The sequence below is a fragment of the Epinephelus fuscoguttatus genome, linkage group LG17 (genome assembly GCF_011397635.1).
Source record: "Epinephelus fuscoguttatus linkage group LG17, E.fuscoguttatus.final_Chr_v1".
In the NCBI taxonomy this organism is placed as follows: domain Eukaryota; kingdom Metazoa; phylum Chordata; class Actinopteri; order Perciformes; family Serranidae; genus Epinephelus; species Epinephelus fuscoguttatus.
In genome coordinates, this window is record NC_064768.1 from 13,959,206 (window position 1) to 14,101,707 (window position 142,502).

The following is a 142,502-nucleotide window of genomic DNA, read 5'->3' on the forward strand; positions in this document are numbered from 1 at the left end:
GAACTGGCTGTAACTGCCGTGCATTTCAGCCTAGAAAGAGATAGAGCACAGTGTGCTACCAGCCCTGTGAAGGTTTGTACCTCACTGTTATTGCCCAAGTTTCAGCTTGAGTTAACTTTAAGATACAACACTATATGTTTCTGCCATGCATTCCAGTTAGTGCATGTTGTAATCCTTGCAAGCAAATTTACTGTCCTAAATTCCTGCCCTAATCTTTCATGCCTGCTTGTGTTTTAGCTACCCCTCCTCCTCCCCCACAGTGAAGGCCTGCACATTCTTTTGTTTGGCTTGTGTACTCACAAGTTACACTTAAAGGTATCTGCCAAGCAACACCATAGCCAACCACACATTTGATTTTTGTACAAAGACAACCTGTTTTAGTGTCACCTTCCTTTCTAGAACCTAACAATGGAGAACCCCTGTTTAGAACAGTTTATCTCCTCCATTACACAGAGCCCAAACCCTGGCTGTCCTGAACTCATCAGCAGGTTGAATCTCAGTGAGTGCAGCAAAGAAATAAACTCTCTACTCAGTGACAATTGTGATGCACAGACTGCATCCAATGGTTCATTGTTAAAATACTCTGAAACCAGATTTGATTTGGCCATCATGTAGTTCTCTGTTGTCAGCCATTTTGTTTGTAGGCCAAACGGCCCTTTGATTACTACACCGCCACCCCCCCCCCACCCCCGCACACACACACACACACACACACACACTTGTATATGGTTAGTTAGTTAGTTAGTTAGAATTTGAAAATTTGTGTATTGTTTTGCTTCCTTTATGAATAAATAACTTTTTTTGCGATCATACCCGCTGTCTGTTTAATATTGCACAAGAGTGAGTGAATAGTCAACCTCTGCTATGTCAAGAACTCCGAAATCCTTCAGGCTTTACTATTAAATTTGGTTATTGTTATTAATTTAATTATTAATCTAAATTCCAAATTGATAGTTTAGTCAACTTTTTGAGACTGATACCATTTACTGGCTATAATATTTCCCTTCTTGGGAATGGTGCCCCACGAGGTGATTTCATATAAATTAAGTCACATTATTTAACATAATTAATAATTATTATTCATGATTATTAATTATTTCAGATAGGCAATTGTATATTTTAATTGAAGATCTCTTACGAGGTATAAGTATCAAAACCATTTCAAAAGAAGATCCACCGTCCTCCGTTAAGATTTCCAGTGGTAGCCTAATTATCTTGCTCTTTTGAGGACCAAGTTTATTTATTTCCTTTCAAAATCGCTGTGAGTTCCTACTTTGTAATTGTCCTAACTGCAGTGCTTGTCCTCCTTTGAAGCATCTTTTGAAATACATAAGCCTTCCATCAAAATTAAACTGACACAGTTTAAATTCATCTTTTAGATCCCTTTTCTTATGTTGCTCCTTACATTTAAGAAACATTTCAGGTCAACATGCAGTGCCACAGTGTAGTCTACTACAGCCTTTCCTCCAACAGAAACAGAAGTAAAGTTATCATTCTCTGGATCTGACCCCCCATTAAACGCGCAATATTTTGAGTCCTTTAAAAATTCAATGAAAACTCCCCCATGATAATTCACACCTGTATCCAATATTACTCTTGGTGAAATATCATCTTAATGATAAAAAATATTGTGACACCCTATGTTCAAATGTAAACAAAGGATTCCATCAATCGATTTACCTATGTCAACATCAAACTGATCAAGTGTTCTTAACGAAGATACCGACACCAGCTGAGGCTTTCACGGCTCTCCTGTGAGCAGTGCAGGACAGCAGGATAGATGGGTCTAATTCAAACAAATGAAACCTGGCTCAAGTGAGTGAAGCAGTACTTTTCAGTTCACAGTTATGTGATGTCCATCCATCAACATTCCATTGAACTAAACGAAACTGTAGTAAGTATTTTTATTTTATACAACTTATATTTCCCCTTTATCACATTTCAGAGGGAAGAATTGAACCTTTTACTCTTAATTTTTCAGCCAAATACGTTTCTTTTGAGATTCAGATTTTACAAAAAAAGTTTTAGACTACCCCAAATTTTGCTTGTAATTCCAGCCAGTTTGAACATAATAAATACAACCCATATGTAAATATACATATAATATTTATGTCTTTAAAAGGAGTATGGTTACAGTTTTGTCGTTAATACGCATGTAATGTGTTAAATTCAGGGGTTTTACTTGTAATGAGGTATTTGTACAGTGTGGTATTTCTACTTGTACTTTCACCAGTGGTACTATATGATACATATTTCTTTGCTTCAGTTTTTTTTATTGATATTGATTCACAAATCTGTTAAGCTCCTGAAGTTTGCAGATGACACCACCCTGATTTGGCTCATCTCTGGTGGGAATGAGTCCACCTACAGTTTGAAATCATTCATCTCAACCCAAAAAGCAATCACCTCTCCATTACTGTATATAGGAAGAGATACAGAAAAGAAAGTAAAATAGCTATATCGTCTTTCTATTCTTCTTTTAAGGCTACATTTTACACAGTATATTGCAGTGCTGAAGGTTTCTCACAGGGAAAATAAAGTTTGATCATTCATAACAAGCAGAGCCTGGTGCCTGGGAGGATCCATTTGCTGCCAGAATAAGGAGTCAATCAGCTCCTCAGTCATGGATCATTAGATTTTTTATTTATGGAGACAGACTCTCAAACCTTTCCCAAATAAGGTAATGGTGTTTGGATTATATGAATCCAGGATCAAGAGACCGTTATCAGTTTCTCACCGGAAATCTTCACCTCTTATTTACTACATTTTTTGAGTTTTAGTTCCTTTTTTTGTTTGTTTTGGAAACACTATAGAACGATACTGTTATTCTGATGACCCAACATGATACCAGTATACTTTAAGTTTCTCAGATAAAGCTGAATAAAGTATTTGAAAACAGCCAGAAAAAACATTTAGAATAAACAAATGATTCACAGTTCACATGTCCTCTTCCTGTCTGTCAGCCCCCAGCAGAGAGGAATTAGTAAAACCAACATCAGTGACAGTTCCCACAGTGTCACATCTCCTCCTCTGGCTGCTGTCTGCCTGATGGAGGCCAATAAATCTAGAGGCTATTTAGAAAAACTGAAAAATAAGAAACAAGACTTAAAAACTATTAATTAATGTGACACAGAGGAAAGTAGGCACCAACACTGGCCCAAATTATTTAACTTTTTTTTGTTTTGTTTTGTTTTTTTGTTCATAGTTAGTTAGGCTATTTGAGAAATAGACTGTCTTTTTTATGTTATATACCCATATTCTGAGAAACAGCACTTCATAAAAAACAGAATTTCCCCTCAGACATCAATAAATGATGTGTTCTTCTTCTTAGCTAGGGCCAGTCGTTTTGTTACAGGGGCACATACAAGTAGGGCCAAATATCTAAGCCTGAACAATAGATCTAAGTCTGAACAATAAGATATGTAAAAAAAAAATTATATATACATACATACATACACACACATATATGTATATATATATATATATATATAAAATAAAAAAAATGTTGTATATATTTGATTTAAAGGCATCAATCTGGTGAATTCTGAGAGCCATGTTTTGATGGTAGAATATGCCTATTTCAACATCTTTGTGCTTTTTATGTGTGAAAAAGAATTCTCAGTACCATGAGCACCAAAGAAGACTGTAATTCATTCAGATTTACCAGTCCTTCAGAAACTTTCCACATGGATGAAGCCTGAGAGCTTGAAAGCTGATTCAACATCACAAAAAAGAAAAAGAAAAAAACTTGAAAACAACAGTACATAGAGATCTGCATAGAGATGTGACTATGAGCATTTTTATTTGAGAATTATATCAATTTACCAAATTTTTTATTAAACAAAATAAATTCTTTGAATGTCTTTCGGTGGCACTTTACATTTACACACATTTCCTTTATTAAATTCTGGTACAAACATGAAATTTTAATTAAGCAAAATGAAGATGCTCTGATGAAAACAGCTTTCTCTAAAGCTGATGATTAAAGTCTGCTTCATAAATAATAACTTAAAAAGGGTGATGCTGCTTGAGGATTTAATTTGTATTCATAACATTCACATGTTAAAGTACAACAAATGTTATTTATTTTGAAGGAAAAGTGCATGTTTGTGACTAATACCAAGAAATATAACAAGCCATATGCTGAGAGAATTCCTGACATAATTATTTTATTAGATTTTCTGTTTTTTTTTTGTGTGTGTCTTTCTACAGTATAAAATGCAGGAAATGATAACTGCTGCAGGTCAAACTATCATGCTGAAATCTTTGTCGACAAACAATATGCGCATTTATTACATTAACATTCAATCACTGATGAAATTAAAGGCAACCTGCAGAAAATATGCAGAGTGGTTAAACTACAGGCCCATTTATATTTGCTTATAAATGTTGAGGTTGCAAAAAAAAAAAAATTGTAAATTGCTTGACCATATGCCACATCTTCCTACTGGGACTGAACAGTGACTCACATTTTCCTGCTGGGACACTTAAATTTTCCATCAAGCAACACCACAAACACATTAACTCTCTCCACGTCCTCCATCACAAACCCTCTGCGACATACAAATAATCTGTCACATAAACCGCCCACAGAGCTGCAGGTCTGAGGCTGAGTATTTATCACTGATCTCAGGCTGTGCTGTGCTTCAGATGGACCCTCTCTGCCATCTGCCTGGTGCTGTACAGTGACACTCCCATCCCCAGTGTGGCCATCGTCATGGCGATGGGATCGATGAAACTGTTCTGTGGCTGCATGCGGACCTCGCCTGAGACCTGCCTCTGCAGACAGGACGGGCAGAAAGACGAACACAGACAGACAGACAGACAGACACTCAGTGGTTACACACACACCAGTCTGATCAGAGAACAGTTGAAGCTGACGCCACATTAAAGTCACAATGTATGTAATTTAATATGATTATGGCAGATTTTGAAGTGTTTTGTTTTTTGAAATAGCCTATGTGATGATTCAGGTCAAATTTGGTGTTCAGTGGTTTGGATCTTGGGATGGAGGGCTTCTAAGGGTGTGCACACCACTTTGGTCCAGACTGAAATATCCCATTTAATGAATGGATTACCATGAAATTTGAACAGACATCATCCTGAGACCCTGTGTCCTCATATGAGGACATCACATGATGGGTTTATCTGACCGGTTTACTTCATTCTACTTAGAATTCTACTTAGAATGAAGTATAAGTATAATACTTGACTTAATACTAAACCTGTTGTCCTTGTTTGTGGACACTTTTTTGTCCTCTAGTGGTAGTAGGAGCACAGTACACTAGTCCATGTAAAAACAAGATGACAGCCGTCTCTGCCAAGTCAATCTGCAGTTGATCCCAACTCAAAAGTGGACATTCCAAAGCCTGATCACATTTTATGCTTGAAACTTGTTTATTTATGATTAATGATGATAATGTTTGTAGTTTGATATGGCCACATATTTTACCAATTTTAGCAACAGTAACAAGCTAGGACTCTGTTAATTAGGAAGTACTCATTTGAGGACATTGGAACTTAATTATTAATGACAATATTTAGTTTTCTATAGTTATCAGATTCTACTGATCCCAAATAGCTAGGAGAAAATAAAAATGCATACAAAACTCCAGGTCTCAGGAGGATATACATTTTTCCCCTCAGGATTCATTGTAATAACTTTGGTGACTTTCCATCTGGTGACATCATCAGGTCAAAAATGGAATTTTCCCAATACTTCATGACAAAATACCTGCAAAACAAATGACATTCCTATCAGCCTTGGCTGTTCTTTGTGTTTAGTTTTTATTAGCAAACGTTAGCATGCTAGCCTAAAAAACAAAAATAGTGAACATGATAAAACATTATACCTGCTAATCATCAGTATGTTAGCATTGTCATAGCGAGGTTGTAAGCATGGCTGCAACCTCATCTCGTGAATAAAATCACACAAATTTAAAAAAAAATGAAAATTGAATTTCCTCTTGAGGGACTAATAAAGGAGTGCTTTCTTTTTTCTTTCAAAATGTTGCCATTGTACATTTCTGCAAACCACACGTACATTACATTCATACGTTATTATGTAGTGGACATGTTGAAACTCTAAGTATCAACAGTGCTGTGGTAAAAGTATGGTGGGGTTTAGGCACAAAAAACACTTGGTTCTGTGGTAAGGAAAAGCTCGTTTGGATTTTAAAGATATTGTTTTGATGGCATAATGACGTCTGTAGAAACCATCGATATCTCTGTAAAAACATGTGACTGGGCTGTAGCATGGTGGTGTTAGTATTTAGCTCAAAGCACTGCTGTGCATTAAGTGCAGCCTCATAGAGCTGGTAGAGTTGCTGTAGAGTCAGTCTGATTCATGCTATAACTGGCACCAAAGTGAAAAATGTTAAAATTCCGCACTTAGTGGCTTTAAATTGCCGAAAATTGTTATGATGTTTATGTGCCTTTCATGCTTGTAAAGCTTTTAAAGCCTTTAAAGACCTATGCTCCCCAAATGGTGTATTTCCTCCACACAAGGCTGAATCTGAACAGATTATATAACGTAACCTCCTGAGATGAGCTGCACCAGCTCACTGTAAAATATTAATGTACTTATCCAACCTCAATATGAAACATTTCTATAAAAAATGTATGAATACATCAAGTATTAACACAAAATACTTTCACTGAGTGGATTGATTTATTTGTACTCTCTAGATTAGAATGACTTATAATATGACATATTTCTCTGTGTAAATAATTTTCCAGTTGTGGAGACCAGTCAAATAAAATATAAAGACAGAAATAATACTTCTTTGCTCCCACCTGGAGGAGACGGAAGTATCCCGGTGTCAGTCGCCCCAGTCTGATGATCATTTCTGCTGCTGAAGCTCCTCAGACCAAACAACAACCTCCTGCAGGGGAAGAAACTGTCTTCAATCCTTCAATAGTTATTATGTCCAATAGTTAGTTCTTCATATCAGTTTTTCCCAAACTTTTTGGTTTTCTGACCCCTTAGAACAAAGCTGTTTCTACATGTAACCTGCTGTCACAGCTGTGAGTGCTTCAACCAAAGAGTGAATTTCTACTCTCAGATTATTCTATATTGATACTTTTTTATATATCTGAAGGTTAAAAGTATCCTGTATTTTGCTGAGGTAAAATCTGATAAAAAATATGGTAATTTTTCTTTCCCATTTATGATCTTGTGACCCCTGAGATTCATCTCAAGACCCTGTGGGAGTAACTCAGCTTGGGTGTCTACAGGTATCAGACACTTAAATTTAATGCCTTTTAAGTCCTTTTCAAGATAATATTTAATCACAGATAATGAATATGAAGGTAAGTGTGTAGTCCAGCACAGAGCATAGACTGTGTAAATAAAGGAGGCAGGTTTTATGTAGGAATATGATTATTAGAGTGAGTTAAATTAATCTACATTTTTCCAACAGGTAAGTATAAAGTAAAAGACATGATTAAGTTAGTGATAGCTTGAATCAGAAATGTGGACTTTCATGCAGAAGAGATTGACTTATTTTGACAAAAAGAAATACAAAGATGGATAAATGAGATTGTATTATTTTTTGTCACAAATTTTCAATGACTTTTAAGGCATAATATTCATATAATTAAATTTAAGACATTTTAACACTTAAGAACCTGCAGACACCCTTTACCTGACCCATGAAACCACTGGTCTTAAAAAAACATGTATATTTTTGGACATTTCACTGTTTATTTTATCTGCAAATAATCTGGAGTTAATTGAGCTACATCACAGAGAACTTTGTCTCTGGAAAAAAAAAAGTTTTTCCAAATTTAACCTTTCGCTCAGGTGATAAATGCAATTGTTATTCAAGAAATGTTATATTTTAACTTGCTTTTCATCACAAGTCATCTCTTTCATAAGAGATATTCTTTTTATAACTTCTGGAGTAACCAAACAGCCTTTCCACACGTTGAGGTTGCATGTAGAATCTACTGTCACCAGAAAAATACCATGAAATACAATTTTTATTCCTTAGTGTTTAGTCATGTTAATGTTTATCACCTGTAAGTACAGACAGAGGCAAATGAGTTATTTGTCACACAATTCTTAAACACAACAAAGTCATTACAGCTCCACTCAAGCAAAAGCTGTTAGAAAAATATCCCATTCTCACTGTTGAAACCTGAAATTTTTAAGTGCTTAAAAATCTAAAAAATTATGTTATTTGTATGTATTTAGATGTCTTAAGAATGTAAACATAAAACTGAGTTATATAGAAAATACTTGGAAGTCGTACCAAAAAACCAAAGAGCTTCTGAAACACCACCAGTAAAACAAAGTCTGTCTCGAAGTTTGATGGTAATGGATCCCCAGGGAGTTGACAAGCATCCATCAACACTCACCCTCACCTTTAACGACAGCGGCAGCAGCTCAGCGTCCACAGACAGACAGACAGACCGCATGTGAAGCCCCTCAGCAGCCTGAACAAACAGCAGCAGCCTGTCGTACTGAAGAGGCTCCTGTGTGTCCCCGCTCTTTTGTACAGTGTGACAGTGCCAGTCTGATGGGGCTCAACACACACTCACAAAGCTGCATGAAAAGCTTCGGCCTGTCAGAGATGATTTGGTCATCCAGCCAGTGAAATGGGTGAGAGCAGTGAGAGAAGAAGAGGCTCTGTGCAGCATGTTGCATGCTTGAGGGAACATGTGTGTTAATGCACTGCAGTGACTTATGTAACTAAAAAACACCATAGAAAAAAACCTTTTTATAAACTGCCCTAAATGGACCTTCTGGGTGGCACAAACACAAAGTAACTTTTGACATGAGCTTTAGCCTTTGCTGGACATAATTACTTTTTATGTTAAAGTGATGTAGTGGTTGCTATTTTGAGATTACATAAGGTCTTAGTTTCCATGATGCCACATTGATTGTTGTCACTGTTCATGTTGCTCCACTTGTTATATAAACAAAGCATGTTGAAGAATTAATGCATAGAATGATCTGAATGTTGTGGAAAAAGACAGTTGACAAATCAAATTCTTTAACTTTGTAATGTTTTATTTAGTCAATTTTTTTTTTGAGTTTTAACAGCTGCACTGTGACTCAGACATACTGAAATAAGACATGTTAGGCCACAAAGGCCTGTCAGTTCAATGTACTCTGTGTGTATGTGTGTGTGTGTGTCTTTGTGTGTTTGTAAGCAGGATTGGAGGTGGACTAGACTACAAGATGCTGATTGTGCACATCAAGTGACCTCATGTCTGCCTTTGCTGCCAAAGTCAAATGAAAACACGTCAGTATCTACAGACTCTGGGAATGAATTAGAAGCTATTAGAAATACAGGATTCGTGATAAGCACATTACTGTGCTGCAATGTTTATTTTGTTTTGAGTGTACATCATAGTCTATAAGATTAAATAAAGGTACAAAAACAATGAAAGACTGGTATTTAACATCAGTCTTTAAACGATACAGTGCTGAAGTATTTTGAGTCCTGTGTTGTGGTTCACACTTCCTCCTGACCTGCAGCCTTGATGGGAGCTCTGGCCAGCCTTAGTTTCACTCCTGCAGGGCCTGAAGCACCTGTTCTCTCTATAGACATCACCTGCCCGATGAAATGCTGAAACACAAAGTAAAACACCAGCATGTGTAATTCATCAGTGAGTATGTCTCCTTGTTGTTCTGCACAGCTCTGCATCACCAGCTGGTGAGTTAAGACCTTGTAGATACATTAGAAATAATGTCACTTCCAGCTTTAAGAGGATTTAAAGGAACAGTTCACCCCCAAATCAAAAATACATATTTTTCCTCTTAGCTGTAGTGCTATTTATCAGTCTAGACTGTTTTGGTGTGAGTTGCAGTGTGTTGGAGATATCGGCCGTACAGATGTCTGCCTTCTCTCCAATATCATGGAACTAGATGGCACTCAGCGTGTGGTGCTCAAAGCGCCAAAAAAATACATTTGAAAGCCTAAAAGTAATGTCTCTTTTTAGAAATCATGACCTGATTACTCAAGATAGTCCACAGACCTTGTTGTGAGCAGTTTCATGTAGGAAATATTTTCTTTCTATCAAACTACACCCACAGCTTTGTGCACCACAAGCCGAGTGCCATCTCGTCCCATTAAGGCAGACATGTCTATGGCTGATATCACCAAGACTTGGAAACTCACACCAAAACAATTTAGAGTGAAAGTAGCACTACAGGTAGGGGGAAAAAATAGGCTATGTATTTTTTGATTTTGGGGTGAACTGTCCTTTTAAGTTGGAAAAGTACATTTTTCACAGCCTCAGCACACAAAATTAACATATTACCAATACTTACTTCCTCAATGATGATTACTTCTTCAATGATTACTTCCCCCAAGTGTTGAGATTTCTGGCTCTTTTGTGAACCAGACACAACAAAGTTCCCCAAATTACACTGCAACTCATTTTGATGAAGTGGATGTGCACTGCCTAAGATATTTTTGCAATTCCTCCTTTCGGCCAGTAGAGGTCAGTAAAAGTCTGATTACTTCTTGACAGGAAAAAAAGAGATTGAACTAACTTGCTCAATATACTGTTGGTTTTATCTCCTATAGCTAAAATGACTGACAGTGTCTTAACATATCAGTGTTGAGTGTCAGAGAGAGACCTTTTTAGGAAGAACTGCAGCATCTTCATGCATTGGTTTGGGTCTGGATGATTCAGTGTATTTCTCCCTCTGTGCTTTCACTTCCTATGCAAAAAAAGAGGCAGACAAACATAAATTCATTTTTCTTTAAAGTGATTCTTTGGTACAGCAGTAATGACTTGAGGTTGTAACTGCAAACGCTTAACATAAACCTTCAGGATCTCATGATTTGAAGTCCTGGAAACGTAACTGTCCCATGACTTGGCTGTGAGCTCCTGCTGCTTCCAGCGAGACTTTATCTGCAACACAAAGGCAAATAAGCGTGAGTCAGAGAGCAAATTATGAAAACAAGATGTCTGCTGTGTCTATATGGAGTCCCAGAGACAAATTACTCTCAGTGACAATATCTAGCAATGTAAATTTACTAGAAAGCAACAAAAAATGTTTAGAAGCTTATGCAAAAATACCCTAATGTGCAAGATTTTTTCCAATCAAGTTTGTGCTGTAGTTCATGAAAACAAAAAGGATTCCTGAAAACACAGCATATTGCCCACAGCCAAACACATCTTCAGCTGACTTTCACACACTTTGTTTGGGTTGTTTAGTCTTTGTGATCACTGAATTAAACCCTCTGCACCTCTGTGTACATGAACTCCTCCTTGTCGATGTCATCCTTCTCCAGCTGCTCCAGAATGCTGTTTTGTTCTGCTACAGCCCTGCTTGCCGTATCCTCTGAGACCTTATGGATCGTACTCAGAGCCTCCTCATCAGGGGTGATCGGCCTCACACCTTCCAGACTCAGCTCCCTGCTGATCTCTTTCCAAACCTCACTGACCTACAGACAGAAGCTTCAATGCGTATTGTGTTTTGTATTAAAATTACCCTTTAACATGTTTGGAGGGGATATGTTAATAATTTTATAATTTAAATAAACACCAAAGAACATTTTGTTACATATTTGGCTCTGTGGCACTGACACTATCTCTATTTGACTCATTTTACTTCTTAAAGTAACACACACACTACTTTTTTAGCTCTGCTGTCAGAACGTAAAGCTCATAGTTAGAGAAGTTAAATGTGATTAGCCTGGTTCCAGACCATAGACCCCGCCCACTCAACTGAGTAGGCTTGCATCTCTGGTCTGGCATACTTCAATGAATTTGCGTTTTATCTCGTCCAAACGATGGACGGACCAATGAACGCTGGGGGTCTAGCGATTAGCCAATCAGCGCCACGCTGATGTCAAGCTGTACGCCGGTGGGTAACTGGAGAGGATAGCAACAATGGCGACCGCTACAGATCCTACAGACCACATTAACGATGCTATCGAGGTATTTTGCCACTACTCGCGTTAATGGAGGACCAAATTAAGGAAGCTGCTAAACTGGATTTAATGGCGATACGGCTGGGCGTGCACGACGACGGAGACATTTTAAATGGGCTATGCTCACTTGTTTTCGGCACCCCCGAGGCATGGATACTAATGACGTCAGATTCTGGCTGAGTCATTGATCTCTACTGATTGGTTAGGGAAAAAATCAAATTCCCTCCCCCTTGTAAATCGCCTTCAATGGAAGCGATGTGAGACTGAAGGTTCTGGGAGCTTCAGTCTGACACTCAGGCTAAAATGTGATTACAGTATCTTATCTATCAAATTATTCTGACGGTGTAAAAATCCTGATAGAAACCGGTACTAGTACAACAGATTTCATATCTAGCACGGGCATTTTCTTTGCTTAATAGACTGTGGTTCTACCTTGAAGTCCAGATATCTCCTGATGATGCTCAAGGTCACATAATCTTTTCCTGACAATCCAGGAAGGCCTTGAAATCCTGCCAAAGTAACATATAGTTATTTTTTACAGCATAGTTTTGCAAGAGAATTATTCTCTCTTCCTGAGTAAAGCTTTCATAAGTGCAAGTGTTAATGAATCCATTGGTTTTAATATTTCAACATGCTACTGTATATCTTCTCTGTGTTTATTGGGGTTATTGTGATTGGTCTCTAATGGTTTTTTTTGCTGCTCTCTTGGCCAGGCCTCCCTTGATGAAGAGACTGCTGAGCTCAGCAGGACTTACCTGGTAAAAAATAACTTACATAAAATAAATTTTAAAAAGTTCAGCATATATCGCTTTTTGAAAATGTACTATAGCCTAATGCTAATTTTGACTATCCTCGACTGTCATACTTTCCTGTTTATATCATTATTGTATTTTGCACTATAGTACTTCATAACTTAATAGATAATGAATCATATATTGACCTGCATGTCAAAACCACATCCACAGAGTATGAAAAGATTGTTCAAGACATTTTAGCCAAAATTAGGCTGTAAATGGTGCAAAAGCTTTGTACATCTACCACACATCCAAGACTATATAATAAAAACAGCATTATCTACATATTAACAGATGTATTGTTTGAATAAGTGACGCTGTATTTACTGCTGTATTTACTCTTAAAAATCTGCTTTACCAAGTTTGCAGAAGATGAGGTAAATCTTTGACCGCAGGTTTTCTGAAAGCTCCAGCACTGCTGCACTCGGTGTTGTTGCAGGAAATGACAGCTGAGTGTCCTCCTGCTGGTAATGACTGAGGATTGGCCTCTGGGGATCTCAAGGTCAAAAGTAAAAAAGCAGATAAGAGAAAAAGACATATGAATATCAGTTTTATTGTGAAAAAACTAAACAGTGTCACTGTAACTTTTAGAAACTTTGAGGTTTAATCAAACAGGATAAAACAGTGAAAAAAAATATGCTAATTTTGTCTTACTACTATTAGCAGATCCTTTGGTTGGTGTGTGTTGGGCCCCTAACTGACAGTATTACACACTTTGTCTTTCACTTTCTACAGTGTTGCAAGAAGAGACACCACCTGACATCCTTTAAACCGTTCAGCGAATGGCTGATGCCTGCTGATCAGTTTGACAAACCAAAACCTACCTGAAACATCCCAACCTCACTGCTCTGCAAACTGCCACATAGTGTTTAAACTCAATTCCTGTCACTGCCTCCGCCTTCATCAGTCAGCCTGACCCATGGCTGTTACCTTGTCACATTGTCAGTCACCTTACCTGATCCATAACTTAGACTCCCTTTTTACTTTTTCTTTTTAAAAACAGAATGACGAAGTTAGGGAATGAGAGGAAAGTTAAAGGCTGATATTTACTCACAGTCACACTTGCTGGTCTCATGTTCAGACAATCACTGTGATGATGTGATGGATAAGTGACTGCCATATTTTATAGATGTAAACACGTTTATGTACTTCCTCAAAGTCTTGTCATTGATCATTGTTGTTTAAAGTCTAGCTTCAGACTGACCTGCAATCCCTCCGTGTCTGGTTCGGCTGACTTTCAGCTTCTCCTCCTCGTCCCTCCACAGCTGCAGCAGGAGTCTGGGAGCCGTCTGACTGCCAACATCCCTCCAGCTCAGGATGTGAGACAGAGTGTTCGGGTTTTCACATAACTCCAGCAGGGTGGCAAGGACAATGCAGTGTACGCATCTGGGGCTTGACTGTTTGAGAGAGAGATGCTCAAAGTATTCATTATCAGTGCTTTACATTTAAGTGCATGTGGACACACAAATAGAATAACGACAGGGGAAGTCAATCAGCTACTTACCCTGAGTAAATCCAACACAAGAGACGCCCCACCTTTAGCCAAAAAATAATCTTCTGTGGTGTAGCAGCCCACAATACAAGACCTGATGGGACACAAACTTAAATCAGCTGTGGGGAATCAGTCAGTAAGTTTGTTCACCAAATTCTTTTTGGGCTGAAAAAGTGTAAAGTGTAGAAAGGTATAAAAGGTGTCATGATGACATAAATGACAGAGGTCAAGAGATCAAGAGGTTCTTAATGTAATATTAGAGTAAGAGCTTCATATGTTCTTTACTTTAATTTGGTTAATTGAGGGTGAAGTTAATTATGATACAAGTTTCTTTAGATAAAAGGAAAACTTCACCCACAAAATGACCATTTATATATCAATTCCTCACCACGTGTTACATTGAATTTATGGAAAAAGTTTGCTTTCTCATAGGCCTCCACAGTGAACGAAGAATCCAAAAAGGTGAACATTCTTGATGAATTGAAATAAACAGGGTATGTATTTCAACTTGTGCACTTTTCTTCATGAATTCAAGGTAACACTCGATGGGTTTTTGATATACAAATGATAATTTTGTGGATAAAGTATTTCTGTAAATTCAAGTTAAAAAACCAAAGTTAAAAAAAAAACAAAACATCATTCATCCCCCTCTTAAATAAATTGCACTTTTGTTTGAAAAATAAAAATGAAGATAAGAAAAAACACCAAAGACATGATCTCTGTGTCCTCAACAATAATTACATGCCTGAACACGACCAAGACTCGTTATGGATTAGATTAAAATCTGATTTCTGAAAACATGAGGACACAGGGCCAGTGTAATAGCCAGTTAATACATCAATCAGTCAAAGGATGCTGAGATTTTGCTGAACTGACCGCACACAGTCCACTGTGGAGAGGATGAGCTTGTTGTGTCCCAGACCATTGTAGAAATTGTTGCAGCCTTTCCTCAGGAAGTGAACTGCCATCTCAACTCCCTCTGATCCAAACAGCTCCTGTGCAACAACACAACAAGACTGTCAGCACGGCGATATTGTACAAAACTTTAAGTGAAAATGTAATGTTGTGATTCAAGCATCATATTATTTAGTATTTAAAACTGCAAGAAAATGGAATAACAGTATGTAATAATAATTTTTAAAAACTCTGGTTTTCACTTGAAACGCTAAAGCAAAAACATATCATTTATGAATGTGTTCCTATGTTTTGTGTTTAGAATTTGAAACTGTCTTTCTTTGGCACTGATCTTAACAGGTATTGTTTTATTTCTTAAAAAACTTGTCCATCTTTCAAACTAATCTGAAAGATGCTACAATCACATAAAAGTCATATAGAGGCTTTAAGTTAAACTTCTCAGCTGTCCACAGTGACTTCTGTAATTCAACAGGATGTAACAAAGTGTTTTTATCAGGGTCATCAGCTCAGTCTTACCTTTCTATGCATGTCACTCTCACACAGCGCTGAAAGTATCAGTTGAATATCTGACTTTATCTCCAGGGTGACTTCATCCTCCTCATCAGGACTTGCTTCCATCTGCATCAAAATCCCTGAGAAAATAAATCACATGTCTGTACTGACCATGTTTATTAATAAAAATGTTTCTGCTGATGTTGTGCAAGTTTTAATTAAATTTACCCAAGAGCTGGTTGATAACTCCTTGATCACAAAGGTCCTCATTGACTAAGTCTTCACCTGAAGACGTCACAGATCTCAGCACTCTGATACAATGTCGCATCTGAGCCTTCTTACTGCCTCTTCCCCCTGAACTGTGACTCTGACCAAAGAAAGGATCTGGAGGAAAGATAATAAGTATCCTGTTGTTTCTGGAGGACTGTAACAACACAACAATTTATCATAGTTTCTTCTTTTGAAAACCTGTTAAATAATTAATTCTAACTATGTTACATTTTTATTTTTAGCTGATCCACATTATCTAAGGGTGAGTGTGTAGGGACTCAGTGTTTTGTTCAAAGGCACTCTGACAGGTCCCATGGATGTTGGTGTTTGACCTCTGACCTTTCATACAGGACTGGCTCTCTGAAGCCTCTTGTTTGTCTCTCTCCATGTTTCACAGCATCCTTACCTTGTGCAACACACCAGTCCAGCAGGAGCAGCAGACAGGAGTTTCCCTGACAAGTTATATAGTCATCCAACATGAGCGGAGCGATGGTGGAGAGTGTGGCTAGCGCCTGCAGCTGGAGCTCCTCCTGCTGGACGGGGGACCACTGACGTGAAGCTGAGCGCCGCTCAGATGAGGATGCAGGCGGACTCACAAGCGTCAGAAGAGCAGGCGTAACTCTTTCCTCCTTATACAGCTAGGAGAAGAAAACATGGAGGGTGACACATTTAGACTCTTCGTGACAGTTACTCAAACAATATGAACTGAGTGTGCGAATGACCTGCAGGGCAGCTGAGTCCTTTGACATTATAACCAACAGATTCAACAGCAGCTTCTTCATTTGAAAATCTTCGTTATTGTAGGTAAGCTTGAGGTTGCAGACCAGGGGGTTCTGACTTTTCACTGCAACATAAATGAAGCATTTTGTTGTCACGAATACTGATAAATAACTCAAATTTAAAAATGAAACAGTGATGTATAAGGAAAGAGTGGCCTCACGCTCTGGAAAGGTGACCAAAGCTACGAGCTGTTTGGCAAATAAACTCTCCTGAAAATTAGAAACACACGTCAAGCAAACATTGTGGAACAAGTGGAACATTTTGCAAACCTTCTAAATATAGCAGTTATGAGTCTTAAAGAGCAGCAGCATTGTGTTTCCATTATACAGTTACCTATCCTGCACTCACATTGATCAGAGAGTTGAGATTTTCAGTGATGAGAGTTGTGATCACGAGCAGATCATTTCTGAGTTGGAGGTCAGAATGTCGGAAACCATTAATCAGCTGGTGAATAAATGCTTCTTTCAGAGATCTAATGAGCAAAGAAAGAGAACGTAATAAATTTGTATCTATTTGTACAGAATGAGAGCGCAAAAGTATTCAAATTTTTAAAGAATGGAAGATTATTAATTCTTGACTCATATATGTTCCTAAAAGGAGATTTAAATTTTAGGATTCTGTCAATTTAAGGATTTGTCTTCCTCAAAGAAATGAAAAGTCATCAATGAAGTCAACTTTACAAGCACACGATGTCCTCATCAGGCACCTTTGAAAACATGTTAAAGCCACAGGGGACACCTACATGACACACTCGATGCTGCTGAGCTGAGCAGTGGCCTCCTTGCTGCCTTTCTCCAGTAGGTTCCAGAGGATTTCGGAGGAGTAGAACAGGACCTGACCGGATGGGTCGGGCTCGTTCATGTGGAGACAGATCATCTCTGCTCCACGTGCATTCAGTATTAATGCACAGTTCATATCTGTGTTTGTAAAATGATATGCAATTAATGTGACCGATGATAAAACGATCCATTGACCTGCTGACATTGACACAAGGACACTTAAAAATCACTGTTTTGATTGTTTGTCTGATTATTTGGTCATTAGAAGATTTATGTTCTTGAGAGCTGGCTACTTTATCTAATGAAGGAGGTTGGACTGACATGTCTGACAGATCCCCTCCTACCTCCGTGGATCCAGATTAAAATCAGTTACTGACCAGAAGAGCTGGAGAGGATCTGAAGTGTCTGCAGGAGCTGCAGCTTGATGGCGGGCTGGTTCTCCAGAGCGGCCATGGAGAGGACCAACGTCTGAGCCAGGTCACTGCGCTCCAGCAGCTGTAGCCTGTAGCCTGGAGAAGTTGGCTGGAGCCCTGCAGATACACATTTATAAAATAAATAAATAAATAAATAACAGGTGTGAGCTACAAGAAACAAACTCAAGAGAAGACAAGATAAAAAATAATAAAACAGAAAGAAGAAGAAAAAAGTACATTCTTGTTTAAAAGTACCTCTTAACTGAAAATCGGAAATCAGGGAAACAACAACACCAATGACAAAAAGAGATACATTAATAAAACAGAAAGGAAAACTCAGTTAAGAAGAAAATTAGGACACAGGAAAGGTAGAATAGCAGTTTTAGTAGAAAAAAATGAAATGAAAAAAAAAAAAACAGATTAAAAAGACATCAAATTTAGAGCCTGACATTTCTGGAAGCAGTGCAGTTAAAAATGTAATGAAAACACACAAACAACTGTGTCAGTCATGGACAATGTTATTTGAAGAAGAGCTGTTATTGATCCCCAGAGGGGAAATCCAGGTTGAACAATAAATTTCACACACAAACACTGGCTGCTGGTACGGTAAAGAACTGATTTCAAGTATTACTATTTGTTTCCAAGACCCTAAATGGTATGGCTCCTGAATATATTTCCCACTTGCTCACTACTCAACCAGATCCCCAAGATGTTCAAGCATGTGTCCCCTGAATGTACTTAGAATTAAAACTAAATCAGGTGAAGCTGCATTTGCTCCCTGTGGCGCCTTTCTCTGGAACAAACTGCCGGATAAGCTGAGATCTTCTGCTACTGTATCTTTTTTTAAAAGCAGTCTCAGAACACTGCTTATCTCTCAGGCTTTTGGTAGTTAGTGTCTGTATTGTAGTCCATTTGTAAGTGTTAAGTGTATTCTATGTATGAGTGTGTAGATTGTAAGGCTTGCTGAAAGGTTATCTTATTTACGTACATATATGTTTTTCATCTAATTTGTTTAATGTTCTCTATGTTTTACTGTAAAGCACATTGAGTTTACCTGTGTATGAAATGTGTTGTAAAAATAAAATTGAATTGACTTGACAACTGTATTCGGCAGGATTGATTAGTCAAAGAAAGAAAGAAAGAAAAGAAAGAAACAAACACGAAGAAAAGACAAAAAGAGAAAAACAGACAAAAAGAAACAAAGGCACAAGCATGCCACCACAGAAGCCATGAGAAAACCTCACTCAGTGAAAGTCTAGAAAATTGGTTGTCAGAGTGGAAAATCCGAGGCTTTGGCTTGATGAAACCAGCCATACCCTCAAGCAGCTGTTTAGGAGCTACACAGCTGTAGAATGATCTCACACACTGAACTATGTGCTGTCTCACTTCAGCATCTGACATCCTCATCAGACAGCCTGCCAATAGAAACACATCTGTCAGAATCACTCGTCATCATCACTCCTGTCTTGAGAAATTGATGTCTTCTTTAAAGAACAAAATTAGTATATAACAATGTAATAAAAATAAAGAAACCTAGGTAAAACTACATAAGGGATTGTTATGGCTTGCATAAAAAGGTTTGGTCACTGTATTTCAAGTCCCACAAGCATGTGAATGCACCAAAAAACAAAACTAAACAAAACAAAAAACCCCAATGATAATGTACCTATGACACAAAATGGTGAGTAATCTCAGAAACCATCAACTAACGATGATAAAGCCTTTAGGGGCAACAGCCAATATTTGCCAATTATTAGAGCCAATATTACTGGGAGATCCGGTGTAGTCAGCGAATATCTGGGCCAAGACTTCCTCCTCTGTGCACCCTTTATTTTGGCCAATCTCTATTAACAGATATCTGCTCATGAACACAATTAAATATATTAAAAAAAAAGCTAATATAAAGCTAACTTGTTGGCAGGTAATGGCCGATGGGTTTTGAGACTGCATTTCGGCCAATGTGTTCTGCCTCCTCACAAAGACTGTTGCACAAATGAGATTGGTCAGTACCACTTGGACTACAAACAGAAATTAGAATGTTTCTGATATCAAAATCTTGTCCTGTTCCTTACAGATTCTGTATACATACACAGATACTTGTTTATAGAGTTTAGGTGCTGAGTGCCACAGACAAGGTAGTAAAGTCCTTTAGTATTGAGAAAACTAATGCATTGCTTTTGTTTCTTTGTGGGATTGTTTGACAGTAAGAAAAAATATTATAATGCCAGCCTTTCCCTTTAAATTTCATGTCTTCATCTTTATTTTCATAACATAAGCAAAGGATGGAAATAACTCTCTGCTAAAAGGGGAAAAAACATCTACAAGCCTATGGAGTGTTATTGAAAACTGTAAATTGTAATTTGATGTAAAACTGTGAAATAATAAGTGATTTGTGTACCCAGGTTAGAGAGGAACTCTATGACATCCTGAGTGTAGTTCTGCTCATCAGATACTTTCTCCTTCAGGAAGGGAAGCCTGAGAAAAACAACAGTGATGTTCAGGTGATGTCACAATAAAAGTACAACAGTCTTTTCCATGTATGAAATATTTGGGTTTCTTACCTACAAATTTGAAGTGCCTCACACAAAATGGGTACATATTCAGGGTGATCAGTCACTTTCTCAGCACAGATGTTGAGTATTTTGCCAATGCCTGACAGCTCCTTCAAAAGCTTGAAATAATTTAAGAAGTACTAACATTTTGGTGAGGCCTATGTGGAGATAAATCCCAGTGGGAGGGTAAGTGATGCAGGAAAGAGTCATCACAATAACTGGGGCTATTTTTGAACAGGGAAAATGCTGACAGACACAGTGATACAGATAAATTAGAGCCTTGGGAATGACATTTGGCTCTGTGTTCCGGTTGCATGAGAGCAAATCTAGTTCCATCGCTGTACCAGGGACAGTAATGAGGAAAATTTGACAATCTGCTGCAGTGTGTGATACATGAGAGAAATTTATTTTGGAAAAGAGAGACACTTTCTGGAAAGAGAAGCCTGCGCTATCAGAAGTGTACGTCAAAAGACTGAATCCAGAAAAAGGATACAAAGCCAATCTGGCTTCTCTTCAGTAGTTTCTTCAACACAAAAAGATGCCTCTCCTTCAAGTTAGCCTTTAGTACAAACAGAATGTACAGTTTAATTATCTCACAACTTTTTTAAAAAATGTACAATGACACTAAAGTTTAACTTACTGTCAAAGGATCTTCAAGAAGATGAATCACCTTACTGAGGTCAAGACTTTTAACATTGACCTGTTGAGAAATTACAGTTTAGGACGAACTTGACACTGTCTGTCTTCTTTACTGACAGACAAAATCAAATTTGTCACAAAAAATGTCATTTTATAAATGTATTGTGCCTATTCTGAAGATGTGACAAAGCATTCTGCATTAAAATATGCAAACATCTCATGTAATATTTGGTTGCATGTCCTCTAGTCCTTTTTCAGTTATTTGGCAAGCTACAACATTAAAGTCATCAGGAAATCAGGAAGTCACATTGAGATCAAGATCTCATTTACAAGTAAGACCTGAATACAAAGTGAAATAAATAAATACACATTCTAAATATCCTTGGTGTAGCTTTAAAAAGGCATAAAATACAGGCATTTCAAATAAAACTATATGCAGATATGTAAAAATATATATTTACGAAGACAACTTCATGACATTATAATTTATAATGTTATTTACAATTATAAATTAATGCATTCTGAAATATCATTTGCAAAGGCATAAAATGATAAAAACTCAAGCATACAATGTCAGACAGTTACACCTAAAATCAATGGAACCTATAACCAATTTTTCAAATTGCCTTATTGATATCATTGTATCAAGTTTCAGTCTACTCTTTAAATATCATGTTATTGTTGTTTTATCGTTGTTTTGGTTTTTATCTGCTGTCTTTTTTTCAATAAGCACTATAAAACTTTTGTCATTGTTCAGAAAAGTGCTCTATAAATAGTTATAATACAGTGTAACAACGACAGAGCCCATGTTGGCTGCATAGTAAATAGTTGCCTTTGTTACATTTTTCTTGATACATTTATTTAAGTAAGATTTTGAATGAAAGAGTTTCAATGTAATAGAGTATTTTCAAACTGTGATATTGCTATATTTACTCAAAACTGCACCTACCTCTGCCTCTGTAAACTGATTAATTTTAACAGAGAACAAGAGGAGACACTTCAGCAATATAACACGCTATGTTAACCCTACAAAGACAGACTGTTTACCTCCTGTGAACGCTGGTTCTTATCCGATGCATGAATGTCAGGTTTTCTTCTGTGCACAACTTTTCTTGAATCCATGTCCAAATGTTGAGAAACTTCTCGCTTCAACGTCTTACTTTAAAAAAAAAATGTCGGTTATTCTGAATTTTGCCTCATGAGCTGTGGCTCCAGTTGGGTTAACCGTAACGTTAAGTCCAGAATCTGTTATTAACATAAATAATCGGTCCAACTTTACTTTCTGACGTCGGTGTTTGTTTGCCAATAACAGCTCGAGTTGTTTAACGTTATAGCGACGAAACTCCGAGAAAAATCTGCACAAACTCTCCGTTTCGGCTCCTTTTGACGTCGCACCGAGCCTAACGGCGTATAACGTTACTACCGTTGCCATGGTTACCGCGTAGTACGGCGAACAGCGCGGCCCAAAATGAACCCTATAACAAAACGCCCATTTCCTCTCGAATACAGGAAGTGGTATTCTCGCAACAACAGCGCATTGATTCCCCCCCTCCCCCTCCCACAACAATAAAAGGGAGGCGAATATCAACAATTAAAAACCTGTATCAGAAACTCACACAAACGCTACTAAATCACCGGGGCTTAAGGAAACCTTACAGTCAGTCATGCTGTCGGATGCAGGTCAGTGTTCACAACGCGCTGCTAATCTTTGCTACATGCTAAATGTGACAGGCGGACATTGTCTGGCTGGTTTAAAGAGCTTGGTAATGTGTCGCCACATTTGCTGTGTTTACACAATTATTAATCTCGTGTTTCATTCGCTTTGGTCTACTTGTAATTAGTTGCGTTGATAGGACACATTGGAACATCATGTTATGTCCTAGAAAGAGACGTTATCAGTCACAACAAAGGCCTCATTTCAACTGAGCTACATTGCACTGTCCATTGTTAAAAGATATATTGTTGACACATATGTTTAGACTACTCCGGGAATGCCTCTGGTGCTCGGCGAGCCAAGAAGAGGAGCTCCGGGGAATCCCCGGGGGACGGCCAGACCCTGCGTTCCTCTGGGAGGCAGATCAATGTCCGGGTGAAGCGCACAAACAATCCTCCACCTGGACAGGTAAACTGCAGCATGTGTGTTCAACCTGTCTGCCTGCTGAACACAATCATGTCTCATGGTTCCTGCTGGGTCCTCAATGTTATGTCAATTCGTTTATTCTCGAACGATCCTGAGTTTTTGAGGCAGATACTGATATTTGAGAGTTTAGACAAGCCAATGACAGTACATCAGCTGATATTTATTTTTCCAAAGATTATTTAGGGGGGCATTTTGGCTTTAAAGGTCCAGTGTGAGGAATTAGTGTCATCTAGCAGGAGAGTTGGAGACTGAAGGAAGCTGAAACTTCTTAACATGTTAAGCATTTAGGAAGTGGGTGAATAATGCAATAAAAAGCGAATGGCCTTTTCTAGAACAAGTGTTTTGTCTGTCCGCTCTGGGCTACTGTAGAGGCAACATGACAGATGCTGTGGAAGAAGACCTGCTTCGAAGCCCCCAGGAACATTGGCTTTGAAGCCAATTTTACATTGTGGCCACACATCTGATTACAACTTTTGGGTCAATCACATGATGCCCTGGGTCCCAAAAAGACTTTTCCCCACAGACTTACACAGTGAAAGAGACATCTGTAAATCAGTGGATACATTTTTTTGTGAGCATCACAACCCCCACGAAATGACTCGTTTCACTATTGGGATTTGAGCAGTTTGGTCTGATAACATTTCAAAGGTGTATAAGCGCTGGGACACTCAAAAGGGCTAAGCCAGAAGTTACTTGCTCAGCCGCTTTAAGTCACTTGTCCAAAAGAAAGGGGCACTGTTGTGGTTTACAGGATACTCCGCTCAGTTGTTAGGCTATAGTGATACAAGAAAACATTTTTGACAGTTTCCCTTTTTAAAGATTTATGACCAATATACGTACTAAGAAGGAGAGGGAGCTTAAAGTTGAAGAAATGTCCTTCTTTGGTGCACCAATAATGAGCCACAGTGTCTTTTGTAAGCGTCTGGCTGAGCACCCTCTGTTACATGTCATTCCCTACACTTGTTCCTCCCATTTCCTGTCATGTCTCTACCGTAAGCATTAAAGAATCCCCTTCAATCTGGCCCCAGATAAGAGGAAGAAAGTGGATGATGTAATGGAAACACTGTCTCAAAATTACCTTTGGCATTTCTGTACTTCAGTTTCTTGTTATTTGTCGGCTGATTTATTAGCAGGTACCAATACATTGGAACAAAATTGGCTAAAAAAATGTCTTCAACTTCAAAAAAACAAACCTAACCTGCTCCTGTATTTCCTCTATAAACCTGATGTTTGCTTAACATGTGATTGTTTGTTTTGTTTCTTTCCCTCTCCTGTCTTTTGTTTGGTTTCTGTCAGCATGTTGGAACAACAGTGTTGTGTTAAAAGAGGGGATACGCTGATCAAACTTTTTCCTCCTTTTCCCCCCAAATTTAAAGTCTGTTTGACTGTTTGGATCAAGGAATCTCCAGTATAAAGTTGAGCTCTGTGGTGATTTTCTCCACACTCTCTTTCAGAGCAAAAGAAAAGCCACAGACACAGAGGAGGAAGATGACCAGTCTGAGAAAAAGTACAGAAAGTGTGAGAAGGCTGGATGCTCTGCCACATACCCAGTTTGTTTTGCAAGTGCATCTGAACGGTAATATGTTTCTTGGTATTATATGAATCAGATCTTAACTCAGTCACTCTTCTTTTAAAATAAAGATTGTTCTGAATTCTTCTGTCTCTCCTCAGGTGTGCTAAAAATGGATACACATCTCGCTGGTATCACCTGTCTTGTGGTGAGCATTTTTGCAACGAATGTTTTGATCACTACTACAGAAGGTAAAGTTGACAGAACAACTACTCTCACAACATTAATAAACAAACATGTTTCAGTTTTTCCCATGGTGACATTTAAAGCTCTGTTGCAATCAAGGCAGCAAGATTAATCTTTTTTTTTCTTTTTCACCCTTTGCAGTCACAAAGATGGCTATGAGGTATTTGCTTCGTGGAAGAAGGTTTGGACTAGTAATGGGAAAAGTGAGCCCAGTCTTAAAGCTTTCATGGCAGATCAGCAGCTACCATACTGGGTAAGAATGGGCATATATCCTGGTTCCTATCAAATAGTTTCGCATGGTTGTCGTAAGTTCACAAGAGTGTTCACGGGGTGTCAATTTGCATCCAGGTGAGAACAGTCACGCTGCTCCTTTTCGGCTATTTACAGTCATACCTGGGATGTGTCATTATGGATCCTACAGCATGCTGTGATTGGCTAGTACTTGTCAAGTTGATGCATAGGGGTCGGAAGTGGTCAGGATTAGGGCAATGAAGTCATGGTTAGGGCTAGTACTAGCCAATCTCAGATATTCTGTGAGATTAAATTGGTAAATTTACAAGAACAAACTTGTGTCCTGTGTGAGTGAGCTTATTATTTTTTTAGACTTAGTTGTCTTATTATTTCAGTTTTTAGGGCGTATAAAACTGCTGAATACATACTGTGTCCACAAACTTTAGCAGAATGGCTGAATTGACCCATTCATGTTCATGTCATACTTCAGTGATGCAAGACGCCCAGGAATATACACCTAAGTTTAAATAGCTACATTGGGTATTTACACTTGTGTGTAAATGGCACTATTGGCTATGGACACCTGGATGCAAATAGTATCTGCCCAATGTTAATTGCAATATGTTTGTTTCAGGTTCAGTGTACTAAACCAGACTGTAGGAAGTGGCGTCAGCTAACCAAGGAGATCCAACTCACTGCTTCCCTAGCAGCAACGTACCGCTGTGGAATGAAGTTCAACAACATCAAGGTAAACAGGAAATGGAAAAAGAATCAACCAGTCAGTCACATTCAGCTTTTTTTGTGATGATGATTTTGTGTCTTTGCCTGCAGAGTGAGGGACCGGACCAGTGTTCCCAACCCGAGGACTTGGTAAGACAGTGATTTGTGTATTACGTGTTTGAATCATGGCAACTATCACAAAATGAAAGCCTTGCTTCATGCAAAGACTGAAACAAAGACAATTCATTTGAATAAGTTCCAAAGAATGGATCCAGTATGTGTGCCCTTGAACCACCTTTGATGACATGCATCCTCTTTGATCGAATGCTGTTTTCATTCTTGCAGAGAGTGGCAGAGGTGACTGACAGCTGGTGGCATTCAATGTTGATTTTGCCGCCTTTGTTCAAAGACAGTCCAGCCAGCCCATTCCTCGCTGCCTACTACCCCGACTGTGTGGGGATGAGCCCATCAGGCTCTCCCAGCAACATTTCTCTGTCTGAGCTGAGGACAGATCACTGCAGAGCCGTCCAGCCACAAAGTAAGTCTTTGGGTATGAGAGGAGAGAGATGCAGCTACATGATGCAGCTCCTAGACTTGGGTGAGAGAAGTACATGATGAGTGAGAGAGAGCCATTGTTTATTCTTGTTCTCTGTGGATGTAATAGGGCCATTGTAAGTAAAAAAACAAAACAAACAAACATGAAATTACAGAGCTAGGTGGAGAGAGTTACATTCAGAAAAACATGTAAAAATTGCTAAGATTAAAGTTGTACATTTACAAGAAAAAATTTAATATATTTTTTGAGATTATTAAGTCATACATTTGCAAGAAATTATTGGAAAAAAGTGTTTTTTTAATTCTATTTTTTTTTTATCAAGGAACCACATTGCTTTACTTGGCAAGGTTGGATCAACCTCATCACACCACAGATGATACTGGTTAAGGGTCCAGATACACCTGGGGCGGCTGGATTGCAAAGTGTAACTTGATTAAGTCATTCACTGCAGGGATTATACCACAGCAAATGGTGGTGTTGGTGGTGTGATGAGGTTGATCCAACCTTTCAAAGTTAAGTGATGGGATTTGTTGCCAAAAAAACCAACACATTTTTTCTGATTTTTTTTCTCACAAATTTGTGACTTTAATATCAGAGAATTTCTGGGTTTTTTTGGGTTTTTTTTTTTTTTTTTTTTTTTTTTGCTCATGGAAATTTATGACTATAATATCAGAGAATACATTAAGTTTTTTTCTCAAAAATTTTCCTCTTTAATCTTTGAAAATCTAAGTTTTGTTCTTGGACTATTACCTTCCCTCCCTGGCTCCATATTTTCTTCTTTCTTTTTTTTCACCTACAATGGCCCTAATATGCTGCTGTATTGTAGGCCTCCTATTTAGAGACAATAGCCTGTGGTGTTGTAATCATGATTGTATCCCTCAGTTCCAGGCCTGTGTCCATACTTCCAGCCCTTCTACCAGCCTAATGAGTGTGGCAAGGCTCTGTGCGTTCGTCCGGATATGATGGAGCTGGATGAGCTTTATGAGTTTCCGGAATTTTCCCGAGATCCCACCATGTATTTGGCTTTGCGTAACCTTATTCTGGCCTCCTGGCACAAGAATTGCAAGGTACACTGCAAATAACAGTGACTTACAAAAACTGCATGTTTTAGACCTTTAAGACCTGGAATATACAAAAGGAATGATAAGACTCCAAAATCACCACACAATCAGAACAATTGACAGTGTTTCCTGTTTTTAAAAAGGAGGTGCTGACTTCCCAGAAATGTGCTCTGCACATCATTGTACGGGGGTTGGTGCGAGTACGCTGTGTGCAGGAGATGGACCGGGTGCTCCACTTCATGACCAGGAAGGGCCTCATCAACACTGGTGTGCTGGCAGTGAAACGGCCTTTGCTCCCTGAAAAACATTGCTCTGTGAGTGTCCTCATCTTTGCTTAAAGGGGCCCTATTGTGCTCATTTTTAGGTTCATTCTTGTATTTTGGGTTTCTACTAAAACATGTTTACATGTTTTAATGTTCAAAAAACACCTCGTTTTCCTTTTACTGTATGTGCTAGAACACCTCTATTCACCCTCTCTCTGAAACAATCTGTTATAGCTTCTGTCTCTTAAAGCTCCACGTCACAAAAAAAGCCAGTCTGCCATTCATATCTCATTATTTGAGACTTTGGCCACGTGTAATATGAACGACTGACATTTTAACAGTGTATATAGTGTACATAGTATACTCACAGTATCTCCCACATCTAATCTTTTTGCAGAGGAACGTTATCATAATTGGTGCTGGGGCTTCAGGGCTGGCTGCTGCACGACAGCTGCAAAACTTCGGCACTCAGGTAACTGTTGAGGGTTCAAGTTAGTTGCTGTCACACACCTTCGCTGATCTCCTACTTTACCCTGTTTGCTGGTCACAGTGCTTTCCCTTTACACTCTTTATTTTCATTGGTTTACAGGTGGTGGTGCTAGAGGCAAGGGAGAGAATTGGAGGTCGTGTGTGGGATGATACTTCTCTGGGTGTCACTGTTGGCCGAGGAGCTCAAATTGTCAATGGTTGTGTGAACAACCCCATCGCCCTGATGTGTGAACAGGTATGATTTTTTTAAGAGCTGAAAAGTCTGTAAAGAATTCTACATATTTGTGCTGTACATTAAACTGATTTTGCAAATGCACTGTCTTGTGGTGTCTTCATACGTGACTCTAGAATTTTTATTCAGGACTCTTCACTCTTGTGTTGCAGATGGGCATCAAGATGCACAAGCTGGGAGAGCGATGTGACCTCTTTCAGGAGGGGGGGCAGGTCACTGACCCGGCCATTGACAAGCGCATGGACTTCCACTTCAATGCCATCCTGGACGTGGTGTCAGAATGGAGGAAGGACAAGTCCCAGAGCCAGGACACACCGCTGAGAGGTGCTGAACCTTTTATATCCCCAAACACAACATGATTGTTTTAATCTAAAGTGTGAGGTTAACTGAGGTTCAGCTTTTTTGGCTTTCAAAATCAAAATGTAGTGATGATGTTTTGTGTTCACATTTAATGCTTTTGATAAGAAATATTCTATCTCGGTGAAAACTGTCACATAGCTGTTGTGGATAAGTCAGGCAAGAACAACTCCATTGCTTTCCTTTTGTCTTGCATAACCAGCTGACAACTTTGCCTTTTTGTGCAGCAACGATAGCAGCCATTCTCATGTCTTCCTACAAATGTATTTACATATAAATTCCAGATGTCATGTCTGGGCAGTTCACAAGTGTGAATACACACAGTGCAAGGTTAGAAAAGTAAAACAGAAGTAGTTTGTTACTCAGCAAAACTATTTCCGTAATAAAAACATCTAGAACAGAATTTCAGTGTTTAGAGATATTTGACCTTTTAGTTTTCTGCATTTTATCTCACAGAAAAAGTCCAGGAGGTGAAGAAGAACTTTCTTCAAGAGTCTGGAATCCAGTTCAGTGAGTTGGAGGAGAAAGTGCTTCAGTTTCATCTTAGCAATCTCGAGTTCGCCTGTGGAAGCACATTAGACCAGGTGTGGAAACTAACACACTAAAGGGCTTCACAATTTTTCTGTTGTGTCTTAAGTGTCTGTTGACACCAAAAACTTTTGATGAGGAAAATTCAAACTGGTTTATTGTTATGAATACATCCCACATTTCTGCCTGTTGATGTAGAATCAGAAAAGCAATCACCAAAGCAGATGACAACAACATTGCATGTGTCTGTGTATTTAAGGTATGGAGTCATTGTAACAGAAAATTATTCAGTCTTAAAGGGTACATTTGGTAGTTTTCAAACTGGACACTATTTCCCATGTTTATGTGTTTAAGTGACTAATGGGTGCAACAATTTTTGAAGTTGGTCTATTGTTGAGCAAGACTGCTGCAGGTGGCAGTCATGAAACAGGCTGCAATGTAACCACTCAGGGCATGTTTGCACCATCAATGTATGTCCACAGAAAGTGCTTGTTTTTGCTACTGACAGGCTCAGATTGTTATTTTTAGTGTCTGACAACATTATGGAGAGAATCCATACAGAGAAAGACCTTTTTGTTAATGAGTAAGATTCTTTTTGTTTAACCAGAAACAGCCTTGAAATCGCCATCAAACCCACCAGACTCCATTTAAATAAATAGTAACTTTAGCGTGTATAGAGCCAGCATGTCTTCACATCTAACTGGGTGAATTAACAGTTTATTTCAACCAAACACAATTGGTGATTGTTAGAATAGCAGAAAGATGAACCAAGAGAGTTTTTGTCAGTTTTACTTTGTTTCTGTCAACTTTGAAAGAAGAGTATTTTACAGTAAAATTGTTGTTTTATTTTAATGATGTAATATGGGTTTGATGATAGAGATTTTGGGGCTAAAAGTCTGTTTCTGTAGGGATCCTTTCTGTAATATTGTCACACGCCTAAAATAATAATCTAAGCCTGTCAGTAGCAAAACAAGGACTTTTAGTGGATGTAAACTGACAGTGTGAACATGCCCTCAGTGCTTACATTGCTGCCTGTTTCACAGCAACCAATACTGGACCAATTTCAAAAATTGTTGTCTCCACTGGTCACTTAGACACAAAAACATGGAAAAAAGGGTCCAGGTTGAAAAATACTGAACATACCCTTTTGAAAGGAAACATTTTAAGAGAACTCTGGTGACATGTCTGTAGTTTGCACATATTGTGACATTTTGTATGTGTGTTTTGACAGGTGTTTTCAAGGAAATTGTGATGAAAATGTTCTCTGTTATATTTGTTTGTAGGTATCAGCAAGATCCTGGGACCACAATGAGTTTTTCGCCCAGTTCTCAGGAGACCACACTTTACTCACAAAGGGCTACTCTGCTTTACTCCACAAGCTGGCCGAGGGCCTCAACATCCACACAAAGTGCTCGGTTTGTATTTCAGTCTTTTAATTTCAGCTGCTACTTTTACCTTTCTTACACTACGTTGAATACAGGGATTAACCCCAATATTAAAAATCAAAGTCAGATGTACATTTTGTTTTTCAATTCCAGGTTCAGGCCATTGATTACTCAGGTGATGTTGTCAAAGTTACCTCCTCTAACGGGTCCCAGTGGACAGCACAGAAGGTAAAAACATGTTCAGAAATGTTTTAAAATGTATATAATAATTTCTGTCATTTCAAGACTTTATCCTAGAAAATGTATCATGTCAGACAATGTAGGATGTGTACGGTGCTAATTAACACATTGAGTTTTTACACCCTCTCCACTTTTAGGTTCTTGTTACGGTCCCATTGACTTTGCTGCAGAAGAACTTCATTCAGTTCAACCCTCCACTTCCTGAAAGGAAACTGAAAGCAATCCACAGTCTGGGAGCTGGTATCATAGAAAAAGTGAGAACTGTTTTGATGTTGAATTCATGGTGGTAAATATGTACAGATCCCTGGATGTTTAATCTTAAGGCAAAATAACTACAGTGGCCAAATACAAAGTAGCTTCCTTGTAGATGCTAAAATCTTATTCTATAATTACTTTTAGATCGCTCTTCAGTTCCCGTACAGATTCTGGGACAACAAAATCCAGGGGGCAGACTACTTTGGTCACATACCACCAAGTCCTGACAAGAGAGGCATGTTCAGTGTCTTCTATGACATGGAGCCACAGGTTTGTTTTTCCTAATTTTTATCTACACGGCAAGACAGTATCTCACTGCGAAGCATGTCTTACTATTGAATACTCTGGCGTGTAAGATACCTGTTTCTACCAGGGAAGACAAGATTGAACCACAGTGAATAGCAAACAATGAAAAACAGTCATGGCTGCTAGTGATGAAGACAGGAAACAAATGTGTGCAGAGAAAGCACCTGTGGTTGAGCCCATGTCAAGTGGATTGACAATGCTCAGTAACTTAAGGCACCTCATTCATTTACAGTACAGGCCAAAAGTTTGGGCACACCTTCTCATTCAATGCGTTTTCTTTATTTTCATGACTGTCTACATTGTAGATTCTCACTGAAGGCATCAAAACTATGAATGAACACATGTGGAGTTATGTACTTAACAAAAAAAGGTGAAATAACTGAAAAAGCTGTTTTATATTCTAGTTTCTTCAAAATAGCCACCCTTTGCTCTGATTACTGCTTTGCACACTCTTGGCATTCTCTCCATGAGCTTCAAGAGGTAGTCACCTGAAATGGTTTTCCAACAGTCTTGAAGGAGTTCCCAGAGGTGTTTAGCACTTGTTGGCCCCTTTGCCTTCACTCTGCGGTCCAGCTCACCCCAAACCATCTCGATTGGGTTCAGGTCCGGTGACTGTGGAGGCCAGGTCATCTGCCGCAGCACTCCATCACTCTCCTTCTTGGTCAAATAGCCCTTACACAGCCTGGAGGTGTGTTTGGGGTCATTGTCCTGTTGAAAAATAAATGATCGTCCAACTAAATGCAAACTGGATGGGATGGCATGTCACTGCAGGATGCTGTGGTAGCCATGCTGGTTCAGTGTGCCTTCAATTTTGAATAAATCCCCAACAGTGTCACCAGCAAAACACCCCCACACCATCACACCTCCTCCTCCATGCTTCACAGTGGGAACCAGGCATGTGGAATCCATCTGTTCACCTTTTCTGTGTCTCACAAAGACACGGCGGTTGGAACCAAAGATCTCAAATTTGGACTCATCAGACCAAAGCACAGATTTCCACTGGTCTGATGTCCATTCCTTGTGTTTCTTGGCCCAAACAAATCTCTTCTGCTTGTTGCCTCTCCTTAGCAGTGGTTTCCTAGCAGCTATTTGACCATGAAGGCCTGATTCGCGCAGTCTCCTCTTAATAGTTGTTCTAGAGATGGGTCTGCTGCTAGAACTCTGTGTGGCATTCATCTGGTCTCTGATCTGAGCTGCTGTTAACTTGCGATTTCTGAGGCTGGTGACTCGGATGAACTTATCCTCAGAAGCAGAGGTGACTCTTGGTCTTCCTTTCCTGGGTCGGTCCTCATGTGTGCCAGTTTCGTTGTAGCGCTTGATGGTTTTTGCGACTCCACTTGGGGACACATTTAAAGTTTTTGCAATTTTCCGGACTGACTGACCTTCATTTCTTAAAGTAATGATGGCCACTGGTTTTTCTTTAGTTAGCTGATTGGTTCTTGCCATAATATGAATTTTAACAGTTGTCCAATAGGGCTGTCGGCTGTGTATTAACCTGACTTCTGCACAACACAACTGATGGTCCCAACCCCATTGATAAAGCAAGAAATTCCACTAATTAACCCTGATAAGGCACACCTGTGAAGTGGAAACCATTTCAGGTGACTACCTCTTGAAGCTCATGGAGAGAATGCCAAGAGTGTGCAAAGCAGTAATCAGAGCAAAGGGTGGCTATTTTGAAGAAACTAGAATATAAAACATGTTTTCAGTTATTTCACCTTTTTTTGTTAAGTACATAACTCCACATGTGTTCATTCATAGTTTTGATGCCTTCAGTGAGAATCTACAATGTAAATAGTCATGAAAATTAAGAAAACGCATTGAATGAGAAGGTGTGTCCAAACTTTTGGCCTGTACTGTATATTCATATAATAAATTTGAAAATGTCATTTAGATGAGAAATATAGAAAAAGAAAAAAAAAGTTTTTCATAACTGTCAGCTTATGGTGGTCAATTTGACCTGGACAAACGTGATCACTAAAAGAGGTTCTACTTTATTAATGTTAAATACAAGCCTGACTACAAGAACAGTACTTATTTTGAATGCTGTCAGCAGCATAACAAAAACACATAAAATACAAAAACATGTCAAGATAAAGGAGTAGAGGACAAAAAGAGAAGGACATTTCTTGATTGTACATTTTGACCACATCTTGATTATAATGTGCATAATGCTGTCTTTTGTGTGTGTGTGTGTGTGTGTGTGTGTGTGTGTGTGTGTGTGTGTGTGTGTGTGTGTGTGTGTGTAGGGGAAGCAGGCTGTCCTCATGTCTGTCATCACTGGTGATGCTGTACCTACTGTCCGAGACATGGATGACAAGGAGGTGGTGGCTGAGTGCATGAAGGTCCTGCGTGAACTTTTCAAAGAGCAGGTAATGTTGTCACAAGGTAACTGATGAATTATGACCAGTAAGACCACCATACACCTGTTACCTTTTTATCCATATTTTTTCCCAGATTTTCTTGTATTTTTAGTTTTTTTTTTTATTATTACTGTTGTTGTTATGTACCATCTGTCAACATTTACAGGAGGTCCCAGAGCCGCTGAATTTCTTTGTCACACATTGGGGCAAAGACATGTGGTCCCAGATGTCTTACAGCTTTGTGAAGACAGGGGGAAGTGGAGAGGCCTATGACATCCTCGCTGAAGACATGCAGGGAAAAGTGTTTTTTGCTGGAGAGGTAATGCTGTCTTTACCATTTTTTAAATCAAATGTGTCTTGAAATGTCTTTAATTTAAGTGAAAATGAATTTTTTTTTTGATGTGGACAGAATTATTGGTGAAAAGGTACTGATCATTTGGAGTTTTCCCCACTGAAGTTTCCATATTAACAGGCCTTTTCACAGTAGACAAAGAAGATAAAGCACAGGTATCTCTAATAACATTAAAGATGGCTCCATTCTATTCAACTGTCACAAACAGTGAGCCATGACACTGTAAGAGTGAGAAGCATGCACAATAAGCATGCACAATACCAGGACCCTGAAGCTGAAGCAGCTGAAACAGAAGTTAGCTGTCGTTAATTTTATTCATCAACTTACTCATTTTTATGAAGTTTTCAAATTGCAGACTTGAAAACATATTTTCGCTGTTTTTCAATTGATTTGTTGTTGGTTTTTGTTACCAGGCCACCAACAGACATTTCCCTCAGACTGTGACAGGAGCATACCTGAGTGGGGTCAGAGAGGCCAGCAAGATGGCTGCCATCTGAACTCTGTCAGTCCCTGAGCACTCACAAACACCAGCATGGACACACGGGTTGCACTGAGCAACAGACCGTTAAACAACCTGGACTGCATTACCCTGAACTGCTCCACTCTAAACGATATTTCACTGTACTGTGACGTGTTTGATCAGCAAGACGCTGTTTGTCACTCTCTGATAGCGGGGTCAAGTCAGGCTTCCCGGGGCCCTGCTCTATATGTTTTATACAACAGAAGCGCTTTATTATTTATATCAAAAATCCAGCTGGTAAAACGTTTGTTGGCGAAGAAATGCAACAAGAATAACAATGCATGAATAATGGATAATCCCTGTGCAGCTCTGTCTGGGTCTGCTGTGCTGGAAAACAGGATGTTACCTTTAATTTGAGTGTAATGAGTGGTGTATGTAGCACTTCTGTGATGAAATAGTCAGATTTTTTTGAGAGAGAGAGGGTTGCATGAAACATTGGTTAACTCTCAGTTGTCTAATCATGGTTGGTACAAAGGGTGAAGTGAAATGGGAAAACGGTGAGATGTATAGTAGAAATACTTCTGTGGTAGCACTTTTGATTTAAACAAAGGTAAGAAATTAAATAAATAGTTATGTGTATGACAAGATGAATTCTCTGTAGGACTGAGTGTGATCAGAAGATTGTCCCCTTACTGTCTCAGGGATGTGATCAAGACAACGACACCTAGCAGAAAATGATAGAAGGTGATCATGATTGTGATTGGTTGAAATGGATTAAAAAAACAACAACCAAAGGAGGAAATAAGCCCTCCACGTTTCTCTTTATTAGTTCCTGAACAATGAGGTTTGGGAACAGCACAACACTGTCCTCACTTTCTGTGATTAATATTGACTAATGAAGCTTTACATGTCATATCTGTGTCTGGATCTGTACATCTCAATGATCATGTCCTGTTTGTCCAGCATTACAGTGTTTGAGTATTTATCTTGTATGTGTTTAATAAACTGAGCTATCAACTGCCATACTGACCACTTTCAACCATGGATCAATATTTGGCTCCACAAATCAGTGCTAAAATATTTATCAGTTAAGATTTATGCCAGTCTTTAACAGGCTGACTCTCCAGTACTGTTCTGACTAAAGATATCAGTAGAGCTGAAACAAGAAACTAATCAATTATTTGATAGGGAGAAAATTATTTAGCAACAATTTGAATAATTATGAATAACTGTTAATGATTGATTGATGTGCTCCTTCATACTGATTTTAACAAATACGTGACCAAAATTTGAGAGAAATGATTCTTTTGTCTGCAGAAACTTTTTTTTAGATCTTTTATTTAAACTTGAAAACAGGAGCAAAAACAAAAGTGTTGTGTTCAAATTTTTGTTCTGAGTTTATATGAATAAATAATATGTGTATGTAGGTAGAATGTCTGACTACTCAGAAGTTATGTATGATAATGGGCTCCCTGTGCTGGGTACAGATGACCTCATCAATGTAGAGAGAATTGGCCTTGATCTCAATGCTCTCCTGCAGCTCCAGCTGGCAGCGAACTAGAGCCCTCTGCTCCTCTTCTGACTGAGATGCCGCCTCACGCAGTCTGAGAATGCAGAGATAAAGAGACACCACATAACTACTTGTCCTAAATGATTATATTTCTAAACAATATATATGTCAGTATGGGAAGTACAATATTAAAAACAGAAAGACAATCTTTTATAATCAGCCACGTCATCCACTATTTGAAAATCTTCATTATGCTGTTACATATGCTTTCTTACACTTGTTACATTTTCACTTTTTTGACTTATTAAAATTTCCATTTGCATAAACATTACGCTTGAATTCTTCCCATTTGTTGTATTTATTTCTAGATTTCTTGGGTAGTTTGTAAACTAGCAGATACAATAATGTGTGTATGTGTGTCAACACTGGCATAATTCACTGTATTCCTTTTGAAAACATTTGTTGCCTTGACCCTTTACATCAGAGAAGAGTGTGTCCTGGCCTTACTTGTTGATGTGAGTGGTGAGCTGCTGGACCTCGGCGAGGAGTTGGGACTGTGCTGGATCATGGCATTGCTCTTTGCCAGGCCTCTGCTGGCGCAAAGCCAGGCGGGCCTGGGCCAAACTTAAAGCTTGTTCACTGTTTGTGATGGCCACTTGCAGATCCTCAGGAATCCTCTGCTGGTTTGCAAACTCAGACAGAATCTATAGGGGTAGAGGTGTCACACCACACCAGGCTCATCTAGTATTTTCAATTCATAATAAATTAATAGGAAACTTAAATCAAGCTATTAGGCCAATGACACAAAACTTCTATTCAAATAATCAACCACATTATTAACCACCTGTCCATCCTACCTACCTACCTGCCCCGGATGGTTACATTTTGGCCTGTTTCGCAGCTGCCAGCTGCAGCCCTACTTCTATACTGGACCAGTTTAAAAAATGGTTGTTCCCATGACCCACTTAGACATAAAAACATATGACAATATGGTCCAGATTGAAAAAAAAGGAGTTCCCCTTTGATGAAAAGATCATCACTAGCCAACTAATATTCAAATGTTAATACAAAACTCAATACTTACATTTACTGTAACATCTACCTGACTTTGTTTCCTTTCCCATCACACTCTCTTTCTCTCTGCCAAATATATAACATACACTCATCTGTGCTACCTTGGTAAGTTTATCTTCCATCTGGCTCTTGGCAGACTTGATCCTCTGGATATTCAGCTGGAGGGCTGCTGCTGTGTCCCGGACCTGCTTCTGCATGTCAGTGGCTGTCTGCTCCAGAACAGACTCCACCTGGGCCCGCAGGGACACAGAGTTGGTTTTCTGCTGCACTGCTTTGGCAATGTTGAGGTCTGAGATTTTCTCCCACTGCTTTGGAGTCACTGTCAAGCTGAGAGAGGGAGAAGTTTAAAAAACGTACAGTATGAGGACCTGGAACTAACAAAATGTTTTTGCTCTCCCCAGATCTGTATAGAAAATGCAACTAATTTCAAATAATTTTAAAGGGTCTTGAAAACTGCCTTTTCACAGACATTATATAGTTTTCCTGTCTTCATGGAGAAAATGAGAACATATCAATTCACCTCGGCAGTTCAGTATTGGTGATCTGCAGGTTGTTGATGGTATTGGTAGTACTTAAGGCACAGGAATTATCAATGCACTGAGCCTTGGATTTCTCCTTCAGATCCTTCTCTAGATGGTACTTGGCAGATCGGTTCAATCTGGAACACAAAATAACATACTTTGTCTTTTTTTTTTTAATGGCAACCATATCTGCTTATTTGATTTTCCTTCCAGGTTTCAAAAAAAGTCAAGCACAGTCTATATAGTCAAAGTCCATCTTTCTTACCGTATCTGCTCAGTGATCTGCTCTAATACACTCTGCAGAAGAGAGGCCGCTCCCTCAATAACCTCTTTCTCCTTTAGCAGCTCTCTTTCCACATCATCACGTAGCCTGTCAGAGGGGAAACGTTTCATTCTGCAGGCCACAGAACAAAAAGAACATTACTCATCTGCTTATCTTTACCGCTGCAGCAAGTTGTTTGTTTCTCATATGTACACTTCATAGTAAGAGAAAGTGGTGTGGAAACTTCATGTTATTGAAAACTGACAATAGCTCCCAAATCTAAAAAAGGGTGAGATGTATGAACTTTCAGTTGTACAATAGCAAAATATTATGCTTTTGTCTTCTGATTGTTCAAGATTCAGTCTAACCTCTCCTCCAGACAGAGAGTGGTGACTGTAAGAGGCTCTTTGCAGGCCTCCAGTGCTTTTACCACTCTGCCCTGCAGTGCTATAAGGACATCAATCTCCACAATAATCTCCTCCAACTGCAGTTCCAACTCCTTCTTCAGATGCTGGATGTCACTGACTCTTTGAGCTGAACATCAGAGGAAAAAACACAACAGTCCACTTCTGTAATCTTTATAACATCATCCTGTAGTGCTAAACACAGATCACCTAATTTGTGTTCTCCTACTTACCTAGTCGTCTGTTGTCATCACCTTGCATTAGTTTGCATGCTTTGTCAGCTTGCTGCATTAGCCTCATGCAGTCTGCTCTGAAGAGCTCGGAGTGGTTCTGCACAGCATCAATATTCACAAGATTGGGTCCAACACCCTGCCGGGAACTGCGATCCGGGACAGACATTGTTCATCCCAGGTGGTTTATCACTGACAGTGTAGGCAAGTAAGAAAAACAAAATCAGGAAATGGGAAAAATGTGGCTGCTTGTGGTGACTGAGAACTGGAAACACTTCAGAACCATTTGAGAAAGCATATCAGACTATACAGGTTTTATTAGACACCCACTAATCTGTGTTAGAAATGTGAGAAAAAAATATGAACACTTAAATACACCCTGTGCAAATATTTTGTTAAATTGAAAAAGCACTGAACATTGAGAACATTACAAAATGATATCTGAAAAGCCCTATCCAGATACTGAATAGTGGGTTAAGTTAATGGTAAAGTGATGTCTTTAAATATATAACATGTAATTTAATGTAAAATAAAGAAAAGAATAATGTCATGCCAAAAAATATTTTAAACTTTTGCTTTGTTTTGTTGTGTCTCCTACCTTATTTACATTATGATCAATCTGGAAATCCATCGGTAAAAAAAAAACAAAACAAAACTTTTTTTTGCTTCCTTTACAACTACAATTGCAGAATCTGTCTTGAGAGATTACATTATGATAGATAAACTCAGTTGAGTAATTGATGAGATGAGTGCATTACTGGATGGGTAGGTTGCTGAGGAGCAAGTGGGTTTACTCTCCTTTACAACTGCTTATTAGCTGATAGGTGGGGATATTGCAAATGCCTAGAAAAAGAGGTGGGTACACCCCTTAAACCTGCATATGACTCGACATAACGTTAGCCCTACAAACACAAGTCTCTCTTGTTTCAAGGTTACACAACTACATGCAGTTGTAGGCTATTGCTTTCATTTTTTGTAGTTCAACGCTGTGTTGTAAAATGACAAATAAAATTAACCTTCTGATCTTTTACTATAATAGTAGCTAGTCATGTAACGTTAGCCAAGACTGTTGACATTATACATTTTTAGAGTTTTACAACTTGCTAGCATTTCACGTCAGCTAGCTTCGAAATTAACGTGGCCGTTACTGTAACTCGGTTTGAGACGGACACCGGTTGTTTTCACTGGCGTTACAACTTTACCCAAAAAGACATTACACACAATACGGCAAAAAACAAACAAACAAACAAACAAACAAACAAAAACAACCAAACAAATAAATATTGATCTTACCGTAACGTTACTACTTGTGGTTGAAAAACGGCCAAATGTGTCGTCATTAATTTTGCCTCTCAACTGTCAAATGTAAAACAAACGGTTACTGTGGCAACGGATAATACACGTCACGGCCGGATACGGTCAGTTTTTCAGTAGGCCACATCTGACCAAGGAATGTTTAACTTTAATATACTCCACTACAAGTAAAAGCTCTGAATTCAAAACCAAGATAAAGTGAGGTAGTCTTTTAAAATCCCATACCAGTGAAAGTCAATCGTTACAGCAACTCAAGAGACAAAAGCAAAATGAAAAAGTACTACAAATAAGAAAATAAGTAAAATAAAATAGGAATAAAAAAAAAAAAATAACATAAACAGTTATGGGCTATACACACTTTGCTCATGCAGATATTGTATGTCCATGATGAATGATTGCTCAGGATAATTGTAATACACACATGGTAGTTTGTAGCACTGAAATATAAAAATATGTAAATATTACTTCACAGTAAGTAGAAAAATAATGTTGAACTATACAATTATAAAGGATATGTGGGCCTATAAGGATATGAAAAAGTGGCTGTTTTTTTTTTAATTCTATATTGAACTTTGTAGGTAGGCTACAAACAAACAAGGCACATTTTCAAGTCCTGTTCATCACATAGCTTCTGTCTCAGGCTGAGCAAACACATATAAAAACCATATACAAAATGATAGAAATAGCACAAAAATAAAAATATAAAAAACATACTAATAAAACAAAAACAGGGCTTTTTTAAATTAGCTTAAATATATTTAGTAATGAAAACAATTTAAGAGCTTGCTTGTCTTTAACAAGTTTCATTGATTAACTCATTCTTTCAATGGTTCAAACTGCATTTAGTCTTCAAGTAACTTTATGAATGAAAAATTCCCCCAGTGAAAAGACAATATTGAGAACAAAGTCCACAACCTTATTTTGTTATTCTGTCTTCACTGTCAAAGGTGACAACTCAATGTCAACACTGCATGTCACTCCAGAAGTACTGCACTGATTTACAATAGAAAAATTAATATCTCCCTTTCTCAAAATGTACAATTCTAAATGTACCAAAAATGTATCTCAATCTTAAGAATTTCTTCGTTAGATAAATTTCATTTAAAATTTTGAATTTCACCTCTCCTCCTCCATTGGAGGAAGTGGAAGTGGAAATGAAATTCTTCTTTTTTTAACTTCTTCAACATCAAATTCCTTGAGAATATAATTTCTTTTTACTGGGTTAGGGAAACATGCCTTTAGGAAAAAGTTTCTAATAACTCTGTTTGCACAATTATTGTCACAGAAGTAAATTCCTTTGATGTAAAGTTGCCTCAGCCTAGCAGAGACCTTAGGGTACAAATTGTCTTCTTTAACCATTGATTGGTATGGCTTTTATCAGTCTTTTATCTAGTCTAATAACTAAAGCTTTGGACAAAGATAGTGAAGTAAAAGTACAAAAGAACTGCATAAAATGGAAATACAAAAGCAAAGAGTACTGTATCTCTTTTTTTCCCACTGTAAAAAAAGTAACACCTGGGGACTTCACAGGGAATATGCTGGGACAGGAACATACCACAGTACATACTCCGATACAGTGGGTGGCGGTCATTAGCGGAATGCACCTTTTTACCATGAGGTTGTAACCCGTCAAAAAAAGACAGAAGAAGAAGAAAAACGCCTTGTGCCTTCCCTAAAAAGAGTGAAGCGGAAGAAACTAATCTAAACCAACCTGAAGCGGGACCATTTCACAGTCATGACTTGAGAGAAAAAAAATAAAAATGGACTGCAGCACAGCTGACGTGCCCAGTATTGTGGTTCACGACTCTCCAGGTAGTTAGACTAACAATGTTGTTTTTAATTAGCGTACGTTATAGCTGAGGAGGCAGACGTTTAATGGGACTGCGTTGTAATGCTAGCTAAAAGCTAAATTAGCTTATAAATATAAACGTTACAATAACAAGATCTGCGTTGCCGCCATTTTAGACCAAACAGAGAGATCAAAATGATATGTGAGATTACTTAATATGCCATTTCTACTTGTGATAAGTCATGAATCTGCTCAAAACTGCCAGTAAACTACGACTATGCCAATTGTTGTCCCCTTCTTTACCTGATTGAACGGTAGAAGTAGCTAACAGGACAAACGGATGACAATTTAAAGGAAACACCAGCATTAAAGGGTCTCTGGTAGGTGCTGGACCACCATGTGCTGTGGTAACAGTTTCAGTGTGCCTTGGCATTGATGTCCAAGTCTCTGAAGTCACTGGAGGAATAAGCACCCTTTCTGTTTCTAGATAAACATCGTTCTTTCAAAAATGACCCCCTGATTTGGTGTTTTTTGATGATGGTGGTGGGAAGCGCTGCTCAACACGGCAGTCCAAACTCTCCCATAGGTGTTCAGTTGGGTTGAGACCTGGTGGCTATGAAGGCCATAGCATATGATTCACATCATGTTCATACTCACCAAACCATTCAGTGGCCCCTCATTCCCTATGGATGGTATGGGTGGCATTGTCATCCTGGAAGAACCATTTGCTTTGGGATAGAAATGTTTCATAAAAGGATAAAAGGCTAAGGTCATCCATGGTCATCCTTGAGTTGACTGTGGACTAACTTAGCCCCTTTTCACACACACACTATTAACCCATGGTTAACCTAAGCCCAGGTCTATATGACTTACATGGCATATCCGCAAGCCCTAGGTTAAATGTCAGCTGAAACATGTAACTTGTCTTAAAATTCTAAAATGAAATTATTTACTCAGCCTTCTTTTACACTGGCAATTTTTAGACCTGGATTAAATCCATTTCAGGGGATAACCCTACAGATTTGGGGCTAACCCTGCTCTGGAGCAGATTTAGCAAGTCCTAGGCTAAAGTTGGGGCTAGCCCACTTGGGATGCATGAGGATGTGCCAGTGTGAATGCCTTCTCAGTCCCAGGCTAACTGCTCCCTTACCCGTTGACTAAGAGCAGTGTGAAACACCTATGCAGGGGTATTCAAGTATTCAGGCCTTTACTGTTTTCTTGGTGTACACCACACATGCACTCGCCCACTTAGTAAAGAATGTGAGGGATGACTCATCTGACGATCACTTATTTTCCACATCACTGTTGACCAGTAGGTTTTTGCACAACTGAACTCTCAAATGTGCATTGATCTTTGCAATGAGGGGTTTATGCACTGCAACTTTACTGTAATATTCCTCTCTTTGTGGTTATTGATGGACTTGTTTTGCTGACAAAGTCCGATCACATCCTACAGTGACATGTCTTTCTCACAGATCTAAATGTAGGTGTCACTTAAGTCACTGTTCCTATTAAAACCCTAGCCACTTGAGCAGTCTTTGTATCTGAAGCTTCTGTCTTCCATGCCCCAACAACAAAACCTTTTCCAGAGTCACGTTGATCTTTTTCTCTTGCAATCTTGATACAAAAAAATCAGAATTGCTTGGGCCTGCCCAGCATTTTTGTACATACCACAGAACATGATTGAATGTTAATAGCTTAATTGTACATGCACTGCACCTGTGTGTAAGCATCTGCATTTGCTATGTTGACAAACTGTCAGCAGTAATGTAAGTTGAAGTAAAATGTTTAAAGTTTGACGTATTTGTGACCTGGCGGCAAGGTGGTGTAGTGGTTAGCACTGGCGCCTCACAGCGAACCCAGGCGGGAGCCCTTCTGTGTGGAGTTCGCGTGTTCTCCCCGTGTCAGCGTGGGTTTTCTCTGGGTACTCCTGCTTTCTCCCACAGTCCAAAGACATGCAGGTTGGGGATAGGTTAATTGGTGACTCTAAATTGGCTGTAGGTGTGACTGTGTGTGTGAATGGTTGTCTGTCTCTGTGTGTCAGCCCTGCGGTAGTCTGGCAACCTGTCCAGGGTGTACCCTGCCTCTTGCCCAATGTCAGCTGGGATAAACTCCAGCCCTCCGCGACCCTCAAGAGGATAAGCAGTTATGGACATGAATGAATATTTGTGACCATTGAAAGCAAAGGGAACTAAAATTTTGTATGTTAATGTTTATATCTTCTCCCATTGTAGTTTCAGATGACTCCTCGGATGACAAGCCTTTGATAAAAAGGAAGACAATCTCTGCATCACCTAAAAAAACAAAAACAAAAGACGACACGTCACTCAAATCTAATGGCACAAATACCAAGAAAGCAGGTGGTTATATTATGTCATTTCCATGTTTCAGCTGTTTTCTGAGTTTTGTGAATGTCTTTAAATCTTTTGATATATGTAATTGTTTCAGATTTAAATAGAGATGACAGCTCTGACAATGAGCCACTCATTAAAATAACGAAGATGTCCTCCAAAGCTGCAAAGAAAATATCTGTTGATTCAAAGCAGCAAGGTACGATAAATTTATCTCTATGGTTAAGCAGTATCCACAGAAAGTTGCTGTTCTCTGTGGGGAGATACTTATTATTGACTTCCTTTTCTTACACAGAATCACTGGAAGAAGATAATGGCTCAGATGATGAACCTTTGAGTGAACTTCGTGAAAAACTGCACCCCCAACATCAGAGAAAGTCACCTGGTGGTCCACCTAGAAAAACAGCCCCATTGATGAAATCCAAAAGGAATGCAGCAAGGAAAAAGGGTAGGTGTGGATTTCAGAAATCATCTAAAATGGGCTGCTCATGGCACTTGTACCAAAAATTGACAAAAATAAATATGTTTTGTGTGTTCTAGTTAAATATACAGAGTCTTCCAGTGACAGCTCAGATGATGAAGCATTGGCAGCAATGAAGACGAAGCTGACAAAGACTCCTAAGGAGCAGAAGACTTCAGCAAACAGCAAGCAAACAAAGCCAAAACATAAAGACAAAACACCAGAAGGTAAGCCGCAGTTTCATTAGACTGGCTACAAAGTATTCATTTAATTAAGTATGAATCTCTTGGATTAAAAAAAAAAAACCCTTATCCTCAGACAGCAGCTCAGATGATGATGATGAGGATGTGCCTATAATGAAAGAAAAACACAAATTCACAAATAGTTTTTGGCCTTTAATGAGGTCCAGTTTTTAAGCAATGACTGCATTCACCTGTGGATGGACAAGAACCCCTCTTCCTAGTTGTATGCGATGCAAACAAGCAAGCAAGCCAACATCAGATTGTTTAGTGTTTCCTCATGAAGATGTCAAGAAGCAACATATTACTTCTTGTCAAAAGTGCTTGCCCTGGCTCTATTTTAGTGAAGCTATGCCTATCTCCAACCTATTTTCAGAGCAGCAGCAAGCCTCTGCTTTGGTCCGCTCAGGGCTTTATGGGCCCCTGAATGTTGTTGTTGCTCGTAGTACATCTTGACACTTTTTCCACACACCATCCCCCAGGGTTTGCTTGTTAGGAAGAGATTTAACACTGGAGAAACAATTTTATATATTTTTGAATTAACTTAACTTTGATTAGTCTCCCATTATCTGCTGAAGTGTAGCTGAAGGTATAATATCCAGGAAATGTCGGTTACTGATTGTAAACAGTATCATCAGAGAAAGTGAAAGCCAACCCCAGGGTCACTCTCGTTTGCTATGTTTGGGTTTTTCAGCACTGTGTTCCCAATTTTTGTAGCTTCCCTTTGGATGTGTGTTGCATACAGTCTGGCACCTCATCACTACCTTTTTATAGAGTCCTGACCTCACCTGTGCACTGTGCTCAGCAACGTCCGTAATGGGAATTTGCGTTTCCTAGTACAGTGAGGGTATGAGCTGCACTACTGTTCTTCTAAATGGCTAGTACTCGTTGCCTTTGTTGGTTGGGTTGGTCAGGTTTAGGCAAGAGGAGTGAGACTGATTACGGTTAGGGTAATAATGTCAGGGTAAGGCAGTGTATGTTATCCTAGCAAATACAAATTCACATCCTAAACATAGCAAAAGAAGAATAAAATAAAAGAATACTGACAGAAGGCAGAGTTTCAGCAGCTAAACAAACTGCCAGACATTGAGAGTGGGTCATAAGTGATGATTGAGAATGATAACTTTCGTATGAGTCTTTACATTGTTGTTTAGAAAATCCTGCATAATATACCTTTAACTATAACTTTGTTTAATATTTCTGAGTCAGCTCAAGTACAGGAAAATACTCAAAGTAAAATCAGGATATACAAACTAGAAAAGCTGTAGTTTACTGGGTTGTATTTATTGTTGAACTTGTGTGACCATTTCACTAGACTGAATTTGAGATTTATTGACTAGTATTTATCCCACTGTGTCTCTGATCAGGGGATGACAGCTCCTGCACTGATGATGATGTACCTCTCTCGAAGCTCCTGATAAAGCCATGCAGTGAGGAGAAACAGTCACATGAGGACACACACAGCTCCATCAGTGTTTCAAAAAAGGACAAAAGTGGTGAGGACAACATATACAACACACCGCCAACAATACTGCCTGCTGAAGTAAAACATTTTCAACTTGACATATTTGTGACCTTTTCAAGCAGAAGGAACTACATTTTGTATGTTTATATCTTCTCCCATTGTAGCTTCAGATGACTCCTCAGATGACGAGCCTTTAATAAAAAAGAAGACAATTTCACAATCATCACCGAAAAAAACAAAAACAAAAGACGACACGTCACTCAAATCTAATGGCACAAATACCAAGAAAGCAGGTGGTTATATTATGTCGTTACCATATTTCAGCTGCGTTTTCTGAGTTTTGTGAATGTCTTTAAATCTTTTGATATATGTAACTGTTTCAGATTTAAATAGCGATGACAGCTCTGACAATGAGCCACTCGTTAAAATCACTAAGATGTCCTCCAAAGCTGCAGAGAGAAAATCTGTTGATTCAAAGCAGAAAAGTACAATAATTTTGTCTCTATGGTAACGCAGCATCCACAGAAAGTTGCTGTTCTCTGTGGCAGGTGCTTATTATTGACTCTCTTTTCTTACACAGAATCACTGGAAGAAGATAATACCTCAGATGATGAACCTTTGAGTGAACTTTGTGAAAAACTGCACCCCCAACATCAGAGAAAGTCACCTGGTGGTCCATCTAGAAAAGCAGCCCCATTGATGAAATCCAAAAGGAATGCAGCAAGGAAAAAAGGTAGATGTTAAAAAGTGAAAATCAAAAATCATCTTAAATGCTTTTCTCATAGCACTTGCACTAAAAATAAATATGTTTTGTGTGTTCTAGTTAAATATACAGAGTCTTCCAGTGACAGCTCAGATGATGAAGCATTGGCAACAATGAAGAGGAAGCTGACAAAGACTCCTAAAGAGCAGAAGACTTCAGCAAACAGCAAGCAAACAAAGCCAAAACGTAAAGACAAATCACCAGAAGGTACACAGCACTTTGAAACGACTGGCTACAAAGTCTTCATTTAATTCAAATACAAATCCCTTGCATTTTAAAAGACCCATCATCTTTAGACAGCAGCTCAGATGATGATGGTGAGGATGTGCCTGTAGTGAAAGAAAAACACCCATTCTCAAATACTCTTTGGCCTTTAATGAGGTCAAGTTTTTAAACAATGACTACATTCACCTGTGGATGGACAAGAACCCCTCTTCTTAGTTGTATGCGATGCAAGCAAGCAAGCCAACATCAGATTGTTTAGTGTTTCCTCATGAAGATGTCCTAACCTGCTCTGTGCATCAGCTAACAGGCTAAGCGACATGTTACTTCTTTAAAAAAAGTGCTTGCCCTGGCTCTATTTTAGTGAAGCTACGCCTGTCTTCAACCTCTTTTCAGAGCAACAGCAAGCCTCTGCTTTGGTCCGCTCAGGGCTTTATGGGCTCCTGAATGTTGTTGTTGCTCATAGTACATCTTGACACTTTTTCCACACACCATCCCCCAGGGTTTGCTTGCTCACTGTATGTTAGGAAGAGGTTTAACACTGGAGAAACAATTTTATATATTTTTGAATTAACTTAACTTTGATTAGTCTCCCATTATCTGCTGAAGTGTAGCTGAAGGTATAATATCCAGGAAATGTCGGTTACTGATTGTAAACAGTATCATCAGAGAAAGTGAAAGCCAACCCCAGGGTCACTCTCGTTTGCTATGTTTGGGTTTTTCAGCACTGTGTTCCCGATTTTTGTAGCTTCCCTTTGGATGTGTGTTGCTTACAGTCTGGCACCTCATCACTACCTTTTTATAGAGTCCTGACCTCACCTGTGCACTGTGCTCAGCAACGTCCGTAATGGGAATTTGCGTTTCCTAGTACAGTGAGGGTATGAGCTGCCCTACTGTTCTTCTAAATGGTTAGTACTTGTTGCCTTTGTTGGTTGGGTTGGTCAGGTTTAGGCAAGAGGAGTGAGACTGATTATGGTTCGGGTAATAATGTCAGGGTAAGGCAGAGTATGTTATCCTAGCAAATACAAATTCACATCCTCAACATAGCAAAAGAAGAATAAAATAAAAGAATACTGACAGAAGGCAGAGTTTCAGCAGATAAACAAACTGCCAGACATTGAGAGTGGGTCATAAGTGATGATTGAGAATGATAACTTTCGTATGAATCTTTACATTGTTGTTTAGAAAATTCTGCATAATATACCTTTAACTATAACTTTGTTTAATATTTCTGAGTCAGCTCAAGTACAGGAAAATACTCAAAGTAAAATCAGGATATACAAACTAGAAAAGCTGTAGTTTACTGGGTTGTATTTATTGTTGAACTTGTGTGACCATTTCACTAGACTGAATTTGAGATTTATTGACTAGTATTTATCCCACTGTGTCTCTGATCAGGGGATGACAGCTCCTGCACTGATGATGATGTACCTCTCAAGCTCCTGATAAAGCCATGCAGTGAGGAGAAACAGTCACATGAGGACACACACAGCTCCATCAGTGTTTCAAAAAGGACAAAAGTGGTGAGGACAACATATACAACACACATACTGCCTGCTGAAGTAAAACATTTTCAACTTGACATATTTGTGACCTTTTCAAGCAGAAGGAACTACATTTTGTATGTTTATATCTTCTCCCATTGTAGCTTCAGATGACTCCTCAGATGACGAGCCTTTAATAAAAAAGAAGACAATTTCACAGTCATCACAGAAAAAAACAAAAACAAAAGACGACACGTCACTCAAATCTAATGGCACAAATACCAAGAAAGCAGGTGGTTATATTATGTCGTTACCATATTTCAGCTGCGTTTTCTGAGTTTTGTGAATGTCTTTAAATCTTTTGATATATGTAACTGTTTCAGATTTAAATAGCGATGACAGCTCTGACAATGAGCCACTCGTTAAAATCACTAAGATGTCCTCCAAAGCTGCAGAGAGAAAATCTGTTGATTCAAAGCAGAAAAGTACAATAATTTTGTCTCTATGGTAACGCAGCATCCACAGAAAGTTGCTGTTCTCTGTGGCGGATACTTACTATTGACTTCCTTTTCTTACACAGAATCACTGGATGAAGATAATACCTCAGATGATGAACCTTTGAGTGAACTTCGTGAAAAACTGCACCCCCAACGTCAGAAAAAGTCACCTGGTGGTCCATCTAGAAAAGCAGCCCCAGTGCTAAAATCCAAAAGGAATGCAGCAAGGAAAAAAGGTAGGTGTTAAAACGTGAAAATCAAAAATCATCTTAAATGCTTTTCTTATAGCACTTGCACCAAAAATGAATATGTTTTGTGTGTTCCAGTTAAATATACAGAGTCTTTCAGTGACAGCTCAGATGATGAAGCATTGGCAACAATGAAGAGGAAGCTGACGAAGACTCCTAAAGAGCAGAAGACTTCAGCAAACAGCAAGCAAGCAAAGCCAAAACATAAAGACAAATCAACAGAAGGTAAGCCGCAGTTTCATTAGACTGGCTACAAAGTATTCATTTAATTAAGTAGTAATCTCTTGGATTAAAAAAAAAACCCTTATCCTCAGACAGCAGTTCAGATGATGATGATGAGGATGTGCCTCAAATTCACAAATAGTCTTTGGCCTTTAATGAGGTCCAGTTTTTAAGCAATGGCTGCATTCACCTGTGGATGGACAATAACACTGGGGAAACATTTTTTTTCGTATTTATGAATTAAATAAACTTTGATAAGTTAAAAAAGTAATATTTGTGTATTGTGGACATGACTAGTTTCATATCTGTTGATTCAAATAAGAAAGGTATGATGATTTTATCTCCATGGTTATGCAGTATCAACAGAAAGTTGCTGTTCTCTGTAGCAGATACTTATTCTTGCCTTCCTTGTCTTACACAGAATCATTGGATGAGGATAATAGCTCAGATTATGAACCTTTGAGTGAACTAAAAAAGAAACTTAACCCCCAACGTCAGAGAAAGTCACCTGGTGGTCCATCTAGAAAAGCAGCCCCAGTGATGAAATCCAAAAGGAATGCAGCAAGGAAAAAGGGTAGGTGTGGATTTCAGAAATCATCTAAAATGGGCTGCTCATGGCACTTTTACCAATTTATTTGTTCTAGTTAAACATATAGTCTTCCAGTAACAGCTCAGATGAACTGCTGGCAACAATGAAGAGAAAGCTTGAACACTTTAAATATTGAATTAAGACCATTGCCAGCATGGAAATGTGTAGTTGTTGAGTGTTTTGTTGTCAAAAACAATAATCCAACAGCAGATTTAAGTACTACAGAAATCCGACAGGATCCCTGTCTCAGAGGAACAGGTGTTTCAGATGAACAAATGACTGTGTTAACTGGTGACACAGCTGGAAGCGCCGTAGTTGCTCCTTGCGGCAGCAACTGTTGATAACACGAACAGAACATGGAGGTGTCCTCTCAAAAGCATACATGTTAATCTGTGTTTATTATCCAGCCAACCATTTACGGAAGTTACTATGAGCAACTATGGACACATTTGGCTGAAAGTCACCAGTTAATGTAGGCACTCGGTAAACTGTAACGTATTGACTACCACTAGACTGAGGACAGGATCAAAAATTCATGTTAGCTTTAAACAGAAGCATAATTCATGTTAGCATAACAACTGTATCATTGAGCTCTGAACTATGCAAGCTAGCAAGGCAACAACACAAACAGCAGGTACATTTCCTTGTTAGGATGTAACGTTAGTTTTCTGGTTTGTCAATTGTAGCGCAAGCCTCATATAGAGTGGTCTTTTGTCCTTGTCGTTGGCTGTCATTGTGTCATGGCATTTGACATTCTGTACATGATCACAGAATAGAATAGAAATAGAATAGAATAGAAAGAACTTTATTTATCCCCAAAGGGAAATTCAGTTGTCCAGCAACTCAAAAAAGACAAAAAACAACCACACTTACCCTCATCAATAACAACACAGTGCTATTAATATAGACTAAAATAATATTAGTAATAATAATGTAATGTAGTTGTAACCATCTAGTAACTTGCATATGCATAATCTCTCTTTAGTGTACACACTAGGTTTCTCCACCAAATACGTGTATATATCTGGCCACTTGCTAATGTCTTCTACCCACTCACTAATAGCACACGTATCTGTGAGTCGGTCACCATTTGTCAAATTGGTGGTTAATGCACCTGCATAACTTCACAAGCTACTGCACTCCACCACACTTCCATTGCCATACTGCATGCGCACTTTTGCGTACGTCATCATTGTTGTAAAAGGGTCTATTCATCGTGTTTGACCGTTTATTCTCAGACAGCAGCTCGGATGATGATGTTCCCTTGGTGAACCTTATTGCCAAAAGAAAGAAACCAATGAAGAAAAACACAAAGATGACAACTGCATCGAGGAGCAGAGCGTCAAGAAAGAGACGAGGTACTGTAGCAGTCATCATGACATGAACAAAGCATATGACAACAGAAAACATTTTTTTAATCCTTGCGGCTGTGTCTGTTGTGTCCCTGTGATGAAATAAAGATGACCCTTGATTAGTCTTGTAAAAAAAGAACCGCACACACAAACCGAAGTTGTCACCTCAGAGGAACAGGAACACAACTCCCAGAAAGCGAGTCTTGGCAAGTAGAGGTAACAGAAATGAAAATGCATATCATAACACCAACAGTGTAAGACTGTTTCTAGAGGCCAGATAATATTGTTCCTCAGCAAAACCCTTCACTGGACAAACGAATATTCAAGAAAACGTAGTATTGTGAAGCATTTTTCTATATTCTGTCAAACGTGTGTTTCATTAATAATTTTTCAGTGTCATCAGGCAACATTTCAGACGATGAACCCTTAATCAAAGCGGCTAGACACCCACAAGTGACCAAACTCCTGAGAATAGTACTGAGGAGGTGTGATGGTGAAGAAGGTGTGGACACAGGAACAGGGAGCCTGAACAAAAGCAGTGCAGGTACAGATTACATAATCAAGTCATTATTGATGCTGCAATAAAACTTTAAAATAAAAAGTAACATTATTCTTACACTCCAAAACAGCAACAACGATTGAGGAAAAGACCTTGAAGGAGGAGTCTGAGGGCTCAGAGAAATCACCAGAAGAAGAATAAGCGGATGTTACAGAAGTTGATGATATGGCGTTTTATGACCTTGCACTATCTGGATGGGGAAGTTCAAGCCACCAAGTGGCTACAGACTCTGAGGGACTTTCTTAAGTGTTGTATATCTTTTGGAGAGACAACTCCTAATAATTACAATAAGTGTTTATGTAAAGTTCATCAATGTGTTTTATATGCAGGACATACATGTTTGTTTAAGGTGTTGGTATTTTTACTCCTGTTTTTAAGTTTGGTATAAAATGTTGTAGGTACCTGATTTTATGCAGCCTTTTATGTTGTTTTACCATTTGTGCCCATTGTTGTTATTGACTGTCTCTGGTTTTAGTTTTTTAGGAGAATAATTTTACATGCATTAGTTTAAATTATAGTACATTTGTGCCGTCATGTGAACGACATTTTCAGCATGTTGTAGTGGAAATCTGTTGTGTTGGATTAAACTGTTTTCACCATGAAATTCATATCAGATGAGTCCATCTCTATTTCAGATGACTTGCCACACACCTACAATTCCTTGTCTTTATTCTTGTCTGAAATTTTCATTCTGTTGAAATTGTAAGTCAAGTCAGTTGTATTTATGCTTCCAAAAACCAGACATTTGTCTCAAAGGGCTGTCAAAGTATTTTTAGAAAACGACATCCCTTTTTCGTAAACATGATGTCTCAATGATGCCTTGATGGAATTTATTAAAATTTGGCACAGGCGTCCACTTGGACTGAACAATTAACTGATTCGATTTTGGTTGTCAAAGGTCACTTTGACCACAAACAAAAATTGGCCATAACTCAAGAATCCATAGCTAATTTCAAAATTTCACACAAATGTCTAATAAGATGAAATGATCATGTCAGGACATTTTAGATCCAAAAGGTCAAAGGTCAACATCACTGACATGATAATGTTTTGTAAAAACAATTTTCTGGGCAATACTCAACATCATATCTCAGGAACAGCAGGGGACACGTGGTCAGATACTGAATTGGTGACACTAATCTCAGGTGTCCACTTTAAAACTGTGGAGATTGTATCAATCTTCTGTGCTGCAGGGGGGAGATGTGTGTGAAGATTCCAAGTTTAAGAATATGTTGTTTCAATGCAGCAACGGCCATATTTGAAGCATTGTCGTTTCCCATGGCTACATATGAGTCTGGACAGACATGGATGTAAACTGCAACTCAATTGGTTTGCAGAGGCATTCAACTTTGAGGTAGTAGTTCTTGTTCTTTTTAACTTGCTTTTTAAAAGTAATCCTACATTTTTATGAAGGGCCTATTTGGGATATAGTTGCAGCAGGGCTGTCTGCACACCCCCATGTAGCTGTTAAGTTGAAACAACCTGGCTTCAGTTGTGTACTTGATCCGAATAGGACTGTACTGTAGTTCTTGTTCAGATTAAATATCTACCAAAAAAAAACAAACAGGCAAAAACACACTACACCAGGAATGCTAACAAATATGATCAGTATTAAACAGTTATCATGATTATTATTATAACAGTCATGTTTTTCCTGATAAATCAAGTAATTAAAAAAGGTGACATCTTCAAATTGCTTGCCCCCACGTCCAAAGTTGATCTATACGAATATTTAAGGCTGCAACTAACAAATTAAAACCAAAAATAAGTATATTAGTTTATATTAATTTATTACTAATTATTACTGTTAACTATAAGTAATTATATATACGTGTGTATAAATGTGTGTATGTGTTTGTTTTGTGTTGTTTTTTCTTTTTGCAACGAAATTTGCTCACTCTTCTTCTTCTTCTTCTTCTTCTCTGCTTTCTGTCGCCAACCTCAACTTCCGCTATGTCCCCGGTATCAGCCTATCAGCCCAGCAGCAGCAGTGAAGGTACAGTCCTCCACACAGTGTACACCACAAACACTGCAACTGTCAAGCTGCTGATTTGTAACTTCATACAGTAACAGTTAATCTAGACAAAAGGTAACTTGTAACTAATACTAGCTGCCACCTGCCTTCGCAAAGGCGAAACATTAATTTAAGGGCTCTTGGGTTAGCTAACAGCTCGTTAGCTAGCATGCTGCTGCCTCAACACATCAGACAACTGCTCTAGGATTAAATTCATCTCGTCATGACCGAGTTAAGATGTCGAAAAACAGACACTGTGGAGGAAGATAAAGAAGAGGACGAGTGCCCGAATAAGGCTGAGTTGAAGACCACACGTAAGTCTAGCTAACCTAGCAGTTTGCTAACAGAACACCAGTTAGCTTCCTGTGCAAAAACATCTAGTAACTAAGCACAAACGTCACGTCTGACATGGTGAAGATTGTCATCATATCAAACAAGTCTGTCTTTTTCACCTGACCAGATACTAATGAGCCGGTGAACACAGGGGAGGATGAAGGCTGTGTGTCCATGGGTGGAGATGGAGATGAGATGCAGCAGAAAGTTGAGGGTGAGGTTAAAGAAGAGGATGCTCAACATAAAGAGGAAGAATCAAACAGACCAGAATCATCTGTCAAAAGATCCAAGAGTTCCTCTACATGTAAGTTTATGTCCTAAATTATATAGTGTTGTGCAGTGTTGGGGAAGCTACTTTGAAAGCCTAGCTTTGCAAGACTTCTCATTGGAAGAAGTTTAACTATAGACAAGCTATCTTTAGGAGAAATCTGGTTTGGTTCATTAAAACTAGTCAGAAAAAGTAGTTCAAACTGCTTCGTAAAAAAGTGATCAAATTGACAATATACACATGATATGGAATTATTAAAAAAGTAGAATACAAAAGTCACATGCCAGCAAAAAATGCACACTTAGAGTGTTTTGCAAGCGGTGTCCACTTGATCACAGGTCATAATTGTAAGCAATGTCAGCTTTAGTTTTTTATACAGTTTCCATAAGTCAGACACCTGCCTTCAAGAAAGTAGAGTCTGTGTCGGGGTTTTGCACTAGGATTACTCAGGTAATCTTGAAAAATAGCATGCAACAGTTTCTCTGGACATTTGTTAATAAATAGCAACAATCAATAGTTCTGACTAATTGTGGTCAAAGGGGGTTCAATTACATAGAGGCAATGGTAAAATAAAAATTAAAAAATCATCTGTTTTCTTTTATGGACCAAATCTGTTTGTATTTTAAGACGTTAACTACACAAAAACTGGCATAAAGGTTACCACTTGAATCAGTATACAAATTGAGTTGAACTACCAGCAAGCTACAAAATGTATTTATATTACTAGTTTAATTACATGTAGTTCATTACTTCCCAACATTGCAGATATGTTTTTATACTTTCAGCACTGCTTGATGCCAGTTTTATAAAGCAATATCAGTGTCAGTCCTCTGTTACTCCTACTCCGTGACTGATGATCTGGTGATCTTTTTGTAGGGTTGTGGCACTTGAGACAGCTGTTGAATAACCACAGAATCAAAATTTAATATTCATGTATTTGCACTATTTATTTTGTTTAATTTTAATGTTGTTGGTCATTGGTGCTTTTATTTATATTGCTATTTATTTATGCACCTACATCTCTCTACATAGTCCTGTCTATTATTTATTTGTCCAGCTTTGTTGTCTTTAAGATGAAGCTTTAAGAAGCTTTAAGAAAAGAAAATTCATTCATTTGCTGTAACCTCTTATTCTGCTTGGGGTCGCGGGGGGGCTGGAGCCTTTCCAAGCTGACATTGGGTGAGAGGTGGGGTACACCCTGGACAGGTCGCCAGGCTATCATAGGGCTGACGCACAGAGACAGCCAGCTACTCACACTCACACCTATGGGCAATTTACCAGTTAACCTAACCTGTATGTCCTTGGACTGTGGGAGGAAGCCGGAGTACCCAGAGAAAACTCACGCTGACACAAGGAGAACACGCAAACTCCGCACAGAGTGGCTCCCCCACTCGTGGGTTTGAACCCCCCACCCCCACCCCCACCCCAGATTCAAACCAGGAATTCTCTTGCTGTGAGGTGACAGTGCTAACCAATGCACCACCGTGCCACCAGAAATGAGAATACTACATCAGAATTCACCTAAAATGATTTGTGATGAACAGCTAAACATTTTGAGATGCAGTTTTTCCATATCTATGCATATGTATCAACATCACAACAGATGTTTCTTTGTTTATAGTAGCGTCTTGTTTATCTGTAGAGTCCAGCCCTGTATAAGCAGTTAAAATCATTAATACAGATTCCTTCTTAGAAAAGGGAAAGAGACTAGTGTCTCCAGTGACTCTATAAACCCTTGATTATGGTTTAGCAGGATAGTTACAGAGTGAAACCACCTGAGGGCCTTTAAAGACAGAGAAAATGGGTCCAACTTACTTAGAAGTATTGTTGTGATATGTGATGTGATATTATATTTCTGCTTCTCAGCAGGTTTTTTGCAGCGCATGGTGAGGGTGTTCTTTGGATGTCTGGCAGCAGTTGCCTGCGGCATGCTTTATGCTGCTTATCTGTCTGCATATCATGACAGAAAGTTCTGGTTTTCAAGTAGACAGGTATGCTTTACATGGGTCTGCTTCTATCAGATTTCCACTTCACTTAATGCCATGAACATATTTATCCTAAAATTCACCTCCATGTGTCTCAGGAGCTAGAGCGTGAAATCACCTTCCAAGAAGGCAGTGGGCTCTATTATTACTACTACAAGCACATGCTGACCGCACCATCTTTTGAAAGAGGTACATGAAAACTTTCTGCTTCTTCTTAAAGAAAGAAAATTTAAGTATTTAACTAAATACAGCATTAAAATGGACACTAACTTAAATTAAAGGGCTACGAATGTCAGTCGATCCTTGTCAATCAAATCTGTGCTTATGTGGTTTGTGTTTTCCAGGGTTTTATGAGCTGACGCTAGATAACAGGACTGTTTCAGGTCAGACCATCAATGCAGTGGAGCGTTTTTCTCTGTATCCAGAGCTCATTACAAGCCTTATATACAGACTTATGGGCAGCCAGGTAGGTTGTTTTTGTCTGTTTGTCAAATAAAGTGCATTAAGTACAAGCATGTCAGTTTTGTCCATGCTACAATACATTTATGTCTTTCTTTTTTTTTTTGTCAAATGGTAATATGTGATGGAAAATGTAAGTACTTTCCAAGACACATGACTTTTTTGTGTGTTCAGCACAAGTTCAGCTACAATAATACCTATGTAGTATATATTTCATGATTATACTTATAAAAAATAACAGGTAGGTTAAAGTTTTGTAAAAAGTAGTTTAAGAACTGTGCTAGAACCCATTTTGATGAACTGTTTGGGTCACTTGAGGTGATTCTGTTAAAGCTATAGTGCATAACTTCTGTTGCCTCCCGGTGGATAATGCGTTATTACAACTAATAAGCCAGCAGCACTTCCATGTACACAGAGTAACACTCGCCACACACCGTGTACACAGAGTAACACTTGCCAGTCGCCCCACACTGTACACAGAGTAACACTTGCCTTTGTGGTAGGATCCACTTCTGAACCGTGTCTTGGCCGCTTCTCCGCCATGTTGCTTTCTCTTTCTACCTGCGCTCTACCTCTTGCTATGACACTCTCCGCTCTTCCTCCCCCTCCCTTCTTGTTGTGAGGAAGCATTTCCTGTGTGCCAGCGCGGGAATGTCGCCGGTCGACACGCATACTAAAAATGACATATATTGAAAAATACCGCGAGATGTTAGAGGAGCCGATCGACTTAATCAGCATTGTGTCATCTCCTCTAGTAGTGGCTTGGGTGAAACGGACATTTACGGACCTGTAGAAGTTACACACTATAGCTTTAAGTCATAGGAATGTATAAAGCATTAACACTTTCATCTACTCCATTGATGTGGACAATTAAGTAGTTATCTAAAAATGTATGTCCTGTTGTTTTGGAATAAAGAGTTGGTGGTGGGAGGAGGGGTAATCCCTCTGTACACTGACCATGCAAAAGGTGCCGTTCACAAGTGAGGACAAGTAAAGGAAGGGAACCCTGTAGATAGCAAATCTCACAGTGAAAGCCAAGAATGAATGCAAATACAAAAAAAATATCACTCTTCGTGTAGTTAAGAGTCTCATCTGCTACCAGTGTAGAGGGCTTTTCACCTCATAACACAATAAATGAATCACTGCATTGAGCCAGAAAGAGTGGAGAGGAGTCAAACTTTTGTATGGCATCACTTGTATAACTTAAATTATGTCAGTTATCACAAGGCTTCGTTTTAGCACTTTGTTTTGGGGCATTGGAGTTCTGGCGTTGACTTTTTTAGTATACAGCCATTTAAAGCAAACAGTGTGTAGAGTTTTTGCTCATTTCATTTTTGCCTTGCTTGTTATAAAACCTTGATGTTTCTATGTCTGTCTTCAGGATTTTGTGGAGCCGATCTACTTCTATGTTGGAGCAGTTTTTGGCCTCCAGGCGATCTACGTCACAGCTCTGTTTGTATGTAGTTGGGTGATGAGCGGCACCTGGGTTGCTGGTATGTTGGCTGTGGCCTGGTATGTGATCAACAGGTGAGAGGAAAATTTGCCGGCCTGTTCCCCATAATTCAGTATGAGATTTCTTTGAATGCCTCATGTTTCTCAGTCAGATCAGCTTAGCTCCCTTTATCAAGCATCTTATTTTTCTTAATTTTTCTCCCTGTTGCTCCTACATTTTGATAACAAATGCCTTTAAACGAACTTGAAAAATAGGACGCTAAAAAAGCTGCTGTTTAGACAAATAAAAATCCCATATTCACTCATTTTCTCTCTGGTTTATGGTGACTTGTTCACTCTACAACACTTCTTTGGGACATTTCTTCCTCAGACCAGATACAACCAAAGTGGACTTTGCCATTCCTCTGCGGGACAACTGGGCTCTGCCTTACTTCTCTTGCCAGGTTGCAGCTTTGACTGGATTCCTGAGTAATAACATCAGCTCTGCCACTGAGGTGAGCCTCTCATGAAACCATTAAGAAAAAAGCCTGTACTATATCCAAGTTAGGTGGAACTCTGTATTTAAGCACACATGAATAAAAATGTATCTCCCTGTAGATGTTTTGCTATCTCACCATGAGTGCCACCACCTTCACATTCCTCCTGGTCTGGGAAAACAGCCACTACGTGCTCTTCATCCAGGGCCTCTGTCTTTTCTTGCTTGACTCCTTTGATCTGGTGCCACCACGTAAGGTAAGAAATTCACGGCACCTGAGTAAGAAATATTCCCACACATAAAACAACAATTTGTCATTTTTACACTGTGGCTGTTTTGCAAATAGACATACAAGATGTAGCATGTTAAAGGGCCAGTGTGTAAAATGGGTTGAAAACAGTGACATCAGTGGTCAAATTCTAGATTGCAGGGCTCACTTGCTCACTCCTCCCGTTGGGTAAATGACGGTGGCCTCGTAGGGACAAAAAGCCTTGCGCACGAGTTTTTCAGGAGTAGGTCTATCTAGCCACGAGGTGAATGTTTATTTTGAAATCTAAGCCATGTTATGATATTGTAATGAATCCCTCATGAGCAGGAGACCAGAGGAGCGTTCGGGAAAAAGGCCAGTTTATTTGAGCACTCCAGAAACTCCGGTAACACTCCAGGGGGTAAAAGACTCCGTCCCAAACTCTGACTCTTCTAGTGTAACAGACACACTTCATAACTTTACACACACATACTCATTTACCATACTGAGTGGGGACCCCCCTCCCCTCTCTGCTCCACCAATCTCCAGCCCGCACACTGACTGACAGCGTAGCCGGTAAACAGAGCTCAGCTGTTTATTTAGCCTAGCAATATCTCCGGACTATAGTAGCTGCAATGGACGACTTTGAACGCGATTTTGAAGAGTTTCTTGTAGCGGACACAGACCCAGAGCCATACCTGTTTGAGCCGGAGCACACAGATGAGGAACTCCATGTGTTTGATGCTGAGCGGGTGAGAAGAGAGGCTGAATGCACAGAATGGGATTCAGTACTACTGCTACCATCGTTGGGGAGATATATCATCAGGAGGAAAAGCGCTGCAGAGAGTGCATCACAAGGAGTGAAGTTGCGTCTTCTTTTCCTCGCAGATGACGGTTCGGGTTCATTCTCTCCTGTTGCGTGGTAAGTGTGGTCCATTCGCAAACTTTATAACTAAAAAAACTTTTCACTACTCTCTATCAACGAACTACTAACACTCTCTGCTGTTTCCTCCTCCTTCTTCCTTCCTTCCGCTGTCTTCGTTGGTTCATTTATACACGCGAAACGCGTTCTCTGGCTGGCTGGATTGTCCGCTCGGTCTGCCGTACATACATGGCGGCGCAAGATGGCGACCTCTAAAGCGAGGCCCTTGCTATATATATATATATATATATATATATATATATATATAAAAGCATAATTATAAGGCTCCGAAAACCAAACAAATTTTATTTTATAGCGATTATACACTTGTATAAACATATTAATGGGTAGAATATTCAGATTCAGATTCAGATTGACAATAAACCATGCCAAATATTACACACTGGCCCTTTAATTAGTGAGCTTTAAGGCCCAGACACAGCAAACCAACATGAAAGACCTAGTGGCGATGAAGGCTGACTATTGTGTCATCTTACATCGTTTGTGTCTCAGCCAAAAAGTTGCACTTGAACACAATGCCAACTAGCAAATACATTTGTGCCTGTGGAGAGATAATAACTCTCCATACCAGCAGGTAGTGGTAGTCTGTATTCGTCATTCAAAAAGGGAAACTAGAAAATCGACAGAATGGATTCAAGATGCTGGTTATCACATTGACAACACAACCTGATGTTAAATGAATAAAGGATATTTACTGTGCGCTAGCAAACAATAACACAAATGATTACAGTTTCTGGTAAAGAGCTCAATGGCTAAAAAAAAATTCCCTTCTGTTTTCATTCCTTTTAAGGGTCATTCTGAGTGGTAATAATAATAACAATATAATACTGTGAAACCGCAATATTTTCTGAGATGGTTATTGTACTGTGAAAATGTCATACCGTTGCAACCCTATTGTGCACTGAACTGAACTGCCAATCAGTGTGATTTGTCTCACCAATGAGCTTCGCCAGTGAGCGGCGGCAGACTCATACCAACAGCTGATAGATGCTCACTGACAGCCCTCATTCACCTTGTCAGGGTACTTTGAGCTGTTTTTATTTGTTTATTTATTTGGATCCCCATTAGCTTCCACCTCAGCGGTTGCTAATCTTCCTGGGGTCCACCACAAAAATCTGCTGTTGGCAGGCAGATTTTGTTACCTTCAGACAGAGCCAGGCTAGCTGTTTTCCCGTTTACAGACTTATGCTAAGCTAAGGTAACTGGCAACAGCCTATAGCTTCATATTTAACTGACAGACATTAGAGTGGTATTGATTGTCCTATCTGACTTACGACAAGAAAGCAAATAAAAGTATTTCCCAAAATGTGGAACTGTTCCTTTAACCACTGAAATAATGACTGAAATCGACTGTTGTACTTTTATGGTTTACTGAAAAAGCTGCACTGTTTTGGGCTTGAACTAGTGAAGAGAAACACGTTTTGTTGACTGAGGAAATTCTTGTTTTGGCTTTTGATCATTGCCTTTATGACACTCAAACATGAATTAAAATTAATCTCTCTGCCAGTTATTCATTAGCATAAAATGTGTAAAAAGTGCAAAGTACAGTTGTTTTCTTTTCAGATATAATGGGCTTGGATTGCATGTTCTTCATGAACAAATGCTTTCCCAAAATTTAACTGGTGAAAATACCTGTTTGTTTGGTATGTTTACATCCTGCGTTGTGCACACAATCATCCTCAAAGACATTCATTTTTTTCTTTCTCTTCTATCTCTTGTTGTCTCTTGTTCTCCCCATTATCCCTCCATTTGGGATGTTCAGATGGCTGACATTCACAAGGTGTACCTCAGCTCTTTGTTCCTGGCCTACTTGTTCCAGTTTCAGAACTCGACCCTGCTCAGCTCGCCTCTGCTCAGCCTCCTGATTGGCTCAGTGCTCGCGAGGTACTTCCAGGTAGAGTTAGCTGCTCTCTCACATCAGAGCTTCATCAAATTACATATCACCATTTCAGTTTACATTGAAACCCAGATGGGCGAGCTTTAGTGCTGATACAGTTATTTTAAACATTGTTTAACAGATGATAATTAGTGACTTCTGATAACTGATTTATCATTTAAAAACTGATAACCTTCAGTGTTTAAATGTAGTGTGACACCATCTAACTGTGGTGTTCTGCATTTCTGTTGCAGCAAAAGATGAAGATGGGACCTCTTGTGGCAAGAGTGATGAAGCTCTTCCTCCATTTCCATCTAGTTTTTACCACAGGGATCACCTTCAGTTATCTGGTCAAGGTAGAAACTACAAGGACTGGCTGTCTCCATTTAGCCACTTGAAGTCAAGAGCATTCCTTAGTGGTTATTTAATTGTTGGTTAACCATCACTGTTTTCATTTACAGAAACTTATACCTGTAAGTGAGAGTGACTTCATTCTAAAATTCCTTGAGGTCAAATTTGGGCTTAACACAACAACGTGAGTCACAGCTGTTGCATTTAAGGTTCAGTGTGTAAGATTTAGGGGAGTTTAGTGGCATGTAACGGTTAGAAGTCCTTTAGTGTTCATTGCAAAGGAGGTTTTTACCATGAGCTGAATTACTCGCAGAGGTCTTCTCTTCTCCAAAACAAACAGACCCGGCGATTTAAACCAATAAATCACTAAATAAAGCAGCGTCATGTTACAACTTGGTGTTTCTCACCTGCTGTTTGGCATGTCGGAGACAGGCTCCTAGCCCAGGAACTGCAAATGTGTACTCGCCATTTTTCTGATCCAGACGTTCAGGAGGTTTTATCGTGAGCCGAAGTATCTGCAGAAGTCTCCTTCTCTCTAAAACAAACGGACGTGGTGATTTAAATCACTAAAAACATTGAATGAAGCAGTTCCACATTAAAAATAAAGTGTATTCCTCATGCCCTTGTCACAGAGGGATTGCAAACTTTGGGGACCTTTATAAACATGGTGGTGCAACATGGCTATCTCTGTAGAGGAGGACCTGCTCCCCATGTAGATATAAAGGGATTATTCTAAGGAAACGAAAACACAACAATTCTTGTTTTCAGGTGATTATACACCAAAGAAAACATACTTACTATAAAGTATTCCATTTCTACCAATATATCCCCCTAAATCCAACACACTGAACCTTTAAAAGGTTTTGAACAGTATCCACATTTGTTAGTATGCTATTTTCTATCAGTATAATCTAATCTAATGTAATCTAATTTCAGTTTTTTCTTTCCTTCTACGTCAGTGACTTCATCACCAACTTCCTCCAGTGCCAAGAGAATTTTCAGACACCTGGTCAGGACTTATTTCTGCGACTGACGCAGGCCTCAGTCCTTCCCTTTTACTTCCTGGTTCTCATTGTCTGCTTGGTGTCCACCCTACAGACCATTTACAGAAGACTCAGGTGAGACACTTGTGCAGCGCACAGTGGATTATATGACAGAGCTGGTGATCTCATCTTGAAGTTTTGCTTTTAAGGGCTTCTGTTTGAGGCTCTAGTCAACATTTATTGTGGTTCCACTTAATGACGAGAGCATTTTTACTTGTATACAGTGGCCAGCCAATGAAAACCAACCTCAGACTTGAAGATGGAAGAATAGGAGAGCAGCCAGAGGTCATTTATCATGTTTTCCACACGTTGCTTTTTGGAGGCCTGGCTCTGCTATTTGATGGGTGCGTTCAGCAGCATAAAAGTGTATTTTAGAATTCGAATTTTTGATATATTTCTACACGAACCATTGCTGAGTTGTTCAGTTATGGCTCAACTTGACATCACTTCTTTTTCATGCAGGATGAAATATTTATGGACCCCGTACGTCTGCATGTTTACAGCATTTGGTGTGTGTTCTCCTGACCTCTGGATGACTGTGTTTAAGTGGCTGAAACTGAAGTCCATCCACCCTGTAGTACTGGTGAGTGGCCCCTGATGTTCACTTTTAATGTTACATTGCAGCCTGTTTTGCAGCTGCTGGCTGCAGCGCTCTTGCTCAATACTGGCCTGATTTCAAAAATTGTTGTTCCAAAAACAAGGGGAAATTACGTGAAATATACGGATGTTTTCTGTTAAAGTGTTAATTGTTGCTTTTTGCTTTCCAGTCTCTGATCCTGAGCACAGCGGTTCCCACTATCATCGGTTTCAGTTTGTGGAGAGAGGTAAGATTTTCAGCTCTTTATCTTTTAAAGCTCTTCATATTGGACATTAAAAAAAACACATAATATCTTCCTCTGGTGCTCTCTTCTGTCCTGCAGTACTGCCCTCGTGTCTTAGCAGAGTTGTCTGATCTGCAGGAGTTTTACGATCCAGATACAGTGGAGCTTATCAGCTGGATCAAGTGAGTCATCAGATCTCTGTATTGTCAGAGATATCTATGAAGTCTTTATTATGGCATCTAACGTCTTCTTCTTGTGTTTCAGGTCACAGGCTCCGGTGGCGGCTGTCTTTGCAGGCAGCCCTCAGCTTTTGGGAACGGTGAAGTTGTGTTCAGGTTCAGCTGTAACCAGTTTACCGCTTTACTCAGACATTAACCTGCTGAGGAGGACTGAAGATGTGAGTGATGAGAAAGGAAAAAATAAGACTCCTGGTACTGGAAAAAAACAAAAAACAAAAAAAAAAAACGACTAAGACCAGAATGGGCGGCACGGTGGTGTGGTGGTTAGCACTCTCGCCTCACAGCAAGAGGGTTGCCGGTTCGATCCCGGGCGTGGGAGCCCTTCTGTGCGGAGTTTGCATGTTCTCCCCGTGTCAGCGTGGGTTCTCTCCGGGCACTCCGGCTTCCTCCCACAGTCCAAAGACATGCAGATTGGGGACTAGGTTAATTGGAGACTCTAAATTGTCCGTAGGTGTGAATGTGAGCGTGAATGGTTGTTTGTCTCTATGTGTCAGCCCTGCGATAGTCTGGCAACCTGTCCAGGGTGTACCCTGCCTCTCGCCCGATGTAGCTGGGATAGGCTCCAGCCCCCCCGCGACCCTCAAGAGGATGAAGCGGTTAGAAGATGAATGAATGAATGAATGACTAAGAACACAGAACACAAGGCCAAATAAAAAAGCTAGCTAGCTCAAGTCCTTGGGTAATAAAGAGGTAAAGAGGCCAATCTTGAAAAAGATTAAATCCATTAAATGCCCTCTCAAAATGTATTACAGTAATATGTAATTTATGCTGTAATGGGCCTTAAAAATGACAAAATGGGGCATTCATGATGGCCCAGGGGTCTAATGCACCAACCATGAACTGCAACGTTCAGTTACAGCCTGGGTCTTTAGTTGCATGTTCTATATCTCTCTCCGCTCATTTTCTTTCACCAATATACTACCTATAAAGGCAAAGAAATGCCCCAAAAACACAATATAGACGACATATATAGGAATAAAAAGCAATGACTGTCCCAATTTACTCAGTGTAGAGGTCTATGGTGGTGGCTGGCAGTCTAAAAAGGAATCTGAGGCACTTTGATTATAATTAAAATCCTTTATTCACAAGTCAAAGCATGTTGGTGTATCCTAAGTGAATAAAAGATTTTTAATTATAATCAACTGCAACTGCATCAAAGTGCATCGAATACCTTTTTAGACCGACAGCCCAGACAATGAACTTTAACACTGAGTAAGCTGGGAGAGTTATTGCTTGTTATTCCTATGTGACTATTTGTCCTATCCATGAAGAGCACCTGATGTTTTACAATTTACCTACACTGAGTGTCTTGACCCAGTGCAGCACATCCCCAATTCTTTCTTCCAGACAAAATATATATTTTATCCATCCAACTGATTCAGATTTTCCTTATCTTAGATTATTTGAAACAGCAAACACAGTTTTCTTTTTTCTTCACCTTGCAGACTTACCAGGTGTATGCAATGAGATCTGCAGAGGACATCTACAAGATACTGACCTCTCAGAAGACTAACTATGTGATCATTGAGGAGTCGATTTGTAACGAGCTTAGTCTTAATAAAGGCTGTAGGATCAAAGATCTGCTCGACATCTCCAATGGACATGTAAGTTAAAAGAGTACTTCACCGGAAAAGTGACTATTTGTATATAAATTACTCACTATGCATTACCTTTAATTCATGAAGACAACTTTATTTTTCTCGTATGCCTCCACTGTGAACGTAGAATCCAAAAAAGGTTAACAATCTTCATAAACTGAAGTAAATGGGGACCACATCAGACAACAGCAAAACATCCTCACTCAACTCCTGCAGTAGAATCCAAGTCTCATTTATCCAGTTGTATGCTCAGTACTTCCCAAACATATGTATTTTTACTAAAACATTATGATTGAAAACACGTCAGTACAGACAGTCTCATGCAGGGCCACGTAGCATGCCAGGCTGCATGCATACATTTTATTGCTGCTCAAGCGGAGGTCATATGCATGCTCAGGCACACTCAGGGCATGCCACCCTAAGGTGGAGGTGTTTTAAATATTAAGGTTTTACCAAAAATGCATGTGTTTGGGAAGTATTGAGCATACCACTGGATAAACGAGATTGGGTTATACTACATGAGTTGAGTGAGAGTTTGTAAATTGATGTCTTTATATAGTAAAGCTTTAGTTGTTAAATGTGGTCCCCAATGATTTAAGTTCATGAAGAATGGTTGCCTTTTTTGGATTCTTAATTCACTGGAGGCATGCAAGAAATACAAAGCTTTCTCCATTCATTCAATGTAAAATGGGGTGAGTAATTGATATACAAATGGTCATTTTGCAGGTGAAGTTCTTTTCTTATACTTATTGTTTTACCTCAAACTGCAGATTTCCATCTGCATGTCCAATAATGAGTGTTTTAAATTGTGCAGATGGCTGCTGTGAGGTGTAAATCAAGATTTTAAGTTCATCAAAGTCATTTTGGATGTTTTTCAATCAGACCAAGTGTTTATAGAATACTGTGTAGCCCATCAATGGAGAGCAGTGAAATAAATACCATGGGAGCTTGCACAACTTTGAGCACTTGCATAATATCTGCCAGTAGTCACTGAATAGGCATGGTATTCAGGTATATTTACTTTTGTGCTGATAGTTAGAAGAGAGAATTGATATCAAATCTAATTTCTTTATGACAAATACCACTGGCAGTCAGTCAGCTGGGCTTAGCATTAAGACCGGAATTAAGGAGAATGGCTAGCCTTGCCCTGTTAAACGTTAACAAAATCAGCACCTCTAAAGCTCACAATCAACATGTTGTATCTCATTTGTTTAATCCATACAGTAACCAAATTGTGATCCTGTGTGCTTTTACGGGGATTATGTGAGAAAGTAGTTTTTGGCTGTTCATCCCATATCCTCTTGTCTCATTCAGGTTGTTTATGACAAAGGAGAGATTTACTCTTTCTCCAAGCATGGAAGATTCTGCCAGGAGATAAAGATGAACTACTCACCCTACACAAACTACTTCACGCGAGTTTTTTGGAACCGCTCATTTCATGTGTACAAAGTGAACTCTGTCATATCCTTTCAGTACTGACAGCAACTCCAGCCACACTGAGCCTGGCTCTGCCCTTCTCCAGTGTTTCACATCATATCCACAATGTTACACAGAAGATTCTGAAAAGAAGTCTAATCACTGGTACCTTCCACATCATGGTGTAGATGGTAAAGCTGAAAATTCAACTGGGATCAGCTGAGCATATTGTACTGCTTTTGGCCTGTTTACTTATAATCAACATAAAATGGCCCTGTTTAGGTTGAAATATGCCATAATAATCACTGTACTGTTGTTTTATAAGCCATGTGTTAATGTTATTTTGATGTATTTAATGAAGGGAGAGGTTGATATGTGAACTCCATGTGCTCACTTGGCACAGACGCAGAGAGCAGCTGCTCTGACATTTTTTGGGGGCTCTGCAAAAGGCAATGGTGTATGATCTCTGCTGTTAAAAAGGACACCCACCTCAGTTAAGAGTTTTTGAGAGAGAATTTGATTCTCTGGGTCTTTCATTAGTCGTTGAATATATTTGAAGCTCATGAGCACACCTGCAGCACTGGAAGATAAAGAGCCTGTGATACCAGACATGAAATGTAGAGTTGCTTTAAACACTATGAATGAATATTTGTAGACAGGCTAGTATTGAAGTGTCACATGTGCTCTGCCTTTCCCATTTCATTTTTCGTTTCAGAGTCACTCTGTTTTATATCCAAATATCAACTGAACAGCCTAGGACAATATAAACAACATCTGTGGACTTCGTCTCAGCCTATAATGGTAGTGCAGGCTGGATGTGAAGCTGCTCACCTCTGTAGCTTTATGTTTACCATTCTCTTCATCTGGAGGCCTTATTTTGAGATGTTTGAATTGACTGACATCTCTTATGGATCACACCCTCAGCTGTATCCGAGACTGACAGGTCCCCATCCTCTGGTTCTTACGTCAAGTATTTGGTGGTAAATTCCTTCTGGTGCTATCATGCAATTCTCACCAATAACTGCTCCTCTGCAAAAGGCCATGTAGTGAATGTTAGGTTTTATTGAATTATGTAAAATAAAGGCGTGTATACAGTGTTTTTGTCATTTTGTGTTGAGAATTTTTAACATGCTTATGATGTTTTAAATGCCATTTTAATGTCATATTTTCATGCTAAGGGGAGGGAATAAGGTAAAGAAAAAGACAGCTTTATTTATGTAAAGAACAGCATAAGTTTTTATTTTGAGTCCTTTGGTCATTTTAAATTTCCATTTTAATGACATCTTTTCCTCTGCGATTTTAAATGTTAAGGCCATGTATTCTCATGCTATGCTCACATGCATTTTTTTTTTTGTTTGATTAGATGTTTTTTACAGGACTATGGGGATGGAAAATACCAGAGCTCTATTATTATTATTATTATTATTATTATTATTATTATAAATACTTAGAATATGGTAACCGTAACTTCACATAATTCCTACCAGCTCCTTCCAACCTCAGTCTTTGCAGAAGTGTAATAAGCCAAAGTGAGAACATCTTTGTGGGATGGCAGGACCTAACTTTCCCCATCCATGTTTTAAATTGGAGTCTTGTTTCTCTCAGTGTCCATATTAAAATAGCAATTTCTCAGTATCCATATTCCAATATCCACTTCTTTTTCAGTTTACTATAGACCTCCTGAAGTCCTTAGAGATGATTTTATTTATTTTATGTGCACAAGGTAAAAAATATTGTAAGGGATTTTTTGAGTACTCAGATCTTTTATTTAAATAAAAGTAGCAATACTACAGTGTAAAAATACTCACAAGTAAAAGCCCTGCATTCTAACTCTTACTCATATAAGGGTACAAAAGTGTCAGCATCAAAATATTAAAGTAATTATTGAATAATTATTAAGTTATATTACATATTTAATTAATCTGTAATATATCTGTTGATTTATGTTATGTATTAATAATCGTTATCAGCAAAATAACTTGTAACTAAATCTTTCAAAAAATGTAGTGGAGTCGAAGTAAATAAATGTAAATACACAAGTAGATAACAAGTGCTTTATAATTGTAGTTACCTACCGTAACGGTAACTTGCATGTACTAAAAATACTTTTGTTGTTTGATTGATTAATAAATCCTCCTCGGGGTATAAATATGCGCAAACACTGCGCACGGTGAGTCTCGACGAAGCGGAACCGGAAATGCTGCGGCGAGATGTTGAACTGCAAGATGAAATATGTGAGAATGAAACAGTTCATGTAGATGTTCCAGATTTTATATTTTTTGGCTATTTATGTAAATTTAGGTCAGATATCTTCTACTTGTTCTGTTGGCCTGTTAAGGTAAGCTAACCGGTCCCTCTGAATCCGGACACGGCTGTAGAGTTTAGCTAGTTAGCTAGAATATTAGCTTAAAACAACGGTAGCTCCACATACAACAGAGAATGGGTGGAAGGGGTGCGCCTGATTTGTACACACAGGTAGCCTCGAGCCACCGTGACCCAGTCGTGTTCCCAATACTGTTGAGGACAAGTTGAAAACCCCGCTTACTCGGGACTACACGTTAATTATATTAAACCTCCCCTGGCCACTACTGAAAATTGACTTATCATTGAATAGTAGCTACCAAGCGAGTAACATAACGTTAATATGCGCGGCAGGTGTGTTTCTGTAACCACTTTTAATACAATTAATAATATATGTGCAGAAAATACACATTTTTATAAAAGTCTGTCAAGTAATCCTGATCCTACTCAGAAACAGGTTCATTGCCAAGTAGGTTTTTACATAAACAAGTTAATATATCCCGAGGGAGACTCTTGTGCAGCAGATGCAGGACAAATTGGAAACGAGAGCAGATATATATTGAGTGCAAATAAACCAAATATTAAAAGTTAAGATTATCAAGAAAGTGTAAAAACCAAAAGTAAATCAATTTAACAATGTAAACAGGTCAACATAGGTGTCATAAAGGTTAACAAAAAAGTGCAAGTTAAAAATACACACATGCCAAAAAGTAAACGATTAACGATAAGGATCATGACTAAACTGGTTGATGCACAGGATGAATTTGTCTTGGTGCAGAAAAATAAACAAGTACTGCACGCCATAATTCTTACATGATAAATAGAATTTTACTGTAAAAAATATGTATAATATATATTGTCATTGTCATTCTCTCAGACCAGACAATGCTCCTATAGAGCCACAAAAGACATTACTGTTAATATTACAGTCAGATATTTTTCGAGGCTCAGTAGTCCTCCCCCAGATGGGTAAATTTATTTTGTGTGTTGAGTAGATATATGTATCCATCCTTGACTCAGTGTTTTCTTCCAGGACTCTTGCTTGATTAAATTTTGCTGACAAAGAGCGGTAATCCAACTTTAATTTTTACTGTAGGCCACTGTGCTGTCTGTAAAGATAACACTGTTTTTTAAATCTTTGCCACTGTTCACCAGGGGAGGATGAGTGTGGAGGCGGTGGACCGGGTGGCTGCTGTGACCAGCAGTCGGCCCAGCACGCCTCTTCAGACGTCCTGGTTTGAGTTCCTCCTGGATGGCAGCCTGCTGGAGAAACACCTGCAGAAGTCAAACCCAGGTCTGCACAGAGTTACTAACAGTTATTATACTCTGCCCTGTGGTCGATTTTGTAGTGGTTTCTTAATGTAATAATTAATAACCAGAGTGAAGAATATTTCAAATATAGCTCAACTGATATTGATCCTCCTCCTTGAGTACACATCTGGACTGTATCAACTGTGATACAATTTATTCCCCTTTGTCTCAGTGAGTTAAACATGTGCTAAAACAGCATGTGCTCATGACAGTCATTTAGTCATTTAGATGCAAATATCTATATGTCATGCTTTGTGTTGGGTTATTTAAGGAAATACTTTAGTCCCATCGCCATTTCTTATAGGTTAAGTGCATTTATTAAATAAAATGTAAATTACTCACTCTGCTTTACCAACAAGTTCACATAGTTAACAGCTCATTTTGTATATTGCATAATGAGCATCCATGAATGGAAAATACACTCAAAAACATTGTTCAAAAACAAATTTGGCAGTCAATTTTGTTATTCTATGGTGAATTTTTCTCACTCCTATGGGTATCAGGCCAAACATGAACATCAAGTAACCAGACTGTGATATTTGTGGTGCACCTAGAATTCAATCAGCATTTTGAGTGGACACCTGAATAGACTGTGTGCTTATTAATATGTATATATGTGTCTATATATTTCTACAGACCCGACACCAGTGCAGCTGATAGTCCAGTTCCTGGAGCAGGCGTCCAAACCCTCAGTGAACGAGCAGAATCAAGTGCAGCCTCCAGCAGACAACCGCAGAAATCGCACGCTAAAGCTGTTGGCACTGAAAGTAGCTGCTCACATGAAGTGGGATCTGGATGCTCTTGAGAAAGGGTACGAGTGTGTGTAAGCGCCTTTTTAAACTTATACTGTGGAGGAAGTCAGTCATGCTTTTTTAAGTCTTTTCCACTTTGCTTTTAAGTCAATTTAGAGGGTATAAAAGGGGTTTCAGGGTTGCAGAACCTTGTCATTTTGTAGAGAACAATGCAATTCTTTACCTCCAGTTAATGTGTGAAATTTGAGGTTGCAGGTTTTCAACCAACACTGTTACCTTTTAAATTATGCAAATGTAATATCCCAACATTCCAGAAGGGTTAAGGCCTAATTGCTTCAATGAGCAGACTGAATTATATGTTTAAAATGTCTCTGCATGTCTTATAAGATGTATCGAATAATTCAAATAAACACAAGAAGTTTGTGCTCTAGAAAAGGATCAGCAGTCAGTGAATAACCTCCTAAGCCTTATGATAAGCTATTATGGCAAGGCTTAACTATACAGACCAGTGAGCAGTGATAACTAACATTTCTTTGGGGTCATCGGGTGGGAACCTCCTTTCACCAGTGTTTCATCTAGTTGGTCCCACGACACCTCCAGGAGGCTAGACAGTGATCTCTGGTGTCCCAGAGACACTCCCCTAATGCCAGGTCTCACTGCTCCCCGCACCAACCCAACAACCTCCTTTACCTTACTTACACATGGCTTTCTCAGCCCAAGCAGCACTGCCACCTTCAACCAAACCCAGGCTCCGTACATGCGAGCTCCAGGTAGAAACAGGGCTGATACTACCTTTCCTAGCACATTCACCATACTCTGTTTCACACGTTGCATAGCATAACTCCAGTATACGCTAAAGTTAAAGGAGATAAATAAACTTACAGGATCAGCAAACACACTCACCTTGCAGCATGGTCTCAAACAAAAGGGATTCAAATAGGCCACTCCCACACTTAAATAACCTTCCTCTTCCTGGATTTCCTCCTTACTTAATAAGGAGGCTGTAATAATTGTTCTATCAAATGATACGGATATAAGCATCATGTAATGAGCTCTCCTTCTTCCCTGCCAGTTTGACCATTCCAGTATTAAATATGTTACTGAACGAGCTCTTGTGCGTGAGCAAAGTGCCACCAGGGGTGAAACATGTGGACCTGGACCTGTCCACTCTGCCTCCTACAACAGCCATGGCTGTCATCATATACAACCGTTGGTAAGTAAGATCACCAGGAAAAAACACAAAACTCACTGAGGCCAGACACACCAGCTTAAGTAGTAAGACACCCTGGTTAACCAGCAGTGACCATCAATTCAAATGATTGCATTGGTCACAAAGAATTAGATGTACACGAAAAGAAGGAACTGCGTATAAAGAAAGAATAACAAAGGATTATAATTGTCTTTGTGGTAATTTGTTTTTTTGTCTGTCAAAGGGCCATCAGAACCATCGTGCTGAGCAGCTTTCCAGAGAAACAGACCAAACCGGGACCTCACCAGATGAACATGTAAATTTTGCTCCTTCCTTTCCTGTTAACACCCTCTGATTTGGATCAAGTTGTTATTTGAACAAAATTAACTTAGCAAAAAAAGAGATTCAAATCATTTTTCAGTGCTCAGTTTGAGTGGCATCAAAACAATAGTGAGTCTTGTCTTGCCTTCTAGGTTAAGTATCGTGCAGCAGGAGAAAGAGATGACTGAAAACATCCTCTCTGTGGTGAGTTAACATTTTTTGATGTATTACATGGAAATCCTCAAAAGCTGTCATGCCATTTACTTTCTAAAACTATTGCTGATTGTATAAACATTTTATTCACATGTTGATGTGCCAGATAGTTATAATTTTGTAAAGGTTTGAGTGAAAAACATGTCATTATGCCACCTTTTCAAGTGAGCATTAAGGCATTATTTAGTATCTTAAATGAAATGTTCTTTATCACGCTCTCAGCTGAAAGAGCAGGCGACTGACTCCATCAGTGTCCTGGAAGGAGCTCTGCAGCTGAAGAAAGACTTCTATGTTCACACCCTGAGGACTCTGGATCTGCTGGCTGCTGATGCAGCTGCCAACGGAGAGACAGAGTCCTCAACCGCAGGACTTCGCATCAGCGCTGATGAGCTGCACTGTCAGGTCAATGGACAACACAATCTTAAATAACTCTGAAGTACAATTCATCGAGACTACATACAGAAAGACAAATTTTATTGATTTCTACAGGGAGCAACTGGAGAGTGTATCAGGACAATAATAATTTGCAAAACATAATTTTATATTGACAAAAATAAGTGGAAATTAGTGTTGTGACTCAAAGTGTAGTTTCAGTGTAACATAATGGAATTTCTCATGTGTTGAAACCAAAATTGGTCTAATTTGTATTTCAGGTTCATTATGATTTGGGAGGTATTTTCTTCCAGCAAGGCTGCACAGACCAAACAGCCTATGAGAAAGCTCGGGATCACTTCAGGCAGACAAAGGAACTGTTAACAAAGGTAGACTTACTTGTTTATCACTTTACCATGTCCCCAGTTGTTTCTGTTAGTCCTGTAATGACTACAGTTTGCCACCTGCATATTTTGTGGATCTCAGGCATACCGGTAACATTCTTATATCAAATTTTTTATCATATTTTATTTTTCAGCTGGATTCAACCGTCCATGTTCACCTAGATGAGAAACGTCTGGCTGGCTACTGGAACGCCTGCAAAGCTTTGACTGGAGACAGTGACCCGTCAGACACCCAGAACACACCCTACAATCAGATCAACAGCCTGATCAGGGCGCAAAATTACCAGGTCAGAGCACATAGTGCAGTGACTTTTAAGTGACATTTCACCCCAAAATATTTTTTAAAAAAACACACATTTTTCCTCTAACCTGTAATAAGAGGAAACATTTTTTGAGGTGAACTGTCCCTTTAAAGCTTAAGATTTGTTATACGTAAATACACTTGGGACTACAAGGTAATTTGGCATGTAGTAAGGTTTCAGCTGTAATCTGAGGGTAAATGAGAGATACCAGAAAGATGTATGACTGAACGGTGGCAATCAGCACTGTTACACGTGTTGTACTTTATATTGTGTATTCCTCTCTGTGACAGGCTGTCATCGAAGCCTTCATCAAAGACAACGTGTCCCGCAGTTTGCCAAACAATTTCAGACGGTCTGTTCTCAGGGAGTTCCTGTATAAGGTCCAACAAGGGTGAGATCAAAATTCAATCCATAATCAAAATCATTTCAACACACAACAGTTTGCAGTGTGACAGAGCCTATAGATATATGCTATGCATTGAAACAAGGCCCTGCTTATTCACAGGCTGCTTTAGTACTTGTTTGTCCTCTGGTACTGGTGATTATAGAACATTCTGACATTGTTGTTTCACATCTATTCTATTAATCCAATGAACAACCATTTCTAACACTCTGCAGCGAATCGAGCCTGGATGAGGTTTGCTACAAGCTGTGTGTTTGCAACGCCGTCCGTGATGCTTTAGAAGGAGAAGTCCTCAGTGTGCGGTTCCAGCAGCTTCTCCTCAAGCCCAGTAAAAGGATGGTGGACTTCATTTTAGAGGTACTCACCTTCCTATGTTCCAAATAAGTGTGTCATTTGAGATTGTTGCAGGAGTAAGTAATGCTTGATTTATGCTTGTTGCATTCGTGAGGGACACAAGGGTCTGCATAGCCAAAATGACATCACACCATCAGACATGCCCCTTCACGGGGTCCTGTTTGGCGTGTTTTTACCTGTCAGCACTACGTGGATAGAGATAGGTGGAGGAAAAAGAGAACCACGCCGTAGATTTGAGTTTTCAATACACTGCCTCTTTTCAGTGTGGGGGAATATCGCTTTGCCGCAAGGAGAAACCTGCACTGAGTATTAAAGATCCAAATGTTTTCTCATCGTGATTCTGCATCAGCCTATGTTAGTGTGGAAAGCATAATCGAGGCTTGACGCTTGGGATGTAGAGCTCCATCTGATAAGTGTACAAACTCCTGCACATACAAAGGATAACTCAGATTTAAGTCTGACTTGTTGTAACCGATGTATCCATCTTTCCTTTACTCTTTGATATGAACTATTAAATAAAGCTCAAATTACCTTAAATAATGTAAACGTACTATACAATCCATTTTCTCAGTATAACCCTATCTTTGTCCTGCAGGTGTGCACACTTTCACTGGACAAGGACCGTCCATCTGAGACATCGAGAAGAAATATGGCCACTTTCATGAAGTGAGTGAGAGCAAAGTCAGGGTCACCTAATTACACACTAGCTAAAGTGACAAAAAGCCTTTATTTAGTCTAAAGAAATGGAAGAACCTACAGCTGATAGTGATCATTGCAGATCACTGTGCAGTATCTTCACAGTCCGCACCAGCTCTTCATTAAACAGCACTGATCTGACATAAAACTGTTACCTGTATTGCAGGACTCTGTGTGAAACCTTGGAGGAGCTGTCTTTGCTGTTTGTGGTGTCATCTCATAAACTCTTCATGGAGCTGTTAAAGGAGGAGGAGAGGAAGGTCCTGGTGGAGCAGCTGAGGAAGAGATCATCCACAATCAACCTCAGCGCTAAGCCTCTGCCTTCTTTCTATGACATTCCAGGTACAGCACTGGGAGTTTCCTGCACATACTGTTCAGTGACATTCAGTTTTTCTGTTTGTTGTCTGTTAACCTGCTGGATATCAGCAGGAAAGCTGTCGGTGGTATGTTTCAGTCTGTGAAAGCTTGTGACTTGATACATTTTGTGTCAGCTTCAGCAAGTGTCAACATCGGGCAGCTGGAGCAGCAGCTCATCCTTTCACTGGAGCCGCGCAGGATCAGACAGATACTCATCGAACTCCACGGCATGGCCGAACGACCCTTCTGGAGGGTCAACAGTAAGGTCAGGGATCAACAAGCTGATCTTGAAAGAGAAATAAAACATAAGTGCCAATATCAATGACATTTTTATCAGTCGACCACTCAATGAAACATTGCTACCCTCACTAGTCAGCACCAGAAATACAAGTTGGTTTTACTTCATATTTTATTAATGTAAACATTTGTTACAATGTCATATCTTCCTAGTTCTCTTTTTCTCAAACTGGTGGCATATAAGCTCTCTCTAGTGGTAAACCACTGTTTAAACGTTAGGGAAATTTGTAGTTAGCAACATCTGTAGATATCCATAATAACACTCCAGTTAAGATTAACTTACAATATGAATATCTTTTAGCTGATTCACACATTGCCAGAATTTAAGATGAATCTGACTTATTGTGGAAAATGTAATTTTCATTGTCAGATATAATACAGTTTAAACTTACTAAGTAAAAATCACTTTTTTGTTTGTGCGCACAGTGGGAAGTTCCTCCAGACTACATTAATGTGATCCTCGGCATTAAAGACAACCTGACAAAGGACCTGGTTTACATCCTCATGGCCAAAGGACTCCACTGCATATCAATAAAGGTGTGTTTGCATGATCAGGGCTCAGAACTTTAACTTACTTGAAAAAAAGAACCGCTTTTTCTGGCTCCTAGTTCTGCATCAAAATGGCAAAAAGTTTATCTGTAAAAATGTCTGATCTCTCTGTCGTGAGGCACTGTGGAAGGACTACTGTATTCCACAGGATCCAAAACATGAAACAAGCCACAAATATTTAAACCTCTATTGGTATAAGGGCATCAACAAGTGTAACATCAGCTTTTTTAATTATGAGTTCAATGTAATGAGTGTCAGTTTAATACTGGGATCATATTTCCCTGTCGTCTCAGGACTTTGCCCACGCAAGGCAGCTTTTCTCAGCTTGCCTTGAACTTGTCACCGAGTTCTCCCCAAAGCTGAGGCAGGTGATGCTGAACGAGATGCTGCTGCTGGAGGTCCGCGCACACGAGACCATGGCGGCCGAGGGCAGCAAAGAGCGACCACCCCCTGACCTGGTCAGCAGGGTCAGAGGATACCTGGAAATGAGGATTCACGGTGAGTGGATAGAGACATTGTGGAGTTGTAACCTGGTCTTTACCTTCTTGTAATTTGTTTTTAATTTTCTGATCTTGGGCTCTGTTGTGAATCCCCTCCCTCTGGTGCTGCACTTTTTAAATTATTTGGCAAATTATATATTTTAGAGACACCTGGATGCACTCTAACATTTAGATTGTACCGTATCTGTGTGAGTAGCATCACAGCTTGCTCACTGTAAAATATTAGAGCACTGGAATAAGGGATCATTTATAACGTTCAGACATTTTAGAAAACCAACCTAAAATACTGTAAACAACATGAGCATATACTTTTCAGATGCACAAAATTACAGGATTTTCTTGTCTTTGTTTCCAGATCTGCCTCTGCGTCAGGTGGTAGGAGAGGAGTGTGTCGCCTTCATGTTGAACTGGAGGGAGAACGATTATCTAACTCTGCAGGTGCCGCCATCTCTCGTCATGAACAACCCATACATCAAGGTAAAAAGTCTGTTGTCTGAAGTTCTGATTTGCACCTTGTATGTGACCTTACACTTGTCAGGTAGACAGAAACAAGGCTCCAAATGAATAGTAATGTTACTTCATATGTACTTTTTGTAAATGGGCATCTGTTTACATCCACAATGATTTTATGAGATGACAACATATCAGTTGTGCATACAGCTCCTTGCACTGCTCTAAAGTGGCAAAAAAATAAAATATTGCATATTTTAGTCATGAGATTTGTATTTTGAGAGTCAAACTCAAATGTCATTTAATGCCACTAGAGGAATATTCTTGTTTTGTAAGTATTGTACATCATTTCATACACATGCTCCCACAATGTTTTTGGACAAATTTGGAAACAGTTGTTGCTCAATTAGAGTTCAGAACAAACTCTATGACGATGGACCCTTTCTCTTAATAAATTTGTGCCTCCTGTTTCCTTTTGATAGCTCGGTCAGCTCCTGGCTTCAACATGCAAGGAGCTCCCAGGTCCTAAAGAGTGTCGACGCACAGCCAAGGAGCTTTGGGACGTGGTGGTGCAGATCTGCAGTGTGTCCATCCAGCACAAGCGGAACAACGATGGCAGAGTGGGCCTCATTAAACAGAGAGACTCCTCCATGGGCATCATGTACCGGTATGCTGCAACCATCCCTACTACCAGTGACAATAAGAGAATAATGCAGACCAATAACATTGCAACACATTTATATTGTAATGTATGATAAAGAGTCATGCTCATTCTGGTATACTTTCATTTTCTAACCCATTTAGGAGCAAATTCATCACTTTCATAAAGAAGCTTAGAGTAAGTATTCCATACATCAAACTTAGACTGTGGATATATTACAAGTGCTGTTGATGAAAAGGTAACAAGTGTCCTCTTATTTCTCACAGGAGCCGCTGGTGCTGACAACCCTCATCTCACTGTTTGTGAGGCTCCACAGCATAGTGCGGGTATGTCTCCAAATTTTGAGCTGTTAGATTATTAAATAAACACTGATAGCATACTGTAGAGGCTCGTGTAGGCTGTGTGGGCGGAGGATTGTCTAACAGCAAAACAAGGGGAAATGAACAGCTGGCTCAATGGGGGAAAAAATGCTTCAATGATGCAGTGAGTGTACCAATACCATGGCATGATCATAGGTTGTGCTGCAGTTTCTGTTCTCTTCCCTGCTTATCACAATCAGTTCATCATATTTCGCTCATGGATAAAACAACTGTTTTCTGTCTTTAGGATGATATTGTAAATGAAGTGACAGCAGAACACCTCTCCATCTGGCCATCCACTCTTCCAAAGTAAGAGCTTTTTTTCTTAATAAAATGCTTAAGGGAATACTTCTCATATTACCATTTATATATCATTTACTCACCCCTTGTTACAATGAATTTGTGAAGAAAGCTTTGTTCTTCCCACATGCCTCCACGGTGAATGGATAATCCAAAAATGGAGAAAATTCATAAAGAATTGAAGTCATAGGGGTCTGCGTTTAAACAACAGCAAAACTAGATCAAAACATCCGTTAACAAACTGTCACACAACTTGCGCAGTATAATCCAAGTCTCATTTATCCAGTCATATAGTCACTACTTCCAAAACAGAACTTTCCAACAGGGAACTGCATGGAAAGCAAAACTTATCGATGCTCTCTTCAAAGCCAGACTCCATTGACAAAAACAGTAATTTTACCTCGCTGAACAAGGAAGCTGCTGGTCTATCACTGCCTCGATTGGTAGTTTGTTTGTATTATTGTGTGACCTTGGTGAATCCAATTTAAACTTTTAACATCAAAGTCACAAAATAACAGAAAGTACCCCTATGACTTTGATTCATCAATAAAAATAAATTGCAAGAAAAACAGTTTTCTTCATACATTCAACAAAATACGGGGTGGGTTATCGATTCACACCTGGTCATTTGGGGGGTGAAGTGTTCCTTTTAAGATGTCTCAAACCAAGCCAGTAAATGTTGATATGATGTTTGTGTGTGTTGACCAGCATACAGGCAGTAGACGTGGAAGCTGTGGCTGTGACCGTCAAAGAGCTGGTGTCCTATGCCCTCACCCTGAATCCTAATAACCAGTCGTGGCTCATCACACAGGCAGATATCTACTTTGGTAAGACACCAGAATCTTTTGTTTTTCTTTAGTTTAAATGCTTACTGAAGGATTTAGGCAAACTACAGTCAAATTGCAGTTGCAGAAATTCTGTTTTGTATTAAACTGTTTAGAGGTCCAGATGTGTAGTGCTCATGACATCAGCAGTGTCTTGACTGTAAACAGTGTTACCGAGATGTCTTAGTTTGACTGAAACCTTCTGTACGTCTCCCTCTGTTTTGCAGTGACCAATCAATACTCTGCTGCACTCAACCTGTACCTCCAGGCCGGAGCTGTGTGCTCAGACTTCTTCACCAAAGCTGTTCCCCCTGATGTTTACACTGATCAGGTGGATCACACAGGAAACATTACACACTTCACAATGAACACCTCTTCAGCAGTTGCTGGCAACAAGAAATTTAAAAAAAAAGAAAAAAAAAAGTATTTTTTTTTTTTTTTAATCCAATCCAAAGCAACTTAAAATTTGTTTTGCAATTACAACATATCCTTTGAGTGAATCACAATAATGTTTAAAAAGAGAGAATGTCAATGTACATTAGTCAGTGTGAATTGCAGTTTCAAAGTACATTGACTTGCTGCTTTGATAGTCCCATATCCCGAGTCGGGATTTCGTTCGTCAGACTTGTGCGTTTTATAAGCTTTAAGTGGGAATGTAAAAGACAGCATGGATGCTACAAAGGTGTGTTGTCCCAGGCGTGTATCTACACCAGTACATTCCCTAAAACCACTAAAAATTGCTTTACCTGACATGTTTTCAGGGTTAATGCTAATGAATATCTTTTGTTACTAATCTAGGTCACTCCATGTGGACAGCAATTACAACCTAATACCATATTAAAAAAATTACATGTGAGCAAAAAAATTAATACAAAGTTTCTTATAATCAACTGAAAATGTACTTCTGTCAGCCATGTTTCTGTGTATATGACCTCATGGATTATTCTGACACCACATGAATGTGCTGTTAGTCCACTGTTGTACTCCAAAGATATTACAATGAATTAATTGTCTAATAAACACACTGCTGTTTGCAGGTCCTGAAGCGGATGATCAAGTGCTGTTCAATGATGAACTGCCACACACAGGTCAGAGGTCAATCAGGTTGCTTTTTTAAAAGTTAACTTGTTAGCTTGACTTGTTTTAGTTTATTCAAGAAGGGATGGTGCAAATTAATCAATACACATGGTATAAAAATGTAAGGATTAGCCAAGAGAGTATTTTTCATCTGTAGTCCCGTGGCCAAGATGTTACAGAAGGCTAACTAAAACACAACAAAGCACAAAGAAAAGCACAGTTGTCACCAATAACACTAATGAGGACTCTGTTGTCTTCAAGTGTCCCAGTGAGAGTGACAGTGAGCCAGCATGCATGACCAGGAACGTGAAACCAATGCAGCTAAATGGATTTTAGCCATCATTAGTTTAATTTTTTATACCTATGCCTTTCTTGCTCTGACATGTCACAATGTCTTTTATGAAAAAGGTTTATTTCAGCTGTTAGAAATATGCATTGGTGTTTGTAAAAATGTCAGTGTTAAATAGTTTTAAGGTGCTTGTTATAGTATAAGCTGTAAATACAGTGATTTTTAACAGAATCAGCAAACTTCACATTGTCTAAGAACGTGATTGTTCCGTGTTAAATCTAGTTTGTCTCTCATCAGGTCGCTGTTCTCTGTCAGTTTCTCAGAGAAGTGGACTACATGACCGCATTTAAAGCTCTTCAAGAACAAAACAGGTACAGCATGAAATGATATGCCCAACAGTTATGACCATCAGCACTATATTCTGAACATCTCTCGCATCTTTTTGTCTCCACAGTCATGATGCCATGGATTCTTTCTACGACTACATCTGGGACGTCACTATTCTAGAATACCTCACACGTATCCTCTCTTAATGATTGTACTGATTCACGAGGGAAAATAAGGACCTTCCTTTAGGACGAAGATAGTTTGGATTTTTGCAGTGGGGTTGTATGAGGTAGTTATTCGTAGTTAGCTTATTACCTACAGTAGATGGCGGTTAGCAAGCCCCCAGTTTGGAGAAGCAGGCTGGAGCACAGACATGGAATCTAAGCAATGTACTGCTGCGGATGGAGACAGCAGCAAACATATTTTAACCACCTAAAAAAAAAAATTGGAATATTTTCAGCATTCATTTTATTTACAGCAATTTCCAACAAGTGAACAAAGCCGTTATATATGCTCCCGTCAAAACCACTGGATTCCATTGACAAAATCCGTAATTGTACCTTGCAGAACACAGAGTTGCTGGTCTATTGCTGCCACAGTTGGTTAGTTTTGTATTGTGTGACTTTTTTTTTTTTTTTAAAGGGTAAGTTCAAATTCACCAAAGCTACAATTAACTAACTGATCAAGGCAGCCGTAGACCTGAGATCTGAGACCTGTTTTTGTTAAATGCACTCTGGTAGCTTTGAAGAGAGCATAGATAAGTTTAAGTTCATTTCCCAGTCAGAGAAGACTGTCTGACAACACAGTAAAGAGGGGAAAATATTCTCTAGTGTACACTTAAACGGATTGATTTTTTTTTTTTTCTTCCCTTAGTTGGCTAAAATACATTTTACTGCTGCCCCCTCCACAGCAGTGCATTGCTTGGAATATGGTGTAACTCTGTCTGCTTCTCTAAACTGGGGGTATGCTGACTTACACTTACTGCAGGTTATAATACACTGACTATAGATAAGTACCTCATACAACCCCACTTAAAAAAATCTGAACTACCCTTTATGTCATTTTGTTCTTCCTTGACTGTGTGTTTATAGATATTCACCACAAACGCGGCGAGACAGAGAAGAGACAAATAGCGGTAAGCAGTTTAAACCCTTCAGTTAACATCAGGTCGATTTGTCAAGTTGTTTTTGCACCAACATATTCATAAAGCTAAAAACTGCCATTCCATTTAGGAGGTAAAAATCTGTCATGTTTAATATGAACCAACAGTAGCTTCAGTGTTTTTGTTAATTAACCAACTGCATTTCAAACTCTTGGGTTTCTCTAAAAAACAACAAAAAAAAAAAATCAAATTTGGTTGTAGTACTCATGTACTGGGCTAAACATGGTTAAGTGGTTTTATGTCAGTTTTGTATATGAACCTCATGTATATGAACAGCAGATAACCATATGATCTGCTGAATTCCAAATTGCATACTTTCTTTTTACTTCAGAATCCATGCTATAGACTGACAGTTATACGAGCAAGAGGGTCAAAGTTCCAAGGCACAATGCTGTGACAAAATATGGTCCCAAGTGTATACATACACGAAAGTTAACGTATGTGATCCGGAACACAGCTTGAGTTTTTCAAATGATACTGAAAGAAGTTTTAAAGGCATCATAGACATCTAAAAACTTTTAAAGACCTTTTCAACAAAATCAAGCAAGGTTAACCTGCAAAGTCTTTGCTGTCTGAGGCTGAAATAATTTCCTAACTTTCGGCTTCTCTTCAGATAAAAGCGATTGGACAGACGGAGCTGAACACCAGTAACCCAGAGGAAGTGCTGCAGCTGGCTGCACAGAAGAGGAAGAAGAGATTCCTGCAGGCGATGGCCAAACTGTATTTCTAGGAGACATGCGAACCACTGTCAGACTTTTTGGGAGGTGGGAATGTATATTTTATTTTGTGGTAGAAAATAAACATATGAATAAATACAGTTGCTCATTTGTACACGTAATCATTTGAATGAATTCTTTAATAAAAATAAATCACTGACTATTCATAGCCCTGAGTTAGACAAACAATGGCTTATTACAACAACATGGTAAAGATAACTGAGAAACACTCGAACTGAGGAGTATGGCCTTCATACAGCCAGTGCTCTAACACATGGCATTCATCAGGTTCATTGAAAAGTGCAAACTCGTACTGTACAAGTGTTTCTAAGTTAGCTAGTTAGAGTTTACAGATTAGCTGTTAGGTGGAGTAGTGGCAGTAAACTCAGCTGGTTCTCAACATCATCCATTTAAAAAACAATTTAACATTTCAACTGGCCCTGAAGCAGTGTTTCAAATATTTCATTTGTTGGCTATGAACATATTTAATATGCTACAAAAGTAAACAATTGCACATCACAGTATCAGAAGCTCATTTCTGAGAAATGACACCTGGCACTTTCTTTTACATTTTTTTCTTGTCTGGATTTAAGCACCCAATTGCTAGAAACTAAAATCATGCAAAAGCTTTGGCCACAATCTAAGAGTCTTTAAAATGCAGGCATGACAATGTCCTGGATAATGTTTTCAGTAACAAATTTCACATCAGCACGAGAAATGAGATGAAATTAACTCCCATATAGACTCAGTATTCCAGTTAACAGTATTTTTTTTCACCACTGGTTAGGAGCTGTCAACTGTAAACAGTCTTAGTGGCACATTAACCCTGTGTCCTCTTCGCTCACACTCACTTAAGAGTCTTCCTCATGTAGTTCAGTGTGTGCAGGTTTTTTCTGTGCTGTTTGGAGGAGTAGGGAGGTGGCTGCTCGCCTCCTTCAGACTGGCGTACTCCTGGAATAAAGTCAGAGACCAATGATACAGTAGTAGGGCTGCTTATTGGCAGTGCGATACATATCACAATGCAGGGATTATGTTTCATTATAGTGCAATACTGCTTTTTTATATCTAATTTTAGGAGCTTGCAGTGTGCTCTTTATGACTTCCTGTTTCATAGGCCCGTGTTCTTCATGTTAAAGCTATAGTTGGTAATCCTGTTCAGAAACACTTCTTGTTATACTGGGTGAAATGGTCCTTCTATCCTGAGAGTAGTCAATACATATTGTGTTCAGAAAAAGGAATGAAAAAAATCCAACCTCTGTGGCAGCTGCAGACCTGTAAAAACTCTGACCAATCCCTGCCATTCAGTGCGAATGGAAAGAACCAATCAGATGCCTTCATGTCTCGTCCTGCCCGAGCCCCTCTGTCCCTCCCTCCCTCCCTCCTCCCTGCGTGCACTCATCACCTGTCACCGTTGCCGGAAATATTCAGTACACTCCTCAGCAGAAATACCGAGTTAGCAGGAGTTTGCTGAACAATGGCAGAGAAAATGCAGCCAAAAGTACCACTTCCAGAGTTAAGCCTGATTTATGGTCCTGCGGCGTACCTATGTCGTTGCCGTGACGCCGTCGTGAACCCTTCGAACTTCTCCGTCACTCCATTTTGTCACGGTGCAATTCACCGCCAGAGCGGTAGGGGGCTGCGTTCCTTTCCAGAATGGTTATTGTCGTCTCTAGTTGATTCTTTGTTTAGCTTCCAGCTTTTCTGGTCACAGTGAACAATGGTGACAGAGAGAGAGAATCTTGCTGGAGTTGGAGTTGTTGGATGTCGAAGAAAGTATGTTAATACTGCAACATCTACATCGCAACAGAAGATGTTTAAAGATGGCGGGGATGGCGCAATCGGGAAATACGGAACTGGAAATGCGTTGCCAAGCAAACCAATCACAGCCCTCTCGGTCTGCGCTGGGTCTGCGTCGCCTCGACGTGTAGTTACATTTTTTGGGAGGTGCACGTCTGGCTACGCCGGGGGCTACGCCGAGCCTCCTGCATAGCCATGTACCCTACGACGTAGGTACGTTGTTGATTTAATGGAGGACCATAAATCAGGCTTTACTTGTAACGGCTCGCCCCGCTAAACAGGCTGAGAAAAGAAAGTCGGAGGCAGAAAAGGCTGGGACGAAAAAGGCTTTGGATAAAGCGAGAGGACAAACCAGACGTCAACATCGGTGCAGCTTTTGAACGGTGGAGACAACTGAGGGAGCTGAAGGGCCTGAAAAGTGATGCAGAGGTTGCTGTCTTTCTGTTGGACAGATAATTATTTGTTTGCTTCGGGGGGATTTGTTATTTTACTCGGCTCTCCTCTGCCCTGCTGACTCCTACTGCAGGATGTGCGTTCAAGTTCTTGTGGGGCTGTGGCTTTGGAAGGAGCACTGACAGGAGGGGAAAGAGGGGGTGGAGCTTAGAGGAGGTGCCACTTTCAAATCTTGCTAGCTCTCCAACATTACCAACTATAGCTTTAACACTTGCAATGTCATTTTGGAGTCAAATGACCAAAGGTGGATTACAACATTACTGTCTCACAGTCAGAAAAACATAAAATTAACCATGGCCACAAATCTTTACATGTCAACCAAATACATAACAAGTGATCAATACACTATCCCAAAATGTTGCAATACTGAAATGTATCCATATTTTCTTACATTCCTAAGTAGTCATCACTAAATATTTCATTTGGATTTATTACAGCAGTTAACTATGGCTGGGTAATATGGAGAAAATCAGATAAAGATATTCTTAATCAATATCTCATCTTTTCTGTAATAATTGTGTGACCATATTTTAAGGTTGACTATTGGTGCTCTTCTAAAATATTTACAGTGAGATTTTTCATAAATAATAATCAGCAATGTGGATATAATGACTAAATGGATAAAGGTAAATAATAGACCAGCTAGAATAGTCTGGCAAGTTCAGAAAATTACATCACTTTAGTGTAATGCAGCCTTTAAAACCAGGAAAGACGACACTTATAGTATCCAAAATCTATATAGTTTCATATCACAATATCGATTCAATCTCCAGCCCTAATAACAATGTTCATTTAAACCATGCCATAATAATTCCAAACAGTACAGTTAAAGCTTGGGTACAATTAAAAGGAAGATGATTTCAGAAAATGCTACACTTCAAAATCAGCCATATCACCTTACCCTTTCCTAAAAGCCAGTCACACACAGTTGTTTGTTTGGGAGGGGTGCACTTACACATTTTGATAACTTTTGGCCTACAAGTAGGTGAAAAAAATATACTAACCAGCATGGTCATGTAGTCTGTGTGGGTCTGGACATTGTGTCTGTCTTCCTTGTTTATTCTGGAAAAATCCCTCAGCGTCGCTTTGCCAAACCAGTTTACCGACTCCACAAAGGGCGCCATCCAGTTAACACACAGCTGGATATTGTCTTTTGACAAACCTAAGCACGAAAAAAACAAAATGCACTTAATCTCGCTGTCAGCCACACTGTGTTTCAGACCAGTTTTTGTTATATATCACAGCTCAGCCAATATGATTATGTAGTTTTATAATTTTCTACAGCTGCATTTGGGCCATCTATGGGTGGAAAACAACACATTGCTGAGATGTGGCAAAGTATTTTAAACACTTCTTACAGTTCAAGAATCAGTTTTTTGATTAATACACACAAACCCTCAGCTCTTTCTGGTCCAGTTATTATCCAGTTATCATGCTCAAAATTCTGTGTTTGACACAACATGTTTCCATTTAAAGCTACGTTTCTGTAAAAGTAATAATCACAAATCTTACCTGAAACTTTTTCGACAGTTTCCTGTCGAATAAAATGGCTCAGGACTGAGGCAGCCAACACTCGATACTCAAAGTCAAGAGAGTTTATGTTGAGGACACAAAGGTCTAAAAGCTACAAGAGTCAAAAACACAGAGGAGAAACATTTAACATTAGTCATAAGCCCAAATTAAGCTAAAGAAATCAAGTAACATATAAGCTTTAATTCCTGTCATAGGTTGGGAGATCGCATTATTAACATTAATACTGACACGTTTGTCTACTTTGATATAAGAGTAGGCGTAGATAGATGAGTGACAGTTTTGATGGGTTACCCCTGACAGAGAGGCCTTCCATAAAATGTTAATTTTTTTGTAGCGACTTTGTTAGAAGGTTTTTAACAGTTCTGTGTCAGCACTTAAGTTACAAAAATGTGAATCCAGTCCAAACACTTACACGTGTCATCTGTAGGTAAACCTCCTGTGGAAACTGTGGCTCCAGCAGGTCAGAGTTGGTATTCATTGATACCATCTGGAAGTAAAGCTTCAGCCAAGACACAGCCGTTTCAGGACAAAGGTTCCAATGCAAAGCCTGTTTAACGTATATAAAGTAGAGTTATGCAATAATTAAAGCCTTCTTGTGAATCATAAATAAAAAATAAGGAGTTAAAACTTGGTCATTCTTGTAACAGTATTACCTTCAAAATAATTAACTCCATTTGAAGGATCTCGTCTTCATAGTAGGTTCCTGCAGTCACGTAGGCCATCTGTGAGAGCTTAGGAGGACAGGCTTCCTGCAAGGAAAGGACATAGCACCATAACTCATAAACCAACCAGTCATGTCCATTAGAAATATGTCTGTGTGCACTGCTGCCATCAATGAGCCTGAGCCTTAGCCCAACATATAAAAGGTTTCTCCACTGGCTGCCAGGTGTTATGCACCAAACAGGTGATGTGTGAAATGTCTTGTTGTGGTTGAGTGCAAGTTGAGTTTGGGTTGTCAGTGCGCAGTTTAATTTGAATGACTTGGGAAAATGAAACCAGATGTCTTCAGTGTTGTTCCTTACCTCCATCTTTGCTGCTATAAAAAGACAGGTTATTCCAATGAGCTGCAGCATGCTCTTTTCAATGTTGTTCTGGGTCAACATGAACCGGTCAAAGTAGTCCTGTGCCAGGTAGAACGTCTGCCGATGAAGAGTATAGGCCTCACTCACCTGGTGAAACCAAAGACAAATTGTTGGTAAATCTTTTGTTGATAAGGGATCCACACCGAAGACCCTAAGACTTGGGATGGCCACAATTAAAGGCCACTTTAAAAATGTTGGATCGCACAACGCCACAGATGCTGAATTTTTGAGGGAGTGTGCCATTAGCATGCTGACTGCAGGATCATTAGGTTGTGGTATCCACAACATAACCTGGAGTTTGGTCATTTTCTTCTTATGCATTTACAACATTGCCACCATTCAATTCAAATAAACACAAGAAGTTTGTGCTCTAGAAATAAAGGCATTTTAAACTGCTGCAATATTACACACAAAGTTGTAAATTCATCAACAACATCCAGAAATCTGAAAGACAAATATTTAACTTAAAAGCAAGAACGTGTTTAACTTGAGACCCATTTACTCCATGACTCTAAGATGCAGTTGAACACACCTCAATTAACCAGTCAAGGAGGACTGATCTCATTCTGGGCTGTATTGACGGGTGTTTCTGCATGAAGCTCTTGCTGTGTCTGTAATTCTTCTCCCTGCAAACCATCTTCACCCACACATCTTCAGGGGATCCCCATCTGTAACATGCAGACAAACAGAGCTGCAGCTCAAATCATATGGAAATTAAGCAATTATTATAATCAGCAATTATTTTTTGTAATTAATAGTTTGTCATTTTGTAAAAATTACAAACATTTCACTGTTCCAGTTTCTTAAATATGAGAATTTAGTTGTTTATCTTGGGCTTACATTACAGTAAACTGAATATCTTTAGGTTTTGGACTGTTGGTCAGACAAAACAAGACATCTGATAACATCACCTTGTGCTCTTGGGATACTATGCTAGGCATTTTCAACATTTGACAATTTGCAGAGTGGACAGTACGGATAGGAAATGAGAACAGTTTCTAAACTGTCAAATCCATTGACATCTTATGATTCTGAGCTTATCGGCTCCTTTTACTGATGCTGGCATGTTTTTCTGACAGTTGCGTATTGCAAAATAATGACTCATGTATCTATGCTGCTGGAAACTTGCAACAAGAGGGAGTCAGGGTGGAGAAAAAGAAACTGTCCAAAGGCTTTATTTTATGAGGAAAGATGACAACAGAGCTGCTTGTATTGTCTGTAAAATAATCATTTTAAGTAAGGGCAACACCAGAAACATGCTACAACATCTTTCTATGGAAAGCCAAGTATTTGACACTCTACGCATGAATGCCACTCCCTCCCAACTGAGCAGCACCACACCACACAGTCATGAACCATGGCTGACTTATAAATGATAATCACCCAAGATGAGGCAGAGGTGATGGCTGAACCAAGGAATCTGTGGACGTGAGAACGGCACCACAGTCGATACCAGCTCCCTTCTCAACAGTCTCCATGACAACACAAGGCTTGGCGACACCTACAAGTACCTGCTGGTTCTGAAATAGAAATGAATGAATAACGTGTTATAAACAAAAAGCTATGAACCTCACAGGATATTTCTGTTGTGCCAATTCCGGCTCCAAGACAGAGACATACATTTTGGGGGTTTTTTTTTATTTTCCCATGACCTCATAACTGGTAAAACTGGTCAATGTGATGACCTGAGTTGAGGTTTTTTGAGAGTACATGGGGCTTTCGCTCTTTATGATATTATCTTTTTTGCTGTTTTGTCCTTTTAATTTCTGATGGTACTTTTTGCTCCTCCTTTGCTTAAAGAAAACAATACACAGGCTTACTTATTCATCTATTCTGTGTCCTTGAAAGCACTCAGTTATGCCTCTACAAAACCAGTAAAATAGTATAATAATAATAATAATAATAATAATATAAAACAAAGACGTACCTTTTCACACTGCAGCTTTGACAGGGGCTGAATCTTTTTTCTGTTGCTTTGCTGAAAAGAGACGTTTTTATGAATTGTATGTCAGACTATCAAGGAAATGCGTGACCACTAAATAAGGCTCTAATATATCCTCTTAAATGAGTGGTTTGTTATGGCTCTTACTTTAGTTACTTTGCCTCTCTGCCCTTGAGCATTTTCAGATCTTTTCTGCAGGCGACCACTGCAAAGACATCAAACTCAACTCAATATGGAGATGAAGATTTGACAGCAGACCCACAGCTAATCAATAATAATCCATAAAGCATCAAAAAGAGGTCCTTACCTTCGTCTAGGCATGGCTGTCTGTCTGCAAAAACAAAGGAACAATTTAGTCGCAAAAAACAAACCAGGAAGTTAGCTGTCAGATGGAGACGTAAACAACCAGCTGCAGCTACCTTGCACAAAACATACTTCCATTAAAAATCAAGCCTGATGCAAAGACATAAATACACTGTTTCAGGAATCAGTCCTCATCATCATACGCGCCAACATTATTAATGAGCGCGTAAAATGACTACGTCTGCAGCCCCCACCCGCGAAACAAAACGCTGCTGCAACACCCTTTATTTCCCCTCTAGGAACGTTTCTGGCCCAAATCCTGCAGCTGCATGAGACAAAATGAAAAGCACAAAGAGACATGCAGTGAAAGCCCCCCAAAAGCCTACAGCTGCTGCCTTAATGTAGCAATACAAAGGCCGATGGAGGACACTTTGTGCAACTGATAAAATGATTTGAATTCAACACATGAACAAAAAATGCACGCCATCATGGCTTCTTTTATGTTCTCTGTGCTATGAAGTTAGTTTAGTCATGATTCACATGCATAATCATCTAACTTAACACGCGACTCAACCAGGAACAGACTGCAAAGGACTCGACAGCTTTAGTTTAATCTTAAAAGATGCAAATTCTGCTTCCACACCAACAAGTTTCTGAAACACAGTCTCTACTGTCAAACAACCCTTTATTGAGCCAACTTGCTGAACACAACCACTTGGACGACAAGCATTAGTCGACCGAGTTTACAAACATATCAGCACAATAGTAAACAAACTGCAGCTTTAATTGGAGCATAAGATCACACACATGCACGTGAATGACTTGGAAATGTACAGGTACAACTATCGAGGTAAAGAGCCGAGCTAAGTGTACAGGAGTACTGATGTTTGCAGCTTACCCTCCTCGGTTCCGAGCCCAAATTAAACTTGTTTGCATTTGGCGCTGGCGCCAAGTAATGAGCCTTTTCAGCACACTGCGCATGTGCATAAATACTGCCAACCCTCAAACGTTTAAGCGGAGGTTAAAGGGGTTAACGGTTAGCTGGGGTCATCCCTATGTTCCCAAGGTCCTTTGTTCCCCAGCTCTGTATTACCTTAATAATATAACACTCATAACAAACTTAAAACCTATCTTAGTAGTGATTTAAAAGATTCACAAATAACGTTATATGTCTCTTGATATAAACGAACATTGTCAAAGATTGGTTATCTATCTTCGCAGTATTAATATCTAGAGTCAAGAAAACTGTCTTGCCCACGTAACAGATATTGAATATCTGAAATAGGGGAAAACATGAGAGCATAAAATCCCTTGAAAGGTCTTAATGTGTCATAATAACAGGGTGTGTTTTCATATTTGTTTTCTCTTTGCTTAAGTTTCAACCGTGTTATCGCTGCGAGTTGTTCTTAAACTAAACTAGCAAGTAAAGAGGGAAACCGTCGTTTATTTTGTAGCCGAATGCTCTTTTCTATTATCGGATGTTTGGTTTAAGTATTATTACGTGTTTATTGTATGAATAATGCCTGAATTTAACATAAATCTTACAATAACGGCGTGTCGTCCTTTTCACTTCGTTCCTGTCAGTTGTAGTTTCCGGCCTCTTCGTGGTAGGCGGAACTATAGGACCGCACAGCCAATAGGAGACCGAGTTAAGTGAGCGCGTGCTCTTGGGGCAGGATGTAAACAAAGCAGGCGGCTATCAGAGCCATAGAGCTGTCAGGTAGAGAGGTCACAACAGAGCGGTTCTCCTCTCTTCATCTGGTAAGCTTCTGAACCCCATGTTTCAGGATGGCCTAGTTTCGGTCCCACCAGCAACACTTTACTGGGTCAATTTCGTGACTGATATTGAGTGGAAAAGAAGTTTGGACGTTACCAAAGATTTTTTTTTAACAAACAAAGTCAAAGAGATCTCATTTAAATTGATACACAAATTCTACCCTGTAAAACAATATTTATCAAAATTTAAGAATGATATAGATGTTAATTGTTCTTTCTGCCAAAAGCATCCTGAAACATGCACTCACTTATTTTGGTCATGTGAATTCACTTATAAATTCTGGAGGGACTTCCACAAGTTTATTGCTGATTCTGTCTTTTCTGATTTTCACCTTTACTATAAGAATGTTATTTTTGGTTTTCATAATTTTAATCACAAAGATAGTGATGCATTCTTTTTTATAAATGTGTTTTTATTTTTAGCAAATTTTCACATACACAAGTGCAAATTCATCAACAGAAAGCCTGAAAACCTGAACCAATGTTTTTTTAAATTTTTTTCAGTCTGTTCTTGGAATGTCTCGTTCATATTAGAGATGCACCAAAATGAAAATATGTGGCCGAAGCCGAAGCCAAATAATATTAAACGCTTGGCCGAATACTGAGTACCGAATACCGAATATTGTTGTTTAGTTTTTCATTAGTTTTTGCAGATGAACCCCCTCCAGATTAGTGTTGTCAGGGTACCAATATTGGGACCCACTGTACAATACCAATGAAAATATCACGGTTCTGAGTAGTATCATGATACCACAGCGAAAATGAGGCAAATGTTCCTTTTGTCATTTATAAAAAAGATAAATCACTTTTCTATAATACATCAATGATATTTCAGTGGAATAAATTACTTATTGACTTATTCATACTTCAAAAACAGCATCAATCAGTGATTAACATAAGGGGGATCAAAATAAAATAAATAAAATTAAATTGCTTTTAAATTACTAAACAATTTACAATTTAAAAAAAATGCCATTGAAAATAGCAAATGTGCAGACAAGAGACACAAAGATAAAAAAAGATTATTTAAAATGAGTTAGATTTTAGTTTAAAATTAAAAAAAAAAGTTTGCAGTCATTACAGGGTGGAGTAGGCAGTATAAAAAAGGAATGTTTTAGCTTTGACTTATAAGTGGTCAGGTTTGTAGTGCGCGATAAAAAAAACGCCTCGCCATGAATGAATAAATGGCCATGGTTGAATAATATTTATGAGTTCATTATCAATGATTGCAAATAATCAATCTAATCTACAATTATAAAGAAAATAATGTCTTAATACTGAGGTCATGAGTCCAAGTTTAACTAACACTACTGACAAGGTCTGATATTTATTATTATTATTTATTTATTTATTTATTTATTTTTTACTATTTGGATGCACTATATTTTGTATTGTCTAATTATGTTTTCAAAAACATATTTCTCAAGATAAAAGTCTGAATTCTCCCAAAGCCTTCTCCACACTGCAAGGTCAACAGACCACACATACAATTGACTGTGAGCACTCTGTGTGAGCTCTCTGGATTGTTTTGTATTTTGGTGAATATTTTAAGGATTTTTTAGTTAATATCAAGTCAAACCATTTTTTAAAAGTTGTACAGTGCGCTCAGAAGACCAATTGCCGTGGATCAGTTTTGCACTTGGAGATTTTTGATCGATTGCATGAAGCCTGGGCTGATGGTGTGTGGTGAGGCCTAGTCAGGCCTAGTCCTGAGCATGACCTGTGAATACTCCTTGCTGTGACAGGCTGGATTCAACTGAAACAATTGAACCCCTTGAGCAATTTATTGAGGAGAAATATCAACTTGCTCAGATGGAAATGCCACAAGCAAGCTCACCAAGTAATCTTAATGGAGAGAAGAAGAAGAAGGCTAAGAAAAAGTGGCAAGCTGTTGCAGTTGATGCCACCAAATCAACTCCTAAAAGACCACGCTCTGAAGAAGAAGTAAGTGATGACGATGAAGCTGATGGGGTCATGGAGGTTGAGATCGGGCTCCTGAAATCAATTAATGATAGACTTGCTAAACTGAATGTGTTGGAGGTCATGATGAAAGACTTGAATCAACTTAAAGCTAGCCTTGAATACAGTCAGTGGCAAATTGATGAACTGCTGAGTGACAATAGGAACCTCAAGAAATCTGTGCAGGATATGGAGAGTAGGGTGAACGTGCTTGAAAAGGAGAACAAGCGCCTGTCAGAAACCCTGCTTGATCAACAGTGTCGTTCTATGAGGAACAATTTGGTTTTCTCAGGAATTGCTGAGGAGGACAGTGTTGATTGTGAAACTGTTGTGAAGACCTTCATGACTGAACAGCTGAAACTGCCAAGTGAAGTGGTAAATGATGTCACCTTCTCCCGAGTCCACAGAATGGGTAAAGTATTGAAAGACAGACCAAGAGCCATTGTTGCCAATTTTGAACATTTTAAACATAAGGAGCTTGTGAAAAGTTAAGGAAAACAACTTAAAGGCACAACGTTTGGAGTAAATGACCAATTTCCCCATGAAGTCATCAACAGGAGGAAGGTACTCTATCCCATAATGAAAGAACACAGACTTCGAAATGATCGTGTCACTTTAGTGACAGACAAATTGTACATAAATAATCAACTGTATAGTGACTCCAAAACAACTCCCTGGTTATTCTGATGTGAATGGATATCTGATGCAGGTCTTTAAACTATGGCAAATTCAATGATTCAAATTGGTTCTGTGAATTTAAAACTATCTAAGAAGGGATTACATATTGCGCACATAAATGTTTGTAGTTTACCAAATAAAATGAATGAGATTTGTAACATGTTGAAAATCAATGATATTCATGTTCTAGCTATTACTGAGTCACATCTAGACAGTTCTATCACTGATGGGCAAGTCCATGTGGATGGGTATAATTTTATAAGAAAGGATATGAATCGGAATGGCGGAGGTGTGGCAATGTATATTCAAAATCATCTGCCTTTTAAAAAGAGAGATGATCTAACAATGAATCACCTTGAGGCTGTATGGGTACAGATACATCTACCTTATCAAAAACCTCTAATAATTGGATGTGCATATCGACCCCCTTGCTCAAATGTGAACTATTTAGATGACTTATGTACTAGTCTAGATAATGCAACTAATGACAATAAGGAAGTGTTTTTTTGTGGGAGATCTGAATATAAATTGGTGTGATAACAAGAATAGCAACAAAACTAAATTATTGAGATTTACAGAGGGGTGCAATATGAAACAGATGGTTAGGAATGCAACAAGATGTTCCATAAGGACTGGCATACGTACTGAGACATGCATTGATCTGATTTTTACTAGTGTACCACAACAGTGTTCAAGTGCGTGTGTGTTTCCTGTTAGCTGGTCAGACCACAATATTGTATCCATAACTAAAATATCTAAGATTCCAAGGAGACCACCTAGAATAATAGTAAAGAGGTTTTAAAAGATTTAATTGTGAGGAATTTAAGAGGGATTTAGCTGCATGTCCCTGGGAATTAATATATTTAGAGGATAATTTAGATCATGCCACTGAATATTTAACTGAACTCTTAACTGAAGTGATGAACCGGCATGCTCCAGTTAGGAAACGGACTGTTAAGGCTTGTTCTGCTCCATGGATAGATGATGAACTTAACAAAGCATTTATGGAAAGAAATGAGGAAAAAGCTACATTTTTAAAATCAAATTTAGAATCTGACCAGCAGATCTATAGAAAATTACGCAACTATACATTGAAATTAAATTGCAGTAAGAAGGCCTCTTTTTATAAAAAAGCGTTCATGGGGTGTGGAAATGACTCTAAAAAAAAAAACATGGAATACAGTCAGAGGATTGTTGGGAACAAATGTTGCACAGTATCCATCATTTGTTGAGGAGAATGGAAGAGTGATCACAAAGCCTGTTGATATTGCCAATCATTATGCTGCTTATTTTGAAAACAAAATTAACAGACTAAGAAAAATGATTGATTCTTCCAGTTCTAAAGAAACTCTCAATGATCTGTTTGATAACAATATCATGTTAAATAAAATGTGCTCTTTTTCCCTATCCTCTGTAACAACTGAGGAGGTTATGAAATTGCTAGAGTCACTTCCTGATGGGAAAGCTGCAGGTTATGATTTAATGGACAGCAGGTTATTGAGGTATGCTGCACCTCAGATTGCTGCCCCCTTGAGGTATTTGTATAATTGGTCAATTGACACTGGTCACTTCCCTAGAGGATGGAAGGAAGCTAAGCTATGTCCAATTCCAAAGAATAGTAAAGAATCTCTCTCACCTGAGAACAGTCGGCCCATTAGTCTTTTACCTGCACTGAGTAAAATACTGGAAAGCATAATCAGTGCTCAGATTTGGTCATATATGGAAACTAATGATTTATTCTCTGCCAATCAACATGCATACCTTAAAGACCATTCCATGGCGACTGCTCTCATTGAGATGACTGATCAATGGCTAGAACAAATTGATTTGGGAAAATATGTTGGTGTACTATTTTTGGATTTTAGTGCAGCATTTGATTTGGTAGATGATAGTATATTATTGAAAAAGCTCCTTCATTATGGGTTCCAACAAACCGCTCTTGACTGGATTCATGCTTATTTATTTGAGAGAACACAATCATTTTTTATAAACGGATCTTATTCTTTTCCTCTGAATATACAGTGTGGCGTGCCTCAAGGCAGTTGTCTTGGGCCTCTCCTTTATCTGCTGTATACAAATGATATTTCATATGCTCTAGTCTGATCAAAAATGGCAATTTTTGCGGATGATACTACTGTGTATGTACCGGGGTATTCATGTGCAGACATACATAGAGACGATTAAAGATTGGGTTGATATGAACAAACTCGTACTGAATATAAAGAAAACAAAAGTAATGCTTATAGGTTCTGTGAGGAAGAAGCAAACACTGCCCTGTTTACAGCTCATGACAAATGGTACAATGATCGAACAAATAGATGAGACTAGACTGTTAGGTGTTCAACTTGATAGTCATCTATCTTGGACACCACATATATCTAATCTATGTAAGAAGCTGGTTCAGACTGCTGTTATGGTAGGTAGAATAGCCAAATATTTATCCACAAAAATATTAAGACAAGTGACCCCGCTTTAATTGTGAGTCAGGTGAATTATTGTGCTGCGGTTTGGGGTAATGCTGGAGTGGGAGAAATAAGTAGACTACAAGCTGCACAAAATAAGGCTGCAAGAATTATTCTTAGATGTCCAAATGATACTCCTATTGAAGAGCGATACAAAATAGAGTGGTCATATATCAGGGACATAATAGCTAGAAATGTTCTTCATTTATTTCATAACTTACATGTTAAAAAGAAGCCAAGACTGTTGATAAGCAGGTTCCAGCAGGTGAAAGACAGACATTTAGTCAGCACAAGAGCAGCTAGCACAAGTGATTATGTTTTACTCAGGACTAGGTTTGTAACTGGTAAAAGGATGTTTTGTTTTTCGTGCTGTGAAGTTATGGAATGGTTTACCTGATCTCATTAGGAATTTACCAGAAAAATATTTTAAACAAAACATTAGGGGTATTTTTTAAAGAGTTATTGTAATTTTATGACTGTGATTGAGGGTATAGCTTCTATGTAATATTATCTGTATAGGCTTTGTTGTGTGTGTATAATACCATCCATGTGTTGTATGTATGTTTTTTGTTTTGTGTCTGTTCTATATTGTATTGTGTTTCAGTTATACTGTATTGTGTTTATTTTGTAATGTTTTTATGCTATGGACTCTTGGAAGAATAGCCCAAGTGGGCTAAAAGAGATCCAAATAAACAAACAAACAAACACTGCTGTTAATAACATTTTAGATGATGAATCCTTTCTTTCTTTCTTTCTTTCTTTTTTCTTTCTTTCTAAAATTCTAGAATCAGGCTTTAAAATATAAAGACAGAAAAAGTACACACTGTCTCTCAAAAAAGGGGCCTCATCACCCCCCACAATAGAATTGAATAATGTCGCCCTCCTCTGGTTAAATGTAGTTTTAAGCAAGGCCTTTTGAAGCTCTGTCAAACTATTTCTTTTCCTTATATCCCATTAATATGATTACATGACTGTTGACGTGCCATCAGGTATTATGCTGATTATAAAATTTTTCCATACATAAAAAGACAACAGCAGAAACATGCTGTATAACATTTAGCAACATTAGATTCAAACAATTTATCTAAAATAATTCATACCTTACAAAAACATGTGTGTAACTGCAATATAAGTCCTGTGGTAATTTTAATATAGTTATCCCTCTACTGCATGACTTTTTAATTTTTTGGGAAAAAAATATTTCACCCTATTTTGGGGGAGCTTTGGGGTCCCTGATAATACATCAATCACAAAATTTGATGTCAACATCAGCTGTTGGCAGCTGGCCCTGTCATTCTGGGTAGGCATTGATGCTGGCGTTGTGGACTTTTTTCCATCTTGGGAGGTGAGACACTTCACCCTCCTCTTCATCTTTATCTCCTTGCTCTTCCTCTGTCTCAGACTCGCTGTCTTGAGGCTGGTTTTCTCCTGAAAAGAAGAAAAAGGAAGCACATATTAGAAAGAAGTAAATGCAACGGGAACACTTGCATGCACACACGCAGGCACACGCACACACACACACACACACACACACACACACACACACAATTACTTTACCAACTGACCCCTAACTGACCCTTGAGCCCCTAAGTGTCCCTCAAACCTGACTCAGGGATCCATTCTTCCTGATCCACTCACTGTCACTGTCAGACAGCTCACTGTCCTCACACTCTGAGGGAATGTCCCTAACTGCACATTCCTGCTGCTTTCTGCTGTAAAATGTTCTTATGTCCATGTCCTGTAAGTATCAGTAGATTGTAAAGTAAAAAACATTGACTATGATCATTTAAATGCATACAAACACATCTCTACACACATATGCTAATGCATTATATTGCCTGAAAAAAATTGGGCTAACTGCACAGTGTTGCCTTGAGGCGATGAATAAAATAAACAGTTTTACTGTATAAATAAAAACAAAATAAGTACTCAAACAATCAAATATACTTATTTACATGTTCATGCACATGCAAGTATTTTTTATATACAGTTATTTCAATGTAAACATGTAAAATAGTGATATTTATCTCACCTACTAGTGGCGATCTGTCCCATGTGGTGCTGCTTCCTGAAAGGGGGTTTCCCGCCCCCAAATAAATGGCACACCACCTTCAACTCATCATTTCATTGGCCAGAGATGTGTCTGGTAACATTATTTGAAAAAAACATTTTGTTTTCTTTTAAAGGGCCAGTGTGAGGTCTGAAAATGTGGTTTGTTGCCTGAGGGCAATGCTATGCAGTAGAGGGTTATATTTATAAATTCTGCTCTCTAATCTCAACATTACAGCAGCAATTTAATGCCATTTGCTTCACAGCATACATCACATACAACTCTAAATGTAAAGTCTATATCAACGACAGAACAAAGTAAATTGTTAGTACAATACGCTTCTGATGTCGCATGTTTCGGCATCGTGCATGTGGATTGACTCCTGATATAACAGGATCAGTAACAAAGCCACAGCCTTCACTTCCTGATGCACTGTGTTAAATGGGAAGTTCTGTCAATCAAATATGCAGAGGAACAGAGGAAGTCACACTTAGTGCAGACAGACGCTGATGTTGAACTAAATGACAGTTTCAGCAGAGACAACAGAGGCTGTTTCCCCCTTTCTGTGACCATGCAGCTGTTGAAATGCATTTTAATTATCCAACTGAGCTGTCTTTGTCAAGGTAACGTATTCTGTTTTCTACATGTATAAACTTTATTTAAAAAATATTTACAAAGTGATGATTTTGCTGTAAGTGATGGACTTTATCATGGCTTTATTGAAACCATCTGTAACTGAGAAAATAGATTTTAACTATATTTAACTCTATTATTTTTCTAAATGTGTTAACACCAGCAGCACATAAATGACATCATTACATTTAAAACTGGAATTATAAACATCGGAAAGAAGATGTGAATAGTTTTCAGTGATGGAAAATGTAGAAGCTGATATTGTCTTACATTTTACTATTCTTATGCCGCTATTTATTATAAGTAACACTATTAATTTAACATGGACAAAGAAACACACTGCAAACTGCTGCGGTAAAATATTGGCAAAAGTATTCTGTGACTTTATATGGCTTTACCTTATTCACTGTACTTTAGAGGAAATACAGCTCGTTTACCTAAATCTAAAGTTGGTCCTGTTGTATTTGCTCTTATTTATTTATTGTAGGTTGGACATTTACAAGTGTATCGTTTTTATTTGGAGAACCATTTTTTTCATAGAAAATGCTCTGGACAAAATGTTATTTACAGAAATTGTTTGAAGGTTTAAAATAATTAAAAAGATGAAAATGCAGAGCAATAAAGTTCTGTGTGAAAAGCTGAAAATGCACATTTGTGTACATTGTAATTATTTTACACCTATTTATAAATTTTCACCTTTAATTTTTCGATAATTTACTTTTCTAATCCTCATTTTCAGCACAAATCTTTTAGCACAACATTAGGAGCGCATGTGTGACAAATAAATCTTTGAAACTTTTGAACCATTTTTATCCTTTGTTCTGGGAGATTCAGTTAGATGTAAGAAAACAACAGATAAAAGTGGTGTAAAAGGTAAAATGTGGAAAATTAAATGTCAGATATGGTAATTTATTTGTGGTGTGGTATCTTGTTGTGTTTCACTGAAACTGCGCTCCATTTGTGTGCTGCAACACAAAAGTCATACATTTGTCAGGTGGTTACTCCTGCGGTACACATTTGTGGTGTGGTGGGTCACCATAGGTTTTATGTGACTGACTGTTGCTGACAGTGAAAGTTATGAGTCTTTCTGCTTATCTTTTCAGCTTCTCAGAACCAAACATCCACTCAAACAGACCCCGCTGATGTCCAGGTGACAGTGGAGGGAAATAACACAAGAGGGAGAACACATGAAGAATTCAACAGTAAGTGGAATAGTTATCTGCTGTGCAAATTAATTTTTTTCTAGGAGATAATCTTTCTCCTCCTTGTGCATATACACAAACACATAGCTATAACAGATTTTATACCACTTTCTGTCTAGAATCAGGATACACACTTTATGCAGAGAATGTGTCAATATTCTCGCTCTTACTGTCACAGGATGTGGGGTGACCTGCTTGTGATCGCTGTCAAACTTGCAGGTGCAAATCAGACAGTGAGATAGCAAAGCATTCTCCCACACAGGTTCTGGTTTGCTCTGCAAGCAACCTTTGCTGCTGTGGCAGTGTAGCCAAGTGCACCCACGATAACACGGTTTTGTTCCTGAAACATCTCAGTTCAATAAATTAACATTGGGGGTCAGTTATAGTTCAGCCAGTCTTTTAGTTTGGACATTCAGAATCATTGAAATCTTATTTGCCAAAGCAATAATGTCAGTGGTTTTAGTGAAATAGGCAACTGTAATGACATGCAACATGGATAACTGAACAGGCCTATCGAGCCCAGGCTCATGAGCCCAAAGTGTCAGGGACTGGCCTGGCTTGTACCTGCAAAATGTCACTCCAATTAACATACAGTGACCAGGAGGAAACTCAAATAGAACACAAAGAAATGCAATGGAACTGCAAAGAGACACAAAATAACTCCAAAAATGGAGAAAAAAAGATGATGCCACCCTAAAAGGCTATAAAAACTTGTAATGTAATTTAGAAAATCCTTTTCCCCCTAACAAAATAACTTTAAATGTTATGGACCACATGTACATGTTACGGAAGTTAAAAAGAAATACAGATGATAATACAGAAAATTAGATAGTGATGGGCTCAGGAAATAAGCACACAGGGCGTAGGGCTTAAGATTCAGCTCAATCCACAGGAAAAGACAACGTTGGTGGTAAAGGTCTTCTGGGGAAAATTTGATATCTTCTAGAAGAAGATAGAAGTTGGAAGATTACAGCTAATCCTGACCCACATGCTTAAAAAACACAAAAATCTGACACTCAGTCAAGTGGTTACTCTTCAAAGGAGTAACTGCTCAGTGTGGTTAAATGTGTCGATGCAGTGTTTTGTATAGGCATAATGCTCACACTGGGCCTCATCAACAAACAGTGCATACACACAAATCTGTGCTTAAACTGTGTGTACGCACGTGTTATGCATAAATACAGGATTCATCAATATTTTCTTACCTGAATTTTGTTTGTACTCTTTGAACAAATTTGGAACTGCCTCATATCATGCGTACACACAAATGATGAGGCCCCGGCTGTCTTAGAAAATCTAATAATAATGATACTATCACCAATTTCTTGTGCCATGAAATTGCGCATATGTAACAAATGCTAATTGTTGGTCAATTTAAACAGACATTCAGGGCGTATAAAAGATCCTGATTTACTTCACATCAGGTGTTAAGATATATGGCCTTGCTGGAAGACATTGCAGCCCATGCCTTCAGGAGAGATTGCATCTTCAAAGACCGACATAACATGTTTGAAGAGAAAGACGAATGGCTTGTCAGCCGTTTCTGACTGCTGAGACATTCACTTATTTTTGTGTAGAAACAACTCCATCGCTTTCTTTATGATGCACATCTAGGTAAATGTATTTACACAGGCTAAATAAAAGCCTGTCAGTTTAGAATGATTTGATTCACTAACATACGCACTGTGAACAAAACTGGCCAGTGCACACGCATCATGAATAACTCTGCATGCACACTTTATTGTGCACAAAGTAAGAACATTTCTATGCACATATTAGTAAATGAGGCCCACTGTCACTACCATTGACAAAAACAGCACGGTCATTTGGTTTAGAGCACCAAATATGTATTAATCTGCAGTTAAAAATAGTCCTCAACAAAGTCCTACTGCCTCCTGTTTGAGTAACATTTGCTAGGAGCTAGGCTAGGGTGCCCAGCTGTTTTGGGAAATAATTTAGTTTTTTGTTTTTTAAAAATGTAACTGTGTTATGTGACATGTTCAGTTCAGTAAAACACAGACGGGGAGGGAAGTTATAAAGTATTGAGAAACTGACCTGAATAAGAGATCAAGAATTGATACGTTTGAGTTATACGGGAATGATCACCACATAAATTGTTTTGTGTTTCTGTTTCTGTGTGTCCTCAGATGACCCTTATGTCCACAAACTTTCTGGTAAATGCCACTTTGCACTCAGGATTCCTGGAAACAGGAACAGTGATGTGGTGGCATTACCAGCAGGCTCTACAGACATGTTGCTTGAACAGATCTGTCAGAAACTTGACTGTGGCAGCGTCTATGAGAAAACAACCAGCTCACCTCCCAATACCACCTGCTTTCAACACTGTGTGTATGAAGATGGTCGTTTGCAGAACTGTTCACAGAGTGTGAGAGGGAACTGCACTGTGATTGCTGATGTTGTTTGTGGTAAGGCTTTTCTCTAATATATTGTATACTGATTATAGAATTGTTATTAAAAAAAAATTCTGATTTAATTTTCCTTTACAACCTGTATTGTTACATTTACTTCTAAATTGAGCTAGTTATGTCGGCCTATCTCATTTAAAAAACTTTCTAGTCTGACTTAGTACATTTACTCTAATTCTGTTTTGAGGTGAGTGTTCATTTTTTAAATGTAATACGTTACTGTAATAAAAACTGTAATAAGTAACTGTAACTGTATGTAACTGCAATGAGTATTTTACTTACTTAATCAAATAATGTAACTTATTACATTTGATTACTCTTTTGATTACTTTCCTAACAAATGTTTTAAACTGGGCAATGAGCTGAAAAATGTCCAGAAATACGCTCTGCCAAAAGAAAGCATTCCTGCAAGGTGAAAAGATGCAAAGCACAGAATGAACATTTTACTCTACATTTGAACTATTTAATGAAAGAATATATTCAGGTGTAACCTCTTTGTAATCACCAGTATTTTGATTAACTGTAATTTAATTACATATGTTTTCTCAGTAACAACAGTAACTGATTGCAATTACATTTATTATTGGTTACAGACTTAGATTATCAATACTAAATAAAAATCAACTAATATACATATATAACAATCATAGTATTTGTTAATTAATCAATCAATTAATTAATTAAAAATAATAATAGTAAGTAGTATTATTAAATGGGCCACTCTGCATAATGAGTACTTTTATTGCTAATACTTGCCTACTTTTACGGTTGTAAGATTTTGAATGCAGTTTTTTGTACATTGTAGTATTGTTTTAGTTAAGTTCAAAAAAGTGTAGTTTTTCCACATGCTGATAAGTCTGATTCCTGCCCTAATTATGAATTATATGTTTATTTGAGTTGATTAGGCTCATTGTGATTTGTGATATTGGACTTTATAAATCAGATTGAAATTAAAATTTAATTTAATTAATTATTTGTAAAGCACTTTAAGGCAGCTTTGTGATTGGGCTGCAATTAACTTTGAAATGACTAATCTATAGCACTTGGCTTTGCCTCAGGGTGAAATGTGCTATATAAATTTGCCTTGCCTTAATAAAGGATGGATAAACTGACTAATATGTATGGATTCAAATGAATCTGACACTTCTATTTTGCAGTTAGCCTACTGTAAATATTATCAAATACAACTGGCATAAAACTATTTCCCAGGGCTATATCTCAGCCCTTCATCATGAACAGTACCAGAGGCTGACAGCATGTTCTCCTCAGGCCACCACAACGTTCGGCTGGCAGGAGGCCCAGACCGCTGTGCTGGACGGGTGGAGCTGTGGAGAGATGGGAGCTGGGGCACCGTGTGTGACGACCAGTGGGACCTGCGGGATGCAGACGTGGTGTGCGCCCAGCTCGGCTGCGGTTACGCCCTTAATGTGACGGGACAGGGTGGCTCCTTCCCCCAGGGCAGAGGACCCGTCCACCTGGACGAGCTCAACTGTACCGGCAGGGAGGAGAACCTGTGGGCCTGTCCGGCCGCACAGGATGAGACCGACTGCGGACACAAAGAGGATGCTGGGGTCGTTTGCTCAGGTTACAGCACATACACAGACAAGAACAGGAAAATAACCGATGGCAACACTAGCTGAGCATCTTAGATCAGTCTTGACCTTGAAAACAGAAATTTGACAAAGAAATCTGTAACATTACCTCAAGTCCACCAGCTAGCTTTCTGGCGTCTTTAAATCCCCCAAAACACAAAGTTGAGTTGAGACTTTCTTTCTATGGCATACTTTTCTGTTAAGAGTTATAAAAAAACGTCCAAAGCAAACAAAAGTAACAGTCTTTAGCGTGCAGCTCTGAGGCTGTAATGTTATTCAGGCCATAAACCGAAGTTCTTTGAGCTAAATGCTAACATTAGCATGCTAACAGTTTTTTTTCTCTATCTCTTCATTGATCATTGTGAACAAACTGAAATTCATCAGGTCATGTAGGTAGGCTATATTTATAAGATTCATTCTAATTATCGCAATTAAACATTCCAGTGAGAAAAGAGAAGTTATCAGTCAAAATAAATATGAAAAAGTAAATAAATGTAAATAAATAAATAAAATAAATTTACCCTAATCAGGGGCGACTGAGTGTAAAGTATAAGACTGAGTATAAAATGTGCAATCTCTTTATTTTTTTCCCAATAGGATTAATGTATCTATATGCAAATTGAATTCAACCAAATGGTAATAATAATAAGGTTTGGGAAGGTCATTGAGAATTTTGCCTTATGTGTATAAAATTTTCCAACTATAGGTAAGATTTTTCCCGTGACCCAAAAGATTTATTAGTACAATTTATTGATAATGTCTTTACTAACATGCTCACAGTGACAGTGCTAATATGCTGATGTTAAGCACCAAATATAGACATTATAATAGACATTGTAAACAAAATTTGAAAAAAGTAAGTAAATTAAATCTAAGAAAAACTTTTCTTAAACCTAATAAACTAAAGTACTGGGAAAAATGATCAGACTCATGATGACACTAGATGAAAATTTAGGGGATCACCCCAGTTTATACAGTTCACTCTAGTAGGGCATAAATGTCTGTACCAAAATGGCATGGCAATCCTTCCGATAGTTGAATAGAAAATGTTAGAAATTGATAGAAATGTCACTCAAAACCACAAATGTCAATGACGTGGTGGCACAAGAGGTAAAATCAGAGGAACACCATTAGCATTCATCCTCCGGGAACCGTCAGTGTCTGAACAAAGATTTATTGCTAACTAAAAGTTGTTGAGATATTCCAATCTGGCAAAAAGTGACTGACAGGCAGAAATTTCCACTTCATAGCCATCTGTGGGCTGAAAGTTGAAGTGCAAATCCTTCGATTGCACACCAATTCAGGTAAAAAATGTTGGAAAAAGACTAAATGCTATAATCATTGATTTTTGTCGAACAAAATATAGTCAAACTGTAATTTGACCATATAATGCACACTATGTCAGTTATAATTGCAAAATGTGAACTACACTCCAAATCAAAATAATCAAGGACATAACTTCAGTGTCCTCAATTATAATTATCAATCATTTACTCAACATATGCAGAGAACGTCATATTTATTGTCCTACAATAGTTTCTCAGTTTGTATTTACTGTGTGTCTCTGTGCAGAGATGAGAGCAGTCAGACTGACTGGAGGTCTGGACCGCTGCTCTGGTATAGTGGAGATCCACCGTAATGGCAGCTGGGGTACAGTGTGTGATAACTGCTGGAATGTGAACCTGGCCTCTATGGTGTGCTCCATGCTGCAGTGTGGAACAGAGCCGCAGCAATTCACCCGGTTTGTTCCTCCTCTTGCCCACAACAACGGGTCACTGTGGTTCTATCAATGTGATCGAAACATGCAGAGTCTATTCGAGTGCGAAGAGTATGTCAATCTAGCACACCTGTGCGCAACCTCAAAAGCATCTGGTGTCATCTGTAAAGGTGAGTGACAAAGTGTTTGTGGTTGTTAATAATAATTATTTTATTTATAAAGCTCTTTACACAGATTGCAGCTCAAAGTGCTTCATCGAGAAAGACAAAGAAACACATAAAAGCATAAAGGAGAACACAGAGCAATATGAGGTATAAGAATGAGAAGATCAGATAAAAAATGCAAAACACTGGAGCGTCGGTGGCTTAGTGGGTAGAGCAGGTGCCCCATGTACAAGGCTGTTGCCGCAGCGGCCTGGGTTCGAATCCAGCCTGTGGCCCTTTGCTGCATGTCATCCCCCCTCTCTCTCCCCCGTTCACGCTTACCTGTCCTGTCCATTAAAGGCAAAAATGCCCCCCAAAAAAGAAGCAAAACACTACAATATTTAAAGCCCAAAAACCAGAGATAATAAGACAATATCAATATACGACCAATTAATCAAAACCAAGTCATGATTAAATACAACAGTGGCATAAGGGATGCAAAGCTGATAAAAGACGAGGTTCTTGATCTAATAGAAGGCCAGAGTAAAAAGGTGTGTTTTGAGTTGTTTCATGAAGACACCTAGAGAAGCTGACTGTCAAATATGCAGTGGTAGTGTGTTTTGTAATTTGGGGGCATATGCGCTAAAGACTGCTTTAGCAACATTTCATGAGTCATTGTAACTGGTAATAGTCCAGAGTCTGATGATCATAGTGCATGATTTGGAGTGTAACAGACAGTCTGTCATGTATGAGGGTGACATATCATTAAGAGCTTTAAAAACCAGTAGAAGAACTTTAAAAGCAATCCTATATGATGTAGGTAACCAGTGAATAGAGGCGAGTATCAGAGTAATATATTCTCTTCTCCTTGTTTTTGTTAGAACTCTAGCTGCTGCATTTTGAATGGGTTGAAGTTAGCTAATTGATGTATTTGGAAGGCCAGTGAGCACAGTGTTACAGTAATCCAGTTGTGAGAAGATAAAGGCATATGTCAGTTTTGCTGCATCCTATATTGACAGATGGGGTGTAACTCTGGAGATATTTCTAAGATGGAAATAGACGGTTTATATAATATTGTCAAAGAAGATCTGAGTCGAGAGTAACCCCCCAGACTTTTTTTGTTGAACACATTTTTATTTGAGAGAAAAAAGTATTGCTTACCAACATTGAAAAACAATCCCCCACCCCTCCCTTGTACTGCCTATACAATAAAATAATAATAATAATTTTATATAAATACGATATATAAAAATTGATTGCTTATTAATTGCCACTTGCCACATAGATTGACATCTTTATATATGATGTCAATCTATGTGGCAAATGGCAATTATCAATTAAATTGATTAGTAAAATAAAATGAACACACATGGATATAATAAATAAAAAATGAATAAATATAATAATATTGAAATAAATTAAATAAAAATAATTTTTTTTTTACTTTTCACATGAGATCCTAATCAAAGAAAATGTCTGTTTTATCTTCTTTCAACGTAAGGTAGTTTTCGCTCATCTGTGTAATGACACACACACACACACACACACACACACACACACACACACAGAGCAAACTTCTTTGTAAATCTTCAAATTTTTAGCCATTTGTAAGACTATAAGACCATAATTCTGCACTCAATATGTGTATATTTAATTACTTTAATTTTATAACTCTATTAGAAATATGACCTTAATGTTGAGCTCATTCTGCTTATATAGATAAGTAAAACAGGTGAATAATTTCTTTGCTGTTCACTTTCCCTTAAGTCATAATGGAGGCCAAACTTATGGTGTAAAATCATTTGTGTTTGCGTCATAAATAATTCCCTTTTTACGACACTTACTTACCTGTCTTGACTGCATGATATACTCAAGTATAGACAGCTTACTTTTAAAAATATTTAGATTTGTTTATTTATTTTATTCGCAACTTCAATCTCTTTCTCTATTTTCTAATATTCATATAATTCTAGTAGAAATATGAACTTGATGTTGAGCTCATTCTGCTTATATAGATAAAATAGGTGAAGAATTTCTTCTCTTCCTTTGTCAGCTCATATGTGTGACTGTGTTGAACTTAAATAGATAATATATTTTTGTCCTGCAGGCTCCCTTGGGTTTCCTGTACCCACCACAGCCACCACAGCTAATACAACTGTAATGACCAGTTGGACGACTGGTAAATATATATATATATTTTTTAATTTTTTTTATCTTACCTCAAACAGACATGTATTACATTGTGTCTATAAATGTCACATTGAATATTCTGTCACTTATTTAATAAGGTAAGTAGGGAAACAGAGTATGTCTAAGTGTGTTTTAAAAGTCACAGGAAAAGGCTATAACAAACACTGAATCTTGGATAAACTGCCAGAAAGTTTGTGTATTCTTTCTTTCTGCCCATCCCATTAGGTGCAACCATAGTCAGTCGTGCTGGAGGCTTCCTCCTACCATCGCCGGTGTTGCTCGGCACCATCGCTGTGGTTCTTGTGCTCCTCGTTATTCTCATCACAAACTCAGTGCTTTGCTGCCACTACAGAAGAAGACACGGTTGGTTCTCCTTACTGCCTTTTTTAATTTTATGTGGCTTCAGTTCCAGATAACTTGTGCTCTTCATGATGGTAATCAGATGAGATAATGTTTATTTGACAAACATTTTTTGCCATCATTTCCTTCATCAGGGTGGTAGAGGACTTTCTTCACATTTTAAGAAATCTTTTTTCTTTTATATCAGTATTTATATTTAATTTGATCAAAACTTTAAATGGCCGACTGGGGACCTTCTGTGCAGAATTTGTATGTTCTCCTTGTGTCAGTGTGGGTTTTCTCCAGGTTCTCTGGCTTCCTCTGGTCCAAAGACATGCAGGTTGGGTTAATTGGTGCCTCCAAATTGTCCATAGCTGTGAATGTGTGTGAATGGTTGTCTGTATGTGTCAGGCCTGTGATCTGTCCAGGGTGTATCTCACCTCTTGCCTAGTGTCAGCTTGGAAAAGCTCCAGGTGACCCTAAACAGGTTTTTAAGCAGTTACTGATAATGAATTAAAACATTAAATGGCCAAATATGATTAGGTGCCTTTTTTTAAAATGGTGTTAGGGTTTCCTGAAATAGTCTGCCTCCTCCAGAGTTCATGATTAAAATACTTTTTTCACACTAAAGGTATCCACCGCAAGATTGTTGGTTACTGTTTATAAATACACCAGTCAGCAAAAGTGAAAGTAAAAGCAAACCACAGGTTCATTCTAGTTCGGCATTTCACCTCATTGTATTTGTGTTTTCTTTGGTACTGTGTCTCTTTTTTTTCTGGAAGATCCTGCATAGTATATCTTTATTCTACTTAAGGAGGAAAGTTTCTCTGTGTTCAGGTCCAGTGTGTAGGATTCAGGGGAATACATTGGCAGAAATGGAATATAATATCCCCATGTTTCTATAGTAGTCCAGAATGGACAAACCAAATACTGGCTCTACATAGGGCCATTCCTGTTTTCGCATCAGCCATTGTCGTTAGCTACGATAGGATTGTTGGTAAAACCCAGATTTTTTAACGTAAAACTGCTTTATTCCCTGTTTTTACCACTTTCAGTTACTGGGTTGTTTGTTTTGGAGATGGTGAGACGTCTGCAGATAATTTGGCTCCCGGTAAAAACCTCCTGAACAATGAACTCTGAAGGAATTTTAACTGGGAGAAGTTTCAGCTGGTTGTAATCTGCAGTCCTCACCACTTGATCCACCTTAATCTTACACACTGTTCCTTTAAATCTGAGTTTAAAATGTGGATGTATCGGCAGGATGTTGTGACACTGATGCATTAAGTTTTGAAGATTGTCATAGATCAATATGCAAAAATTGTGATATGGAAACTTGAAACCTCCACTGCTCATACACAGCAAAGGGAGTTTTCAATCATAACAAATTTTTAAAATGCACAATATTTGCATAGATTGTGGATTTTTCAATGAGGAAGTCTTACATAACAAGCTAATTTAAATTTTTGTTTAAAAAACATACCACACAGAAATTACTATTTAAAGCAGAGTACTTTTATCTGCCTTAAATCATGTGTGAGAGGATCTTTAATCTCACTCCAAACTACATATCAGCAAACTGTCCATCTCACGTGTCCTGATATTATTACAATTGTATTCCAGTTTTTCCAAGCACATGATATCTAATTTAATCCCATCTCTTCGGGTTATTAATAACTCTAACTCTAATTTTTAAGATAAAAAACTTCTATTAGAAAGTAGATCCTCCAAACACAGTTAAACACACAGCTTGAGTTCAAAATGTCAAGCAGTTTATTATAATAATAATCTATATCTTGGTAATTGTGTCCACAGCTTTCTTGCTTCAGCAGACACGCAGCAGTGCAAGACCTCCCTCTGAACATCATCACAACAACTACCAAGAAACCGTCGACCTCATCAAGGTTACTCCCAACCCCCTGCAGACAGAAGGTCAGTGGCTCAACATTTACAAGAATATAATTAAATAAAAAAAACGAATGTGTGAACATAAATTAATATCTTGGATACTAACACAACTTAGTCTTCTCTTTCTTTTTACCTTGCATATGCATATGACTTCTATATATACATGCACAATAGTGAGAAAGTTGTAGAATTATACAGCGTTTGCAAAGCATATAGTCTTCTCATCAAGTCATCTCATTTTCTTGTGTTTGTCCCAAAAAGCCCCCTCCAATCCCAGGTATCTTTGGACCCAGCTTAGTAGTGTTGACAGCACGTCAGTAGATACAGACTATGAGCAGTATGAGCCAAGCAATGACCCATCTGTCCCTTTGTCAACCTTTCGGAGTGAGCTACGTTCTTTTATTTCCATTTGTATTTATTCTTATGTGTTTCTCAGTCTCTTGCTCTTGAGACGTTTTCTCGCTGCTGTGTTTCTGCATTTTGCGGTTAATGCTGCTCTGCCATGCATATGTGTGAGTGGTCTGTGCAGATCTGTGCTGTTTGCAGTGAATGTTTGCAGGATGGTTTGCGATTCAAACAAAGCCTTGTATGCATCATTTTGTATCCAGATTCTCAGAGGTACAGAACAGATGTGAACCCTTTGATGAGGCCATCAGGCCTTGACAGCCTCTTTGAGGAAGGTGAGTCACTGTAGGCTTGCAAGGATGTCACAGAGACAAAGACATTACACTTTGCAGATTTCAAATTCACACAGTAATATTTCCACCATACAGCAGTGCTGTTCACAGGAGTCATCATAGGGTCAAGGATGGCATGGGGGCAAAGAATAACATAAGTAACAATGAATGTGTAAATATGTTTTTCTATATAGACATTCATTGTTACTTATGTTACACATTCATTGTAATATAAGTAACAATGAATGTCTATATAGAAAAACATATTTACAGAAATAAATGAATAAAAGAATACATGCCGAAATAAATGTGGAAATATATACATAAATAAAGAAATGAATGCAGAGGTTAGGACCTCCTACATCATTTACATAAAGACGCAGAAATATGTAAATAAGTAAATGTAGCTGTACCAAAATGTAGTATAAATTTGAGACAGATATTTATATTTGTTTTAATGATCAACTTTTATTTATTTATTTGTGCATTTGTCTAGTTATTTCAACATTTATTTATTCTTATATTTATCTATTCTTTTATCAATCTATAATCAGTAATTTTCCTCCTCCATATTGGCATAGACATCAGAGTTTTAATGATGTCTCACACTTTCTGAACACATCTGGATACATAAATGCCTTTACCAAATATCATTTATATTCAACTTTATTTAATAATGAAATCTTTTGAGGTACATTTGTTTGTTTCAGTTTTCATAAACAACCTACACATAAAACACCCTAAAATTCACACACACAGATTCGCACACAGATAAAGAAAAACAAAAAAATGACACAAATTTGTTGTGATATGCAGGTTATCGCAATATTTGGTAATTTTATCCTCCTCATATTGAAAGGATTCAGCTCTGAAGAGTCACTCTGATATTTACTGAGTTTCCACAATGCCCTAATATAAAAGCTATTTTATACTTGTGGTCTGTTCTTCAAAGACTTGTTGATATTTTGTTGCAGCAATTTTTAACCATTTAAATGATTTAAAATGTCTCGTAATTAAATGAGTTGTTTTTATCATTACAAAAAAAGTAGTGTAACATCTTGTTTTGTACAACCTGTAAATGACTCTGTTGTTTCAAAGTCTGCATTAATAGAAATTACATACACAGTCAATACATAATACTTTCTCGCAACAAACATTTAGAAACTTTTTTCACAAAAATTAAACTCCTGGACAAGTTTTTAACTGTAGAGTTCCATTATCCCTTTTGCAAGAGATAATTCATTTGATTTTATTTTTTAACTATTCTTTGTCTTTAATATTTTATTTTTCCAGTCCCTGAACCCACAAATGAAGCGACGGGAGCCTTTACAAGCTGTAATGGCGGCCCTGCAGAGGCTCAATATGCCCGAGTGTCAAAGATCTCAGTGGACTCATTTGAAACCTCCAGTACCTCCTCTGGGGAATTCTACGAAAATACAAACAACGGTTACGTCATGGTCACTCCTGGTCAGTTGAATTAATTCACCTGCTTTTATTCAAGCAGCATCATGTTGTGAAGTTACTGTAAAAATAAACTGAGGGCCTGTACAAACATTTTGGCTGTAATATTCACAAATGTGTTAGCCATAAATTTGGCAATTTTTAATTCCACTTTTAATGTGTGTATTGATACCTGTCAGGAACAGGAATTTTCTGTTATAATATCAAGGGAATAGTTCAACACTTTGTTGCTAATTGTAAGATGATAAGATTGAAACCACTCTCCTGCCTTCCATTGAATATGAAGCTACAGCCAGTAGAAGTGTTTTGTTAACTTGTTTTCCCCTGTGCACATAATCACCCTATGCAAGGCTATATACTAAGCTCAGTTAATTGGCTGCTAACTGTAACTTCATATTTGCCATACAAACATGAGAGTGGGATCAGTCCTCTCATTCAGTTTTCTCTTGTAGTTCATAGTAGTAATGATTTTTTTGGTAAAAAAGTGGTGTAATGAGTTGTGCCAATACTCACATATCATTTTGAGTTTTTCTGAGAGTTTTTTCCCCCAAAGCAAATAATCGCAATACTGGGAAGAGTTTAGCTTTTTGAATATAAGATTCATCAATCATTTTTGGACAGTCCCTAAACTACATCCGTGGGTGTTTGCAGCATAGAATCAATAAAAAAAACACTCTTGGCATAGAGGATATGAAAGACAAACGCCAACCTGAAACTACCTCAGAAAGCTTTCACACCATATGCAGTATATTAAGTTTTATTTCCTGTTTCATAGATTCAGGACTGGGCCAGTCATCTGTTGTCAACAATGCTTTTGACTCTTCAGGGCTTGCCTACAGCAAAGATCCACTTCACCCAAAACAAACAACAAACCTGCAGAGTTCAGGTAAATGTCTCAAAATAGATATAGAAAAATTGTATCGATATCATTTCCTGATCTTTGTTATTGTCTGATAATCAGGTGATGAAGATGATGGCCCTATCTACTCCCCTGTGAGCCCTGACCAAAACTTTTCATCTGAGGATGACTACGACGACATCGGCACCTAAACAGAGGAGGCAACTCCAGCTCTCAGAGACCAGAGAGAGTGGGACTGAAGCTGCAAAACTGCTCTGAGAGGAAACACGTACTGTGAGACGATACACCTGTCTAGACTAAGGAAACACAAAGAGCATCCATTTGGTGATTTGCAGGTTAAAATAAATCTATAAATTTGGGTTAAAACTGGACTCAATTTGGTTAAAAAGTGTAAGTCTAGGTTACATAACTATTGTCTTAACAGCATTTGAATGACTACTGTACACTTCATTGTGTGCGGTAGTTAATATTCAATGCTGTTGATGGAAGAGTTGTGTGGGACCTTGGCATCTAATACAAAATGTTCTTTTCAACCAGATTCACAACAGTTTTGACACAGATTTCCTGACTGACTTTTGATGTGCAACATACCAAACATACTGTTTCCTGTGAACTGCAATAGTATAAGTTCAGTGTACAGTTGTTGAAACTTGACACGTGATTAACCCACTGCAGGTTTACCCATCCATTAACCTACCCATCACAATGGGCAAGTTGTTGCCTTGTTTTTTACAGTTGTGATCACAGACTGTTTTAAAAAACACTCTTATGGTGCACTTAATGATGCTCAGACATGTGACAGTCAAATGCCATTGAGAGTTGGCTATAAAAAGGCATTGCACCCATTCATTTCTGACCAAAAATCAAACCCTGTAGACAAATGACAAGCACATTTTGATGTTGTGGAAGGAGTAATGTGTGATTTTGCTCCTGTTTTGTGTTAGAAAGTTACAGCTCACTCTGAAATGTGTCATGTCCAAGCATCCTGGAAGTGGACTTTTCAGATCAGTCTCTGCTTTTAGCTGCATTGCCATATAAATAAGAAATATGTGTTGAAAAATGTCCACTCTGATTGATTAGTTTCAAGACCCTGCAAATTAACTTTTACAGTGCACTGACATTAACCGAAAAAAACGTCCTGAAAGATTGTAAATCAAACTTAGAAGTTGTTGAAGTAACTTTAGTGAATGTAGAAATAGCTGTAACATATGTATGATATTTTTAATATATATTTGTCTGCATAGCAATTTTTTGTAATAACTAGTATGTATTCAAATGATGTGCTTATGTTTGTCATGTATCTCCCTGTGGATTTAAGTACAATCAAACTACTGAGTTCCAACATAATCTCTATATTTACGATAAGCACTACATGGCCAAAAGTATGTGGACACCCAAACATTACGCCCATATGTTATTCTGAAACCATGGACATCAATCTGCTGTTATAACAACCTCCACTCTTCTAGGAAGGTTTGCTACAAAATTTTATAGTCTGGCCGCAGAGCTTTGATCCCATTCAGCCACAAGAGCATTAGTGAGGTCCATCACTGATGTCAGCATATAAGGCAAGAGAAAGGCAAGGAAAGTTTAGCAAATTTCATTACAAATAAACTCAATGTGCTTAACATAAAAATGTACGTGCAAAGAACCATTCACCTATGTGCCTAAAAACAGAAAAGAACCCACTTCACATTATACAGACAGGAAGAGACGCACACATACAGTAACTAATCATTAGCCATTGAAAATATGAGAGTTTTGAGTTTGCTTGGCTTGCTTTTGGCATTCCAGTTTATTATAAAGTTGTTGAGGTCAGGGCTTTGTGCAGGCCAGTCAAGTTGTTCCCCACCAAACTGGGAAAACCGTTTCTCTATAATATAACAATTCATTTTTAATTTAGAACCTTTCAAAACAAAGTGACCAAGTGCTTTACAATAAAAGCAATAATAAAAACATATATAAGTAGTATACACCGATCAGCCAAAACATTAAAACCACTGACAGATGACATGAACAATACTGACCATCTCGTTACAATGCCATGCTCTGCTGGGAAAGCTGGGAAAGCTTTGGTCCTGGCATTCATGTGGATGCCACTTGAAGCACTTCATGTTGATGTTTCGCCTGCTGATGCCAGAGTAAAGGGTGTTGCAGTAGTCAAGTCTGGAGGAGTTAAAAGCATGGATCACCTTTCTAAATCTGCAGAGGAAAAACGTGCCTTTATCTTTTTTAAATGTTTCAGTTGGACTACACCACTTTAGGCATTAAAAGACAGTGCTGAGTCAAAAATAACTCCGAGGTTGTGGACCTCTTCTTTGATATTATTAGATAAGGCACCCTGAGGAAATTTGATGTCTTGATGTCAGTAAAGCAGAACAAACAAAGCAAAAACATGAAACATCAGTGTTGCCAGGCTTTGATGTGACCTCACTTTGTGCACAGGAGCATTCTTGTGTTGAAGCAGAAAAAAGTCCTCTTCAAACTGCTCACCAGCACACCAAAAAACAGGAAACAAACTCAAAGCTACACAGTGTCCTGATACTTTTGGCCATATAATGTGTTGAAATAATGTACATAGGTTTGTAACACATCATCCTGTGAACATTTCTCATCAAACTATTGAGTTCTACCACAAGATGGCACTATAAGCTTGTAAGTAACTAAAGGTTTACCAGGAGTGAGGCCTTTACATGTAAACTAAAGAAATCTTGTAATACCATATGTTTGCCAAATAAAGGTTTTCCAGGCTGTAACACTTTGTGGCAAATACCCATTTGTGTTTTGTGAGGGAGAAATCAAAATAATGCATTGTAAAAAAAAAATTGAGAGTGGAACTTTGTATCCTGATCGGAGGCCAACATAAACCCTCAGTGCGGTTTGAAACCAGACCTGGCACAGCTCTTCTTGGTCTATTACATCTGCAGCAGCTGCAGAGCATCAACGTTTCCTCCTGATCCAAAGTAATGCCTTGAATTAAAGTGATGTCTTGTTTTGTAGAAGTAAATATGACAAACTGCTTTGAAAGCACCTGTGAAACTTTTAATGGGGTGTAGAAGTGGTGAATGCATAGATAAACATGGATTAGCTTCAGCTCAGCTAATGTGAGAAGACAGGAGTGATGATGCATTAGACTGATAACCAGCAGAATTGGGTGTTTTGACTGGAATGTATTTGGCAAGGAGGATGAGTGTGTGTGTGTGTGTGTGTGTGTGGGGAGGGGGTGAAGCTGAGGGGAGAAAAGGAGTTGGACAGAGAAGTCAGCAGAGATAAAACATGTCTGAGAGAATCATATATTACACTCAAATTTAGTCCAGAGCTCTGCATTGAGATAAACAGGCGAATTAACGACCAGATCTCCTTATGAAACTCAATCTCTTTCACATGCCGGGGAATCCAGCGCACTCTCACACACACACCAACCCACACACCACTTAACAGAGATTCCATCTAAAAGAATGCAGTTTGATGTATTACAGATCCTCCTCCAACAGTTTGCTTTTGTTTTATTCTGTTTTGAGAGATTGATAAATCAGAGCCTTAAATCTGTGGATTTACAATCCTCATTAACATCAAGGGAAAGAAATGTAGTACACCAGTATTTCAAGTAGCTTGTAGTATTCGAGGGATTAGAAGATCAACCCGCTGTTTTTACTTTGTTCATTAAATCAGTTACACACATAGGATTACTGCTCCATAAGTCCGTAAGTTGCTTAAAGTGTCCCAACAACAGATCCTGCCCGAGTTTAAACTTTTGAACTCTGTTTGGTGCAAGAAGCCTGGAGACGACAGTACCTGTCTGCAAACATTAAGTAGCACAGAGTAGAACATTACAGATGCTGTGGTTCTGTTCAGATTTGTCATTCTGCAGTTGTTCTGTTCTGTTCTGTTCTGTTGTGATACAGAATATCACAACAAGAGTTTGCCCAACTAGGTTTTTAGTCCTTTTAGCAGGGGAAATGTATTGATAATATGTGTTACACTCAAAGTTGTTAAAGTTCCTATCAATATCTTTTTTTTCCTGTGACAAAAATATCACATTTGCTGAAACTTTTTTTTAAATCCTGAAAGTTGTTTATGAGACAAACACTGGAACAAATTATGTCCCTCCTCCTCTTCCTCCTGCTTCTAATGGCATTTGCTAGAGTCAGACCAAGGAGAGGCAGCAACAAATAATCAGAGCCGAGGAGTCTCTAACGCAGTTGTCAATCATGTCAGTCACTGCAAACTGTTAAACTAGGCAGCGCTGATAAAATATGAATCAGGATTCTGTTACTGCAATGCCTATTTCTCACCTCTGATGTTTGCAGAAACAAAGTCTGGGTTAACAGTGCTAGTTGATATCTCTGACTGAGACTTTAGGGTTTGTTGAGCTAATTCAGACAAAAAGAACCTGGTTCTGTTGAACTAGCTTCGTGGTACACCAAATTAAAAACCTACGAGTAAGCATGGATAGTGAACTCATATCAGCCTTTTTCTAACTTAGAAACATGTCCAGATTTAGAGGCTTTTATTCCCAAATGTACTCAGAGAAACTCATGTGTGCATTTGTTCTGAGTGTTTTTGAAATTCTTTGTTTGTATGTCTTTCGAACAAAACAATCCGTATATTGCAATGTATCCAAAACTTAACTGCACAAGTGCTAACCAGGACAAAAAGGTCAGACCATATAACTCCTGTCCACCAAAACTGTCATTGGTTACCTGTTGTTTAAAGAATACAATTCAATTCAAAATCCCTCTTGTGGTTTAGAAAGCACCACCTGGTCTGGCTTCACAGTAGATCTCAGACATGTCAGTTTACAACCCCATCAGATCTCTCTGGTCACAAAGATGAAATCCCCTCCATGTGCCTACTTCAACTTTTCACTGGGTCTGGGGGACACTGTCATGAATTTCTGTTCTTTTTTTGTGAAACTGTGTGAAGGATATGTATAAACCACCTGTGATGTGGTTTTTATTATTTGTTGGGAAGAGTGTAGTAGTTCCTCATTCTTTGGTACTCCTACATCATTTCCCTTTTCCCAAGTTATTTTAGCTGAATCTCACAACTCCCCTGAGTTGACTGGAGGGTTATTCAGATCACCTGTTGCACAGGGTATAAGTAAGAACTGAGAGCAGCTTGGTGTATTTCTCCTCTGGGCCAATCAGTGTGTGACAGCGCCTTTTCTGAGGGCTTAACAGAGGTGGAAAATACACACTCAGGGCATTCTGATCCTTCCACAACCTAATACAGACCTCATGTTAGCAGATATCTTTGGTCTCGAGGTCCTTTTGAGATTTCTTAGTTTAGTTTAGTTGAGTTTAGTTTTATTTGCACATAATGTTGAAAACAGACAGTATAAAAGAGATTAAAAAGGAAGGAAAGGAAATGTGCCGAGAGGTTAGAAGCCACTAAAGGCTTATCAAAGAACCTCCCCTCAATTAAATCATACAATAAGAATAAGAGATAAACAAAACAAAACAATAAAAAGGGGGAAGGAAAGCAGGAGGACAAGAAGGAGGAGGAATGAGGAAAAAAAATCAAGACAAAACAAGAGCAAATAAAATGAACAAAATCAATATAAGATTACAAGTTTGACAATGCACAAACAACTAAGAAATAGTCAGACCAAAAACAAGGACAATCCAAACAAGGAAAAAAAATAATTATTCCACATTAAAGTTGATTAATTAAATACTTTTTCATTTGATTTTTGAAGATTGCCAGTGAAGATGATGCTTTAAGAGAGATGGTCCTCTATAACTCAATTTGACAAAAAGCAATTTATTTGCTGTCCTGTTTGGGGTTGATTTTGTGCATTCTGAAATCTAGGTGGAGGAATATTTGAGACTTGCAAATGATTACAGAGAGATGCAAAACAGCTGCAAAGAAACAAAAAGAGACTCACAATGACTACAAAAAAGGGCAAAACAACCACAAAGAGACACAAAATAAGTACAAAGGGGCACAAAGCAATTACAGAGAGACTCAAAATAACTACACAGGGATGAAAAGCAAATGCATAGAGACACAAAATTACTACAAAAGAACACAAAGCAAATACAGAAACTTAAAATGACCATAAAGAGACACAAGACTACAGACACACAAAATGACTACAAAGGGACTCAAAATGACTACAGAGAGATGCAAACCCACTAAGAGATGCTAAATGACGATAAAATAATTACAAAAAGATCTTAACAATTTCACAGTGACACAAAACAAAGTGACACAATATGAGCAAAAGGAGACACAAAACCACAGAAATGCATAAAGACTACAAAAGATACAAAACAAAAAGAGGCTAAACAATTTAAAAGTCTGTATATCTTGCTCCTATGTAGGAGAGATGGCAGGTTATTTTGCTTGTCTGCAGGGGCCCATTGTCTCATAATTTGCCCGTGTTTATTACAGAGGCATTTTTTCATAACGAAGGCCATGGCGTGTTTGGGAACTGGTTCTCAGGCTTCTTCCCAACCAGCTGAAATCTGACAGAAGCGACATGACAGAAACGTCATCAACCCACCCACTAACTTGCTTTGAATTCTCTGAATAGTTATCTGCTCTATTTACCCATGGGCTCAATTGGACATTATACAGACTTTTCACCAAGGAGCTGGCAGGATGAAGTCTGCTTAATGTCTGAACTGATGTAGACATTTGCGTTTTTATAAACTGCTGCTCCCTCTGGTAATGTCTGTCATTTCAGGTTTGGGCTAGTGTTGTGGGTCTGTCAAGTTGTTTGACTTTTTGTGCCCCCTTGTGGGCAAAAAACCCCAACAAAACAAAATTTCTTGAATTCTTATTTCAAGTTTAGTGTTTATTTTGAGAATAAGAAGTCTCTTAAACCTCCAGAAAACATGTAATTCTGTTACAGTGAATGTGAATAGCATGACTAATTATTGTCTTACTTCACTGTGACTTTGTAGGTTTAGCTCTTGACTTGGCCTTTGTATTGGTGCTGCTCTTCGATTGCCAGGGACATGTTGCAGGGTGGACTGCAGCCAGTGAAATGCAGTGAGGTCATCAGTTAGGTAGACCCCCAGATGGTAACAGACCCTGCCGAAAATTCCAGCTCAGCTTATTAATCAAAGCCTTTTTTTCCGTTCAGTTTAGAAATGGCAAAGATTTATACTAAAGCCATTAAATTCACTAATATTCCCCTCTCCTGATTAGTCACTCTCACAGTGAATAAGCTTGTAAATGACATTACAGCCTGCTGGGCTAAACCTTGGGTGCTCTTGCGAGGCCCAGTAATAGTGTTGATTACTCTTCACTCATTAGGTTGCTTTCACTGCTACCACTAAGCCCTCATCAGGAGGTTTTTGGCGGAGCAGCTGGGCAGGGGCCCTGATCCAATTCACCTTTAAAGTTCAGTGGACCTGTCTGGGTTGCCACGGGTCAGTGCATCGCTCTCCATGCTGTGCACTCCCAGAGAGGCCCTCATTACCTCATTTCCTGTTACTACTGTACCAGACAAGCCTTTGAATCTCATGGTTTGGCTGTCTAAAGTTGCATTGTTTGTCACAGATTTGTTTTAAAACTATGGAATAAAATACTTGTTGGATTTCTTTCTTTGGAAAAGAACGATCATGATAATCAGTCGTAATAGCGGTTATATAGAGGCCTTGAGGTGCAAAACACATTAAAAAATTAGAAAACACAACAATACGTCACAACAAAACAGAGGACACAGCCATTTTTGGAAATAGAACATTTTAGGAAAAAAAAGTTTTTGGAAAACATTAACAAATTTTAAAAAATGAAATGACATATTAGGGAACTGAACAACAGAAAAAAATAATTCTTGTTTTTGATGGATAGAACCAAATTCAAATCAGAATTCTCTCATACATTGCTGGTCAAACCTTGATTTTTTTTACTCACAAAAAAACACTGGGTAACAAACAGACTGTAAGACAAAAATGGACGTGGCTATATCCATTATTTATAAACGTCGAGTTTGGCATTTTGACTGTCCCCATCTTGGATTTTTGGAGCCAGAAGTGACTTGCTCCGTTTCCATCTTCAGTCTAACATTGCGTCCAAACTAACTGACTTCTATGCGGGAGGGGGATACGATTTTCCCTCACCAAAGGCCAGAGACACTAGGCTGTGAACATGCTTATTTCTTTTGGGCATTTTAACACAGGGGATTTACTTGCTTTTGGAGCCAGGCTCAAGTGGCCATTCAAAGAACTGCAGTTTTTTGCACTTCAACTTTGGGTTAACTTTGCAGCCCTGGAGGTTGCTGCTTGATCCTTTTTTGGATTAATATTGCACCAACACAACCCTAAATTAAGTTTACTCAGTACCAATTGGTTGTTTTGACTTTTTTTTTTTTTTTTTTTACCTTATTGTTGGGTTAAAAATATGATAAATTTGACTCAGTGTTGGACACAACATGCCTATGTCTGACCTTGAAAAGTTAGTTGTGCAAAACGATGTGCATGTTCAGAAGATTCAAAATTGCAAAGGATACATGCGTAACTAATAATCACAAGCAAATGACAAGTAAGTTTAAGGGACCTGAAACACCAAGACAACAGTCAGCTGTCAGTGAGCATCTGTGGCTTGAGATTTTGTGATGCGTACCACACTGTTGGCACTAGTTGACTTTTTCGAGCAATTCAGTATGTTGAATTGTTGGCTGAGCTCTCTATTTTTTGAGAGTTAATAATTCAACAGTAGTATATGAAAAAAAACCACTGACGTAGGGTCAAAATATCCCTATGTTTGGGATGGTTTTAGCATCTGGGTAAAGTTAAACCATTACTAAGAAAATCTTAGAAATCTTTGTTGTGTTTTCTGAGATGTTGTTTTTTTCTATTTTGTTAATGTGTCTCAGTGTTGTGTTTTGCACCTGATGGCCACCGTACATTTCATGTTTATTAGTCTGTATAAAGAAATGAATCCCAACTTGAAAGCTGGCCTGGCAGTGTAGCGTTTACCTCATTAAGTTTTTTATTCTTCTTAGCACCTCACTGCAGTTAACAGTCTGTGGCCTCTTCCCCACCAAGCCACATTCATGTAGCTGCCAGTCAGGTCAACACTGCAATTAAGCTGCTTTAAACTTGTTCAGTGGTGCTTGGAGGCCGTAAAAATACTTCCGTTTGAGTGTCAATGGGAGTCTGTGGTGGTTAAAGCTGCCTTCATGGGAGTATACATTGTGTCTAGTTAATGTAAGTAGTCTGGTCACTGGGTCAAAAGGGCAACATGACTGAAGGATACGAGGATGTGCAGTAGTTTCCAGCTGTTTAGATGTTATTCACTGTATCACATTGTTTTCTTCTTCTTTACCCGTCTAACATTCAATTTTCTCAAGCAATTTAAGAATTTATGGACACATTACCTTGTTTGTCTCTGACCAGATGGACTGAGGTTTATGAGTGTGCGGTGCATGTCGGACAGCTACATCTCGCTCTGAGTACCAGTCAGTCAGAACAGGGCGTCATCAATCTTAGTCTGCAGTGAAAGGCAGATTGGCTGCCATAAACCAGGCCTGATTGCAGTGTGCTGTTCCCTGCGGAAGAGTTTTCAGGCTGAGGGAGGCATGGAAACAAAACCCTGCAGACTCAAACAGCGTGTGTGGGACGCTGAGAACTGTGCCACATTGTAGGATGGTATAGTGTACGTATGTTAGCACATTTATTTATTACTCTTGTCCGTCTTAAGTGAACCTGTAACTTTTCTGAAGCATTAGACAACAACAGGTTTCAGATGGATGGATAAAATTAGACTGAAAGAAAACAGACACATTATATATCGAGGTAATATCTGAAGTAGGGCTGTAATCACAGCTCACTCATGACCAGATTGAGACCAAAAAGCCCTGGGGCAAAAATTTACTGTGCTCAGTTAGTAATCCAGCCTTGGATTAAGGACGCTGAGGTCATGTCCTCTGTATTATTTCTGGGTTTTAGAAACCTTGGGCAAATTTACATTCAATAATTAAAAACTAACCTACAGTGAATATTTTATAGGCTGATTCCAGTAGAGTAATTTTAGTCCAACAAAAATCTAAAAGTGATCTGTATGTTGGGGTTCTTTGGCTGATTTTAATAGTTCCATCAGTTGTTTGCCTGGTGTCACTCCCAAAGCATCAAAATACACTGCTAGCATCACTGTAATAACACCGGGAGCACTGTTTAGCCTGTTTAGCATCTGTGTGAGATGCACCGGGCTTTCCACCAACTCTAAACCATCTGTGTCATTATTAGACACTCAGAGGAGTGGGCCTAGTTTAAAGAGCATGGAAGTCCGCTAGGGGTGGATGGGATGGGAGGTGGCTAAGTCTAACACACACCAGACACTGACCCAAAAGAGTGCTCTTTGACACCACCAACTGCAACATCAGTTGCAGTCTTTGTGCCACTCAAGCCAGATGTTTTGCTAGTGACATCCACAATCTTTTCCTAAGCTAACCACTGATCCCTTCTGCATCATGATGCAACACAAAAGGTTGCCCTCCACGGCATTTTAAATCATGTTGCAAGTGTTGTGTGGACTCAAAAGCAGAACACGTTAAGGCTGAGCAGTTTAAGATAAAGACAAGATGTACTTGGTTAGTGTGTTCACAAACAAAGTCAGCAACAGAAAAAAACAAATATCTGTATTTTTTCAGATATTGGATAAATTGCCATGACAGTTGGTAAAAATATGCACGATCCCTAGAAGATGATTCCATATAACTTCGACATCACCAGCAAATTTAATATGTCCGGTAATTTGGTTTATGACCAAATGTCTACAAAACTAATGACTTTCACATCAGTCTCAGCTGAACTCTGTAATGTCAGAAATAGCAAATGTTAACATGCCATCACGTTAAACTAAGATAAAGCATGTCAGCATGTCTGTATGTAGCCATTAATATTTTGACTTGATATTACTTTACATTTTACCACCATATGCTTCTATTGAAAAACTAGAGGAAAATTTCTACTCATCATATTCCATTTATGAGATTTTAATAAACTAAGCTCATTTACATTTTATTGTCAGCAAATGAGGACATCTGCTATGATTAGAATAATATATTTGTAATATTGAATTAACTGGAATTTCTCCTGCTTCATTAAACCCAAACAAAGTTACAAATGCCTCACTCTGTGTCAGTCACTTACTGTCACTGTAATATTAACACACGCACAGGATAAAACTACATTTTGCACAGAGAGCACATCAGGCCAGGTGAGGGGCTCACTGTGGGTATGAGTCATTTGTTGTAATGGTTAGGAAGCATTGTCATTTGTGCGCCTCAGGTGAAGTCATTAATTACCTAGTCAATCTGGGAAAGCAAACTTAATCATGTTCTATAAATGTGAACGGCAGACGTTTGTGCCAGCAGAGTTTTATTCAGAGGACTTCAGGGTCCTCTTGCAGGTGACAAATATTTCACCTCAGCTGTAAGGAAGGAGGAGGAGGACAAGAGGAGTTGGAGGTGTATGGATTTTTGAATTGTGGCATTTTTGAAAATGCCAAATCTGTAATTAATTCTGGGGTTTTTGAATAGTGGAATATAAACCTCCTGAAATTCAAATACATAGTGGTTAAAGCAAACTATTTTAGCTTAAATTCAGTGGCATTTTAATTTCACCAATGTTTTTTTTTAATTCAACTGTGAGTTAAAAAAAATGTGTGTAAGGAAGGAGATATTAGATTGAACTTTGTATTTGTTATAGGTTATATTTAAAGGTATACTTGCAGGAATTGTCAACTCCTGTTTGTAAATGGTATTGTCAGCACAAGTTTGTATACCTATGTGGTGCTATGTTTGTCTGACACTGTTACAATTCTATTTATCAATAATCTCAATAAAGATAGTGTGAAGAAAAAAGGTATTCAGCGGTTATTTTCATTGTTAATAATCTACCATTACTTTTTAAAAAAAAACCCATTTAGTTACTATCATGTATGATGAAAACAAGCAGCAAATATTTGTCATTTTTGCTTGAATTGATTATTACTGTAAAATAGTTACTAATTTTAGTTTAAATAGATCAATTAATCAGCTGATCAATGCAGCTTCAGTATAAAATTTAGATAATTTTACAGCCTCTCTTTGCTTCCTTACAGGTGATGAGTTTAGTTTTGGTCATGTGATCTCCACAGTTTTAGGATGTGTGTTGTTTTTCAGATTGAATGAGGTCACTGCAAGATTGATAACATGGCATGGTAGGTGATGGTGAGTGAGCTTGGCCAGCTTAGAGTCAAGGAACTCTGTGTGTGTGTGTGTGTGTGTGTGTGTGTGTGTGTGTGTGTGTGTGTGTGTGTGTGTGTGTCCGGTCAGCCACACCATGCCACCAGCTTAACCTCTGGATTCTCCACATTCCAGCCCCAAAGTCAGGCACAAGTCTCGCCGCTGGTCCGTTTAAGGTGATTGACGTTATTTGCTACCATTAGGCACTACTATGTAATTGACCTTTGACCCCTCACAAGCGACCTGTTGAAACAGCTTTAAACCAGGTCGTCTAATCTCCATGGGAAAAGCCCTCAATCTAGATTTAGGGCTCTAAAAGCAATCAACACCTAAAGGTGAAAGAGGGGAGCCAGGGTCACTGCCACCAGATCGCTCTGATCCAGTCGAGGGGTGATGATGATCATTTTGTTCAGACTCACAGAGCTGCACAAACACACTTTATCAAACAAACAAAGCAGGGAGCTTCATCTATATAATTTACCTTTTTTGGCGTAAAACATTGTAGTTACTGTTGTAGTTTACAAGACAATACATACTGTATGAGTGCGATCAAAAGACAAGTTGCCTATTTCTGTTTAAAAGTGCAGTGATTTACTCATGTTTTTGTATGAAAAAAAATCAGATTTTTGGTAAAATGGTGTTTGGTGGTATTTTGTAAAACATTCTAAATATAAGTCCTATCTACCCCAGATTTGTATTTAGTAAATGCCCAACACCAATACAATGATTGGATGAAATGTTTTGCAGTGGAGTGACCCCTTTATTTCAACTTAATACTTTTCACCTTGGGTTCAAAGTCAGACATCAAACATTAGAAAAATTAAACCACTTAAATTCAGATACATGGTTATCATTAATTTTTTGACTGTACAAACTCAGTGGCATTTTAATTCCACCATTAAGTATTTTGTTATAATTACCCAAGCTTGCACTGGGCGTCAAAATGACGTCAGAAAGACGGACTCATATCATATCAATATCAACATCGCTGTGGCTAGCTGGGACATTTCACAATTAGGTGTTCAGTTGCAGATACAAAACAATGATATACCTTAAAAAAAAATTTGGTAGATCCAACTAAATTTTCAGTAAACTTAACAAGGCTGAAATCGAACCCGGACTGCTACGGCAACAGCCTTGTACATGGGGCACCTGCTCTATCCACTAACCCACCAACACCCCAAGCAACTTTGATTTTTGATCATGCACACTATGGGTGCAAACTTAATTTCAAAATTAACTGTAGCATTTCTGTGCAAAACAGTGTAATATTGGATTTCTATTCATATGCGTGGGGGCGGCAGTAGCTCAGTCCATAGGGATCTGGGTTGGGAACTGGAGGGTCGCCTGTTCGAGTCCCCGTCCGGACCAAAATATGGAGCGTGGACTGGTGGCTGGAGAGGTGCCAGTTCACCTTCTGGGCACTGCCGAGGTGCCCTTGATCAAGGCACCGAACCCCCAACCGCTCGGGGCGCTTCACCACCCCTCACTCTGACATCTCTCCAATTTGTGCATGTATAGGTCCTGTTTGTGCATGTGTGTGTCTTTTGGACCTGTGTGTAATTGACAAGCAAGAGTGAAAACATTGAATTTCCCCTCAGGGGGATTAATAAAGGAAATAAACTTAAACTTAAACTTAACTATATGGTAAAAACAGGTATGGCCTTTAATTTCATAATCCCTGACGAAGTTTCATTTTTCGCGGCACAGTGAAGAATATTTCAAAACCCGTTTTTGGCTGCAGAGCCTCAGCGTGTGACTCTAGGCTGCTTCTAAAACCCACTCTGGTAAAGTTTTACTCTGTGGATGTGATTCAGTCTGACAGTTTGTGGGGATTAACGGAGGTTTGACAACAAGCCATTGTTTCAAATGATATTGATCAAAGTTCACTTTAATCCTGTTAATTAAAGCAAAGAATAACACTGAACAAATCCAAGACTTAAAAGAGAGGCTGGATGAAAGACATAATAATCTTGTAATTCTCTTTTAATGCTTCAGTTTCTGATTTGACCCCAGAAATGCTGCTGCTGCTTCCAGGCTCCAAACGTGTGATTGACAATCTTATCAAGGCCTGAAGAGTGACGGACCTCAAGTAAACCTGCTTTATTAGATGAATGCACGCATGATGGGAGGTCTGTCTGAACTTGTTGTTAATGCCCATAAACGCTGACCTCTCCCATGCCATGTGCCTCCCAAATCCAGATATGAAAAGTGGCTTACGGATCAAAACATGCTTTCATCACCGTGCTCACACTGATAAAGGCTGAGAGAGAGAGAAAAGACAAAAAACAATCTACCGTCTGTTCAGTAAAATCACAATCACAGTGAGAATCCTGTACAGTAAAAGATCTTTATTCATCACACATGCAAGACATAAACTGCTACAATGTCTAAAGGAGATAAAAAGTCAATTATCTTTATTGTGCTTTATTGTACAACAATAAACTGTAGTTGAAATTTATAAGAACTTAAAAAAATATTGATAACAGGAACACAATGAATGCAGCACATGATATTTTTTTATTAGGGTGACTTATCCAGGGACTCCAGATGAAAAATCAATCAATCATTCAACCAACGAGTTTACCATATGAAGATTTTTATTCATACGCAGTCATGTAGTATGTATAAGAGGTATGAAGTCCCTCTCCTTGTGGTGGACCAGACCACCATGGGATCTTTTTTTTTTTTTTTTTTTTTAAGAAAGGTATGGTGGTCAGTGGTGAGAGATTTGTGAGATAATTTTTTGATCATAACGTTTTCTCCTATATGTACAGTACAGGCCAAAAGTTTGGACACACCTTCTCATTCAATGTGTTTTCTTTATTTTCATGACTATTTACATTGTAGATTCTCACTGAAGGCATCAAAACTATGAATGAACACATGTGGAGTTATGTACTTAACAAAAAAAGGTGAAATAACTGAAAACATGTTTTATATTCTAGTTTCTTCAAAATAGCCACCCTTTGCTCTGATTACTGCTTTGCACACTCTTGGCATTCTCTCCATGAGCTTCAAGAGGTAGTCACCTGAAATGGTTTCCCAACAGTCTTGAAGGAGTTCCCAGAGGTGTTTAGCACTTGTTGGCCCCTTTGCCTTCACTCTGCGGTCCAGCTCACCCCAAACCATCTCGATTGGGTTCAGGTCCGGTGACTGTGGAGGCCAGGTCATCTGCCGCAGCACTCCATCACTCTCCTTCTTGGTCAAATAGTCCTTATACAGCCTGGAGGTGTGTTTGGGGTCATTGTCCTGTTGAAAAATAAATGATTGTCCAACTAAACGCAAACCGGATGGGATGGCATGTCGCTGCAGGATGCTGTGGTAGCCATGCTGGTTCAGTGTGCCTTCAATTTTGAATAAATCCCCAACAGTGTCACCAGCAAAACACCCCCACACATCACACCTCCTCCTCCATGCTTCACAGTGGGAACCAGGCATGTGGAATCCATCCGTTCACCTTTTCTGCGTCTCACAAAGACACGGTTGGAACCAAAGATCTCAAATTTGGACTCATCAGACCAAAGCACAGATTTCCACTGGTCTAATGTCCATTCCTTGTGTTTCTTGGCCCAAACAAATCTCTTCTGCTTGTTGCCTCTCCTTAGCAGTGGTTTCCTAGCAGCTATTTGACCATGAAGGCCTGATTCGCGCAGTCTCCTCTTAACAGTTGTTCTAGAGATGGGTCTGCTGCTAGAACTCTGTGTGGCATTCATCTGGTCTCTGATCTGAGCTGCTCTTAACTTGCCATTTCTGAGGCTGGTGACTCGGATGAACTTATCCTCAGAAGCAGAGGTGACTCTTGGTCTTCCTTTCCTGGGTCGGTCCTCATGTGTGCCAGTTTCGTTGTAGCGCTTGATGGTTTTTGCGACTCCACTTGGGGACACATTTAAAGTTTTTGCAATTTTCCGGACTGACTGACCTTCATTTCTTAAAGTAATGATGGCCACTCGTTTTTCTTTAGTTAGCTGATTGGTTCTTGCCATAATATGAATTTTAACAGTTGTCCAATAGGGCTGTCGGCTGTGTATTAACCTGACTTCTGCACTACACAACTGATGGTCCCAACCCCATTGATAAAGCAAGAAATTCCACTAATTAACCCTGATAAGGCACACCTGTGAAGTGGAAACCATTTCAGGTGACTACCTCTTGAAGCTCATGGAGAGAATGCCAAGAGTGTGCAAAGCAGTAATCAGAGCAAAGGGTGGCTATTTTGAAGAAACTAGAATATAAAACATGTTTTCAGTTATTTCACCTTTTTTTGTTAAGTACATAACTCCACATGTGTTCATTCATAGTTTTGATGCCTTCAGTGAGAATCTACAATGTAAATAGTCATGAAAATAAAGAAAACGCATTGAATGAGAAGGTGTGTCCAAACTGGGATTTTCTCACAGGAGCAACAGGCCTTGCTCCTTCTTCCTTTTTCCAGCTGATTTAAAAGAACAAACAAAACAAAATGAAACAAAACAACACAAAACAAAACAAACAAACAAATAAACAAACTACTTGGTTAGGATTCCGAAAAGAATCATGGTTTCGGAAAAAAAAGGTTACATTAGTTATGTTAGTAAGTTATGTAGGTTACATATGAAGTCATGTTAAGTTAAAATCACTCGACGTTAACTTTTGATTTCTTACAGGACACAAACGCACCTGGGTGAAAGTCCTGTGTTTGTTTGACCTGTCCATCCACCCTGACCTTCTCACTAGGTTGACTTTGTCGTTCTTTATACTTCGACCAACTTCCTTTTCACTCCAGCCATTCGAGGTCGCCGCCTACATCAAACATAAATATGGGATGTACTAAGCTGCTTGTACAAATGGCCTATAGGGTCATTGTTTGGGGGAGCTGCATTTTGCACAGCTGTGCCTTGCTAATTATCATATTATCAAAATTCAATAAACCTATGCATTTCCTTATTATACACAAATTTTGCATATATATTAGTTTTAAAATCTTTTATTTTTTAAGCTTTGACTTGCACACTCCTGAATGCTGCTTTTGATTATCCCTACTGTTGCAACTATTCTAAGTCACTTTGGGGGATTTTTGATAAATGCATGAACTTTTAAGGTGAAAATCCTCATTTAAACATATTTGTGCTCCTGTTCTGTTCAACATCTCCCTCCACATTTACTCCTTTGTTTTCACTGCTGCATTTTTTCCTGCGTGTAGATAAAACCCAGATCCAGCAGTTTATACAAAGTACAATGCTCCTCTATTACATCCATGACATGTAAAATATTTCCTCTTGAAGTTACCACACATTTCCTCAAACTGCTTAAAAGCCCTAATTGAAAACAGACAGCTTGTGTACCTCTGAGTCACAGTAGCCTTAAATATGTTTAAATCTTCATTATTTTCTTTCAGTACAGGCAATTGATGGTCATTTTTATACTTTAATCAAACTGCTCTGGGAAATGTTGTACTGGAACTGTTTGGTAAATGTTGATTGGACAGATCTTTCACCTTTCAATCAGACTTCAGTTTAAACTAAATGTTTGTGTATTTTTTCCTTAAAGTATGCATGGGAAAGTGCCCCTGCTGCCGGCTCCCAGTGAACGTTCTCTGTGAATAAATGCATGAATTTATGACTCTGTGTGTGTGTGTGTGTGTGTGTGTGTGTGTGTGTATGTGTATGTGTGTGTGTGTGTGTGTGTGTGTGTGGCATAGCAGCGGGGCTTTTCCGTCTTGTCAATGGAAAACATTAGTGTCATGCCCCCACAAACCCACCCACCACCCCCTCAGCCCCTTGTTTAATTCAGTCCATCAACACTTCCTCCTTCAGCCTGTTAGTGTCACACTGCATTTCCTCTCCGGCTTCAACCAGAGCGACTCGCCACAATCGGCCCGGTTCAGATTTCCCTCAAACGGCAAAGGGCTTCAAAGTCAATAACTACTTTTTTGATTTTTATTGACCCAAAGACTCTGCTCCCCCCTCTCTGTCTGCCCACTCGCCCCCACATTTCTTAAAGGGGAATAAATTACAGTAAGGAGGGCGATTGTGCCGAGGTTTGAAAGTGCTGATGTCTTGCTGATTGCACCTGCAACTCATTTAACAAGGTGTTTAAAAATGTCAAGTTGTTCAGCACCTCAGAGCATCCCCGAATGTCCGGAGAAGAGCAAGACTGAAGTGAATTCTTCATGTAAAATAATGTAGGTGTTAAGGTTTGTAAGTTTATTGAGGAGTTAAAATTGATTAAAAAAATGGCTTAAATTTAAAGTATTTTTTCATCAATGTACATACAAACACATTTAAGAAGTAACTAAGGACAATTACTTTGAGATTTGACTACATTTTGGAGGAAAAATAGTAGAGCTTGAAGGTTCATTGTTGACCTTGAAAATAGCAGTTTCACATAAAAAAAACTAACACACATATACACACAAAAGTTCATCACAGCATTCACTTTTTTCAAAACTGTCAGGAACAGTGAGTGGCCCTCACTGGTTCACAAATATTGCTCAGTTGCAGTGATAGAAGGACATTTATTCAAATACTGTACGTTAATACAATTCTGACGTACATGTGGAGTATTTCCATTTCCTGCTACTATATCAACACAGTCTCATTCCCAACTTTACATATATCAACATTTCGTCATTGACCCTACTAGTCAAAATATGATGTCCTAGCTACCCTCCTGTGTCAGTTTTGGATGCCAAAGGATGGTGTGTCAATTTATGCTTGTAGTATGCATTGTGTCTTTTGAAAACACACTTCTGTTTTCACAGGAAATGTTCAGGTCCTGCTCATTAAATGCATTCAGTCTTTACAATATCAACTTTGATTTTTAGGTTTACTTCCTTATGTTTAAGAAACAAAAGTACATAGTTAGGTTTAGAAAAAAACACCATGGTTTGGCCTAATGTAAGTACTTTTTGTCACTAATGTAATGTAACATCACATGACATACCTCACAAATGTCACCAATTTAGCATGCTACACAGACTAGCACATTAGCTTGTTATAAAAAAAAAAACCCTCAATGAACAGCAGACTCCAAAGTGGAAGTCTGTTGTTTTTCCCACCTGCCCTGTACAGACAGCGACTGCTGCCATCCAGTGCATTTCATACCACCACTAAGGTTGCATCTGTGTATCGCTGTGTGACTCCGAGGGCCACTGATCAAGCATCGGTATTTGACAAGTTGGGAGCGAGAACACGTTAACTATACATGTACTCCAGAGAAATATTGTACTTTTTACTGCACTACATTTATCTGATGGCTGCAATTAACCCTCGCCAAGAAGGTCATCTTTTTGGTTTTGTCTGTCTGCAGGATTATGGAACAATTACCTGATGGCCTGATTTTTCCAAAACATGGTGTAAAGGTGTAGCATCGGCCAAAGAAGGATCTATCAAATTTTGAAGCCGATCTGAATCACGGGGCAGAAACACCAATTATTTTTCACTGTTGTTAAACTTCCAATATACGACATCATAGTCTGGGAGGACATGCCTGCATACTGCTCTCATCTTGGACATCACAAGCAAAACGTGGAGGTAGCTGAGCCGAAATGGCAGCAGCTAGCAGTGTAGGCTACTGCCAACAATGGCAACAGTGCTGACAGTGCGAAAAGTGTCAAAAAGAGGTTAGTTCTCACTCATTAGAGCAACCTGGCAGTATCAGTGTTATGCATGCACAACGTCGCTGTCCCGCCACTGTGGGTCAAGACAGCATTATCAGCAATGCCAGCAGTGCTAACAACAGCAACAGTGCCAGTGCTGACATTGCTAACAGTGTTAATGGGGCTTAAGTCACACATACCAGGGTGACTTGGGGGCGACCTGCAACAATACCTACCTGTCACCTGAATGCCCTTCTAGTTGCCAGTAACTTTTCAGGTCAAGATTTTACAAATAAAACATATAATCATTTTTAAAAATATGATACGTTTTTATATATTAAACAACATAACAGTATATTAAGTGGTTTATGTTATCTTTACCATAACAACATTAAAATGCAGTGTTTTTATACTGTAGTATTACTGCTTTTTCTTTTGTATAGCATCTCAATTCTTTTTCCACTGCTGCTGAGCTGTCACTGAGATAGTTTAGTTGATACCACATGACCCAAGTATGAAATATTGTACTTTTTTACTACATTTATCTGATGGCTGCAGTCACTTGACAGATTAAGATTTTATGTTCACTGTAAGAAGGGCTCATAAAATGTTTCTTTTCTCTTGTAAAAATCTTTCGGCTGAAAAAGGTTGACTCAGTAAAAGTTTTAGTTTGATGACACACTGACATACAGATGTCATCTGCAGGTTTTTAAAAAGTCAATCTGTTTTCCTTTCTATCTTTCTATTAATTCCCTCTTCCTTTCTGATCTTTTTACCGTTTCAGCTCATGTGAAAGGATAAAAGTGGAAACTTCCATTTTCTTCACGAAAAGTAGGCTACTTTTACTTTGACATTTGAGCGTGTTTAGTGCTAATTTTTCAATACAAGCAAGAATACAAATAGAAAACATTCATTTTTTCTTCTTTTTTTTCGCTCTTGTATTTCTACAACATGGAAGTACTTGAGAGCTCTTTGTTCTGAGGGAGTGATTCCTTGAATAAGTTAATAAAAAAATCATATAATTTAGATTCACATAATGAACCACTGATGTATGAATTTTTACCCATTACCAACATTTTGTGCTGGTTACTCACTGTGTGAGTTGATGTTTTGCACTGTTTATTTCAGCTGGGGGCGGCAGTAGCTCAGTCCATAGGGACTTGGGTTGGGAACTGGAGGGTCGCAGGTTCAAGTCCCTGTCTGGACCAAAATATGGAGCGTGGACTGGTGGCTGAAGAGGTGCCAGTTCACCTCCTGGGCACTGCCGAGGTGCCCTGGAGCAAGGCACCGAACCCTCCAACTGCTCTGGGCGCCTGACCGAGGCAGCCCCCTCACTCTGACATCTCTCCACTTTGTGCATGTATAGGTCCTGTTTGTGCATGTGTGTCTGTGTGTTACTGACAAAAAAGAGTGAAAAAATTTCCCCTCAATATATAAAATAAAATTGTAAATAAAATGGATCCAGTAAATTGCTGCTGACAGTCAAGAAAGAATCTGACACATCTCTCATAAAACAGAAAACTGACCTTTTCCATTCTTTTGTTTTCAAACAAACAAGCCAACGTTAATTAATAAGCTTTAAAGGTGTTGTTAGTGAATTTTGTTGCCTTTAGACAGAATCAGGTGAACTGTTTCCCACTGTTTCTTGTCTTTATGCTAAGCTAACCTTATTGGCTGCTCTCTGTAGTTTCATATTTACTGCATGGATGCAAGAGCATGGATGTATTAAGAGACCTGGATACAGCATTGAAAGTAAGACCCCGTTCATACCTATGAAAGTTGCTCAGAGGCTCATGTAGCCAAAAGTGTGCAACTGCTGTCTGTAAAGTTACCAGGATGATTGACACTGCTTCTGCATCATTGGGCCCATAGAGCAGGCACACTAAAGACTTCCTGAGCCAGTTACTTCCAGTTTAGCACTCCACTAATTTGAATGGAGATTAAATGATTTAATTGTGCGACTCTTCTAGACCTTCTAACTGTTATTGGACTGAATGGATTAAATCTCGACTGTGAAATGAGTCATTTTGTGGGGGCTGTGACACTCAAAAAATGTATATGATTTACAGACATTTCATTTACAATGCAAGTCAACAGAGGAAAAAGTCTCTTTGAACCCAATAGGCTCAGGTGACGGACCAGGAAGTTGTAATTCCACTGTTTGGCCATTATGTAAAGTTGGCTTCAAAGCTCGGTGCACTTCTCAGGGGTCTGCATGAGAGTGGTAACACAAGAGCATACTTCCCAGAATGTTAAACGTTTGCTTTAAGAGCATCTTAGGAAATTAAAGCAAATTCATTGTGTTTTCATCCTGTAATTACCACTTATGGCCAGAGAGGCTGCTTTTTGACAAAAGTTATGAAGTTAAGCTTTAAATGACTCAGAAAACTCAAAATACGTGAGATTTAGTGATGCATTAAATCAAATCATTGTGGCATTAAATAGTTCGGCTCTTTGGAATTTTTATTACAGAAGGAGGATTTTAAAATATAAGTTTCAGTGCATTTCCCTGCGGGTGGAAAGGTGAAGAAAGAACAGACAATCTGTAGGTAATCAACTGCCCAATGACTGCCTCTGATCTTTTTGGGGAAATCGACTCACTAATGGCTTGCCTTGTGTCCTGTGTCATTTCCTTTTGATGTGATCGGCCAGTGATGATCAGTGATCTGGCTGCGTGTAGTAAAGAGCTCTCAGCAGGCACTTTTAATTACCGGGGGGACTGATTTTGGCTGCAGAGCCCACCTCGTCTGGTTTTTATTTCCAACTGCAGACTGACTGTAAAACAACACTACCAGCGCTGTCACCCAAAACCAAAGCTGCTCATGTACAAACGCAGCCGGGGCCCTGATTATCATTCTGTGTTGGGCATGTGAGCGACAGTTGCTCTGTTTTTACTTACAACCCCCTCCGTCGTCCCTCCTCCATCCTCCCTCCTTCCTCCTCCTCCTCTTCCTCCTCCTCTTTCCTTTAAGTATCTTTCTGCACACATAAAAACTGATGTCAAGTGCACACGCTACATGCTCTATCTCAGACAAATCAGAGCCAGGTGCGTCCGTATGAGAGAGTTCATATTAGAGAGATATTGCAAACATCTGCATGTTCTGCGTGTCCTCATCATTTAGATCCCTGTGTGACAGTAAAAGGCTGCACAGAGGAGAGAGAGGGGAACACCCGCAAAAAAGTAACTCTGCCCGGTTTGTTCTGCTGCCAAAAGGCCTGACGGATGGGGCTCTGCTGCAGGAACAGGGAGTGCATGCACGCGCGCGCACACACACACACACACACACACACACACACACACACACACACACACACACACACACACACAGACTTTATGGCCTTCCTCTCACTTTATTTCCCTAAAATTAATTTTCAAATTTTCACCATTGTGATCACCCTCACTAAAGGGGCAGTTTATTTCTCATGGTAAGTTGAGCCTACAATGTCCTATGGGTCTTAAGACGTCAGTGTTTTCAAGGTAGTGAGGGATGCTGTTGGTTACATTACGGGAAATGTCGGATCTGGTGTGGTAAGAGCTTCATCTTTAGGGCCCTGAAATACCAAGCCAATGATTGGCCAATGGTCAAAGTTGAGCTTTTAGTGAGCATCTGCCGCCCTCGTCGGTGCAGTGTGTCCTCGTCGGCCCCTGACAGCTTTCTTTTGGTCAATTCAGCATGATGAATCAGTGGCCCGTTGGCAAAAGGAATACAAATTGTAAGTTCAGGCTTTCCCAGCTGACATTGGGCGAGAGGTGGGTTACACCCTGGACAGGTTGCCAGACTATCTCAGGGCTAACATATAGAGACAGACAACCATTGATGCTAGTACCCGGAGAAAACCCACACACTTTGAAGCCTCAATTTTGACATGCCTTTGCCATCTTGGATTTTTGGAGCCAGAAGTGACCATATTTGGACAAGAGAATGGCACTGCCCATAGACCATGATGACGCCTCACAAACAGCCTGTCACTCAAAGTGGCAAAGTGGTCCACCCTTAATAATGCATAACTTTAAGTCTTGATAAAATGGGAAGTTACATAAAAAAAAAATCCACCCCCCATACAGCTGTCATGAAGGGGAAAAATTAGCCAAAGACCAAAACTATTTTTTGTGGCAGGCTGTAAACATGTTTATTTCTGCTGTTAAGTTTTACTTTTTCTCTCTATCTTTCACTGACTTGTATTCCTGTATCCTTCACATTATCTCAGTTCAGTTCCCCTCTCCTGTTATCTCTTTCTTCTCTCTTTTTTCTCCCTGTATTTCTGTGTATTTTTGTGTATTTCTGTATCACACACACACACACAAACACACACACACACACACACACACACACACACAACTCTGCTGGCTCTTGTTCTCTTCCCCTCAAGTGCATCAGAGAAGGAGTGGTATCAGGACTTTTCCAACCTCAATAAAACTTCCCCATTATGAGGTGTTGTGGTGGGTAATGTGCGTCTTTAAGATGTCTAAAAAATGTGCATCTGCCCCCGCTGCCCTCTCATGAAACCTTCACCCGAGGCCACAATCTGTAAGAGACCAGAGAGATCACATGTGGGAACGAAACCAGAGGATCTTGTTCAAAGTGCGGAAACTTGTTTAAAGTACATGTGTTCAGATAGAGATAGAGAGAGGTTACAGTGAGGGGAAATAAGAGACTGAACAGGACCGATATGAGGCTTCAGATGTGGAACAGTGTTAATTAAACAAGTGAAATATAATTATTTTCTTTGAACTAAAAGAGATAAAAGTGTAGATATTACTTATTATTACTTACTATTATATAAAGAACTCTGTAGAATGTTGTAATTAGTCTTGTGGGTTTGGTGTTTCTGGTTAAACAAAAATGATCCTTCTCTTTGACAAAGAGTATCTATGATCCTTTCCATATTGTTGTCAGACAACAATCTGAGCCTGTCAGTAGCAAAAAGCGACAAGCACTTTTAAGCCCCGTTTCCACCAAACATTTTCAGTTATGGTACCTTTGGAACCAAAAGTAACCCTTCAGACATGGTACCTAGACCCTAGCGTTTCCACCTCAAACTCTTTCATGTGAGTCATCACTCACTGCTCTGTCCATCACTCAGTGTTATTCCTCTTCACTGGTGACACAGATGGAAATCTGTACCTCGTTTATCATCCAAAGGACAGGGCAGCTCGCCGACATTTAGATAGAACAGTATAGATCAGGCTGCAGTGAGAGTCTCTATATGGGATATTTAAAAATAGCAGGTCTGTGCATTTAGTCCTTCTAAGGCAAGCTCAGGAATTTAGTGTTGGCAGAGCCCAATGGAATGATGCACTACAACACTATTTTTCTCTCAGAGTGAGGATTGGGATATATGCAGATCACATAATCTGCTCAAAATGAATACACACTTGAAGATCCAATCATTACTAAAAGTGCATCCGCAACAACTTTTCACAGTGGAAATGGAAAAAAGCATACTTAACTGTACTGAACTGTACCGTACTGCTTGGTGGAAACAGGGCTTTAGTGAACGTTCATTGACAGTGCACAGTGCCCTTGAATAGTTACATTGCAGCCAGTTTTGCCGCTGCCAGCTGCAGTGGTCTCACTCAGTATTGGACCATTTTAAGAAATTGTTGTCCCCATTAGTCACTTAGACACAAAAAATGGGAAAATGGGGTCCGGGTTGAAAAATACTAAAGAGACCCTTTAAGAGAAATGGCCAACATGATAAAGCAACTGTTTGTTATTTTTATTAGTATTTTTTTTATTATTTGATCAATCTTCTTCTTGGTTTTTTTTTGTTTTTTTTTGCAATTATTATCGTGTGAACTGTTAGTTTTTCGGTATGGTATGGTATGGTATGGTATGGTTGGTATGCAGGCATTGTAATTTATATGTTGCATCTCGTCTTTGATGTTATTTTTTATCAATGTAAAGAGGAGAGTGGGCTATAGATAGGCAGAAAAGTGACCTTATGATCAAACAGATATTCCATATGGCAACACTCAAAATGACCCTGCAGATACACTACCAAAACTATAAATAATTGCAACTAAAATTATTGCTTCGTAGTTGTATGCCTACAGTCAAGCTGCAGTTACAATTTATACCCATGTCTGTAGAAACATGGATACTTCACACACACACACACACACACACACACACACACACACACACACACACACACGATCAGAAAAGTGTTTTTGCAAAACATTATGATGTCACAGAGAAGCTGACCTCTGACCGAAAATTCATGACCTCCTGCCCTCAGATAGTACCTATCTAACCTCAAACACAGCTGTAAAACCTAATATATATTTAGATTGCTTCTCCCCAACTTCTCTTCAAGAACTGACCGCAGTGATTTCTTCATCTAAATCATCAACGTGTCTCTTAGACCCCATCCCAACTAGGCTACTTAAGGAGGTCTTACCTTCAGTTAACACTCATATATTAGATATGATCAATATATCCTTATTAACAGGCTATGTACCACAGTCTTTTAAGGTAGCTTTAATTAAACCTCTCCTTAAAAAGCCCACCCTGGATCCAGAGGTGTTAGCCAACTATAGACCAATATCTAATCTTCCCTTTCTTTCAAAGATCCTTGAGAAAGTAGTTGCAGACCAGCTGTGTGATTTTCTCCATGATAATAATTTATTTGAGGATTTTCAGTCAGGATTTACATTCATAATGAATCATCCTTACGTACGAAAGTTTGTTTTGGAGTTCTGCAAGGTTCTGTGCTCGGACCAATCCTATTTACTCTATATATGCTTCCTTTAGGTAACATCATTAGAAATCACTCTGTAAATTTCCATCGTTATGCAGATGATACACAGTTGTATTTATCTATGAAGCCAGAAGAAAGTAATCAATTAACTAAACTTCATAATTGCCTTAAAGACATAAAAACCTGGATGAGCACCAATTTCCTGATGTTAAATTCAGACAAAACTGAAGTTATTGTTCTTGGCCCCAAACAGCTCAGAGACTCTTTATCTGATGACATAGTTTCTCTAGATGGCATTGCTCTGGCCTCTAGCACTACCGTAAGAAACCTTGGAGTAACATTTGATCAAGATTTGTCTTTTAATTCTCATTTAAAACAAACCTCACGGACTGCATTTTTTCATCTGCGTAATATTGAGAAAATTAGGCCTATCCTGACCCGAAAAGATGCAGAAAAATTGGTCCACGCTTTTGTTACCTCAAGGCTGGATTACTGTAACTCTCTATTATCTGGTAGCTCTAGTAAGTCCTTAAAACTCTCCAGCTAATTCAGAATGCAGCAGCACGTGTACTAA

General features: G+C 38.7%; 8 protein-coding genes across 21 annotated transcripts; 5 read left to right on the forward strand and 3 right to left on the reverse strand.

Moving 5' to 3' along the window:
- Positions 1-3,777: 3,777 nt before the first annotated feature.
- LOC125905105 (cilia- and flagella-associated protein 69-like) lies at positions 3,778-22,454 on the reverse strand. Of its 4 annotated transcripts, none has more exons than XR_007451620.1 (24): positions 22,071-22,454; positions 21,025-21,084; positions 20,878-20,943; positions 20,394-20,503; positions 20,231-20,307; positions 19,149-19,247; positions 17,797-17,949; positions 17,383-17,557; positions 16,989-17,112; positions 16,583-16,849; positions 16,267-16,498; positions 15,819-15,974; positions 15,615-15,730; positions 15,060-15,178; positions 14,196-14,277; positions 13,896-14,088; positions 13,050-13,187; positions 12,330-12,406; positions 11,211-11,408; positions 10,786-10,872; positions 10,595-10,678; positions 9,482-9,578; positions 6,796-6,884; positions 3,778-4,779 (listed from the first exon to the last, which is right to left on the reverse strand). XR_007451620.1 is itself a non-coding variant. In XM_049602968.1 (23 exons), the coding sequence occupies exons 1-23, from the start codon at positions 22,143-22,145 to the stop codon at positions 9,465-9,467; spliced, it is 2,778 nt and encodes a 925-aa protein (XP_049458925.1). In that variant the 5' UTR covers positions 22,146-22,454; the 3' UTR covers positions 9,304-9,464. The 4 variants fall into 4 exon arrangements, 2 of the variants coding, with proteins under 2 accessions (XP_049458925.1, XP_049458924.1); XR_007451619.1 differs by having other exon boundaries at positions 19,077-19,247; XM_049602968.1 differs by lacking the exons at positions 3,778-4,779; positions 6,796-6,884 and having other exon boundaries at positions 9,304-9,578; positions 16,583-16,704; positions 16,801-16,849; positions 19,077-19,247.
- An 82-nt stretch (positions 22,455-22,536) lies between these two features.
- On the forward strand, positions 22,537-35,740 carry LOC125905106 (lysine-specific histone demethylase 1B-like). Its single transcript, XM_049602969.1, has 21 exons — positions 22,537-22,703; positions 23,003-23,145; positions 24,618-24,739; positions 24,835-24,924; positions 25,061-25,172; positions 25,785-25,898; positions 25,982-26,020; positions 26,216-26,408; positions 27,309-27,493; positions 27,631-27,801; positions 28,148-28,222; positions 28,340-28,474; positions 28,624-28,795; positions 29,285-29,412; positions 30,640-30,771; positions 30,895-30,969; positions 31,119-31,235; positions 31,381-31,506; positions 33,792-33,914; positions 34,072-34,224; positions 34,671-35,740. The coding sequence occupies exons 1-21, from the start codon at positions 22,688-22,690 to the stop codon at positions 34,752-34,754; spliced, it is 2,505 nt and encodes an 834-aa protein (XP_049458926.1). The 5' UTR covers positions 22,537-22,687; the 3' UTR covers positions 34,755-35,740.
- A 374-nt stretch (positions 35,741-36,114) lies between these two features.
- tekt1 (tektin 1) lies at positions 36,115-40,404 on the reverse strand. 2 transcript variants are annotated; one of them, XM_049602996.1, is made up of 8 exons: positions 40,012-40,404; positions 38,722-38,910; positions 38,453-38,618; positions 38,088-38,192; positions 37,822-37,959; positions 37,403-37,628; positions 36,735-36,931; positions 36,115-36,321 (listed from the first exon to the last, which is right to left on the reverse strand). In XM_049602996.1, exons 2-8 carry the CDS (start codon positions 38,885-38,887, stop codon positions 36,162-36,164), a joined length of 1,158 nt encoding a protein of 385 aa, XP_049458953.1. In that variant the 5' UTR covers positions 38,888-38,910; positions 40,012-40,404; the 3' UTR covers positions 36,115-36,161. The 2 variants fall into 2 exon arrangements, with proteins under 2 accessions (XP_049458953.1, XP_049458952.1); XM_049602995.1 differs by having other exon boundaries at positions 38,088-38,216; positions 40,012-40,403.
- Positions 40,405-41,675: 1,271 nt separating this feature from the next.
- Positions 41,676-52,880, forward strand: LOC125905113 (nucleolar protein dao-5-like). Of its 6 annotated transcripts, none has more exons than XM_049602980.1 (13): positions 41,676-41,844; positions 44,056-44,181; positions 44,270-44,371; positions 44,468-44,620; positions 44,713-44,859; positions 46,239-46,367; positions 46,501-46,629; positions 46,917-47,069; positions 49,629-49,775; positions 50,194-50,346; positions 51,600-51,719; positions 52,108-52,257; positions 52,343-52,880. In XM_049602980.1, exons 1-13 carry the CDS (start codon positions 41,793-41,795, stop codon positions 52,411-52,413), a joined length of 1,632 nt encoding a protein of 543 aa, XP_049458937.1. In that variant the 5' UTR covers positions 41,676-41,792; the 3' UTR covers positions 52,414-52,880. The 6 variants fall into 6 exon arrangements, 5 of the variants coding, with proteins under 5 accessions (XP_049458937.1, XP_049458940.1, XP_049458935.1 ...); XM_049602978.1 differs by lacking the exon at positions 46,917-47,069 and adding an exon at positions 49,386-49,538 and having other exon boundaries at positions 41,677-41,844; XM_049602979.1 differs by lacking the exons at positions 46,501-46,629; positions 46,917-47,069 and adding exons at positions 48,970-49,098; positions 49,386-49,538 and having other exon boundaries at positions 41,677-41,844.
- Positions 52,881-54,218: 1,338 nt separating this feature from the next.
- On the forward strand, positions 54,219-68,889 carry LOC125905107 (probable C-mannosyltransferase DPY19L4). 2 transcript variants are annotated; one of them, XM_049602970.1, is made up of 19 exons: positions 54,219-54,600; positions 54,747-54,923; positions 56,754-56,878; positions 56,971-57,061; positions 57,217-57,338; positions 58,713-58,858; positions 59,154-59,277; positions 59,381-59,515; positions 62,211-62,342; positions 62,579-62,680; positions 62,786-62,859; positions 63,635-63,793; positions 63,943-64,062; positions 64,181-64,301; positions 64,486-64,542; positions 64,639-64,721; positions 64,804-64,936; positions 66,224-66,382; positions 67,691-68,889. In XM_049602970.1, the coding sequence occupies exons 1-19, from the start codon at positions 54,510-54,512 to the stop codon at positions 67,853-67,855; spliced, it is 2,316 nt and encodes a 771-aa protein (XP_049458927.1). In that variant the 5' UTR covers positions 54,219-54,509; the 3' UTR covers positions 67,856-68,889. The 2 variants fall into 2 exon arrangements, with proteins under 2 accessions (XP_049458927.1, XP_049458928.1); XM_049602971.1 differs by having other exon boundaries at positions 56,757-56,878.
- A 1,095-nt stretch (positions 68,890-69,984) lies between these two features.
- On the forward strand, positions 69,985-84,333 carry ints8 (integrator complex subunit 8). Of its 2 annotated transcripts, none has more exons than XM_049602792.1 (28): positions 69,985-70,026; positions 71,249-71,387; positions 72,041-72,215; positions 73,229-73,369; positions 73,590-73,661; positions 73,819-73,870; positions 74,102-74,281; positions 74,533-74,640; positions 74,790-74,942; positions 75,248-75,348; positions 75,576-75,717; positions 76,310-76,380; positions 76,577-76,752; positions 76,902-77,032; positions 77,491-77,601; positions 77,907-78,111; positions 78,469-78,590; positions 79,046-79,230; positions 79,368-79,401; positions 79,491-79,550; positions 79,831-79,892; positions 80,592-80,710; positions 80,935-81,038; positions 81,745-81,795; positions 82,371-82,444; positions 82,528-82,592; positions 83,492-83,535; positions 84,176-84,333. In XM_049602792.1, exons 1-28 carry the CDS (start codon positions 70,003-70,005, stop codon positions 84,290-84,292), a joined length of 3,018 nt encoding a protein of 1,005 aa, XP_049458749.1. In that variant the 5' UTR covers positions 69,985-70,002; the 3' UTR covers positions 84,293-84,333. The 2 variants fall into 2 exon arrangements, with proteins under 2 accessions (XP_049458749.1, XP_049458750.1); XM_049602793.1 differs by having other exon boundaries at positions 69,992-70,130.
- A 260-nt stretch (positions 84,334-84,593) lies between these two features.
- LOC125905033 (G1/S-specific cyclin-E2-like) lies at positions 84,594-92,993 on the reverse strand. 3 transcript variants are annotated; one of them, XM_049602796.1, is made up of 12 exons: positions 92,934-92,993; positions 91,393-91,416; positions 91,233-91,290; positions 91,071-91,121; positions 90,527-90,663; positions 89,676-89,811; positions 89,084-89,230; positions 88,715-88,810; positions 88,474-88,608; positions 88,041-88,152; positions 87,533-87,690; positions 84,594-85,229 (listed from the first exon to the last, which is right to left on the reverse strand). In XM_049602796.1, exons 2-12 carry the CDS (start codon positions 91,404-91,406, stop codon positions 85,152-85,154), a joined length of 1,122 nt encoding a protein of 373 aa, XP_049458753.1. In that variant the 5' UTR covers positions 91,407-91,416; positions 92,934-92,993; the 3' UTR covers positions 84,594-85,151. The 3 variants fall into 3 exon arrangements, with proteins under 3 accessions (XP_049458753.1, XP_049458751.1, XP_049458752.1); XM_049602794.1 differs by lacking the exon at positions 92,934-92,993 and adding an exon at positions 92,287-92,454; XM_049602795.1 differs by lacking the exon at positions 92,934-92,993 and adding an exon at positions 91,505-91,559.
- Positions 92,994-100,798: 7,805 nt separating this feature from the next.
- Positions 100,799-118,202, forward strand: LOC125905154 (T-cell differentiation antigen CD6-like). The gene is made up of 13 exons (XM_049603042.1): positions 100,799-100,936; positions 102,050-102,148; positions 104,296-104,574; positions 105,844-106,158; positions 107,739-108,053; positions 110,134-110,205; positions 110,442-110,579; positions 112,368-112,484; positions 112,722-112,844; positions 113,069-113,140; positions 114,431-114,604; positions 115,374-115,484; positions 115,560-118,202. Exons 1-13 carry the CDS (start codon positions 100,885-100,887, stop codon positions 115,646-115,648), a joined length of 1,956 nt encoding a protein of 651 aa, XP_049458999.1. The 5' UTR covers positions 100,799-100,884; the 3' UTR covers positions 115,649-118,202.
- Positions 118,203-142,502: the final 24,300 nt, after the last annotated feature.

Excerpts from the sequence above, each read along its gene's own strand:
- LOC125905154 (XM_049603042.1), top strand. The coding sequence starts at position 100,885 with ATGCAGCTGTTGAAATGCATTTTAATTATCCAACTGAGCTGTCTTTGT. Across the intron at positions 106,159-107,738 it reads TGCTGGGGTCGTTTGCTCAG|AGATGAGAGCAGTCAGACTG; the intron begins GTTACAGCACAT and ends GTCTCTGTGCAG. Across the intron at positions 110,206-110,441 it reads AATGACCAGTTGGACGACTG|GTGCAACCATAGTCAGTCGT; the intron begins GTAAATATATAT and ends CCATCCCATTAG.
- ints8 (XM_049602792.1), top strand. The coding sequence starts at position 70,003 with ATGTTGAACTGCAAGATGAAATAT. Across the intron at positions 70,027-71,248 it reads TGAACTGCAAGATGAAATAT|GGGAGGATGAGTGTGGAGGC; the intron begins GTGAGAATGAAA and ends ACTGTTCACCAG. Across the intron at positions 78,112-78,468 it reads CCTGGAAATGAGGATTCACG|ATCTGCCTCTGCGTCAGGTG; the intron begins GTGAGTGGATAG and ends CTTTGTTTCCAG.
- LOC125905113 (XM_049602980.1), top strand. The coding sequence starts at position 41,793 with ATGGACTGCAGCACAGCTGACGTGCCCAGTATTGTGGTTCACGACTCT. Across the intron at positions 41,845-44,055 it reads TGTGGTTCACGACTCTCCAG|TTTCAGATGACTCCTCGGAT; the intron begins GTAGTTAGACTA and ends CTCCCATTGTAG. Across the intron at positions 44,621-44,712 it reads GAATGCAGCAAGGAAAAAGG|TTAAATATACAGAGTCTTCC; the intron begins GTAGGTGTGGAT and ends TGTGTGTTCTAG.
- LOC125905033 (XM_049602794.1), bottom strand. The coding sequence starts at position 92,375 with ATGCACATGCGCAGTGTGCTGAAAAGGCTCATTACTTGGCGCCAGCGC. Across the intron at positions 91,291-91,392 it reads ACAGCCATGCCTAGACGAAG|TGGTCGCCTGCAGAAAAGAT; the intron begins GTAAGGACCTCT and ends ATGTCTTTGCAG. Across the intron at positions 88,811-89,083 it reads TTATAGCAGCAAAGATGGAG|GAAGCCTGTCCTCCTAAGCT; the intron begins GTAAGGAACAAC and ends CTTTCCTTGCAG.
- LOC125905106 (XM_049602969.1), top strand. Across the intron at positions 25,173-25,784 it reads ATCAGCAGCTACCATACTGG|GTTCAGTGTACTAAACCAGA; the intron begins GTAAGAATGGGC and ends TGTTTGTTTCAG. Across the intron at positions 31,236-31,380 it reads GAGCTGGTATCATAGAAAAA|ATCGCTCTTCAGTTCCCGTA; the intron begins GTGAGAACTGTT and ends AATTACTTTTAG.
- tekt1 (XM_049602995.1), bottom strand. The coding sequence starts at position 38,887 with ATGTCTGTCCCGGATCGCAGTTCCCGGCAGGGTGTTGGACCCAATCTT. Across the intron at positions 38,217-38,452 it reads ACTCTCTGTCTGGAGGAGAG|AATGAAACGTTTCCCCTCTG; the intron begins GTTAGACTGAAT and ends TGTGGCCTGCAG. Across the intron at positions 37,960-38,087 it reads CAGATCACTGAGCAGATACG|ATTGAACCGATCTGCCAAGT; the intron begins GTAAGAAAGATG and ends TTTGTGTTCCAG.
- LOC125905105 (XM_049602967.1), bottom strand. The coding sequence starts at position 22,145 with ATGGATTCAAGAAAAGTTGTGCACAGAAGAAAACCTGACATTCATGCA. Across the intron at positions 20,504-20,877 it reads AGAGAAGCCAGATTGGCTTT|CTTTTGAAGGAGCTGTCAGG; the intron begins GTATCCTTTTTC and ends AATTATTTCAAG. Across the intron at positions 14,278-15,059 it reads TCCACAGTGGACTGTGTGCG|GTCTTGTATTGTGGGCTGCT; the intron begins GTCAGTTCAGCA and ends GTGTCCCATCAG.
- LOC125905107 (XM_049602970.1), top strand. The coding sequence starts at position 54,510 with ATGACCGAGTTAAGATGTCGAAAAACAGACACTGTGGAGGAAGATAAA. Across the intron at positions 62,681-62,785 it reads CCTTCAGTTATCTGGTCAAG|AAACTTATACCTGTAAGTGA; the intron begins GTAGAAACTACA and ends TTTCATTTACAG. Across the intron at positions 64,722-64,803 it reads GAGCTTATCAGCTGGATCAA|GTCACAGGCTCCGGTGGCGG; the intron begins GTGAGTCATCAG and ends CTTGTGTTTCAG.